The 107,787-nt window shown below is 38.5% G+C and overlaps 8 protein-coding genes across 21 annotated transcripts; 6 read left to right on the top strand and 2 right to left on the bottom strand.

The window, feature by feature from the left end:
- Positions 1–3,496: 3,496 nt before the first annotated feature.
- On the top strand, positions 3,497–10,924 carry LOC137129520 (P2X purinoceptor 5-like). 2 transcript variants are annotated; one of them, XM_067508764.1, is made up of 12 exons: positions 3,497–3,931; positions 4,387–4,537; positions 5,414–5,485; positions 7,085–7,160; positions 7,453–7,549; positions 7,861–7,941; positions 8,060–8,201; positions 8,695–8,759; positions 8,918–9,011; positions 9,138–9,203; positions 9,315–9,397; positions 10,069–10,924. In XM_067508764.1, exons 1-12 carry the CDS (start codon positions 3,714–3,716, stop codon positions 10,145–10,147), a joined length of 1,224 nt encoding a protein of 407 aa, XP_067364865.1. In that variant the 5' UTR covers positions 3,497–3,713; the 3' UTR covers positions 10,148–10,924. The 2 variants fall into 2 exon arrangements, with proteins under 2 accessions (XP_067364865.1, XP_067364864.1); XM_067508763.1 differs by having other exon boundaries at positions 3,498–3,931; positions 8,623–8,759.
- Positions 10,925–13,961: 3,037 nt separating this feature from the next.
- Positions 13,962–22,319, top strand: LOC137129367 (uncharacterized). 2 transcript variants are annotated; one of them, XM_067508429.1, is made up of 8 exons: positions 13,962–14,189; positions 15,622–15,789; positions 16,169–16,215; positions 17,020–17,060; positions 17,317–17,400; positions 17,780–17,874; positions 19,060–19,183; positions 19,863–22,319. In XM_067508429.1, exons 1-8 carry the CDS (start codon positions 14,166–14,168, stop codon positions 20,429–20,431), a joined length of 1,152 nt encoding a protein of 383 aa, XP_067364530.1. In that variant the 5' UTR covers positions 13,962–14,165; the 3' UTR covers positions 20,432–22,319. The 2 variants fall into 2 exon arrangements, with proteins under 2 accessions (XP_067364530.1, XP_067364529.1); XM_067508428.1 differs by having other exon boundaries at positions 13,964–14,189; positions 19,848–22,319.
- Positions 22,320–22,449: 130 nt separating this feature from the next.
- samsn1a (SAM domain, SH3 domain and nuclear localisation signals 1a) lies at positions 22,450–28,186 on the top strand. Its single transcript, XM_067508430.1, has 8 exons — positions 22,450–22,644; positions 23,725–23,805; positions 24,059–24,187; positions 24,819–24,936; positions 25,157–25,308; positions 25,523–25,735; positions 26,070–26,217; positions 27,459–28,186. The coding sequence occupies exons 1-8, from the start codon at positions 22,588–22,590 to the stop codon at positions 27,611–27,613; spliced, it is 1,053 nt and encodes a 350-aa protein (XP_067364531.1). The 5' UTR covers positions 22,450–22,587; the 3' UTR covers positions 27,614–28,186.
- An 895-nt stretch (positions 28,187–29,081) lies between these two features.
- Positions 29,082–33,303, top strand: hspa13 (heat shock protein 70 family, member 13). The gene is made up of 5 exons (XM_067507229.1): positions 29,082–29,388; positions 29,513–29,853; positions 30,205–30,418; positions 30,674–30,841; positions 31,115–33,303. The coding sequence occupies exons 1-5, from the start codon at positions 29,364–29,366 to the stop codon at positions 31,693–31,695; spliced, it is 1,329 nt and encodes a 442-aa protein (XP_067363330.1). The 5' UTR covers positions 29,082–29,363; the 3' UTR covers positions 31,696–33,303.
- Positions 33,304–33,456: 153 nt separating this feature from the next.
- Positions 33,457–70,921, bottom strand: gdpd5b (glycerophosphodiester phosphodiesterase domain containing 5b). 4 transcript variants are annotated; one of them, XR_010914639.1, is made up of 18 exons: positions 70,545–70,920; positions 55,693–55,871; positions 47,862–47,965; positions 46,368–46,461; positions 46,098–46,157; positions 45,830–45,928; positions 44,890–44,983; positions 43,630–43,775; positions 42,357–42,439; positions 40,603–40,753; positions 39,454–39,675; positions 39,099–39,256; positions 38,857–39,004; positions 38,004–38,086; positions 37,157–37,171; positions 35,514–35,626; positions 34,970–35,256; positions 33,457–34,772 (listed from the first exon to the last, which is right to left on the bottom strand). XR_010914639.1 is itself a non-coding variant. In XM_067507227.1 (17 exons), exons 2-17 carry the CDS (start codon positions 55,807–55,809, stop codon positions 34,693–34,695), a joined length of 1,767 nt encoding a protein of 588 aa, XP_067363328.1. In that variant the 5' UTR covers positions 55,810–55,871; positions 70,545–70,921; the 3' UTR covers positions 33,457–34,692. The 4 variants fall into 4 exon arrangements, 2 of the variants coding, with proteins under 2 accessions (XP_067363328.1, XP_067363329.1); XR_010914640.1 differs by lacking the exon at positions 37,157–37,171; XM_067507227.1 differs by lacking the exon at positions 34,970–35,256 and having other exon boundaries at positions 70,545–70,921.
- Positions 70,922–77,159: 6,238 nt separating this feature from the next.
- serpinh1b (serpin peptidase inhibitor, clade H (heat shock protein 47), member 1b) lies at positions 77,160–81,081 on the top strand. 3 transcript variants are annotated; one of them, XM_067508387.1, is made up of 8 exons: positions 77,164–77,280; positions 77,955–77,986; positions 78,700–78,849; positions 78,929–79,121; positions 79,229–79,499; positions 79,630–79,728; positions 79,824–80,056; positions 80,155–81,081. In XM_067508387.1, exons 3-8 carry the CDS (start codon positions 78,731–78,733, stop codon positions 80,455–80,457), a joined length of 1,218 nt encoding a protein of 405 aa, XP_067364488.1. In that variant the 5' UTR covers positions 77,164–77,280; positions 77,955–77,986; positions 78,700–78,730; the 3' UTR covers positions 80,458–81,081. The 3 variants fall into 3 exon arrangements, with proteins under 3 accessions (XP_067364486.1, XP_067364488.1, XP_067364489.1); XM_067508385.1 differs by lacking the exon at positions 77,955–77,986 and having other exon boundaries at positions 77,160–77,280; XM_067508388.1 differs by lacking the exon at positions 77,164–77,280 and having other exon boundaries at positions 77,300–77,986.
- A 1,594-nt stretch (positions 81,082–82,675) lies between these two features.
- gucy2f (guanylate cyclase 2F, retinal) lies at positions 82,676–90,635 on the bottom strand. The gene is made up of 18 exons (XM_067507665.1): positions 89,866–90,635; positions 89,055–89,356; positions 88,388–88,742; positions 88,146–88,230; positions 87,802–87,898; positions 87,528–87,653; positions 87,258–87,338; positions 86,847–87,023; positions 86,589–86,745; positions 86,238–86,387; positions 85,948–86,096; positions 85,659–85,822; positions 85,362–85,554; positions 84,883–85,057; positions 84,296–84,394; positions 84,120–84,214; positions 83,933–84,018; positions 82,676–83,127 (listed from the first exon to the last, which is right to left on the bottom strand). Exons 1-18 carry the CDS (start codon positions 90,578–90,580, stop codon positions 83,046–83,048), a joined length of 3,288 nt encoding a protein of 1,095 aa, XP_067363766.1. The 5' UTR covers positions 90,581–90,635; the 3' UTR covers positions 82,676–83,045.
- Positions 90,636–94,762: 4,127 nt separating this feature from the next.
- Positions 94,763–106,502, top strand: tsku (tsukushi small leucine rich proteoglycan homolog (Xenopus laevis)). Of its 7 annotated transcripts, none has more exons than XM_067508020.1 (4): positions 94,763–95,040; positions 102,649–102,960; positions 104,255–104,959; positions 105,644–106,502. In XM_067508020.1, exons 1-4 carry the CDS (start codon positions 95,026–95,028, stop codon positions 105,743–105,745), a joined length of 1,134 nt encoding a protein of 377 aa, XP_067364121.1. In that variant the 5' UTR covers positions 94,763–95,025; the 3' UTR covers positions 105,746–106,502. The 7 variants fall into 7 exon arrangements, with proteins under 7 accessions (XP_067364121.1, XP_067364127.1, XP_067364123.1 ...); XM_067508022.1 differs by lacking the exon at positions 94,763–95,040 and adding an exon at positions 101,788–101,944; XM_067508024.1 differs by lacking the exon at positions 94,763–95,040 and adding an exon at positions 101,933–101,953.
- The last annotated feature ends 1,285 nt before the right edge of the window (positions 106,503–107,787 follow it).

Genomic DNA, 107,787 nt, shown 5'->3' with positions numbered 1-107,787 from the left:
GGCCTTGTAACCTTGTAAGAGTATTATGACCTTGATCATAATTAAAGCAAAAAGAAAAAGAACAATTTTAAGCACTGGTTTTATGTAAAACTTTTTTATGTCTTGGTTTGCCTTGGTTACTTTGTGTCTGTTGTTTTTTGATATTTTCATTAAAAACTACTTCTGTTTCAATATACTCCATAATAGCTTGATATTAGGTGCCCAAACAGAAGGAGAAGAAACCAGTGCAATGCCACCTATTAATATTACTGCACTGAGAGCTTTAGCAGAGTGGTCCCTGTTAATTTGTGCATTGCTAGTATTGAGTAACACTATGTTTTGTTTACAGCTGCTTTGCACTATATAAAATCTTTGACATATCTGGAGGCAGCAGGGCACAATGGCACAGTGGGGTCTGCTGTGTTTACCTGAATTGAATCAGGGGCAAAGGGCTAAATAATGCAGGAAATCACCAACATACCTTTACGTTCATATTATTTGCAGTTTTCTTGAAATTTCAACCGTGATCCATGTTTTATTCATGAAATGTTTCATAGGATAAATACTGTTGTTACTGATGTTACTGTTGCAGTGTGTTATTGAAACATGAACTCCCCTCTTTTGTGTTCAATGGTATTGTGGTAGTTTACACAAAAATCCATCAGTACAGGTTTTCAAATTTGAGTTTAAAAACTGTTAAATATTTCCCAAATGTGTGTGCCCCAGTCTGGCAACCAGGAGTTACTTATTTATTTTTTCGTCCTTTTGGCTTATCCCTTAAGTTTGGGGTTGCACAGTTTTTATGCTGCATGTCCTGATGCAACCCTCCCCAATTTCTACTGGGCTTGGACCAGCACTGCACAGTTGGGGATGGGCTGTTGGGGGTTCAGTGCCTTGCCCAGAGACACTTTGACATATAGCCAAGACCAGGGCTTGAACTGCTGACCCTGCTTGCTTGCCCTGTGCCCTGTAGATGACTGTCTTACCAACTGTGCTACAGCCGCCCCCCATTCTAAATCACCACAATAAAAACTTCTATACACAGTACAGATAAAACATCCAATGACAAAGTCTTTGTTCTCTTCCAGAGATTTTCCAACATCAGAAAGAAAGATTAAGCAGATGAACACTTCCAGTGTAAGATGTTCACTCTGAAAAGCCCCGCCCACATCCGCTTCTGGAAAGCTCCGCCCACCTCCGCCTGACGAAGCTTATGCAAGTTTGTGTGACTGTGGTTACTCTTTTATCTCATATTAAACATTTATATTTTAGATCTTAGCCAACTCTGTGCTTTATACTAACCTAGTATTGTTTGTCAATGTAAATTTACAAAGGGCTAACAGGGCACAGTCAGTGGATAGCTTAAATTTGTGAGCTACATTTAGCTAATTTATGCTAACATTTAATAACATTTTAATAACAATATAACCTAGAAGGGGTCTACAAGAGATAAGTTTATTGTGGTGAGTGGGGTGTGATTTTGTTGTATTTCAGATGTCCCAGAAATAAATTAGAAAGACGGGAGTTGCTGGGAGTTTGCTAGCAAGAATGGCACATTAGCAGGTACTTTTTAGTGACCAATTACAAACGGCTAACATTAACCTTGGCTGCTAATGCAATTCTTGTTAGTTACAAGGATTAATAGCTTTATATATTAGAAGTTGTAACACTAAAGTGTTGGAGACATATTTGCTTTGTCTTAATATCACAAATATACAATTTTTGTTTAAAAAAAATCCCCTATTGAAAAAAGGATTTAGTTTGGTGGTAAACTAGCACTAAACAGGCAACTAGGAGGAAAGTAGAGGATGGATCTATATGCATACAAGGAGGAAGTGGTTGACAGGGCCGACCGGAGGGGGGAAGACCAGATTTGTGCCAACCTGGACCAGCAATAGTTTCAAAAAATGAAAAAAAAAAACAAACCACCAAGACCCATCAAAAGCTTTGACATTGTGAAAATAAGGCTTGAGGTAAGCAAATATTTCCTCCTTTACATTAAAATGTCAAAGCCATGTTTTACAGAATATCTTCTGCATATAGTGGACACAGAAAATAAGTACTTTTTTCTTGGACGGCCCATTTGGGCAACATCTGAAATGGATGATGCAGTTGATCTATGAGTACATGAACCTGCCTTATGACTTTACATTGAGATAGTGTGGAACACAAAATTATGAGGCAGATGTGGTGATCCTAGAGAAGGACGTTAGAAATTTAAGGTTTACTCTCTCTTTCCATTCTGCAATGAGATATTTTTGCTTTTAGTATGTGTTCATTTATGATAGTAAGGAGAACACATTTATCTTTGTGACTTCATGAAGCCAGTCAAATTAGAATCAAACGTTGCTTCTGAGAGGTTAGTTGCAATATTTCTGATTACACTCATACATTGTTTGTGTATTTCTTGAATCAGGGGTAGATTAATAAACCTTAGCAAATATCCTAATCAGTGTGTGGTGAAAGTCATTTGGAGGTCCAACTGGTGCAGTCTGGTGAAGGTGACTGGTGCAGCCGCTGGGTTCAGTGTTTGTATGTGAATGAATGAGTTTGTGAGTGCGAGTGGACAGTTCTTATGCGTGAAAAGAGTTCAGAGATGATGGGGTGTGTGTGTGTTTGTGTTGGGGGGAGGCCAGAGTTTGTGTGCTAATGGAACAGAAGGGGGAGTAGGGGCAGAGCCAGGAGGGAGTTGAGTTTACTGACTGCCTGGTGGATGAAGCTGTCCTTTAGTCTGCTGGTCCTGGCCCTGAGACACTGCATTCTCCTCCCTGATGGGGATGGGATCACCTGCAATACAGAGGGCTTATCGGGTGAGACGGGTACAGTAAATACGCTAAATTGTTAATTATTAGAGGTGTTTCCAAAATCTGCTGTCAGGGAATGTCTTAGTTTTTTCTGTAATGCATCTAAGTGTGTCCATAGACATTATCACAGATAACAAGTCAAATGGTCCCTTTTCTCTTTAGTATATAAAATGGCATTGATGATTTCAAAAAAGAATTTTAAATGTTGACTTGTCAGACTACAGGATAGTTTTTAACTTCACTAAACTCCATCTTAAAAGGCAACTTCACCAGTTTTCAACTTGCTCCCCTTGGCTTTAGCTTAGAGCGTAAATATACAATAATGTTTTTAAACTTCTCTCTGACTTCCCTATATTAAAGTATCTCTCTGCTTCTGGCTGAAAAATGTCTCCAGGTGACAGCACTTAAATGGATCTTCAGTTCAGATGATGCCATGTCGTTGCTCACAGTATGGAAGTTGTGATCGTGTTGAACCTGCTTTTCCAGAGCTCCCCCAGATGATATTATCTGAACTTCTAATGATGAAAAAATTCTTTCAGGGGATGTTGTCTGGAGGCACTTTCAGCCAGAAGAGAAATATTTTAAAATCGGGATGTCAGAGAGAAGTTTAAAAGCATTATTGTATATTTACACCCTAAACTAAAGCCATGGGGAGCAAGTTGAATATTAGTGGAGTTGCCCTTTAAGTAAGCCTGCACTCAGAGAAGGCGGAGCTGCATGGTACAGTGGTTAAGTTTGAGATCAGATAATGAATCCTGCTGGTAAAAACTTTTCCTCTAGCACTATCATGAGGTTGAAGTGTGAGTGGTAATGAGAGCTAAGTAGTGACCCAGTGCAGGTACTGGGCTGACTGCGTGTGTGTGTTTGTGTTTGCGCCTCCTGCAGGCTGCATCTGTCTGCAGCTGTAGCGAAGCCCTCTGCTGACTGTATATGTGTGTGTGTGTGTGTGTGTATGTGTGTGCACCACACTGTATCTCTGCTGTCGTTAAACTGTCTAGAGACAGAAGCAGGATGGCTGGGAGCTTCTTGAAAGGACGTTTTCTTTCCTTATTTGACTACAAAACGGAAAAATATATTGTTGCCAAAAATAAGAAAGTTGGGGTTTTGTACAGACTGATTCAGTTATCCATCATCGGTTACATTATAGGGTAAGTGAAGGACTGTCTTTTAAAAGTGTTTTTAGCTTATGTAATCTGTAAAGTTGCATAAATAACACCAGTGAAGGGTTAAAATCAAGCGTAATGCCACTGAAGGTAAAGCATAGTAACACTGTTCTGTTTAGAGAATATTTTAGACTTGATACCTAAAGTGAATGAGCTATACGTTTTAGCCATCATGATTTAGATCATAACTGACGCTGAAGACAAAGCAAAATAAAGGCGAATTAAACAAAGAAAATAGCAGGATATTATTTACTGTACTGTCACACACACTGTAAAGTGTCTTTACAGAACATGCTTTATGTTAGTTTTATGTTTAATTTGAATATAAGAGGATGTACAAATTACAAGATGCTTTAAGTACAAGTTTTTAACTTTTAGAACACATTGGTTAAGTTGGCAATGAAGATAAAGACATGTTTATAAGTTGCTCTTACTCACAGGTGGGTTTTCTTGAGTAAGAAAGGCTACCAGGAGACAGATGAAGCTATCCAGAGCTCTGTCATAACTAAAGTGAAGGGGGTCTCAGTGACTAACACGTCTGAGTCTGGTCTGGTTGTGTGGGGGCCCGAGGACTACGTCATCCCACCACAGGTAACACTTAGCATAAGACATCATGATGCCCTATCAGAGGTTTCATCCTTAGCAGAGTTACAATGATGCAGACTGGGTGAAAGGTAGGCACATACTGGTGGTTACATCAAGGATTTAAAATGTGTTTAAGCCTCTCCTGCTGTTGTTGCTTTTCTACCTACTGGCACTCAAAGTGCTTTTCACTGCTTCTTATTCACCTATTTGCACTCACACTCACACACCGATGGGGGAGCTGCTAAGTTAGGCTTCAGTGTCTTGCTCAAGGACAGTTTGACATGTGACTGGAGGTGCTGGGGATCAAACCAACAACTGTGAGATTAGTGGATGACCGCTCTACCTTTCTGCGCCAGCATGCCCCACTGGCCAATCACAGATACACAAGCACACACTAGTTTTATCATTAAAAGCTATATTTCTTCTATTTACTAACTGGTGGATTATTTGGCATTAGCTATACAAATAAGAGTGTTTTCAGTATCAGTCCTCACATCAAGCACTTAGCAAAGAGACTGAATAAGGAAATATCCCAAAAGGTTTGAACTATTACTTTAAAGCCCTGGATGAGGTTTCGTCAACAGGTGTAGCAGATGAATATCAGGTAGGTGCATAACAAAGGTCATAGCTGGAACTATAGCTCTATAGCAACTATGTAACAAACAGGAATTGGGGAAGTGGTTGGTATAGGATAAACACTGAGAGGGACAGGTCTACAAGCAAGAGCTGGGTCAGCTGATAGCCTGTGGTAGGATCAGACAGGGGAATCTCTTTATGGAAAATCTCGACTAAGACTTTCAATCTTGGCTGAAGAAAGAGGCAGAGAGACAGCACAGGGGAGATCATGGCATAATATCAATTAAGTGTTTCCATTGCATACAGGGTGAAGCTGTTCTGTTTATTGTGACCAGCTTCTTAGAAACACCAACCCAGAAGCTGGGATACTGTGCTGAGGTAAGAATGCATCCTATTAGCTTTGAAAATCACTAATTGTATGATAGACCACTGTGGTATGAGAGAAGTGACTGTGGAGATTCTCAGTGAGTCAGTGAAGGGCCAATAGCTTAATGTTCAATAGCAACTGGAATGAGAGGGGAAACCTCTGTGAGAACTGTCCAGTTGCCACTGACATCACCTCTGGGGATGAGAAAACTGTACACTCAGAAACTTATGCTCACACAAGTAGTTTCACTGGCTATAGCAGCATCTGTTTCATATTACTTTTCATGGTAATAGAAATGACCAAGTTATTGTGTGGTTTAGATTCTTTTGACCTACGGATACAAGTGTGTTTCTTCTTACTGGAGCGAAGGATGTGTTGTGACACTCTGTTCAGCTCGCAGTTTTGTGCTGTCTGACTAATCGTGTTTATTTTAAAGTTACTTTACTCACTCTCCAGTGTTTGACATCTGATCATCTGGAAACTATTCCAGACAGCCATGTTTTAAAGATACAGTTGGCTGTGCATGACTGAACAAGCTGAAACATCTGTGTGTAGGTCGCCCTACAAGACATTTGGTTATTTAAAAGAACTGCAGAGACATAAACTGTATGATAGATATTTACATTACAAAAAATCTAATCTAAATTTCATACTACAGTTATTTAAATGTATTTGAAGTAAGTATATTGACAATTACACATTTCAGTGACCCCACAAAGTCATTCTGTAATGTGGAACATTGTTATTTGACTGTTACTGTGAAAAACAAGCATAGGATTTACCAGTAGTATTTTATTATGACTTGTTCATAATAAAAAATTATTCAAAAAAGTTTTAGATTGCTTGTGCTTGTTATAATTAAGACATTTTTGAAGTTCCTCAGTGATATCTTTAGCTACACATTTCCAGAGGGTCGTTTGGTATGTAAACTCAGGCTCTCTTGGCCTTTTGCCTGACATCAAACAGCCCAGAAGCATAGCAAGCCTGTAAGAACAGTACACAGCCATCAAACACTGCTCTTGTGTACATTTCAGCTCTCATCAATTGCAGTACCAGAAGTTCTGAAAGGCTACCACCCTTCAGTTGCCTCATGTAACATGCTACAGTCAGGCACAATCCTGTATCAACAAAAATCATTGGGACATTGATCTGTCCAAGAACAACCCATGACAACATTTTCCCTTCATATTATTTGTGTTGCTCTACAACAGAAACCTTTACTTGATTTAAAAGCATTTTTACTTACTCATAGTACCCCAACGTTTCAAAATGTATCAAAAATAAAAATTAAAAAGTGCACAAACAACATATGAATAAAAACTTAATAAAACTTAACTGTTGATTAAAATATATACTAGTGGTAATGTAAGTAGTTTAACATATAAAGTGGAAATCTTCTAATTTAAACTTAATTTTTAACAAGTCTCCATCACACCTAATTTCTAATGGTTTTTTTTCTTTCCTAGGCCAAAGTTTCATAGTTATAAACTTAACCATGTTGTTGTTTGCATCTTGTAGCCTCACAGTTACTTGAACAGATCAGGTTTTTGTTTTCAGAGGATCTGGATCAAGATGTTTCTTGAGCCTCTGCCATTTTTCTCTGTCCCTAGAATGCCAAAGTGCTGAATGGCCACTGTCAAGATGATGAGGACTGTGAAAAGGGAAAGATGATAGTGGCTGGTAATGGTGAGGAATAAACAATGATCATCACTGTTATTAAGTTGGTGTGCCATTTCGAAAAAAAAAAAAAGAATCATCTCAAAAGGGAAAATTCTTTCTTTCAGTCATGGTATTTTCAAGATAAATAAAAATGTGTGTAATGTTAAATAGAAATCAGTGTGATAACAAAAGAAGGAATAGTTGAGAACTGGTTTCAGTTCAATAAGAACTTTATTTTTCTGTTGAAGTTTATGAAAAAGTCAGAACATATTTCTAATGGCTGACATCTTATTCTGCTGTTTTTTTTTTTTTTTTTAAGGAATTATGAGTGGCCGATGTTTAGGAAAAAATAAAAACTCTACTGGTACCTGTGAAATCTACGCCTGGTGCCCCATTGAGAGAAACTTCAAACCGCAGTAAGGAGAAATCCAGTCACAGAGAAACATTTGCAGCCATTATTTCCAATTGGAAATAATGATAAAAGTGTCTGATAGAGGCAGAAAACCCTGGACTTACTTGCCCAAAACTGCAAACCCTTCTAAGGCTGGCATCTAATGGCCAAAGTTACCTGGTTTCACTTGTATTAACAAGAGCCTCTAGGTCGATAGTCTCTGCCTATGAAATGTTTTGTGAATTTAGTTCCTCGACTTGTTCCACCAAACTCCGGTAAAGATACAGGTACAGAATGTGTGGTGCTTTTGTCCAATTTTATTGTTTTCTTCTACAGAGGGCCTCTGCTGTCGAACGCTGAAAACTTCACCATGTACATCAAGAATTTCATCCACTTTCCCAAATTCTCATTCTCAAAGTAAGTTTTAGCTCTTCTGTGTTCATCACTCAACAAAACTTCTTTGTGCACTACTGTATACAGTAACTAGAGCTGTAAACACTGATCAGTGCAAACTGTGTGTTCCCCAACACTTAAGGTCCAACGTTCTCGAGACAAATGATTACTCATATTTAAAAAAATGCCGGTATGATGAGCAGCTCCATCCTTACTGCCCCATCTTTCGTCTGGGCGACATCACCAGGAGAGCTGGATACAACTTCCAGGACATGGCCACATTTGTTAGTATCATACTTTTCAGCTAAATAAGAGTTAGTGAGTATTACAACCTTCACCTTAAATTAACTAATGAAGTCATGGAAAATCAAATAAGCTTCACAATGCAAACTAGTACAATCCGAATTTCTCAAGAATATACAGATTTATTCCCAGATGTTTTTGATTTTTGTTTTATACTTTACTTTTTTTAATAATTTTTTACTGTACTTACGAAACAAATACTTTACATTCCTTATGTACAGTAATGGCCATTTTATACAAAACTCCCACACTCCCAAAATGCAATTTGTGAGAAAACATTTTCTGAATTTTGATGAAGTACCACTTTCACTTTATAGGACTAAATGTGCAGAGTGGAAATAGGGAATTACAGGAAAGATTGTTATTTACATGCCACAAAGATCACGTATTTTGGGTATCCAGGGAGGCTCCATTGGCATAGTGATCCAATGGGACTGTGACCTTGACAAAGGATACTCTTACTGCCATCCACAGTACCACTTCACTCGCTTGGACATTAGTATTTCCGAAAAGACGATTGCAACAGGATTTAACTTCAGGTGAGACTCACTGCAGACACAGACTTGTGCAGACGCAATTGTCCTGATTTACAACACAACTTTATCTCAAATTAGATAGTTATCCAAAAGTCCCACTATAATCTACCTAGAGTTGATCATTATTTTGTGCTCTCATATTTACCCTGTTTGTCAAACAGACAAACTCAGTATTTTAGAAATGCTGCTGGCGAACGCTATCGATCCCTATTCAAAGTCTACGGTGTCAGATTTAACATCATGGTGCACGGGAAGGTATCGTTTTATTAAAGATCTACATGAATCTTCTGAAAAACAATACACAACTTTATGTCAGAAACCTTTAATGTAGTAACTGTCAATTTAACATTACCATTTGTTTTATTTCTGCTTGGTCCACAGGCAGGAAAGTTCAACATCATCCCAACAGCCATCAATGTTGGCTCAGGCCTGGCTTTGATGGGAGCTGTAGGTGGCATCAGTAATTTTGCCTTTATGCCTTAAAAACATCTGCCTGTGATTTTGTTCAGTTTCATCACATGTGACAGTCACATCACTTCATAAAGCTTTCTTTAACAGGGAGCTTTCTTCTGTGACATGGTTCTTCTCTACCTGATGAAGAAGGGCGACTCTTATCGAGAGAGGAAGTTTGAAGAAACAAAGTAAGATGAGCAACACAAAAGTTTTCACAAGAGTTTTCTTTTACTATATAATTCAACTAAACAAAAAGTAATTTCTGGCATTTTGAGACATTTCTATGAATGTATCCTATAGCATATCGTTATGAAATTAGTTGTTCCTCCTGCAAATTGCTGGTTTGATAATGGATTTTTCTTGATACAGACAAAACAGAAAATACCTGATAATTTACACTGGTCAACCACAATGTGGTTGAGAACAATGGTTCATTATTCAACAACCTAATCCTGGCTGTGATCATTCTGTATTGGAGAATGAGGGTAATCTCTGCCTAACCTGAGAGGCAACACCTGCAGTTGAAAGCAATCTAGCTAAAGCCCAGTTCCTTGTCATGTTTTAAAAATTGCCCTGTTAGCAGAAATAACATATGGTATTTGTTTGGGTAATGAGGCTACTTTGTACTTTATACATCTGTACAGTTTTTTTTATCAGAGCTCAGACTCTAGCAAAGTGAAATATCATGTAGGATCATTCATAGTCACTGTTGGATGAATCACAATGCATTCGTTATAATTATAATTTTTGTTGTAATACACTGGACAATATGAAGGTCAACAAATGCTGATGTTCTTGGATACAATGTCGTCCTGCTATGAAAGATGGTTTTCTTTTTCTCGACACAATCTGTCCACAGAAGTAAGAAATCATCAGCTGAAGACAACAATGTGGAAGAAAGGAATGATCCCATGGAGCAGGAGAATCTGACATTTTAGGCTTTTTACTGTATGAGCCTTTTAATTTTAAAAGAAGAATAAATGGGATTATTTTTTCAAAGCATATAATGGCATAACCTGAATTGTACTGGACTAGTGCGAAACCCTTGCAAGGCAAAATGACATAAAAAGTTATGTTACCATGTTTCACTTTTGTAACAACTCTAACTGCAACATGAATAAAAAATGAACATTTTAAGTGTATTTAAACATATTAACAGGTTAGCAACATTATCTGAACCTGGTTTTCTTGCTTGCAGACCACTTCTATAAATATGTTTTTAAATTACTTTATACATATTTATTTATTGCAAACATTTTAAAGATGAAAAGGAACTGTTTACAATACCATATTGTTGTATTGTAAAAAAACACATACACAGGGAAAACATGCAAAGTGAGTTTTTACATGGAGGATGTTTCATTTTGCTTTCTTACCTGTTTATGTTTGTTTATGTTTTTCAATGACGATTTAATTCCACTGAATAGGAAATACCTCATGCATGATTCCGTCGCTTCCTCCTACGTTTGATTATTCAGAGTCATTTGTGTGAGTTTGTGCATTGTTCAGTGTTTTTACTGACTAAACCTTTATTTATTAATACCTACGAAAGAAACCAATGGCTGTAACCTATGTCCAAAAAAAGATATTAATAAGAAACATGATGCAGGTGACTGCACTGCAAATAGTTGTTCTCTGGAGGACTCCAATATAACCAAGTAGTCAATCATTTGTTGTCTCACTGACACTTTTCTTAACATAATACACGCAATAAACCTCACATCAATAAAATAACTCATTTGAAGCTACTTGCTTGTAAAGGAAATCTGATCTGTTTACCAGAGTATTACTGACAGTGTATTTGAAGAAATATTTTGTTGCAAAACTACATGTTTGCATATTTGCAAACAGAGGAGAAAAAGTAACTGAGTACATTATTACTAGTTGACGATAACTTAGTATTTTGCTACTTTATTGGCTACTTCCACATTACCAAATTTCAGAGGCAAAAATGATCAGCTCTACTTGCATTTCTTGTTACTTTGGGGAAGATAGAAACAAATATTTATGATTACAAGGGAAATTTTGCATGCTACCCTGCAGTATATAAAGTAACTGAAATTAGTTCCACCTTTACTGGCTGCAGCACTGAAGTCATGAACAATGCCCAAATATCATTGAGAGATCTTGAAAAAATAAAAATACTTGCATTTGGTCCTGCATGTTCCCATTGTTACCAACAGAGGTCCCTGCTGTTTTCAACTTTCTACACAGGTTACTCATGATTCAACATATCCAGGTTTTTGAGCTGTGCAAAAGACTCAGTGGAAAAAATGCAGTCAGCATATTTTTTTATGTGACATTTTATGTGACATAGGTAGCTACCTAAGGGCACATATTGCAAATTTTATTTATTAAAGGATAAATTAAACTAACTAATAATTTGCTGCAAGGCATTTGTCACATACCCAATAAAATTGCCCAGTCCACCCAATAACTCCAACTATAATGTACCGTAATTCAACCCAAGTAAGTCTCTTAGGGACAGGATGGATCCTAAGTGTGGCACTTGTGATGAGTCATACTGGCCACACAACGCCCGATTATTATAAATAGGAAATGTTTAACCTACGTGTAATATCATTCTTGGAACCACAATATCCTCACTTGACTTCATGCAAAGGAATGATAGCTCCTTTATATAATCTGTTTTTCACCTTGGAGCCAAATAAGTTTCATTTGGACAATAAAATGTAAATGCTTCGCTCAAGAGTCATTAACAAAGCTGTACACCTAAAGCTGGTCTGAGTGTTTCAGCTGGCAGCATTTATTTACTCCCTTGTTTGTAGAGAAAGAGTGACACCCACTGACTGGCAGGTATGTAGAGTACCTGGTAGCCTGAACCTCTTCCCAGAAACCAAACACTGTTGAATGAATTGTAATCGGCGGTTGATGGATTTGACAGGCAGCTTAAAATAGTATGCAATTAATTCCCAACTACAGAGGAAGTACGTAGGAATATGCTGAGTGACTGGTCAGTTTTAAAGAGCCTCATAAACTGAACTCAGTAAAAAGGTGATTATTTGCCCTGCCATTCACTCATTTATTAACCTTTAAAAACCATAAATGTATTTCCTGTTTTTAGGATAAAACTAAAGCATTCACACTGGGTCAAAAACACACATATATAAGAATATAACAATGACATTATTAAGCTGAAAGAACAGGGTAGACTCAAAATGCTTTTCCCCGAAACACATCATTCCCCTTAAAGCAAATCATTGTGTGTGTCACATGAAAATATAGGTCATAAGTGTTAATCTCTTGCGCGGGTGTTGGTTCTTCTCTATATTGAAGCAGCTCAGCAGACATCAGAAGTGGAAGATTGGTGGATTATAGATTGCAAGCTTCACACTTCATACATGTCACACACAAACAAACAAACATACAACTTCGTCCGTTAAGCATCTGTGAGGTGGACAAAAAATAATGCAGATTCAACAAATGCAAGGAAAATATCTTCACATGAAAAAACAAACAAGAAAAACTTAAACAGAAATCACAGCATGCACACCAAATTTTGCCCAAGTCAATTGCATCATTTATGGGTGATTTACTTCAAAACAAAAACTTTCCATCATTTAAAGTTCTGAAGTAGCTGCATGAAGCCACATGTAGGGCAGCAAAAAATAGTACACTCATCTACTACCCACACAGGAAAGAGCTGTGGCTGAGAATGTGAGAATTAGCATGCCTGCTATGAACACTTTTAATGTGTAACTGGCAGCTGCATAAGGGCATGGCTGCTGTAAACGAAGCTCTCGTTAAAGTGTAGTCTTTACATATTATAGTAGCTACTTCTGTTATTTATTGCAAACATTCACAGGCCTGATTGGAAGCTTAGATATTATTTTCTGTTTTCAAGTGGTTTACTTGTTTTGGTTTTGGATACAGATGGAAGTACATTTACTCAAGTACTGGTTGTAAATGGACTTTGCTGTATTTTTACTTTAAATTTCTTATTCACTAATTTAAACTTTTTAGCTATTGCTTAAAATGCACAATGTCCATTTAAATAAATATAAATAAATAATAATATATTTTTGTACAATTAAACCCACTGAGAAATATATAAAGTAGCTAAACCTAGCTCCAACAAGGCCCAATAAAAATCCAATATTAAAATAAGACAGCACTGACATGGACCCTTTGCCTCTGATGGATGTATTATTTATAAATTTTAAACATATTAGTCAAGGTCAAGGCAAACTTTATTTTCCCCATGGGGCAATTTATCTCACAGCCATACATTTGTGCAGCCAGATAACCACACACATACCAATACAATAAAAACATAATAAAAGCATTTATTGTGTACAGTACAATATGTGGTTGTGTTCAACACAGTGTAGTTGGGTCAAATTAATTTTTTTGTATCCATTTTTTCTATATAGCCATCAACTAGCCATCTGATTTATCTTGTGGCTTCCTGGTCCCGTGGTTTCTATACTGGAAACCACAGAATTAAACAACCTGACTGTAATGTAGTAAAACAGTGTAGTGCTGCATAGAGCTGCATCAGCATGTATTGATATAGAATAATATAGACTAACATTTCAGTCAAAAGGAGCTATGATTTAGAGAATTACTATTTTTACTTTTGATAAATTTTGCTCTTAATTGTTTACTAAAGCATATCATACTTATCTCACTCTTGAAAAAAAAAAAGCATGGCTGCTGGACAAGGATTGACAACAAGGAGTCTGTTGCTCCACCAATAGTGGGCTTGTGCTTGTTGTTCTGTGAGTTCTGCTTTTGCTGGTAGCAGCGAGTAGTGGTGGTCCATCTATTGGATTAGTGAAGGGATTTCACTGTGGTATTAATCTGAGAAGACAGCAGGCGACCCAGGCTGGGCTCACACTGAGCTGTTGTGTCTCCTGGTCTCTGGCTGTCACTCACCTCACTATTTCACATCCATCAGACGAACCAACCTGAACGCAAGACCTCTCAGCCAGCATGAATCTTTTCTGCTTTTCACTGGTAAGAAACAAACTTTACTTTCTTTATTTACTATCAAACTGTGTGTATAGTTAAGGGAAAGAGAACTTGAATTGCAAATAACATCTTTTCCATGACAATATTAAATATCTGTAAATCACAACATTATATGTAAGCTGTTAATGTTTTTTTGTTTTTTTTTTTACATTTTAATATCTGCTTTTTTGACTTTTTAATTAATTTACCTCATCTATCTACTACAAGAAAAGATTTTTGTTAAATAGTACTACAAATGTGTACTTTATGCTGTATTTTGTGCATTTGGTGTCATGCATAATGCTAAAGGAGGGAACGCAAATAGTGTAAAGATAAGTGAGGAAACTGTAGAGACAACAGTGGCTGGTGCACACACACCACACACACATATGGTCACTCAGATGCTGCTGCAGCTGTCACACTGCACGTGGGGGACAAGGAAGAGTATACACAAATGTGCCTTTGGGCAGATGTTGGGGATGTTGACTAATAACTGCATTTAGCAGAATCTTGAACAGTGACTGCAATGAGCGCCCTCTCTGTTATTCCCCATCACATGTTTAGTGACATGTTGTGCAAACAACTCATTCATGGTTTAGGACTGATTGTACACACAAAAAGCACTAAAAGACACAAATGTGGATGGCTGGGATGGTCATAAACATTTTACAACATAATTAAACTTACAATGCAAATGGTATCATACTGCAACAAGTAATAGCAAGAAAGACGTGCTCAGGAAAATGGAAATGTGTTGGTATACACTGTCTATTCGATCACAAATCCAGTAAAGAATAAAAGTAAACCTACGTAAACTTTTTTTTTTTTAATCTTTTGCACTGCAGAGTTTAAGCCTCTGAGAAAAGCTGATTGTAGTGACAGATCATTATGGACAAAACACTTTGTCTTATTGCCATAAATGTCCATCTGTACAATACACAGAGAATCCTACAGGCAAAACAAGATCGACGAGGAGAGATATTGTTTGTAATTTTTTTCCTAGAAGGAATCCAAACACGCCAAACGAGGAATTTTATGTTCTGAGGAATTTCAATCCTCACGAGCAAATTTAAAAGAGCTTTAGAGCAGCATTAGCAGCAATGTATCCTGCTGTCATATCAAATCCTCATAACTCAAATTTCGAAAGATTTGTCTGTATTTTCTATGCTATGAAGATTTATGCAAGACATGTTGTGCAATATATGAGCTTTAGGCTCTGGAATTGACAGTTCCAATGAATGTACATGTATGTGCCTTAAACTAGTTCAGGATGAATAAATTAATTCATGACGTTTTTTTTTTTTTTGAGTTTGATGTTGGAAGAAAATGTTTGTATATTGAAAGCTTTTTTACTTTATCCTCTTGCTCATTAGTCTAAATCCAAAAGAATGGAAAAAATAATTATATAAATTACGCCTGTCTGTGCACATGGTGTCAGGAGGGGTCTATGGACAGCCTGTATGAGGTGGTACAGAGCTCTAGTGACGGTCCACCACAGCCCATCCCCAGCCGCTCCTCCAGCCGATCATGCAGCCGTTCCTGCAGCCCAGCGGTTCTGCTGGATGATAACACAAAGTGGAGAGGATCTGGAAGATCTATATCCATGGTGAGAAGGACACTTAACACCATGCATAGACACAGTAACACATGTCCATGCACACGCATGTTGAACAGATTAGAAATTGTGCAATCACTATTGTGACTTTTGGACATCCCTCCCACCAGGCTGTGCGTGTAAAAGAAAGCTGATTATGAAATGATAAACAAAGCCGGTTGACAGCTGTTGCTGAATGTGGACACACAGACATTTTTATTCAAGCTTGTTACGCCAAATACATGTCTTATAAATGCTATAAACTATATCCTGATACTCTTATCCTATGATACTCTTAAAAAATAAACAATTATGCATGTTATCTAAGTCAATCTGAATATACAGACTGTTACACACTAACATATGACTACAAATGCTGTGTGTCCTTCAGGAGATGTCTCATGTGCAGGGAACCAACTCTAAAAAAAAGAAAAGAAGGTGAGCTCACTAAAAACTAAACGCAAACATGTTACAGTTGTATTAGTTGCCCCAAAGTCGTTCTGAGGGAAAAATTTATTTTGTATCATTGTTACTTTTGTATGCATTAATCTTGACATTCTAGTATAAACATTTAAAAAAATTGCCATGTTGGCAGATTTGTGCGCATCTGTTGAGAACCTGCTTTCTGTTTCTTTTTTTGGGGTGTGTGTGCATACTGGAACAGAAAGCAGCCACGCAAGTGAAAGGGTTTTCCCTTAGCATGATAGCATGGCTTGAAAGGCTCCCAGTTAATTATCACTAAGAGGTAATACTGTAAATCCTCCCCACAGCAGAGTAGCTTTTCAGCAACGTTCCTCTCCTCATTTTTAACTCACGTTGACTGTTTAATAAAAGACTTTTAAAAATAAGGATATTTTTGAACCAGTTGAAAAAATATATACTTTGTATATTGTGTTATTTGGTAAAGAATTTGTTGTGAAGCTTTATTTACTGTCAGTCCAGCAGAAGGCAGATTAAGGGTTAGGGGGAGCTGAACTAAGCAGGTTCAAGGACCACCTGCCTATAGTCCCCCATCCCCACCACACCCTTTCTCCCCTGACTTTAATTTGAAAGAAACACATCTTCGAGTCTCCACTGTGGTTTAAACTAGATCTACCTTTAATCCATGTTCTGTGGCTTATGAGCTTTATAGTTGTCATTTTTGCCAACTGTTTTTGCCTTTTCTCACTGTCTATAGAGCATTCAAATTATACTGAAAACCACAATTGTAGTGTTATACCGTTTTGTTCTTTTTAATTTCAGAACACATATATACAAATCTGCATCAGATAATGAAGCATTGGGTAAGTACAAACAGTTTCCTAGTGAGAAATGCACTTAATGCCCTCCGTAATGTTTAAATGTATTGGCACGTTAAGACCAAGACACCCTTAGGATGGTTAAAGATAATTGCTTTTGGAAGCTGCTAGAAAAAAACGTCCCAAAACCCTCTAATTGTCTGCCAGTCTGCCTGTATGTGACTCAGAAGTCTGCGGTAACTCTCTGGTCTCAACTCATCCCAACTTTCACCCCAATCTTTGTGATTTAACTCCACTACAGATAACCCCAGTTGTAATACTGCAATTTGGCAGCCAGCCAAGAGCCAAGGAGATTTAGCCGACATTGCCAACAATCACAATGAAGGTAAATAGAAAATAAATAGGTTAAGCTCATCTATATACCAACACTCATTTGAGCTCTCAGCATGACATCTGAAGACATGGGCAAGGGGCATTCGGAACCAAATTCTCATCAAGACTGTGACCCAGAACAGTGGGTTTATTCAACAATGTCACACATACCTGCAACGATCATGTTTTATTAGAAATATAGAAGTTAACAAATCAAACACTGGCATGCTACATTGCTGAGGAGTTTTAAACCTAGGAAGTGCAATACATAAAGAGATCAGCTTCCTGAGGGGCCTCTTGTATGGGTTTTTTTCTTTTCCTTTGCTTTTTTCAAGGTTTCACTAACCTATTACATTTGCCATGTGTTGTAATATCTCGTAAAAACCATCTAGAGAAACGGAAGACAAAGCACAGAGCTGAAACCAAAGGAGGGAAAGGAGCTCATCATTCTGGCACAAAGAAAAAGGAGAAATCGTCCTCAAGCCAGGTAACTTCACTGCTAAAAAACAACCATTAAAGAACAGACTGAGTGGCCGAGCATAAACCTGTGTGTTGGTGTTCTCCGTTTTGTTGCTTGACTTGTGCCAAAACCCATTTATTTTGCCCATCATGGATTGAAATATCTGTGCCGACTTTTTGTTTGAGCAGCAATAAATTAACCTGTTAATACACCAGACATGTGAGACTGGCACACAGGCCATTTAGTGTTAAGTTATCAGTTTTAAGCTGCCACCAGCTTGGGACAACCACAGAGCCTATGGTGTCCTAATGGTGTCCTAAATGGCACAATCATTCACCGCAAATACTGGTTGGGTTTTAATACAGTACAGATGGTCCAAACACTCTGTGTAATCTCTGGGCCACATGGCACAGAGAGATGTGAAAACAGGAGGATGACGGGGTGGGGTGTGTGTGTGTGTGTGAGGGGGAGTAGCAAGAGTTTAGAGGGCTCATGGCAGGTCATCCAGTGCCCCTCCTGACTAATGCCCACCATAGTGACAAGCAAACAAAGCAAAGTCTGCCAGTACTGGATCAGCATCAGCTCTAAGCGTTGCCAATGTGTGGCTGTACAGAGAACAGGATTTGTTGAAATATACAGTAGCTGAAAACAACCAAACAAGACCAAAAGACACAAAGTCATGTTTGCAGCTCTGTGAGGGCACAAGTGCAACAGTTGTTGGTGCTAAATGCCAACAACAGCTGTTCTGTCGTCTTTACCCTCTTAGCTTGTTAGAATCTTAACCTTTGCTAATTCGCACTAAACACAAGGACCAGCTGAGGCTGATGGTAACATGGTGAATGGCTGCTTTTATAGGCTTTTATCCAAAGCCCTATACAATGTTGCTTCTCATTCAACCATTCACACTGACACGCTGATGGCGGTTGCTGCCATGCACCTTGTGCTTCATGGACAACTGCCTTACCCTTATTAGGTTTGAGGCAGTCTATCATAAAGCACTAAAGTAGACAACAGTATTTTCAACCTGATACTGGTGCTGAATATCTGCAAGATTTAATAGGCGCTTATCCAGTACTTGCTCAGAGATTTCAGTATCAGCATAAACGAAAAGGTTTTTGTTTTTTGTTTTTTTTTTTGTGAGATTTTTAGAAAAGGTGTCACATTTTACCCCTTGAGGATTCAAGTATTTAAAAGTGTGTTTTTCCTCACCAGAGTTTCTATGTCAGCGGAGCAGTGACAGAATCTAAATCTTTGGTCAAAAGGAACCAAAAGACTGGAAAGAAACCAGCTGGAAAGTGTGGGAAAGAAGGCTCAAAGAAAAGTCACAGCTCCACAGGTACAACAGTTTTCCACAACAATACAATTTTGCTTTCTAATGTCCTCAGTTGAACTGCCTCGCCTGAAATAGCATTTATAGGACTCTGTGATCAGGCTATGACTAAGCCAGATTCGTGCTTACAGTGGAAGAATGAATCATGCAGTGTTTCTCAAAATGTTTTTTCTGATCTTTTACTTCCACTTAAAAGTGTTGTAACACCTTCAGTGTCCTCATAGGTGCATAGAGAACTACTTTATAGCAACGAAGCATCGCACACATTTCCACACCTAGAAGTTACAAAGGCAAAGGCAACATCACAAGGACTGGCGTGTTTGGCCATGTTCTTATTTCCTCCTACTCTTGTTTCCGGTGTTGCTGTCAATTGAAAAGTGGTCCAACACATGCTCTGCCTCATCTAACCAAACTAGTTTCAGTGCAAAGTGTCTCACTGTTTTTGTTATTGATCTCATTGTTATTGTGATGGAAATGTGAAACCGGCTAAGCTGTTATATTGTACATGGCAGGATGAACCTGCCCAGCTGTTTAGTGGTGATCTCACCGATAACAGAAACTCTTCAGCTGCAGCGATGTCTCAATATGACACTCAAGTTTGCTGCCAGTTTAAAAAAGAAAACCGGATCTCTGAAAGTGAATCATTGTCACATTTCCTTTAATTTCTCAGTGCACTCTCATTCAGGTGCTCTGAGCCCACCCATTGGACCCCTCTATCTGGACGTGCCGTACAGATCAGACAGAAGGCTCTTTCTCGGCAAGTCCTCCACCCTCCCCGCTCAAGAGAATGCTACCCCAGATCGCTGTGCAGACATGGTCAGCCTGCCTGGTGGAGCGACGCCAACACATAGCCACCACCAGCGCTGGAGCAACCCAGGTGACAGCAGTTCTGCCTGGGGCACCATCCAGCACACCTGCCGCAGACCGCTCACTGAGTATCGAGTCTACCCCCAAGACTTTACAACAGCTAGTGGGAAAGAGTGGGAAGGCCGACAGCTGCAGCCAAAAGTCCAGGATGACAGCTTGAAACATGACTGTAAACCCCAGATTCCCTCTAAGGTTCCACGATCTGTCACTGATGTGGATCTGTTGGAAGCAAATGTGAGTTTTTTCCTCGTGGTTATGCTGTTGAAATCGTTAGTTAGTCCAGAAAAATGTTACCAGGTAAACACTTTGCATTTCAACCCTTCTGTGGTAAAATGTTTCTCACTCAATGACAAAAATGTTCAGCACACCAGGACTGTTGCAGTCTGATCACCATGCTGCTTTGAGGAAGTGCATCGCCTAAAATAACCGAAACTTTTCTTGTCTTAGGTCTTTCTACTCTACACACTGTAAAAATATGCTTAAACAAGCATTTTAACATTTCTGATTGCAACTACAATAATTAAAATACACTCATATTGTTCAAATGTCTAGAAACCCAACATGGAACCACATGCCTCGTAGCTGCCTGGTAGCTGTAATAATTCCTCCTGCTCATACTGGCCTGAAATGACATCAACAGAAATTATATTTTTATACTTAAAGGGCCAATTTTCCACTTGCTTTCTATGGCTTTAGTTTAGTGTGTAAATGTACAATAATGCTTTTAATCTTCCCTCTGACTTCCCTCTATTAAAATATTTCTCTGCCTTTAGCTGAAAAACTCCTCCAGGTGACATCATCTGGAGAAGTTTTTCATCATTAAGAGCTGTGAAAAAGCAGGTTAGAGGCATTTTTCAGCTAGAAGTAGAGAGATATTTTGATATACGGAAGTCAGAGGGAAGTTCAATGACAATTATGTGCATGTACTACCCAAACTAGAACCAAAAGAAGCAAGTTCAAAATTAGTGAAGGGGTCCTTTAAAGAGGACTGACGCTTTTGTCCCCATAACTTAACTTACATACTGGAAGCACAATACAGCAGCTAAACCCTGCTTCGGTGTGAGCATGTCATCAGACAGACTTAAAGGGCCATAACACACCAAACAGACAGTCGGATGTCATCAAATGGCTCTTGGTGAATGTCTGGAGGCTTTGTTTTTACAGTGTCCTGCAGCACTGGCACCAGTTGGACACCGATAAGAAGAGACAAAGGACTGACAATGCCTGTTGTGCCATTTGCAACTTATTATGAGACATATTTTCAATTACAAGTAGGTTTAAACCATCTGTTATGAGCGAGGGGTGTGTGAAAATGGTAACGTAACACTGCTTTTTTTTTTTCTTACAGTTTATTACCATCTATAACAGCTATTCTTCCCTTTTATACAGGCCCCGAATGACTTGTACAGATGGTAGAGGATGGTATAAGGCTTGAGAAGCCTCTGAAGTAATAGATGTGAAGCCTTAATCTGGATTGACAGGAGTTTACATCCGATTGCAAATAGTGGGATTAAGGAATGGTTTTGTCTGTAAAATTCCTTTTTCTACAACTGATTGAACTCTCTTCACAATGTAAACATAGCAACAAATCCCCACATCTCCAGAAATGACAGCACAGATAGGAGAGAGGCACTTTTTCATGATCTGTTAATTAGTTTGTGAGGGGACAGGCGCTTGTTCAATTATTAAAAATTTAACGAGAAGACAAATCTACAGTAGAAGGCTTCATCTGTTAGACAATAAACTGTTACTGAGACAACACAGGAGATGTTCACTTCCATTTTAACAGCAGAGATGAACAGGAAAGTGTTACAAAACAACAAAGCAGTCATGTCCGCTGTTTATAACACTTCCTCAAAAGTACTCACCCACATGAAGAAATGAATACTTACAAATATTTACTCTGGCATCATTTACCATAACCATGTTCCCTATTGCTATCAAAGGGAAATTTTGAGGGAAACTGAACTCAGAATGGATTTCAATCAAAGTTCTTTTTACATTTCTAAATGTTTTCTTGTTTGAGCTAATACATTCTATGGGCCTATAGAATAATTAAGTTTGTTCATATATGTATAACCCTAAACCTGGTACAGAAAATGATCATTCCCTGAAGGGTTTATTTGATTGATAATTGCTGACATTACAGCACAACAATAAGCTCGTCAGTGGCAGATATGACATAAGCTCTTCCTCACCAGAAGATCTTATATCTTATAAACAAATGCCACAATTTTCATACCTAAATGCCGCAGTTCCTGGAAGTGGTTCTTGATGTTTTTTGTTGAGGAGACCACAAAATGCAAACTTAAGCATTTAAACATTTTCCCTTTTCACAGCGATACTGCAACGAACCACAATCTCAATTGCCTCACATCCTGTCACATCTTGTGTGTCGTAAGGAAGTGGGCCAGTCAGTCAGTCAGTCAGGCCATCAGCCAGGCCAGCGCCTGTGTTAGTTAACAGTTCACTGTCAGGAGAGAGGGTTAAAGAAAAAGAGAAACAAGCACTGAGATTCGACAGTAACTTGAAAACAGCAGAAAATGTTACAGAGGACAGCATCCAATGTGTCAGACAAAGCAAAGAGCAGCAAACCAAAGGTAGGTGAAAATCTAAATAAGAAATGAATTGTCAATTGCTTCCTAAAGGGGGTTTGTTGAACTTTCTTTAGAAATCTGTATATTCACAGATTGAGATGAGCTTAATGTGCATTGGTGCCATATAATTAAAGTTTAATCATATTTAATTCAAATGAAGAGGCAAGAGAGAAACAGAAATCAGTGTTAGAAAGGGAAATCTACTGTGCAGGTTTGTGTTGGCTGTAGATGTAGTTACTATATTGAACCTAATTCATCATAACAGAATGAACATTCAAAGGGTAGTTGATGCTCTGTGAGGTGATGTTCTGTCCATGTTTGTACAGTTCAGTGTATTCGGGAATGACAATAAACAACCTTCCAGTTCTGCTGCTGTATTTGTGCACAGTGGAGTAAAATTTGGGTCTATCAGTCAAACAGGCGACACTGCATTAAATCAAGCCACAGACGGCTGTCTAGGAGTATCCAGCTTGTATTTAACCAGGATTTCCAGGGATTATTCATTTATATAATTATTTGGTGCTCTCCTCTGGAGATGGCAGGGAGATTGTGAGAGATTATAATGACCTTTAGTTTTATGAAAAATTGAAAAAAAGAGGAAAGAATTAAAATTGAGCCAGAGTAAAGCAACTCTGAGTGCATGTAACCAGGATTATGAGGATGGAAAAGGTTTATTTATGCATTCATTAATTTTGAATGCTGGCAAGTTTGATAGTGCTCTTCTATGGAAACAGTGGTTATTATTGCTGCGTCTGGACATGATGTAAAACATGACCGCAAATGTTCTTCTTGTGTGTTAGAAGTTTTCATTTCAAAACACTCAGACCAGACGTTTGTTGCATATACACAAGTTACATTGGTGCTTTAATTTCAACTTCAAGTTTTTTAAACATATATTTGACAAACAATTAAGAACAGTTTGGTATCCATTCTGAACAGAAAGCCGAATACACTGGAAAGATGTAGCAGATTTTTAAGGACATTTGAGCCATGAGTCAACGTGACAAACACAATGAAATCATGTTAGGTAATAATGCTGAACTTTGCATCACAAACCACAGCAGTTGTCAATTTTTCTTGCAGCGCTCTACAAGCTTTGGCAGATTTGAGGGTCTCAGGCATCATTCAACTCAAGCCAAACCAGAAGAAAAAGGATCAACCTTGGTTAGTAGATTTATTTTTATTTTATATGAATGCAAATTTTGTAGGAAGCTTCACAACTTCACAAATTAATGGTCAAATGTAAAGTCACTGGACAGAAACATTTGCATTCAGAATTTTTCTGTAATTAATGGGCAAATATTTTTTAACAATAGTTTAAGGTGTTTTTAAAAACAACTGGGGAAAAACCCTGTGTTTCTCAGGAAGTAATGCACTTTACCATACTTCAAGTACTAAAACAACTTTCTGCACACAGATCACAGAAGAATGTGATAGTAAAGACCCAAACAAATCAGCTGGACTTGGGAAGAAGATGAAGGCAATTTCACTGACCATGCGCAGAAAAATGGGCAAAAACCATGTTAAGTCCTTCTCTGAGGAAACGGTGAGTTTTTGAAAAACACACACACACACACACACACACACACACACACACACACACACACACACACACACACACACACACACACACACACACACTTATCTCCTATTAGTACAGATATATCAGTAATTCACAAGTACTGGTTACACTTTCATGTAAACCAAGCAAAAATTTGTTTACACATATGATCAAAAAACCCCTCTATATTTGCCACGCTGAATAAAAGTCCGCACTCAAAGCAAACCTGCGCTGTGTTTCTCAAGAATCGTATCACTTTTATCGGTTCTAAACCCACATCCTCAACTATGACGCTGTTGCTGACAGTGTTTAAATGATACGCTTCACTCTGACCTACACTGAAAAGTGTCTTCTTGCAGTTTTGCGTTTTACTGTAAGACAGATGCAGAGATAAAAGGAAACATTTGAGTCTCTGTCTTTCACATCCTACATCCCTACCTGAAGCTTACTGTTTTAGTTTTAGTTTAAGATCATTTAAGTCCTAGTTGCCTTGGACTTTCAAATGGACTTGGTTGATCAGTCTACAGACATGTGCACACATTTCATCTATGATTATATGGTTGGTTTATATTGTTTTACCTGCCTGATAAATTAAAACTGTCTTTTTTCATCCCAGGGTGATGACACAGACAAAGATCCAGAGGCAGAGACAGAGGGCAGTCATGCCCCTGAGAAAAGTTCTGCAAAGCCACACAACTCCCTAGAGAGTCTCTATAGTGGCCAGAGCTCTTCTAGTAAGTATCTGCACCTTCTGCATACACTGTATGCCATGGACCAAAGAGTACTTGGTTGTTTTAGCACACATGGTGAATACCTTTCTGATGTTTTTGCACTGCATAATATAAGTAATTTCACTAAAGGTTACAATATAAGTCAGATGATTTGATTGAATTTGGTGGTGTCTTCACCAGGACAGTAATCATACTTTGGTGTGTGGGTTATTTGTTGGTTTAGGTGGTGTAATCAGTGAGTCTAATGGTTCTGGGCAGAGAGACAGTCTGAGGCTGGAGGAGGACGGATCCTACCAAGGACAGTTCTGTGGCAGAGCTCGTGTCCACACAGACTTTGTTCCCAGTCCGTATGACACAGACTCCCTCAAACTCAAGGTAAAAGTAAAAACCACATTGCTAACAACCATTACAACTGTGGAAATGAATTTTCCATTGTACTTGATGCAATGTCAATAAAGGATCTATAACTTTAAAACTGATTTTAAACACAAATGAGAGGTTTTCCAGACCAGACGTGAAAACATGAACATGAATTACAAAATAAAAAGATAAACTCTACTTAACACCTTTCATTATATTTTTGGCCTAGGTGGGTGACATTATCAACATCATCAGTAAGCCTCCAATGGGCATCTGGACAGGCATGCTGAATAATAAAGTGGGCAACTTCAAGTTCATCTATGTAGATGTTTTAGTGGAGAAGGAGGAAGAGGAGGAAGCTCCCAAGATCCGACAACAGAAGCTCAGCAAAAGGCCTCGACCTAAAACATTACTGGAGTTTCTTGAACGACTGAATCTCAAGGTGGGGATGGGAATCATACACCTGGAAATACTCACTTGTTTTATTCTGGCGACATTACTTTTTAGTTTTGATTATGATGAGATAGTTCAGAAGGTCAACTGCTGAAAATTCAGCAAAATAATTCTAAACTTACTGCTGATATGTTGCTACTAAAAGAAAAACAAAAACAAATACAGTACCACTTTAAATATGTTATCACACATGATCTAAAACTTAATGTGTAGGAACTTAAAATATGAAAATGTAAATGTGTGTCTATCACTTGAATGTAGACCACATTTATTTTTTTTTTTCACAGTACAGCATGTTTAAGGTAATGCTGTTGTTGTTGCAGGAATATGCCTCTGCCTTGCTGCTAAATGGTTACGAGACAGTGGATGACCTGATGCACCTGCAGGAGAAACACCTGATAGAGCTGAACGTCAAAGATCCTGAGCACAGACAAAGGCTACTTGCTGCTGCTGAATGCCGCTACACAGAAGGTCAGCAGCATACTAAACTATCTGTCTATCAGACTATATTGTAAAAAAGAATCCTGTGGAAATCTCAGTAAAGCACAATTTAGCTAAGTGTTTTCCCCCTGCATTAATAAAGCTTTGTGGGACCAGGTGGTGCTAATTAGAGTGATACTGATTCAAGGTGACACACCTGTGTGACACAGCATCTGCCAATTAAAACTGAGTATTCAACAAAACCTTCCAACAAGATCAACACTTTCATGTCAAATTACACTTTATTATACTAAAAAGAAAAAGTATAAACTTTATGATTTAGCCCCATAATGAAAAGACAAATTCCAGACACTTTTAGGAAAATATTTGGTAAACTGCTGATGAATTGATTATATTTTTTTATGGTTGGAAAAATTAATTTAAGTATTAAACAGCAGATGAGAGCTGAGACATTTGTACAATACTGAATAGAAAGAAACATGCTGCATACATGAGAGGTTCATCTGTTATTTCCTGTTACTCAGATAGAAAGTGCTTAAGAGAACAGAAGGTGTTCCTGTAATCTGATGTCTTCAAGCAGAAGGCTTACCAGAGCCGTGCATGGATAAAAACAAAACTGAATTCCATTGTGAACAAGGAACAGCATAAACCGACTGTTTCATTTTGTATGTTCGGGTTTTATTGGTTGTTACAGCAGCAATGTTTACAAGGCAAATTAAAGATCATAGTAATTTTTGTTCTATTTGGGTGACAGTGTGACTTAACAGATGGCAATGGCTGCTGTCTGCCAAGCTTGTTGACTCACATGACGTGTAATTTAATCAAGCTGAACTCCATTACGTTAGTGCTTTGGCGACCTGGACATCAGTATTACAAACATCTGTCAGTGAGGTAGAACTACTACGGAAAGTTAACTCAAAATGTTTATTCTGCGAGTGAAATATATAACTCGGGCAGGACTGTTGCGAACTCTTGTTCCACATTTTACTGGGTCACATCTGCAAAGGTTATTTTAGTATTTGGGTTATTTAGTTAAAGTCAACAAAAATCACAGATGTTTTCACATCACTGCTAGCAACAACAGCCGTCATCAGCAGCAATTAATCAAATTAATGGTTAGACAATCAGCATTTGCATCTAATTAAGTTAATTAGAAAGGTTACTTTCCAATGAGTAAATGGAACATATTTTAATTACTTTTTATGTGGTTGGAAACAGAAACTTGTAATAATATACCATTTTACTAAATTCCATCTGCTTTGTGGCCACAGGTAATGATGTCAGAATTTCGGAGGAGCACAAGCCCCCCCACAGTCCTCAGGAAGAAGACAGTGACTGTCCTAGAGATTCAGGCTGCTTCATCCCATCAGAATGTGCAGACATCAAAGAAGATGTAGAGCAGCTCACAGATGCTGCTGATTCCTAATGTGCTCATTTATCAGATGGAAATGTTGATATTTAGAATTCTAAATTTGTGTTTTCTTGTGACTTTGAAGCAAATGGGTTCAAAATTTTTAAATTAATTATTTTAAAATGTTATGTTATCCCTCATTGCAACAATTTAGCCACAAGCTAGCAAAAACTTAGGATGTTTGAACTATGATACAAGAAGAACAACCTATATTCTACTTGTCGTCTTATCAATTTGTCACTTTCTTAAGATAATAATGGAGAACTTTGCTTTCTGGAAGTTCCTCCTATTTTTTTTATGTTGTAAAATATGTTTTACCTATATTTATTGCACCTAAACTCCTTCAGAAATTATACTTACAAAGCCTTTATTTATCATAGCTAGATCATTTTACCTTCCTCATGACTCATTTCAGTTCAACATTTTTTGATTTTGAAATGTTTTTCAAAAACTGCCAATATGTACTGTACAGAAAAATGTGTGTGTGTGTGTGTGTGGGTGTGTGTGTGTGTAAGTGACAGAGAAAAACACTGCATGTGTGCTAATTTTTTGTAAATAAAGTTAAATAAATATGAAATAATTAAAAAATATATTGTCAGAATTGTTTTAAACACTGCATAAATGTCCCAATATATCCATAAATGTAAAACAATACTAACAAAAAACAACAACAATAATAATAATAATTATTATTATTATTAATAATAATAATTAGTGTAATAATAATCCAACATATTATCCAACATAATAACATTATTATTATTATTATTATTATTATTATTATTATTATTATTATTATTATTATTATTATTATTATGTTGGAGTGGTTAGAACTGCCGCCTCACAGCTATAAAGTTGCGGGTTCACGTTCCTGAACCACCTTGTCGTTTCTGTGTGACGTTCGCATGTTCTCCCCGTGGGTTTTTCCTCCGGGTACTCCGGTTCCCTCCCAGTCCATAGACGTGCGTGTTAGGTTAATTGTTCGCTCTAAAATTGCCCGTAGGTGTGAATGTTTGTCTCTGTTGGCGCCTGATTGTTAACATCGTCTCACATTTCTAACTGCGGTGGTCGGATTTCAGAATACTTTACGCACGCATCTTTTGACGGACTAGTGCAGTGCCCATAAACGCAGTGTACTTCAGTAACTGATGGATAGCCCGGGAGCATGTTCAGGTTCAGAATGAGTTTTTTTTTTTTTTTTTTTTTTTTTTGTAATAATAAGAATTAGAAGAATTAGAAGGAAGAAGAAGAAGAAGAAGAAGAACACATTTTATTTATAGTCGCCTTCATGTCGCCGTACAGATAAAAGCAAAATAAATAGTACCTAATGTTCCTACTGTCATAGGCACAGTTGTTGTTTTGCAATTCCACATTCTGCTAAACCAGCTTTTATTATTATCATTATAATTAATATTCACTCTTTTTTATTTAACACCTCGGCTGTGCTGGCGCTGTCTAGATACGTCACGAGACATTCGTTCGTGTTTACATTTTACGGCGCAGCTAGTGTTGAAGGGAACTGTAGTAAAGTGAAAACTTGTGCTGTGCTATCGCGGGCGTCGAGGGTCAGTGCCGTTAACTACATTACCCAGCACTGACAGGGAGCAAAGAAACGTTGACGTGTACTTTGTCGTGTACTCTGAAAATTCCCTGCTTCGTACTACACAGCTGTCAAAGACGGATACCGGTTAACAGCAAACTGAAGCAGTTCAGCGAGATTTTGTGAATTTTAATTGGTGGGTGACTTTCGTAACAGTGTGTGACGATGTCAGGAGAAATTTCTATGATTGGTAAGTTAAATGGCAGTTTATTTCCCCCAGCAATTAGCCGCTGACTGGCGGCTAACATGTAACCCAAGCTAACTGAGTTCGCTCCAGCTGTTATGTTGATGCGTGTGTTTTTACATTGCCACAGGCTCCGTTATCCTAGCCCTGTTCCTCGCTGGTTATCTGGGCCAGCAGTACCTACCTCCCCCTAAACCTAAAGTCATCGGCCTGGACCTGGGAACAACCTTCTGCTCTGTTGGAGTCTTCCACCCAGGTAGCGGGGAGGTGGAGGTAATAGCAGATGAGGAAGGGAGGAAGAGCATCCCCAGCGCCGTCTCGTTCACCACCACTGCGGTGATTGCTGGACATGAAGCTGTGGATCTGGCCGACAGTAACCCTCAAAACACCATCTACGATGCCAAGAGGTTCATTGGGAAGATAGTTGACCCGGAGGTCCTGGTGCAGGAGAGTGCTCGGTACCCGTTTAAGGTGGGCTTAGTGGGTGAGCGGGGGATGTGATAGTCGACTTTGTGTTCTCCAGTCACGGAGGTTTATTACCACTTTATTTAATTTAGAACTCCACTATGGTTGGCGGTGAGGGGGTGATAAGGATTGTTCAATAGTCAACATTTGGAGTTTCTTTAGTAGACTATATTATTTCGTTTTCATTAAAAAAACGCGCGAAGTTCTACAAAGTAGAAAACCTAAATGATCTCAGAATCCTTACATGTTTTCTGCTTATTGTACTTAACAAATAACAAATCGTGGCTATATATTATCCATTATTTATTCTCAGTTTTTGTAATCTCTCCTTCCTCTCCGTCTTTGCCTCTCTTCCAGGTCGTCAACAACAACGGAAGTGCCGAATTTGTGATCTCCACTAACCATACCTTCACTGTGAGCCCAGAGTTCATCAGCTCCAGGCTGCTGCTGAAGATGAGGAAAATGGCTGAGCGACAGCTTGGTGTGCTCATCCAGAAAGCTGTCATCTCAGTGCCTGCAGAGTTTGACGAGAGACAGAGGAACTACACTGTTAGGGCTGCAAACCTCGCTGGTCAGTTCTCTAATAATTATACATTTATGTTACATGTTGTGATTTGTCATTTGATCAGGCACCTGAGGTTAAAAATTTGTTGCATGCCTGTTGTACGTTAACCCCATTTGTCTCATTACATTACCATGTGTAAAAAACTTTTAACATCTATTCTAATGTAATTGAAGTTCAACAATAGCCACGTTTCCCTGTAAACTACATTGGTAATGTACCTGGATTAATATGCACACTGACTCCCCTGTTGCTGTCTTGCAGGCCTGGAGATCCTACGCGTTATCAATGAACCCACGGCTGCAGCCATGGCTTATGGTTTGCACAAAGTAGACGTCTTTAACGTCCTGGTTGTTGACCTCGGTGGGGGTACCCTGGACGTGTCTCTGCTTAACAAACAGGGAGGGATGTTCCTTACCAGAGCCATGGCAGGTGGGTGATTCACAGGTTCAATGAAACAGATGGAAAGTGATATGAGCTCAATGTCTAAAATAGACGCTTCACCTTTTGTTAGGCAGTACCTGCAACAGTTAAACATATTTTATTGTGTGCTGTCTTACTTATTATTGAATTTAATTCAACAGTAAAAATAATATGGGGTCATAACTTTTACATGGTTTCTAACATTACAGCAGTTTTCCTCTGCTTTCTCAAGTGCTGTCTCTGAGTGCAACACTAACATTGTGTGGATGATGATTTTTGCAGGAAATAACAAGCTTGGAGGCCAAGACTTTAGCCAGCGATTGCTCCAGTACACCACAGAGCAGGTGAGACAACAGTTTGGCATCCCACCCACCCTCAAAGAGGACATCCACCATCTCAGGCAGGCCGTGGAAGCTGCTAAGCTCAACCTTACCGTCCACCCCAATGTCACCATCAGGGTGCCTCTGCACCTTCATACCCACAGCAGCTCTGAGACAGCTGAATACTCTGCTCCTGCTCCAGTTCTCTTCCAGGCAGTGCTCACTCGCAAGCTGTTTGAGGAGCTCAATGAGGATCTTTTCCAGAAGATTTTGGCTCCTGTCAAGACCGTGTTAGCTGAGGGTCACCTGGAGAAAGAGGATGTGGATGAGATTGTTCTGGTTGGTGGGTCCACCAGGATACCACGGATCAGGAGGCTGATCACCGAATACTTTGGGAAAAACCCCAACACATCAGTAGACCCCGACCTGGCTGTGGTTACAGGTGTGGCGATTCAAGCAGGGATCATGGGCGGCTCCTGGCCTCTACAAGTGAGCGCTATAGAAATCCCCAACAGACACCTACGCAAGACGAACTTCAGCTAATCTTTAACAAGGTTATTAAGATAAAAGTGATGCCACTGACACTTGCCACAAATTTCTGTTTTTATGCTTCTCTAATGTGCTTAATTTAATTTCTGCAGTTTAAGAAAAATGCACAACAAAAATGACTGTCACATAAATGAAGACACACAAGACATTTAATAGGTTTAATCAGCTCTTCTGTGTCCTTGTTTGTGAGCAATGGTGTTAACAGAAAAAGCACTTGTCATATATGGAAACATACCAGCATTCCTCTCTGATGTACAGGTACTGTGTTACACAAAAGTGCTGGTCTCATTGTTAAAGTAACAGCTGCTTTTGTTGGGCAAGTTTCAGCAGAAATGGCACAGTGAGAAGATTCTCTGTCATGTCATCTGCTGATCTATTGAGCATCAGCAATAATGCTTATGTGATAGATTTTTTTCAATGGTGTTCAATTCAGGGAACAGCCATTTGGTTAAAGGACTTAAAGACTAGCCAGTACAATTTGAGCTATTTATTTATTTATTCCTGTTAACAGTATGGCTGTATGAGTGTATATGTGTCCATGTGTTACTTTTTTTAAGTATTTCCATCAACATACTGTGTGTTTGTGCCTTTTCTGAAAGCTGCTATTTTGTGAACAAGTGGTTCAGACAGAGGCCTTTACATGTTTGTTTGCACGGAGTCTCAGAGATTAATTTATGTCCACTGGAAGTAACTGGGTCAGAGGAAGAGCTCATGGTAAAGATGAAGATCCGCACAATTGATTTAAAAAAAAAAAAAAAAAAAAAGCAATACAAGCTAATCGCCTTGTATGTAGTGTGTGCTGGTGAGTCCGCACCTACTGAGTGGTTAATGTCAGAGAAAGCCTTAATGTTCACACAGTACTGTAAAGCATTACCCCTTCCTTAAAAATTATACGATTGAATTATTTTCTGCTTAGAGAAGTGGAAGCATGTTCAGCACTTTGATGACTTCCATAAGTTTGTAAACTTAGAGAATGCATTATGTAAATGGAAATGACGTACACAGTACAAACACTTGTGCAGCATGAGTTTGCTTTGCTGCCTAAATGTACGGAGATCAACTTTGGTAGTCCCATAAAAGGACCAAGCCTTGCTTAATGGTGCATTGTGAAAATGTGCTACTATCGCATCTGGGATGTTTTCTGAACTGGATACATGGTTTGACATTGGTAAAGAACTGGAAATTTGAAAAATTAGTTCAAAAATGTATTGTGATGAGACTGAGGCACATTCTGGGCGAGTGTCAACTGGTTATTGTGAAGACTGTAAAATGAAATTTGTGAATAAACTATTCCTTAAGTTTAAATCTTGCAAAACAAAACTCTGGACTAAGAACTTAAGATACCCAGATTCCTTTATAGTATCACAACTTTTACCAAATGTGATTTTTTTTTTTCCTCAAATGTTTCCATGTTGAAACTCTTCATGTGAAGAGTCATGTTTTAGAATTTTGTTTTTAATATTGTAACAAATAATTTCAAATGTTGAGTGAAAAGAGAAAACTATTTTTGTATTGCAAGTTATAAAGTTAGTTTAGCAACCTACATGAGGATTAAATCTGTTGTCTTTTCAGGCTATTAAAAAGTAGATTTCTCAGCTTTTATACATTGTTTATTTTGTGAAAAACTAACATTTTGTACACAAGATACTTCATGCACTTTTCAGTGCATGTTGCATCAAGATCCACTCTGCAATAACATCTATTAATATATCCTGCAAGAATGGCTTTTTGATTGGAATCAATGAAACAACAGTATTTGAAGATTTTAAAGTTTATTTCTGAGGAGCAGTAACAATAAAAGACAACATAGAACACATAAGGGAGCACACAATTCGACCTTGTGCTGCTCGTTATAATACCTCTAGTATCCCTTCAATGCGTTTTATTTTCACATTTAGCACCCACTTAATTTATTTTACAGCGGTGTTTTACACCATGAACCAACACTTAGATAAATTTTGTTTATTAACACTAAAATAGTACAGACTTAACTGCAATAGGCTGTGTAGGAAAAACTTCCTTCATGACCAGACCATTGCTATTTCTACCATTATTTAAATGTCACATTGTTCAAATGTAATTTTTAGTTGGCTGGAGCATGTGCCATTAATTTACCTTTTATATACAGCGACACTCAACATAGCACTGCACGCAGGCTTAAAATAATAAAAAAAAAAAATTCTCAGCCATAAAGATACACATCTTAAAAACTACCCCAAAATGTTCTTATGAGCCATATAAAGGAAAAAACATCTCTTCAAACCATTGTCACTAGTTATTCTAGTTGCACTGGGAGCACAGCTCACACAAGTCATTTCATATGATCATTGCAGTTACATGCATTGATCAAAAGAAGGCTTGAATGGGGCGCATTCATTCCTCAATCAAAATTAGTTTAAAAACACCATGTGAATAATTCACCCGGAGGGGAAGGCAGGACTTCTGTAAACTGCTTGTTTTTCGTTTTGTTTGTGGTTGTTTTTCTTTTTAAATATAAATATCAATGTCAATACTACTATGAGCGACAGTGCTGACAGAATGCAGGAGTATAACAAGCTGTAAGATTTTTGCCTCATATTACTATAAAGCCTCATAAAAATCCTTATAAAGATATCACCTGAAATATCGCTAAGAATATATACAGTGCTTAAAAGAAATTGCTTTGGGAAATTTGCGTGAAAGTAAGGAATTCAGAAACTCCTCTTTAAAAGAAGCAAGCCGGTAATGCAGATGGAGGCCTCAGACATTTGGATGTGTGAGGAGCAGGCAACAGTTTTGGTAAATTTTATCAAAAAGTGCGTGTAGTCTCATGTAACAGTATGTGTGACAAGCAGCTGACAAAAAGTATTTACAGAATGTACACATAGCAAATGGGTGGTTGTTTCCTGTCTTTCTGTCAGATAATCAGCCAGACAGAAGGAGGACACACTGAATTAAACTGGAATGATGCTGCTGTCTCCATCTCACTACAGCAGATTCATACAGGCTGCGTCACATGCCCCGATTGGTGTAGCAGTCATAGCCATTGTCTGCATACAGCTCCTCAGCACTGCCAACTCCATTTCTCACCTCTAGATGGTGCCAAAGGATACAAGAAAGTGTTAGTAGACTAACACAGCATATTCTAACTGCCCCAGTCTGCATTCAACCCTCTTCCTAGTTTAGTAATTAAATAAAGTAAAGATGTAAGAGCACAACATTTTTTGTAAAATGAATGAATGAATGAATAAATGAAGTAGGCTGGACAGATTGAACTGAATTGACTTACCTTTGACTCCCAGTACTAGAGCCTGCCTGGGCAGACTGGGGTATCTATAAGCTCCCTAGACATGAGGGTGTCTTCAATGGGAGGATTGAGGATAAGATTTGCATGAGTGGATGGATGAAAGGTAGAAGGGGGGAAACGGGCAGAGAGGTGGCAGGCAATGAGCGATGCAACGGACGCACGGGTTAAAGGAAGAAGTCACTGCTGGCAGGGGAGATGGAGAGGAGGTAGGATGAATATGAGGTGGTGCACATCACACACGAAGGATGGAGGCAGCTAATGAGGTTGACCTTCAACATGGAAGAGAGGGAAAGGAGGAACGAGAACGTTCACAGACACTCAGGCAAATGCATGCTGGGATGGAGTGACATGCTAGTTGGGCACCTGAAACTCAAAAATAGCTCATTCCAACTGTTTTGGAAATCAGTCAATGAAATGTAAATTAGAAAAAGAGGAACTTGTTTTTCAGTTCATAAGCCCAAAAACAAAAACAGTGGCACACTATACAACAGAGCTTGAAAACATCATAACTATGCATAGGCCTTACCAGCAAAGATAAGTTTCTCCTTCATGATGTTGATGTTTCGACTGGACCTGCTGACTGCAGCACTCAGCATGATCTGTTCAGGGTTGTAGCTGCGCATACCACTCATCCGATACCTGCAAGTCATCATGACATCAGAAACCACAATGAGGCAAGTAAGGATATAACTAATTACGGCTTCCTTTGCTCGCAATAGGCTGATCAGACTGAAGTTTAGGTCAATAGAGTGATATTATATGTATTTATGGAAGTACTCTATGTTTAGTAGTTCTATACAACAAAAAACATGGAGTACTTCTTTGGGAAGACACCTCATATAAATTCAATGTAACAATATTTGATTTAAAAATTTGTTATAAAAGCAACTCTCTTTCGAAATTAAATGAATCATATAGATCTCAATTTGCACATTTGCTTGTTAACATACTAAAGTGCTTTAAGGAAGAAATGGATATCATTTTGTAGTTGTAGTAGTTTGTAGTTGTTGACTATTTTAACAAAATAAATTCCAAGTTGGCACGTTTGTAAATCTTTTCTTTGGTGAAAAAGTAATTAATAATGTAATTATAAATGTTCACCATCACTAAATGTTATGGATTTTCTAATAAAAAGATTTTGTTTAGATTCTTTAATCCGACTACAGAGTATGAGACAATTAGTCGGGATCTTAATAGTTTAGCAACACTAAAATTATCTTTATTAATAGCTTATATTTAAAATATTTAGCAATTATAAATTAATTGATAGGCATTAATAAACTTGTAACTTGTGAAGTGTTTGGTGTATTAGAAAATAGCACCACATGTTTTCATATTTTACTACTTTTAGTGTGTGGAATGCACAAAGAAATATTTTATTTACATATTTATTTTTATTAAGTCTTTTTCCTGCATGTCCTGTACATGTATTCAAATACTTTATAATGAATCATAACAATTGACCACTTTTACGCTATTAAAGACAAACTGTAAGTTAATACATATAACTTACAAATATAATACCTATATATTGCCAAAAAAAAAAAAAAAAAGCTCTCTAGCTCTGTTAGATTTGTTTATCAGTAGAGTCAAAGGAATCAATTTTCTGTATGTGAAAACTGTGCCTCTGATTGAATGCAAACAGCTTTGATTTCAATTACATTAACCAAAAGCACTGGATTCAATATATTAGGACTAAGAGAGGCATTTAGAAAGAGAAATGCAAACAAGCAAGACTTCAGTTTCAATAAAAGCGAACCCCGAGGCACTTTGCCTGATTGATGGGTTCCATAGTTCATTTTGGACATTTAGTGGTTTGGCTTAATAACATGGACAATAAATTTAAGAACTCATTTAGGACTTAATGCTTTGGATAGTTTGTCCTTTCTCACTATGGACTGAATAAGAACAAAGTGCCAGTAATGCAGTACAATGATTCAGGTGAGACAGAAGTGAGGAAAAAATAAATAAAAAATAAAATAAAAGACAGTTAATGTAAGGTTGAGAAAAAAACCTGATGGAGATAAATGTGACAATAAAGAGAGTGACAACAAAAACAGAGACAAGGCAAAGAATCTTCCAAATGAAAACACTATGGATACAAGAGTAAAAGACAGAAAGAGAATGAAGAGAAAGGGGACTTTGGGTCAGAAGAAGTGACCCAGTTACCTGATCATGTGATAGCTGAGAGAAGATGCCAGAATGCAGCAGAGGAGGAGGAGAAAAACATGCACATCAGGCAGAGGAGAGAGGACGAGGAAGGAGAGGCAGAAGGATTAAAAGGGACAAAAGAAAGCAGGAGACAAGAGAGGTCAGTTTAGAAGAAGCAGAAGCTACTGAAGAGCTCAGCCAAGCAGAGCAAACCTGCACCGGACTGTGATAACAAAGAAAAAGAGAGCACTGCCCTCCATCCCAGATGAAAGGTGGAAAGGCCATCTATCCCAAAGAAAAGCAGCACACTCCCCAACAGGAGCAGGAGAAATACTGGTGAAAAGTGAAGGGTTTAGACACTTAATTCAAGAGAAGACTTATGCTCATACAAACTACATCTTCTGTCTCCACTGATTGAGAGAACAGAGGTAGGATGGGGGAGAACAGTGGAATAAATACATCCTAATAGCTTCTAAAACCAAATACAAATGTTCCTCAACAACTAATTCATGTGCCATTTCCAAGCTCATTACAGGCACAACCATTGAAAAGTAAATAAAACGAAGGGAAGGGACAGCATAATTATGCATGAGCTCTTATTTTAATGATGTCTACTAAGTAAATGTGTGACACTGAGTCAGACATGTTGGGAAGGATGCTTGTTAATTAGCAGCAATTTGCTAAATGGGCTCATGTGTGTTAGGGTGTGAAAGAACCCCCAACAGGACAGGCACACAGTAAAGAAAAGAGAAGCTTTTACTTTCCTCTTCATCCACCAGCAGAAAAAGAAGATGGACAAAGGTTAACTCTTGTGCCAGCACTCAATATAATCAAAACAGTTACATCAATAAGAGAGTGTACTTACTTCTGGAAAATGAATATTCCTACGACTGCAGCAAAAGAGAGGAGTTCTGCAGACACCCACATCAGACAGTATTCATCTGGTCTCTGGAAAGACACACAGTTATGTTTAACAAGTCTGAATTTTTCTGGAGCACGTGGCATTTTGTCCTCCACCACTGGGCGGTGCTACAGGGCAACAACAATGTTTAGTGATAAGCACAGCACTTTAACTGTGCAGAATGATATGTACAATAAGGGCGGCAGTTGCTCAGTTGGTAGAGTGGCTGCCTGCCGAACATAATACTTTTGTAAATTAATGTCACTAGAAAACTGTGAATCATGCTTTACGGGATATGCAACGGTGAGGATGCTCATCTTTCTCCTGTGCTGGGAATTCAGATATGCGTTGAAAGTAACAGGACAGCATATTTAGTACAGGAAATAAACACGGTAAATGAGTTCAGCTGACAGCAGTAGCCATTGTTGAGATGGTAAAGCCAAATCTAATTGAGTCATGCAGCTGAAAGGAATATTCAATATAATAATATACAATATAGCCAGTGCAAAGATGTATAGGCTGTGCTCCTTGCTAATGGGGCATAGCAGGTAAAATAAACGTTAACATGAGATGTTAAATAGAGAGTAACATTTTTGTTTTTCTCCACATGTGATTTGTAATCTGATAGCGTTTCTGGTTCAACCTGTAAGACAGTCAGTGATAGTTTAAACCAACATAGTTGTGGCTGTTAGGTAGGAAGCTTAACAGAAGAGGGGGAAAAAGAAAGAAATCTATCTATAAAATAAAACTATACAGCAGTGCATGGAGAGGTTCCGAGCAAATAAGAAAAAGTAATTCAGTGGTGATGGATATTTACCATGAGCCAGATGGGGTAAGGCACCTTTTTGAGAATATGTGGGGCCGCAGACGAGACTGAAGACACCCCACTACACCAGAGCACCGAGTACAGCCAGGGCTCGTTGACAGTGTAGAGAGTGAGGTGGATTTGGCTCTCTGAGTAGTTCCTGCAACCAATCCCACATTTTTAAAAACACATTTTCTGAATCTTAAACTGTTGTTGCTCTGTGTGTGTGTGTGTGTGTGTGTGTGTGTTTCTACCGGATTTCCTGTGTGCTGGCCTGGTTGTATCGGAGCAGCAGCCTCCTGATGCCGTGCTGACTGAGACTTTCATGGGTCAGTTTGTCCACCGAGGTCTGGATCAGGCCAGGTGCCAGTCGTCTCACCTGAGCTCTGTGCTCATCTGGAGTCCACATTACCTACACACGAAACACACGGGTAAAAAACATTGACATTTGTGTGCTAAACCAACATAAATGAAGCAGGCTGAAATCACATTAGCGGGAATAGGGAAGAATCATGAGTTACTTTATGAAGCCGATTTTATAATATTCAAATTTTCCCACCATGTTTGTATACAAAATGCTAACCCAGTGTTTATTTCCTATACACCTACTAGGCTCTGAGGAACTCCAGACTGGTGCACAGCCTGCAGTGTGTCATTTATCCAGCTGTGGTAGCGGGGATGCTCTGGTGGAGGTCTACTGAGCCTAAAAACCACTGTGCTGTTATGATAGGAGGCTAGCCTTAGAAGCTGCTCCAGGGTGCACACACTTTGGTTGGCGATCAGATGCTTCTCCTGGGGAGACAGTGTGTGAACGGTCCAGAAGGGGTCATTCTGAAACAAAGTAGACACATATATCAAAGGGTAATATAGTGCTGCGTAGAGTGTTTAGACAACTGAAATGTTTTTCCTCAATTCCTTCGCATTCTTTCTCGCTTCACCAAACCCTCACTCCTTGTCAGAACACCGACGATTATTTGAGCTCTTAAAATAGATCTTCCATTATCTGTTTCATTTCACTTTTCTGACTCGGAAGGTTTGATTTAATTTTTCATTACATTATTATTTTTATTTGGGATATATACGGTAAAAAGTTTGGACATGTACAAATAAGAATATGACAATGACTCATAACTTTATGCAAAAGCTCCAAAGGGGTGAGGCTTTTTATTGGAATGCAATATCAAGTGAGTGTGCAAACATGTAATGTACATAGACTGAGGGTGAGCACAGAGAAAGTAACTCAAACAAATACTGACAGAGCAGGAGAAACAGCCAAGTGGCTATGTGCAGCACAGCTATCTGATCCCATCAAATCTGAGCATCCCAATATTTAACAGATGCTTTTGTTAAAACACAAACTGAGTTTAATCCAAACTAAACTACAGTACATTGTGATTTAGAACGGAAACAGCTTTAAAAGTTGCGTGTACTAGTGTGTAATGTAGAAGGACTTAAGCACAGTGCACATATGTACAGTGTTTTCATCTTGTTTTAGCACAATAGTTATGCAATTCAAGCATGTGGAAAATCATTTTGACACATTAGTTGACCTTGATTCACTCTACATGCAGAAGAGCCTCAATAAAACAATAATAGATGTCAGCAATAAGATGAAAGCGGAGGACGTCATAAAAGATCAATAAGCACTGGTGACTCTGTGTGATAATGATATTAGATACAAATCACTGTCACATCACAGCACAAAGGCTTCAGAAAAAGAAAGAGATTTCCTACATTTCATCCATTTTAGAAATCTACCTTGAGGAACCACTGCCCTGCGTTGAGCTGCCGTAGATCTGTCCAGTTGAAGAATGAGGCTTCATCCATTTGTCTGTCAGGGAAAATCTTCTCTACATCTGTGGTCCTCTGTAGGGTGAGGTCATGCATCAGGAAAGGCACTCCATCCACACTAGTGATGAGGGAGGAGGAATTGAGTTTTAAGGTTGCCAATTAGTACAAAAGGGGACAAGGCAAAAGGCAGGAGGTATTAAAGCACTGTTAAATACCAGATGCACAGAATCAAGTGGAGACGAAGAATTAATTGAATTGCATTTAAATTATTATTTTCCATGTTTTATTTAAGAAGTTTTTTTTTTTTTTTTTAATAGTTCTGATTAGCAGCTTTAGGACCTTTCACACACTCGTGGCTTATCCCTTCGCAGCATAAATGCTTTTCTTACAGCTGCACAGCTCATCTACTTTTTTTACATTAAAGCAAAGTAATGTTCATGGGTAGGCAGTTAGGCACTTCTGTAACCTCATTGACATACAAAATACAGAATTGCCTCATTTTTGTTATGCTCAGATTTATTATTATTCAAATGAAGTATTTATTAGACGCAAAGAGAAACAAGCTAAAGAGAGCCCCCCTATTTTTTTTATATTTATTAATAAAAGCCATAAATACAAACAATTTCATTTGTGTGTGTGTGTGTGTGTGTGTGTGTGTGTGTGTGTGTATGTATGTGTGTGTGTGTGTGTGTGTGTGTGTGTGTGTGTGTGTGTGTGTGTGTGTGTGTATGTGTTAAGCTATCCTAAAAATGTATTCCTTAAGAGAAACAACTAAACAAAAATAAACTGGTAAAAAGGAACTGGCTGCACAAACATGCAGTGTATTGTGTACTGTTCTTGTGGGTCTGTTCTGGTGCCATCACTCTGGCTGTCATTAAGTATAATTACTCAGCAGTCAGAAGCTCACCTGTCAGCAGTCAATGACACACCCATTCCCCTCCCTTAAGACTGTACAGGGAACAAGGTCAGCACAAAGACTGCACCCACAGAGTATGAGAGAGTCTACTGACAATAACACGACACACAACAACTGCTCCCCAGAAACATGTACACCCCTCCCCGCTTTCACTCTCTTCCTCCAAGTGTGTCTCACTGAGCACAGCCTGTCACTTTCTATCATATCTGTGATGCGAAGCCTCCATCACTGATCACATTCGCTTCTTCAATGCTACATCTTTAACTGTTTCAGTCAGCACTCGGAGTAATGTTTAAATGACATTTTCATCATGTTGAAATAATGCTATTTTTATTTATCTTGGGGACAATGTTAAAATATAAAGTGGTTATAAAAGGAAAAAAGACCTCACAATCCAACTTATTCCATTATGATAACATGTATAGTAAACCACTGTGGGATCATATTGAGGCAATTATCAAATCCACACATTACTTTTCTATTGTGAGCTTATCATAGTACTGACATGAACTTATTTGGATGAAAACAGGTATTAAAAAAACAAAAACAAAACAAAAAAAAAATTATATCCCCAATGTATTTTGGCACACGGCCTCCATCAGGGTGATTTAGGGTTGAAGGCTGGTGATGAAATGCTTACTCAACCAGTGTTGCCAAGTTTTTAATTCTCATTTCTGAAACACCTTGTTTAATAGTGAAGCAGTGAGACCAAAGTCATTTTACAACCTAAAAAACCCAAACAAACAGACAGGCAGAATTAAGACATGGACTTTCATTGTTTGATGTACTGCGTGCATGTGTGTACCTGACAGTCACATCAGTCTCTAATCCAGTGACGTTCATCTGCAGAGCACGCTGGAAGGACCACAGTGTGTTCTCTGGAGCAAGCTGGAAACCCACAAACACGCACGCACATGTGCACACAAACAGACACACAGACACAGGATCTTTGCTTGAATTTAAGTTTAAGGGTGGCTGTAGCTCAGTTGGTAAGGCAGTCGTTCAAGGACCACAGGGTCAGTGGTTTGATCCCTGGTCCAGGCTACGTGACGAAGTTTCCTTGGGCCTTGAAGCCCAAGTTGCTCCCGGTGGGTCGGGTGTGCACCTTGCATGGCAGCCACTGCCATCGGTGAGTGTGTGTGAATGAGTCAAAGAGAACCTAGTAAAGCACTTTGGAGAAAAGTGCTATATAAGCAGCCATTTATCACCATAATGATCATAACCTTTTGGGTGAGATTACAGGAAAATGACGGAAAACAATTTAGGGGAAGAATTATGAAGTTTGCAAGATCAAGATGTTAGAATTAATATTTTAAGTACGGAAGTTAGGTTGGAAGAGCAGCACTGTGGATTGCTCTTTAACTCTTCAAGGTTATGGCCATTACAAGCTAATAGGTTAAACATCACTTACTGCAAAAGGATCTCTCAGTGAGTAAAGCTAATGACTGAGAACCACAGGATAGGAGTTATGCTCTAATCAATACAGAGACCTTCTGGGAAACTGAATACAGTCATATTATCCCCCCACCCCAGTGGGAGTTTCTCAGAGGCTTGCAGAGATTCCTAATTTTAGATTCCACTGTGGAGATCGATTGCTTTACACAAATACCACAAAAAGCACGTTCAGGGTGTGCTTGTGAGAGCATAAGTAACTGCTATGAATAGCCTGGAATCCACCTTCAGTTTCTGTCCAAATTTTGCGTAATACTTAGCAGAATACCCTGCCAAGTATGGACTATAAATCCTTCAGCAGGTAATATCGAGAAGCAATAAATTTGATCCAAGCTTATAAATCAATTATTTACGAAATTATAACGTGCTTTTTTGCGTACATAAATTATATTTTGCTGCATACTTACCTCAATGGCTCTAACAGGCTCTTAAACACTGTGATGAAGTCTAACGTGATATCTGAGATGTAGTTAGTGAAAACAGCAACAGATCTGATTAGGAGCCATCTCTAATCAGTTTTCTTTCACGTCAAGTTGCCATGTTAAAAGTCTCTGCAAATTTAGCCAGGCAGAAATACACTTTTCTTATTTCTACATTCTAATAAAATGTCAGATTAAATGACTCACCATTGGGGCTCCCTGGTGGCCAATAACACCGGGCCGTGGTTTGAGGGTGGTGGGGTCCATGATGCATGGGGAGGAAATGTAGATGGGCACAATGTAGAGTCCCAGTAACACACTGAGATAAAGCGTCATTACCACCACCTGGAAATCTAGAAAACAGATTATGCAGTGGTTACCGATTTTATAGTTACATAGTTTTAAGGTCTAGTTTGAAATGTTTATTTCTTTCTTGTACGACGTAACATGGCTACAGCTACACCCTCAGTTACAGCTAAACACAAGAACTTCAAACAAGGGAAGCGTAGCTCAGTACAAATCCCACAGTGTATTATGTTTTAATTTGTATCCAGGAAAAAATTGATTAGTTTTCAAATATGTGCGTGATGCAAGTAGTTGCTGGAAATGTTGGTAATGTTTCGTACACATTATATTTACAGTACATCACAGTTGGTCAATGACAGTGACATCACAGGTGAAGGGGAGATAATACACTCTGCCCTGCATACACCTCAGTGAGCGATGGAGGCTGCGAGTGTGTGCACACACAAACACACAGGGGAGTGTATTTGTTTCAAGGTCAGCTGTAGGGTGGGGCTGAGCAGACAACTCTTGTTACACACAGGAGACTCACAGTCCTCATCCATACACCCACCCACACAAGTCCTTGTTGGTATTCAGACTCCGCTCTGCATTACAGCAGAGATGCTAACATGGAAGTAATCTAGTGCAGACCTTTACACCACATCAAAGTCTCCTAGAGCAAAAATGTAGTAATAATCCTAATTTTTAACACCTCTTACTGCAAAAAATCCAAACTGCTATATTCAACAGACAGTTAGACGAGTAACTGGAAGTAAAATTATCTTTTACTTCTGTAGAGATTTTTTGACTTACGTGACAGACAGGCAGTATTAGTAATCAATACTACTGGTATTGGGCTATAATCTCTCGAAAAGCAACTTCAATTCTGTTTTCTAACCTGACCTAATATAGACACATTCAGAGCTGCTAATCCCCAGAAAGAGGCCTGTAGTCAGAGAGAAAACAATCCAAGGTGTCCTAGCTGGAAAACATCACATGAGCCTGTAGGAATGTTCGTTATCTCTGACACCCTGGGTGGAGGTCCTGGCCTCTGTCTACACAGTGTTAATCATTCACTACTCTTCGTGCATGTGCATGTGTGTTCGTGCGTGTGCGTCTGTGTGTGTGTGTCAGAGGGCTACACCAGGCTAACCGTATTGTGTGTTACAGAAGTAAACATACTTGTTTTTTCTGTGCGGGCAACTTGTCCAGCTACAATCCAGGACAGTGCTGTGACTGCAGCAAGAGCCCCTATGTGCAGGAAAGGACCTGTGGCCTGGACATGAGAGAGCAGAGAGGATGAAGACACAATGCAAAGAAATGAGATCTAGAGAAATGTGATAAAAAGGGGAAAAGCAGAGTAAGGGGAAAGAGTATAAGGGTTCAAGAGGGATGAGAATAAGTCAAGGAGAAGAGCGAAAGATACAGAGGGCTGTGGAATTACAGACTTTATCTGTGGTTAGGACAATAGTAACACTAATCAGAGATAATAGCTATAATTTGTAGAAACCTTCAGATGTAATGACATCCGTTTCTCAGGAACTGTGCATCCACTTCAATCACACACTCCTGGCAGGGCAGTAATCTCACAGGGACACACTAATTATGTGCTTCTCACACTGACTATTATTTAACTGTTCAGTTACGGTATTAAAACAAAAAAGAAAGAAAAAAAAAGAAACCCAAACTGTATATACATAGTTTCATTACAAGAATTGCATTATACAAAATGTGATAAAGTTGATATAGGGGGTTTGGAAATATAGCATAAATTCTGAAAAAGATGATTGATTTTTATTAACTGTTCATTTGCTAATTTTATTGCAGAAAGCGCTGCTCTAAAAGACAAACTTTTATTTAGTCATATTCTACACAATCTGTATAGTGATGTGTTATTTATGTTCTCAGTTTTCCTAAAATTAGGATTAAAAAAAAATCTCAATATTGTAGTATCACAATATACTGAATCGTAACTGCTGTATGTTTACATAATTTGGTCCTTTTGGTCACAAATCAGGAGTCAAAAGTAACAGATCACCTCCACCACACTGAGCTTTGTACTGGAAATTTGACTCAGCACCACTTGTGGCTTTTGGGCTTTCCTGTGTTGCAGTTTGCTGACCTGAAGGGAGATGGGGAAAATATCCCACTCCTGCCCCCATGTTTGATTGACAGAAATCACCCCAACAATAGTGGTGAGCAGAGCAGCAGTCACTCCTATCTGTGCAGACACAAAGACAAAGAAAACCTGAGAGGCTGTCACTTTGGATACACACATGTACAAAGAAAAGCTCCCAACAGTGTTGTAGCCAAAACAGTGTTAAATTGCTGATAGCACACACACACACACACACACACACACACACACAGTCTCTCAGTTAGCATTTTACCTTATGGAGCCAGTGCAAATTCAACTGTTGCCCAAGTGCAATGTGGCACAGTGCTAAAACCTTAAAAAAAGAACAACAGACACAGAGATAAGTGTACAGCTTTAAAAAAAATAAAATAAAATAAAATAAAACTCCACTGCTTCTCAGAGCCCAACTTGCTCAACATTACTATGTGAATAGATATGGATGGAAATAACCATTTAAAAGCAGTAATATCATGAACACAACATTTTTGCCACTTCCTCAGTGTGCATTTGATGAGAGACTGACCATTAAAAAAGAAATATAGGTGAAGCCAGCAGCAGTGGTGGCCATGATGGGAACAGTGCCATCGCTCCACTCTCCAGAACGGTTGTAGAGGAACCTGCATAAAGAAGACAGTTTATCTCATATCATCACTAACCAGTGGAAAAGCCTGCGAATGTATGCGTGTCTAACTTTATATTATATTTATAAAAGGTTTTAAAAGTAAGCATTTAATTTAGATGTAGATTGTAATATGAAAAAAATTTCTAGTTTTCTATCAAACAGATCCTGGAGTAATGTGAGTAATTGGACCTCCAGCAGAATCCACTGCCATTAGATCTACAAAGCAGATACAAGAACAGTTGGAAAATAAAGTCTCGTCTTGTTCGTTTTTCAAAGGTCGTTTGAAAGGACTTACGTTGGTCGTTCAAAAGGACTTCCCGGCAGATGTCTAACAAGTACCTGTGAGCCGGATTTTTTTTACTGTTGCATAAAAACTAACACAGACAAAACAGCAGCAGTCTCGGTGACCACAGACACCAATATTGGGCAACAGGGAAAATTCAGAGCAAAGGGATTATGTGGTTGCTATTATTATTAATAATATTATTAACGCATTGACAGCTGGTTTCTGTCTTATGAAGAAGCTTTAGTGAAGGAGACAGAAAATAAAGGCCATAATAATATCCAGCCAGAACTTATTGCTTTTTGTGCAAACAGCTTCCAGACGCACAGAGACAGACACTGGATGTATCAATAGGTTCATAGCAGCAGTGCAAACCATGACTGTGTCTATGTGTGTCCTGACATGTCAGCCTGGGCTTATCGTACTAATTACATTCAAAGTCTTATTAGTAATTTCAGTGGCACACGGCCACAGCTCTGTCTCAGTACTGATCCCAGACCTCCGAATACAAATGCTGCATATGGAAAGGGACACTCTCTGCTTCTACATCAGAGGAACCCAGGAATACAGGGTCATCTTTTGTTACAACAAATAATCGCAAACCCTTAAAAGCATTTAGAAAAATCAGGAAATGTGTACTCTTCCTAATAAGTGCTGTCTTTGCCCTTAGGAATAGCAAAAGGCAGTGAAGAATATGTTATGGGGACTGAGAATAAGACAAAAAAAAAAAAAGAAAAAGAAAAGGAAACCTACAGTTGGAAAGAAATGTGAGAAGAGTACTTCAGGTGGTATTTTTGCCTTCAAGACTGTTAAGTCAAGTGTCTATACTGAATTTCAGCAGCATTTTCTTTATCAAACCATAGGAGGAATTTGTCTTTTCAAAAGTCATATTGAGATTCTCATTTTAAAATAGATGAATTCTGCATATATGGTTTGAATCAGTTTAAGGGCAGATAATGCTAATTCATGTACAGTAAATGGAATATGATACTGAAAATCTCTGGAGGGCAGAGTAAACCCATAATGTGGAAAATTAACACGCTGGTAAGCATGGGCAAAATGTAAACAAGGAGGTGACAGGTGTGTAGCTCCAGTTTAACCCACTTACTCACCAATTGAACTCATTGTAGTCATTATGTGCCTCCCACCAGAAGTAGAACCAGACGAGCAGCAGACAGAAGGTAAAAAGGAGGATAAGGGACCACAGCAGCTCCCACTGTGCGCACACACAGACACACAGAAATAAACATGGTCAATTATTTATGTGGTTCCACTATACATTCATTTAGAATTGAAAATAAATAACTAAATAAAATCATGACTTAAGACCATTTGATGATACCACTGTAAAAGCAGGGTGGATGTGGCCCAGAAGGTGGAACAAGTTGTGGTGCCATCCTCTGATCCACATACTTTATCTAAGCAAACTTAGACAAGACAACCCCAAGTTGCCATGGACAGATCATGAGCAGAGACAAGGGAAGGCCAGTGATCATTTGTTTTATTTTAAGTCTGTGTGTGATACTTTTGTTTTTGCTCATTTTGTTTCTATTTTTGATGTCTGGTGACCAAGACAAAACCATTATCTGACTAACCAATGCTGATGAGCGAAAAGAACTATAGAGATATATTAATGGAGGGCAAAAAAAAAAACAAAACCTTTACCTACTTTTAAAACAGTGTAAATCTGGCTGCTGACCTTTGTAGAGACCATTCTCTTATGCACTTTGCTCATCATCAAGCAATGATTTTTAATAACTTCCCTGCTAGCCAAATAAGTACTGTCCTGCCTTCATGCCATGGCAATATTATACTGGCTGCAGATAGAGACAGAAACACACCCTAAGCTGCCATAAATACCTCCCTTCTTCTCAGCATATCTTAAATATAACTACACGTTCACTGTGAGTCACACAAAAAGCGTTTGACCTTTTTGGAACACACAGAAAACTGCACATTTAAGTTCATTCCAATCAAGAGAAGTGAGCAGAATCTGTGTAAGACAACTTAAAATGTGCAGATAACCCATAGGTAGCACACATACATTCTAGGTTTATTAAATACCATGTCTAGGTTTAACATGAGAAAACACTAATGAACCTCAAAAATCGAGAGACTGATTAAAGCACACAGATATCGTGATCACACTGATGGATAAAAAGGAGTAGTCTGGTTTGTTCAGCAACTGAACAAACTGCACACAGCAAATTTTCCCAGATTATCTCATATTTGCTTCTGGGATAAAAGAAAGCCACATAATTTCACAAGGTCAATTTTACTGTAAATACAGTCATTATAGTAAAGTGTAAAAGGTCAAGACTGAAAGTCAGTTCAATGCTCCCCAGCTCCCTCCCTGCTCTGCACCACGATTTCAGCAAGTTGTCAATGTTAAATTACAATAAGTCAGAATGCTGTAAAGTGCACTAATTAGAAATAAGCAGAAATATTTGAATTTGCCATGTTACATTTTCTTTTTCCCTATAATGACATTGTCTAAAAGCTTTGAAAATTTCAATAGAAACATTTTATTGAACAGAACGCCAGCACTTGATTATCATATTTGACTGTAAGCTTGTATTAAGAACTTTCCCACATTTCACTACTCAAACCTGAGTCGAACTTAATGTGGTAATTGTACTGGTATAAGATTCTTTACCTTTATTTCCTAACATTTTCTGCAGAAACACAACTATTGATATTTATTGATATGAGAGGGACATCGTTTACCCTTAACTCCCCCACACCTTTCTCCCCTTTGGATTACGATTGATGCACCTGGAGCTGGCACTGAGGGGGCTTCAATTGTGCAGTCAATATCTTATTACCACTTACTGTATGCCTCCTTAATTAATTATAATTAATTATAAACAACATAAACAAAATTTTAATGTAATATTATAGGTCTGATGTTTATGATGGCATGTTATTATATCATTAGTTCACACTGTTATTTTGGCTTTACTTGACTTATCATTTCTGCCTTTTGTCACATTTTATGTTGGAAACTGCATCCAAAAGCAAGACTAACTATGACTAACTATGCTCTGAGCAACAAAAGAACACAATAGCTAAGAAAACCTGATGTTTTAATTGTAATACAGTGTCTTAGTGCAGTTCCAGGTTGAATGTTTCAGACATTTAATTTCTGCACACAGCTCATTTAAGTCCATAGAGATTTAAGGCCTGATGTCCTCTCTTCCTGTTGCCCAGCTAACTCAGCAATCAAGCTCGCCCAGCCTGACATGACTTGGCCTGCCCTAGTGACATTAACATTCTGCAAGCCTGGCATTTCATTTGGACACAACAACCCCATGGCACTGACTGACATAGCGGCAACACAAATCAGAAGATCCAAAAGTCTGGAAATCCGACTGATAGCAGTTACCCATGCTGAGCTGTGATCATTATTGTGACTAGTAAGAGTCTTTCCCTTGGAGAGAAAAAAAAAGAATCAAAGACAAGACAAAGTCTCCTTGGAAAAATATAGGGCTACTGAATTAGCTATGACACCAAATAGCATAAAAAATTAGATCAAATCCAATAAGGGACTTTTTAGCTCTCGTGTTCATGGCAGCTGGAGTAGTTTTGATTAAATGTGTTTTTAAAGTGGTGAGGAAATTACTTCCTAAACAGGAAATACTAAAAAAAGATTGAAGTCACAGACTATGCCTTATAGAAAAGACTCCACCAATAGAAAAGGGATCAAATGGATCAAGCCAAATATTATTACAGTGTGTAAACATTAATATGAAAACCTTAAAAGGATGCATTCCAGGATATCCTTAACTTGTACTTTGCCCACCAACTATCTGAAACTAGCAGGGTCATAAATGCAATAAAACACTTGGTAAGAAAATATCTACAAAGGATTTACAGCCTTTTTCAGTCCAACTATGGAATGACTAAAAAGAGCTAAATGCTTATTAAATTAGTTATGTCATATTTATTCTTTTAGAACAGAACAACGAGGTTTAGTTCGGCATGAAGTTTTTCTTTCTTTTTTTTTTTTTTTACAAAAGAGCAAAACTGATTTATTTTTGTAAGAAGGCTGCATCAGTGAATTAACATTTGTGAAGTAGGTGTGGCTAGAATGGCTAAATAGTTGGAGATTGTGAAAACACTAATGTAACAGCAGAAAATACTGTGGGGAAAAAAAAAAAAAAAAAACCCTTACAGCATCTTTGAAAACAAGCCAACACAAACTTTTTTTCCCACCTTTAGTGACTTACTGCATGAATTCTGTTGAAATCCCTTGACTTTTAATCGCTTACAGCAGAACCCGCAGATTATGAATGCAGTCATAAACCTTAGCAAATATCCTAATCAGTGTGTAGTGAAGGTCATTTGGAGGTCCAGGTGGTTAAGTTTTAAAGTAAAATTGATTAAAGTATATTGCTGCACACAGATAGTCAGAAAACCGATTTAAGTTTTTTCTAAACTTACTGTTGTACTCTATAGGTTCTTTGGAACAGCCATCGCCAATATGGCACCTAATCATGTTAAAATTGAGGAAAATAAGGCAAGTGATCATATTTTTATTCTATAATAGTTACAGATGTTTACCGATCCTCATTTGTCCTACAGTATGTGCTAAACTCCAAAATATGCCAACATGACTGATTAGACCATGCGCTCTTTTTCTGCAAGAAAACCTAAGTAGGTCACATATGGTGTAGGCAACGATACAGACATATCCATAGGGTGATTAGTCATGGTTAGCTGCTGCTCTACAGCACAGTAGACACACATGTAGACATATTTGGGTACAAATGGGAAAACAGTTTTTTTTTTTTTACAAAACATATGGCAACCCTACCTGGTCTGATTTGTATCTGATTTGCAAGTCAACCCAGCACCAAATACAGAACCAGGAAGCATTTTTAGACAAGTCCACTTGTCCTCTGTGCATGTGTGCACGCATGTGTGCGTGCGCGCGAGGGTACGTATAAGTATGTTATAGGTATGTTATTCAAGCTATTAAACGTAGATATAGAAGCACTAGCAACATTTGGATACTGTAACCCCATTCACAGCAGCACACATACCTCCTAGTATATAAATCAAATAAGAAGCACTTATTGTAGCACATATCAAAATAAATTGGTTGAGAAAACTTTCCAAACCTTTTTCACACGCAGCTTAAGTGGTTTTCGATTTGCAGTTTATTTACCAAAGGGAGGACAAATACAATCTACTGTGTTGACAGTCAACCAAAAAATGCAAAAAAACAAACAAAAAAAAAGTCTGAAAGCATATTAATACCCAAGTATTGTCATAGAGTTTAATTATTTACTTTAATTGTCAACTGTACCCCATATCTTCTTTCTACGTAAAATATAGTTTGACAACCAACATTAGTGTTTTCTAATAAAAAACAAACAATGGATAGAACATATTTAAATTCAATATCTACAGTTATGGTAGAGGACAATCCTGTCAAAAATGATTATAGACAGGCTGGTGTGAATAATCTTGAGTGCACTTTTTTTTTTTTTTTTTTTAAATGTTGCAACAGGAAAAAAGTTGGTTCTGCTGCTATTGTTTCACTCTAGGTGCTCTTTTACCACATGCCTCTCTCTCTTCCTACACTGCACTTAACACCACAGTCCCTTGTCACATTCCTAAGCATATTCTGATAAATCCCTGGCATTTCACAGAGGGAGAGCACTGCATTATGATCCAGCTGCACCTTAACAGCACTGCCCACAATGTAAAGATTTCTGTAAACATTAAACGCAAATACTGAAAATTGGAAAATACAACACTTTGTTAATAATGACCTGAACCTTAATTTCCTCTTTACTTTAAGAAAAATATTCACTGTACTAAAATGTACAGAGAGACAATTCTTGGCTGACTGGCTTTGTCAGTGGCACTGTCAGTCCCATTTAAATCTGATCTTTATTCTTTTGTGATTAACCCTGCGATGCCAAATCTACAGAATGAGACTTTGGTAATCGCAGTCAGTGCCCACCAGGCTGCTGGTCCAGAGATCTCATGTCACTGGTTAATCACACACATTTTAAATTCACATTTTACATTCTGTGAATATTTGGGATTACTTCTTTAAAAAGGCAGAACATAAACCAGACAATATGGCAAAGATTACCAATGGCACACATCATAATGCGGAGTTGCCATACATAAGGAAGGTTTGGAGAAAAATTTAAATACAATAAAATAAATCACACCAGATACATTAAATAAGTTGTTGAGCAACCATTTTTAGTTATGAGAGCCAGTACTGTACAGTAAGTGTCTGCAGGTAAATGTTTCAAATAATACATAGTTTCAGCTCCTGTGATTTTTTTCCTTTGTGTTAAATCTGCAAAGCAACAATCACAGAAAGTACCTAAAACTAAAAGCTCTAAAATAGTCTCCAATTTCAGGAAACCAGCTTAGAGACTAAATTGTGTTGAAGAAAATGGATTTTTTTTTTTAAAAGGGGATAAATGTATCTTAGTTTTCAGAGTTATGATTGTTTGACCCCTTTAACCTTAGCACAATGTTTTAGTTAATGAGGACAAATCTATGAGTCATTTAGAAATAACCCTTCATAACGCTTTAACCATGATAAAGGAAAACAAAGCGAACAATCACATATACACTATACAACTATATGGTTTGAATTCAGCTCTTTCAATCTCTTGTGGCAGAGTGCTACTTCAGGGAGTCTCCTTTAAGTAAGTGTAGGTAACCGTGTTGTCAGTCTTGTTGAGGCCTGGGCAAATGGACACCACAAGATCATTGACAAACAAAGACACAGCAGCTTCTATTTTTGGAGCCTTTGTGTGACTGAATGGTAAAGAGTGGCTAAATGGAAATACTTTCAATTATTACTGAGAGGCCAGATCGGCTTGCACTGCATGACGTGTGCCGTCTTTGTACAAAGCACACTGAACATAGACAGAAACAGCTTCATTGGGAATGCCAATCAACCTGAACGGCTCATTACAGTGAATGACGATGAAAAAGGAGAGACATAGCATGATCTACCTGGATTATGAATGAGTCTACAGTTGTTTCGGCATGGGTTTGTCAGCTCTCACGCTTCTGTCATTAGCTCAGTTCCAGTTACATGTAGCTGATACCTGTCTTTGATCGGTCACAGTTTGTTTACTGGGCTTGTTAAAGATGCAGCCTTATATGACATCACCTTGGGCTATGCTAGGTAGCATTCTCAATGGAAATGATAGCACTATGCTCTAATGAACAGCAGATCACAGCTCGATTATTTCCATTTTACATAACAATTGGCAGCACTGAGAAAAGCTTTGCTCTTAGTAGTGGTCAGTATAAGTATTATTGAGAGCATCATTTTGGTTCAGTTTGTTTTTATTGCCTTGATTATTTGTGCAAACAAGCAAAAAAATTAATAAAATGAAATGAAAAATAAAACAAGTTAAGAATAATATTCTCAGTCAACTGAATTGAAATGAACAATACCTTGTGCATGTGCCTGACAGTTTGTTTTCTTACACTGGGGTCAAGACAAGTCCTGTCCAGCACAACACGGTCAAAACAAAGGATGAGCAACATGAACAAAGAATGCTGACTCTGCACTACCCTTTTACATAGCCTGAAAGACGACCACTTGCAACAGGAAACAGAGCTACACAGTGTCCAGTATGCATCAAAGAGGAGATGGTGAAAAAATAAATAAATAAATAAAAATCAATCTTGTATAGCGCTGCTGTGCTTTGTATCCAGGGGGCTGTTAAAGATACCAGCCCTACCTGCATGCGTTATTCGTTTAGCCACACATAATATATGGTTAATGTGCCACATTTTCCACTTGGACATGAGTCTATTGTCTGTGTCCTGCTTATCTACAGACTGGCATGTGTAAATAAAAGCAACTGGTCTAGTGTCTGTTTGCATGTGACTGCACACTTCAAGATGTAAGTTTGTGGTGTAAGTGTCTGTATGTGTGCTGAGAGAGCTTGTTGCAGCAACATAACCTGCGTCCTTCCTAAATATGATTCAAATGAGATAAAGAGAAAGGTCATGACAAATGATACCTATCCCGGTACTACTGTTAGTACTACAACAGTCTTCTGTCGGGCGTGGGGACATGCAGCTGTTATAGTAGAGATAACTGGAAACAGCAGAGCACTGTGATGTCGAATAACCTCTATATGGAGGATTTAAAGACACTAGATGGACGACAAACCATCAAGTAGATTTGTGTTTAAAGATAATAGTTTTTTGTAAATCCGCTGTGAGGCAAACATCTAACAGGTATCTAGAGACTCATGAGTGCTATGCCAAACAGATTAAAAAATATATAATAACAGGTTTTCCAATGCTGTGACTGTACATGGTTTCCTCTGAATTCAGTAGGTGAGTACTTTAGAAATTATTCTACTTCCAACACAGCCATCTTGTTCTTCAGAACTGTAAAAAGAGAAATCTAACAGCTACAGTAACAGCTTAAGCAGCCAAAAACAAAGAAAAGGAATGTCACGTTTCATTTGTACATGTGCTTGTCAAAAAATGTAGGTGGCACACGATTTGGAAGAAAAAAAGAATTGCAGAAATTTATATCACAGATAATAAAAATCACAATTGATAAAGAGAAGCTTGAAAATCAAAAATACTATAGTCTAAATACTTTGTCTGGACAGCTGTGCACTTTTCATAGAGATTGACCTTCGCAAGATAGTGTGTGCTTAAACTTCTATAGTGAGATAATCACAGCAAGGACAGTCTCAGCTCTACAGTATGTTCTACAGCTTTGGTAACCAGTCTTGGTTTGGTAAATTCATGTAGTATCTACAGAACATGAACCAATTAAATCTATGGGATGTGAAAGATTCAGACATAATGTATATTGGTGCAAGGTCACTGAAAAGTCAGTGTTTTCTACACACTGACAGTCACATGTAGAGCCAATTTAATTTGTGCAGTTTACCCACAGAAGAGGTTCCCTCCCCCATTCACCTTGGTGGTGTCATCATGAGAACGTTGATAGCGTTTCCATCGGCAACCGTAGATCCCAGTGATACATGACAAACACAGCTGGCGCTCATAGACCTGGAGGGGTTGGTGTTTCACCATGCTCCTTCAGTCACTCCTGCCCCTGGTCCAGAGCTCGAACATCCCACTGACTACAAGGTATCCTGTGTAGAAAGGAAATGGCATCAATTTTGAAGAGCAACTGAACACTGTTTGGGACCACAAATAAATCGCACAACAAGTTACTTGAGTACTATATCACGGTGCCTGTTCAAACCCAATGACTCCCTCTCCATGTGGAGAAGTAGTGGAACCCTATTCACTTTCAATGCTGTTTCACTAGCGGCAGTGCAAGGTTCCAGGCTCTCTTAGTTGTGAATAATCAGAGTATTAACATTGAGCAGCTGCTGATTCAGCACAGAGACTCTGCAATCAGCTAAAATAGGAATAATGATGTTACAACACTGCTGACTGTTATCACAAGTTTACCTCACACTCCAGGGACATGATGGAGCCAGTTGTGCTGCTGCTGTAGCTTAAAAAACACACAGAGTTCAAACTGGGAATCAAAGTGCATCTTGTTATCAAAGCATAAACTGTCATTAGTAAGAAAAATGCCATTAATTATCCACAGTCGAACAAACATTTTTATGAGTATCAACACACAAACATTTCTCCCGGGAGAAATGGAGATATTCCCCTGTACTTGCAGTTGGTGAAACACAGCTACCATATGGCTAGGTCTCATGAGATGTTTCACAGCATTTCTCCAAGTTAACTACGCTCTTCCTGTTGTAATCAGGCCGTCTCAGCCTCTGGGCAGCTGCTCATTAGCATCTGCAGCACTGTCAGTGTTTCCTGTTATTAGTAAAACTGCTCTGAGCAGAACAGGCCCACCCCAGCAGGACCACAAAAGGTCTCTGACAGGCAGTGTTGCACTTACACCACATAAAAGACTTACAATTAAAAGTGTATTATAAAATGCAACAGAGATGTATGTGAAAGAGGATTTTTAGAAAAGCAAAAGTACAGAAGACTAGTTTTAAAATCTATATTCTATATCACCTCAAGAATTTCAAACATATTCACAAATTAGATCAAATATGTGATGCTGAGAAATGTGGGATATAAAAGATCAACAAAAGAAAAACAAAAACACCTAATATAATGTATGCACTCACACTGGCATTAGAAACTGTCAAAAACTGATTGAAGAAGGTTTCCTCCTTCCACAGAACAAGCACACCATGTCCCCATGTGTCATCAGATATCATCTTATCAAACGTTGGCCTACTATATTGTCCAACATCAAGCTGTCATGCTTCCAACTTATGGAGTTATCATTCACACCGTCATCAGATCAGGCACTGCTTGACTACAGCCATTATGCTTGTCTGATTTTTCTTTTGAAAAAAAAAAAGTGGGATGAAGATCACAGCTTGGTAAGTACAGGGCATTGAGTCTAACACAGTGATATAATTAAAAGTTAAAAAGTTAGAACTTCTTGCCATTTCTATTTATTTACATACTTGTTCTGTGTCTCAAGGTGGTAAAACAGGTAAAAAGAACATTGCAAAATAATCAGTGAATAACCATTAAATTTGCTGTATTTACAGCACAAACAAGATAGATCAACGAGAGAATGATTTGGGTCATCCACTTTTTGCCTGCAAAAATGAGCAGCAGGTGTGTCCTTCTTTATCAGAGATATTTAAACTTTTAAAAGTTGTTTTATTTAAACTTTTGCTGTCAGTCCAAATAAAGTAATGATGCATCTATAAACTCCTATTTATCCTATCCTAGTTTTGGCAAATGGAACTATAAATGGTACTAAAAATGTATATACATTTAAATGTTCTTATTTTAATTTGCATACAAAAATACCACAACATTTTAACTGGATTAAAGGATTAAATTTCAATATTCGACTTCACATAATGAACAAAAGACAAATATGCAGGTATTTCAGGGGAACACCTTTCAAGCCTTTAAGGCAAAAAAAACCAAACAAACAAACATGCAGATGGTAATATTAGGCTCTACTGATGTACTAACTGCTTTCAGCAAGTGTCATGTTGTCACTTATTGACAAATTATAATGTTCAAAGTTGTATCCACAGCAAACGCTCCACGATGTTGCTGCAAATCAGGTGAAGCAGTTTATGTTGCAACATGTTTAGCCCCAGAAGCTTTTATTTTATGTCAATGTTGAAGCCACTTTTATCCTCAACCATTTGATGCGAGTTATTATCTTAATTAGGCAGAGCAGCCAGAAGCCACAGATTTGTAACCTTGAAGCGAGAGGCTCATCAGTTTTTTACTTTCCAGTTAATCTGCTCTAACCCTCCTCCAGGGTGAATAAAGACAGAAGGAAAAGTGCTACAATTAATCCCTTTATCAGCACCATGTCTTACCAGAATCTCATCAGCTAAATATGACCCAGTGGAAACAATTCAATCTTTAATAGACTGCAATGAACAAGCATAACTCAGTTAAATACCAGCTTGAGAGAAAATTGTATTTATCCAAGAATCTGCAGTTGCACCGTCATGTTTTGCCAACATTGATGTGACAGTTTTGACCACAGCAGGTGCACAAATGTGATGACCATAAGGAGGAAGCAAGTCTGTCACAGTGACTCACTGTGTTACAGACAACAACCAAACCACAAAAGCTGAACCTTTGTTTAAAACACCAAATAACACACACACACACACACACACACACACACACACACACACACACACACACACACTAAAGTGGATGTAGCAAGGTAAACGGAATCTATTTGGGGTTTGCTTCTGCACGTTAGTGGGTTGCCAGCTGGCCCTGTCTGTGTGGTCCTGGTTTTAGAACAAATTTGTTTGCGGCGCTAGGAAACGTTTTACAACTATAAAACCACCCATAATTTACAAATTCATAACAGAAATGCTTGTTTGAGGTGTCCAGTCAGGTAGTTGTACACTGTATCACTGTAGAATACAATCCCCTACAGGTGGTCTCATTTTTGATCAGCCAAAACAACATGTCACACTATAGTTCATACCGTATCTCTGCACCAGCCTCCAGTGGCTGCCCACGATAGGTTCAAAGGTTTGATACCTTCCCACAGAGAGGTCAAGTTAATAGCTTCTTCCCGCCTGAATACATTTATTCAGATCTACAGTACAGTCCACCTCACCCACTTTGCTGAGGAACACTGCCTGGCGGTCTCTACAAAACACACTTAATAAAAACAATACGTTTTCTTGCTTTGTACTTATAAGGCACTTTGGATGAAATGCTTTTTTCATAGCAATGCCAAAAGCATCCACTGGGAAAAATTAGCTGAACATCTCAGTGGTGGTGTCACATCTAGCTTTCATCGATTCCTGACTGCAGCAAGTTTGAGGCCAAGAGTTGTGTATTAATGTTAGCGAGAGGAGCTGGGAAGCAGCAGGCAGAGGACTGTCAAGTGTGCCAACAGAGCAGACAAAAAAGCCTTCAAGAAGGTCTTTTATAGGCAGGGTTTTTTAGAGCAGGCATCTATTGGCTGCCTGGTCACATATGTGATTTTCTAATAAATATGTGCACAGTGTAAAACTTCAAAACATTCCTTCACCACATGGCCCTTTATAACCAAAATAGATTAAACATTTGCATATGTGCATGTTACAGTAAATGTCTCAACTTGGCTAAAGTAGTAGTTATGAGGTTGGATTTGTGTATAAAAAAAAAAAAAAAAGGTTGTCCTCTCCCTTTCTGCCATTTCATACCCTCCAATCACACTGACAGTAAGCAAAAACAGTCAGCAGGGGAGGAAATGCTTCAGCAGTTTCCCAGCAAGAACAGTGTCTTCATCTGAGCGGAGAACTGAGAAAGGCCACGCAGCAGAGAACTGTGGGACCAAACCAGTTCCTGTAGTGAAATGAATTGCTCTTTAAAGTAACAGATCACAAGTCGATCACAAGGAACAAGTCGTCCTTACACAAGCACTGCAATGCAATGTAAAATATATATCTCACAGAAAGGAATAGTACTTATTCTAATGAGTCCACATGACTGTACAACAGGCTTATGCTGTGAAGGACCTGACTTTCTTAGGTCTTAATAAATGTTACTACACCCAATTTTAAACAGTAAATTTTAAGAGTGTAAGCCAGTCACCTGGATTTAGTGTGCAATGGTTTTGACCATTTACTTAAACAGCCACTGAGGTGATGCTAGTGTGTCCTGAAAAAAAGTGATAAACTGGCATGACAAAGGAGACATTTGCATGAATCACTGACATTTAGCACACAAATTATGTGTTAGACTTTGGATGCAGGACAAAAATCTTGCATTGATAATTTTGCAAAAGGCAAAAATTAAAGTGAACATTTCTTTAGTCTGACACAATATATAGTACATCTTGTCATGTCTCAAATAAATACATACAAATATCAGCCTGTAGTACACTGAGGAATCTTTCCATTTTGTCTTCTTAATTTCTTTCTAAAATCTGTTACTGTATGTCTTAATGATTTCAGTTAAGATGTGCGATAAATACCCAGTAAAGAAGCACCATGGAGACTTGGCCATGTGGCATTAGAAGATGCCAGTTAGGGACTTGATTAGTGACACATGGCTGATAAAGCCTATGATAAGATGCAATGAGAGAGTCATCAGCTCTGTCAGTTGAGCGCTCACACCGCTTTCTTTAATTTCTCTTCTTATGAGACAAAGCCCGAGGAGTTTCCTGGGAAACCAAATATCTGTAGACATGTTCTTACGAGTGTACAAGACTACACCGTATAAAATAAACCTCTTAAATGCTCTACTAAAACTACTCAAAATTTACTGCCTCTATTTTATTAACTAGTTAGATTTAAACAGAAATGTGTAATCTCTTTGTAAATAAAATAGGCTAAGCTGTGTAAATGTCAAGTTATGTGTACAGTATGTTTTTCAGTCTACCTACCAAACCTTTTTAATGGTGTAGTTTAAGTCTCTCGCACTGCATCACAATTTAATATTACATTTACATTTCTTTTTGGCCCCTTACGCCTCCATAATACTGACTATGAGAGTATTTAGCGACACCACCAGCATACCATCTATATGGTAAATTTTAAAAGTTGCATAGTAAAGGGTAGCCTACAGTCAATAATATCAAACAGCATCCGGGAAATCACGAGTTCATAAACAAATATCAATGTAGCAAAAACTAGAAAAGCCTTATACACTTGTATCCACAATGTCAGTTATTCCCACTAATGGACTCTGGAAGCAGAAGTTTCATTTGGTTCAGCCAAACACCATGTAGAAGTATAAATAATTCCTCATTTAATACCTCTTGGACAATAAAACATCAGTTTAGTTGCTCCCTATCTAAGGCTATGAGCTCCCTTTTAGATGTGCTGTTGGAAGAAACCTCAAATTTACAAATAACCATGCTGACATAAGAGGGGCAATCAGAGTTAAAGACTAAAACAATGTGAGTTAGCCTTTACTGTATGAGAATATATGCAGGTCTAAAAATAGCACGTCTAAAAGGGTGCCGTGGGCTGTTTAGGTGGCTCGTCAGTCTGAACATATTTTTGGTGGCTTTTAATACGGCCTGTAATGTATTAACCATATAGGTCACATAAAGTTATTAATGCAATTTATTTAAGCTTATCTATGCAGAACACCTCTGCATTAGAAATAGCTGAACCAAATATTATTACTTCAATTGAACAATACTACAAATTCAAACCCAATTCCAAAAAAGCTGGGCCAATGTGTAAAACGTAAAAAACAGAATGCAATGATTTGCAAATTTTATCAACCCATATTTTATTCACAATAGAACATAAACAGCATATCAGATGTTGAAATTGAGACTTTTTACCATTTCATGAAAAATAATGAATTTGACGACAACACCACATCTCAGAAAAGTTGGAATAGGGTGATGTTCACCATTGTGTAGCATCCCCTCTTCTTTTAACAACTGTCTGTAAATGTCTGAAGTAAGGAGACCAGTTGCTGGAGCTTAGTAGAGAAATGTTGTCCCATTCTTGTCTGATGCAGGATTCTAGCTGCTTAACAGTCCTGGGCTTTTGTTGCTGGATTTTTTTAATTATGCGCCAAATGTCTTCTATTGGTGAAAGGTCTGGACTGCAGGCAGGCCAATTTAACACGCGGACTCTTCCCCTGCAAAGCCTTGCTGTGATGATGGATGCAGTACGTGGTTTAGGATTGTCTTGCTGAAATATGTAAGGCCTTCCCTGAAAGGGATGACGTCTGGATGGGAGCATAGGTTTCTCTAAAACCTCCATGTACATTTCAGAATTGATAGTGTCTTTCCAGATATGTAAGCTGCCACTAGGCACTAACGCACCACCATACCTTCGGAGATGCAGGCTTTTCCACTGATAACAAACTGTATGTTCCCTCTCCTCTTTAATCCACAGAACACAGCGTCCATGGTTTCCAAAAATAATTTCAAATTGTGATTTATCTGACCTCAGGATAGTTTTCCATTTTGCCTCAGACCATTTTAAATAAGCTTTGGCTGAGAGAAGTCTGTGGTGCTCAGTATCGTGTTCACATATAGCTTCTTCTTTGCATGATAACGCTTTAACTTACATTTGTGGATGACACAGGGAACTGTGTTCACAGACAGTGATTTCTGGAAGTGTTCCTGAGTACATGCAGTGATGTCCAGTAGAGAATCATACTTGTTTTTTATGCAGTGCCACCTGAGGGCCCAAAGATGACGCACATCCAGTTTTGACCTTTGGCCTTGTCCCTTGTGCACAGAGATTCCTCCTGATTCTCCGAATCTTTTGATATTTTATACTGTAGATGGTGGGATCTTCAAAGCCTTCACAATTTTAAGCGTAGAAACATTTTTTTGAAATTGTTCCATAATTTTTTGGTGCAGTTTGTCACGAATTGGTTAAGCTTTTCCCATCTTTACATTTGAGAGGCTCTGCCTCTCTAAAATGCTCCTTTTATAACATGTCATGTTACTGGTCTGCTGCCAATTAACCCAATTAGTTGTCAAATGCTCCTTCATTTGAACAACAATAACATATTAATTCCCGACAATTTGGGACAGAGCAGCGTGCTGCATGCATGGGCTCAACGCACATAAAAGCACATAAACAAGGGGGCTCACAGGATATAGTCTAGATAATGTTGACAGAGTCTCACTCATTTGCATTCTCACATACACCCCCTCTGGACAAAGTCAGAAAAATGTCAGAATCCCAGTGCAGATATCACAGGCTATCAAAGTTAGCAGCCTTTAAAAAAATATTGAGAAATAGACAGAACACTGCTGACTGCAGTTGAGCAACCTAATACGGACTAACAATGCTGATTTAAGTACATCCAGGCTAACATGCCGTTTACTCTGGTGTTAGGAAAGGTTCATGTCAGAAAAATCACGGTCAAAAAGGTTTTATTTTGCGTTTTCAACTCTGAATTCCCCACCCCCCACACCCCCATCTAAATTAAAAATAAAATTGCAAACATATTTATATTTAATATTTATTTGAATGCACCAAAGTATTAAACCAGGCTCAGTACTCACAGACATTCAGGATTAACACACTTCCTCCGTTGCAGGTGCACCAGATAAGCTGAACAGGTGGCAGTTTAGGTTGTGCTGACTGTGACTACAACATGTCTTGTCATGTTTCTGGCCCAGCTTTTTCCTTTAAAGTCACCTTGTTAACTTTCAGAACATTTTTTTCATGAGCATGAACGCAGTTTAAATCTTAATGCACTCAACACCTGAGGCAAAACGAATATTCAGTAACATGAGTCAATGTTCAAGTGTCTCTCCAGATTATGAAAGCAAAAAATTTCATCAAATACTTTTTGAGAGATGCCGGTGCCAGAACACTCCAAACTATCAAATGAGAAATGAAGGTTTTGGGTGTTAAGGTCCTGCATGACCATTACATTGGATATGTCATGGTGTTTCATATATTGAAAATTGATTCTGAAACTGTCAGAACCAAAGCATTTCACTTGAAATGAACTGAAATATAATTTCAGTTCGCACTGAAAAGCTCAGGAGGATGACTAGCTCAAATCAACCAAATAGCTAAAATTTAAGTGTTACCCAGATTGCTCTATGAATTTATTGCTGCACTCCATTTAAGATTCAAACTTCCATCATAAAACATTGCCTGTGAATGTTTTCGGTCAACCAGGTAGGGCTATGCAAAATATCAAATATGAATTGTTGTTCCTAAACAATGTGAAAACTGTCTAAATTGACAAATCAAGAATATCACTTCCTCTGCTGTCACTTTCATAGCAGCAGCAGCTGTCTGGAGTAACGACAGTTAATGTCACCTATCACCGTTGCCTTGGAGATCCCTGCAGGCGTTAGCTTTACTAGTTAACACGCTGGAGTAATGGTGGCCACAGCAGGTGAAGATAAAAAAAAAAAAACAAAACCAAAGAAATGTCACGTTACGTCAGTGATATATTTGTCTTTGTGCGCAGGCTCCTTGTTGAGAAAGTAACAGAAGCCAGAACGTTAGCCACCTATTAGCAAAAGTTACTGTGTAACGGTGCATTTTGGTGCGGTCAGGGACAGTACAGAGTGTAGGTCACCTGTGTTTTGGAAACATTCAGAGCCTAATATTCGGTTGTTAATATGATCTGGAGGTAATAGTTTTATTAGGAATTCTTAAATTTTAGTTGTCAATTTTAGTTCAATTACCATCTTGCTTTTTACAGTACGTGTACAGAGATGCTTAGCTGGCCTAAATCCAGTGTAACCATTATTTAAAATTCAATTTTCATGAGTTGTTGTAAATTGTTTTGATACACCACACTGGTCCAACATTTATCCTCAACAAAAACAAAACAAAAAACAAACAAACAAAAAAGAAACAAACAAAATAAAATGATCTTGCGCACCCTCTCCATCACAGTTGGGTAAGTCTGAATGAAGCAGAGAGAAACATTATCGTGCCCAACATGACTGAATGACAGAAAGCGGTCGCTTTAAGGGATGGACAAAAGCAACAACTATTCCACGTCTAATAAGGGTTTAACTAAGCAGCTTACAATATCATCAAATCAAGTTAGAAGAATGAAGAATTATTGCAAGATATTTTTTAAACTGGCCATAAGCAGGAGATGAAATAAGAGTTAAAGAAGGTCTAATACACAGTCAGAGACAGTGCAACAGTTTGCTTATCAAACCAACAGCTCAATCAGGAACAAAATAAAAAGTCAGGACATTTTCATCTAGTCACAATTCAGCAGTATCCTTAAATGAGAAAACTATTTAAGACAGCAGGAAGAGGAAGTCCTATTAATAAAATTAAATAATTGAAAAAAAAAAAATTCACCCACTCATTATAGTGCAGATAAAATGTATCGAGATTTTTTCTTGTTTTTCCTCAGGAGATAAAAACAATGTTTATAGAGTGGGATTCCACTTACAGTATACAGTCTCTGAAAAGTGATATGATAGAGAAAGGTAATGATCTGATGCAGAAGTATAAGCTTGCTTGATGCTGCAGGGTACTGCTTGACAAAGTGGATACGGGGCACAATTAAGCCATTTGGGAGCTTTATGGACTTGTTGACTGAAGGTCTGGAATTATTGATTAGATGTTTTAGGCACTGTAAATGCTGTGCTTTTCCACTGAGGCGCCACCCAATGTATTAGTAAAACTTGAATCTGCAAGCATTAAAATAGTCCCACAGTATCTGTCTGAAATATAAAGACTCAACCGCGCTGTCACGTTGTTGTGCAGAAGCAGAAAAGAACAACATGCTAAATTCACAAAGAAAGTCACCAGTCACCCTGCTGGGAGGTGACAGTGTGTGGGTTTGAATAATTATCACCTTGAAGACTAAACGACACGGACTCTTGTCTGCTTAATGTATATTTGCACCATCAATTTTAGAACATTGTGTGATTTTAAATGTCTGGAGCGAAAGTGAATGGAAGCACTTGGGACAGGAGGTGGATCCAAGAGAGAAAAGTGCCAGGATATTAGAAGCTATTAGTATAGATGCATATACTATGGCCTGAGCTGAATAGCAATGTCTGTTTTACACACACACAAACCTTCCAGCTGACTAAAACCCAGCAAAAGACTACTAAATACTATATTGTAGCTGCTTTAGGTTGGATTAATAAAATACCATTGGAGCTGGACTACAAGTGGGCTAAACATTAAGTTTATTCCTTATTTTTACGGTTGACCAGTTCTTCGATAAGTGAATTACTACAGATATAAACACAATTAATGGCTTTTTCTTCTTTTGCACTGTATCAAGTTTGTATCAGTACACAAAGTGTAGATAATGTAAAAAACCTAACCTTAAGTGATTAAGTATATAAATGTCACTGCTTTCAAAGCTGCTTTTGCCATGACCAGCAGAACCAAAAATGAAGGGTTTAGTTATAATCACGTTGAAGGTTTCTGTAATGAAGGAGCGGAATTTGAAAAACTTGATTTTGCAGATTGACGGTAACAATATATCTTTCTGAATGTGCATGTAAATGCACTGACTGTACAACTGCTTATTTCCTTTAGTCTAATCATGATTTGTGAAAGCACAGAGCACTCAGGTTATTTAATGATTAGGTTTGAAGGTGAAAAGTTGTAGTAAGCCCGTAGGCCGACCCTTCTGATTTTATGAAAGCAAGGAGCCTGGTTGTGGTAATACTGTTACCGCTTAAAACAAACAGCTGACAAATGGCATGTCGATATACCAACCATTTGTTTACTGTGGGCAAATGAACCAAAATTGTAGCCCAAACTCAATTTGCCTAGTTCACTGTGGACAGTGTGAAAATTTTTTATGGCCAAGAGAAAAGCGGATGGACTAGTATGTTTTATCAAGGTCCCATCTGTATGCCTGCATGAGAGCTCTTCACCACCATCTGTGTGTTGACATTACAAGGAGTTCTGTCCTCTACTGTGACTGCTGACTGAACCCGGAAGGCAGGGCCAGACGAGCAGGTGCCACAATGTTGAAATGAGGTCTCTCATACAAGTAGTTGGCTCGTTTAATTTTATTTGAGGACTAGTTATGGAAGACAAACTAACATGTCCCTAGTAGGAAATGGATTGTAAAAATAAATAAATAAATAAAAAAAATGTTGTAATGCCAGAGGTAAAAGGCATTGGTGAAGATATGAAAACCCATAGAAAGGCTCAATCTCATTTTACAGAACGTACATTTTCTTAGCTACAAGACTCCGTGTTTGAACTCTGGTTAGAAACAGGCAGACTTGTTATCCTGTCAAGGAGCTATTGTTTCCATTTTTCCATAGGGGAATCGCAGCCTTTGCAAAATAACTGTGCACATCCAACATGGTCTGAGTGTTGGGCTTTCAAGAAAGCTCATGTTGCAAACTAGCAAAGAAAATGAATGAAAACCTTTAATGTTAAATTAAATTCGTAGCAATTAGCCCCAATCACAACCCACAGGGCATCAGGTAGCAGGCTCACACAGTAGTGCCACTAAACAGCGAACAGATTTGCTGTGGATTGCAAAGATCAAGCAGGTTTGACACAGATGGGGTCTGGCTTTGGAACAGCGGGCCTATGACCTTCTGAGCATGGCAGAAACTACCTTGAACTGGCAAGAACCTGTTTTGTTTGTAAGCCTAAAAAGGAATCCTTATTTGTTCAGCTCAGAATTATTCTGCTGTACAAGGTGCAACGTGATTATAGGAAAGGTTGCACTGTGTGCTTAAAACCTAAAATATCAGTAGAGTATGAATAATCTAAGCAGAATTCCCATAGAGCACTTTTCTTGCAAGTGATTGAAGCCAAACGTTTGTTTTGCATCATTTGTATTGTATTCTTTTTTGTCTTAAACTTTTTTCCTACTAGAAATGGTCAAAAGGAAGACTTTATTATGTGACTGAATACTTCGCTGCTTCGTCTATGTTTCCATGACAGCTTCAACACTCTTGCCTCACAAGCTCCAAACCAATCAGAGACCAGCTCATACCATACAGCCTCTTGCACTGCCACTCCTCAGCACCAGATTGACCTTGGGTGTTACTAGCATGTGCTGTATTACAACTCTACCAAAGGTGAGGAGAAATGTATTAACAAAAGGGAGAATTGGTTCAACTGAAATAGCATTACTACAAAGTACTGTAGAATTGAAAGTCCTCAACTAGTTTCATTTTTTTACAAGGCTTTTATACAATATGCAACTATGATTTTCTTTTTCACATCTTTCAATAAAAGTACATATAAATTAGATATTTTTACGATGCAGTGCTACGAATTAAAATCATTTAGTGGCATGCTAGGTCTTTGCGGAGGTTGACTTTTCCTACTAAAGACAGACGATGGGTGTAAATATGTGTTTGTGTGTTAAAAAGAGGCATAGACAGGGCTCAACTTGACCTCACTGCTTCAGGGGACAAAGTAATAGTAATAACTGGGTCAATATACATTATAACTTACACTCCCTCTGGATAATTTTGCAAAGTTTCAACATTTCAACCAGATCTTATGCCTCTGGCATACAAAGCCAGAAAATGCGTTGCATCTATTGTAAAATGCATGTTTGGTACAATGTACATCTCAGAAAGAGCCATTTAAAAATTCAGAACATAAACATACAAGTACACAGTGACAGTTACATAAGCAGTGCAATGCAGAGAGGCTGCGATGCAGAATCAATACACATCTCAAATGGACAATATGAACATTTAGCATCGACACCGTGCAATGCTACATGTCTGTTCAGCCGCACGACTATATTCCTAGTCAGCAAGAATGTGTATGAACACTAGATAAAAAAGAAACATTAAATTTAGAACATATTTTCATTGGAGAAATGTGAGAGTAGTAAAGTGGATTGCTGCTGTGAACCCAGCATACCACATTCCTCCCATTCTGACCAATTTTGTCCCCCTCTATTCTTTTAAAATAACATTTCTAAAGCAAGAGTGATCAGATGTTTTCAGTACACTGGGCATTTTGAATTCAATAAATGTACTTAATGTCCAACTTTAATCCAAGCGCATTTGAAAAACTATAGTATTTAAAATGTTCTGTCACTGTTTCTCCAGCTTTTTCTTATCGCAAAGTTACTCAGTCTAATATCAAAGCAGTTATAACATCGTGAGAAATATTTATTTTTTCCATCTAATACGAGTTTCAATGTCATGACCCGAAGACATATTTATAGTGCTTGCTGCCCTCATGGAAATAATCCCCACTAACCATACAAGTTAATATACAGTGCTGGAGTGAAGAAGCCAGCAGAGACTTGAAACACAGCATTCAGCACACTACTCCACAGCCCTTCCTTCAGTTTATTGATGTTGCTAAAAAATAAATTCAAGAGAAGAGGCTTGAATAGTCATCAAAGTCAATGCCTTGATGGGCCATCACTCAGTCTATCAGTCTATTCTCCCTGTGATCCGTTTGAAAGTCATTATTTACATGCGTGTGAATGTAAATAATGTCATTGATCAACTGGAGCTCAGAATGAAAAACAAATAAGTGTGAGCTGTTTTTATTGGAGGTGTAGAAGTGACAGATGGAGAAGTGATAAAACAATAGAGAAGGATGTAACGCTTAGAGACACTGAACCAAATGGGTCCTGTCCTGCCGTGTTCTTATAAGAGGATAAAACTCCAGCACGTTTAGCAGATCACACATCCTGTGATGAAATGAAACATAACGGTAATGTCATAACTAATGTCTTACTCTACAGAATCTTTCTTGGAATGCTGATATGCCAGGAACATCCAAATGGCAATCCTCGTCTTTAAATGAGCAAATAACGGCGCCATGAATTATGCAAATGGTGAGAGTGCTGCACAACGAGTAAAGACTTTGTACTTTAAATGGATGTATGAATCCACATTAAGCCTCTGCACTGTAGCTTTACTTGTGTTGTACAGTTTTATAGGAATTCATTACCTTAAGGCAGATAGCAACAGAAGATGGGCTGACTTCAGATTTTCACCCTGCTTCTTTTGGTTCTCGTTTGGGGACTACATGTATGTCAATACCATTAAACATCCCTTAGCCTTCACCATGTTAAATTACCTCACTTCATCTAGGTGGAATATTTAGTCCTTCAGACCGCATGATTTCATATGGTTTCTCTTACTATTAAGGTTGCAGGCTTGTCAGCTGCTCCTCCAGATGACATAAATTGAACTTAAAAAAAAAACAAAAAAAAAACAACAACCTCAACATGACATTATCTGGAGGAATTTTCTGTTACACATTGGTTGTATTAAGTGTACTACATAAGCTTGATCACTGCACAAACAAATGCACAAGAGAAAAAAGTTAGAGGCTGCTTCTAAAACCGATTAGTCGTTTGCTCCCATCACTTGGACATTGTTAGACTCCCACCCAGCAGCATCCCCGTTTAAATTATTGCCTACTGGGAGACTGGGTGGGAGTAGGAAATCTAAGCAGTTTGAAAGGGGCACATTCCCTGAGCCTATCACACTGGTTAACTGCATCATTATGACTTATAGTTTTTTACTGGTTATTGTTTTTAATGTTTGTTTATATCTTCATTTCTGTAATTGGTTTGTTTGGGGTTGTGTGTCTGACCTACATCCAGAAATTCCTAACGCCATGGACACACTGGGATGTCTTATTATAGGGACAGAACTTTAATAACATTCATGCCCATGCTTTCCCCCCTGAGACGGAACCATAGAAAAGTTTTAGTCGCCATTTAAAACGTGGGTTTGGACATATTAAAGACAATATTCTAAAACCATACGTAGGCACGTTAGAGGGGCTACCATTGTTAAAACCGCCGCTCATTACAGGCACAAACCCGACATTAAACGTGCCTACAGGTAAACGCCACATCAAACAGCCCCCTCGTTCCCCACTCACCTGTCTGCGGGCTGCTACCACTTTCTTTCTGATTTCAGAGTAACTTTTAGGTCCACGGTAACGTTGCGGGCCCTTTTCCTTTCTCACCGGCAATAATACGTCCGTTCGGAGCCAAACGTGGCCAACCCGCGCCACAGGTAACGTACGAGAGGCGTTTGCCACAGCGACAAATGCCCACCGAGGTGAAGTTTTACACCGCAAACGAACGACAAAAGAGCCAAGCTAAGAGGAGTCCAGTGTCAAGCTTTCAGACACCGCGTCCTTCAGCGTCCTGAATTCTTGTGGTTGTCCCTGTGAGTCAGAACGTCTCTCCTCGACTCTTTGGGATCGGTGGTGCTCACTCACCGGCAGAGTAGACTGGATGGTGGGAGGAGTGTGGGTCGGTCGTTTTATTTGCAGCCCTCCTTTACAGCGAGAGAGCCACAACAGGCTGTGCGCGTTCACGGCTCCTCGTCGGTCCCACTGCCGTGCCTTTGTTACAGCTTTACAATGACCTATAACTCCCCAAATTAAATTACAAGCTGTTGTCATCCCTGCTGCCATTAAGTAGGGGTAGAAACCGAAGCGAGATGACAGTAAGCTACTATCATCCAGTTGTTTGTTCAGACGGTAGTTCGTTTGACATTAGAAATGCCTATGGTACGTGAACGCAATAACGCACATATTTTAACTTAATGTATTTTATCCATCTGTTTATTGTGGTAAAAGCACATTTAATACACTTTTTAGTTATCAGAAAATCTCGATGGTTAACACGTGACAGAAAGAAAGAAAGAAAAAAAGAAAGAGAAAATTTCTGCAGTTAGCCACAACCTAAGAACCACCTTAATGTTGTGGTGGACAGAGGTCAGCATGGACACTCTACCCTGTCTGCAGCTAGCACCTCCACTGGGTTCTGACATCATACCCAGCATTATTTTATTCCCATTCTGACCCCTGTTCAACACCACATTTACACCATGTGGATTTAATGTGTGGCTGATCATTACACACTGACTTGTATAAGGGCTCCTATGTGTACACCAGTTTTCAATATTTCATGTTTGACCTTATTCATCATAAATCTGCTAACGCCTATGATAGTGGACAACCTATTATTTTCTCCCCAAAACTTAATGAAAGGCTGTATTGAGCATGACTGCTCATTCACAGGGCAGGCTTTAATGTTCTTATTTTATGTATTTGTTTACAATATGCTTTACAGAATTTGTCAAAATAAACAAATTAAACAGTCAAACTAACAAAGGACTCACTGACCCTTGTGATCATTGTGTTTTCCAGATTCAGACTTTGTCATCTTCTATCATATTGACACATGGCAGATGACTCATGACACCAAACAAATTTATTGATTTTTGTCACAAGGACACCACCTGCAGTCATAATCAGAGACGGCATGCAATGTCAGCAGTGCCTAGTGATCCGCCAGTTGACGACACTACGACAGTTTGTCCCATTCAAGAACTGCTATTGATAGTGACACAGTGTTGCTGGATGATGTCAAGTGTTCCTAATTTCCAGCAAATGAATTGCTTTGCGAAAGTTGTTTTAGCTGATGTGAACTGTACACACATTGTTCTAACTGCATAGATAAAATTTCATCAGACTTACGTTTGGGAAACTCAATACAATGCTATGCTGTCCAACAGTGGTAGCTCACAATGTTTTGTTTTACAGAAGTTTAACTACAATGACTTTATTTCTTGCTGCATCTAAGCTACATAGACAACATGAACAATGAACAGTGAGTATTCTAAGATTTCCATTGTCTTAGACAATAACAAGTGGTCCACAGGTCTTGGGTATGTTAAATGGCTCATCACCAAATATACAATGTTTGAAGCTTTCGATCATTTTCAGGTCACTTACAATTAGTTGTTTCAACTTCCTGTATCAAGTTGAGGAGGAGTTTTGGTTAAATGTTACCAGATACATTAGCATTATTCTGATGGAACTTCTGTGCAGTTGGGTCCAAAATTTAACCCTAAAAAGAACTTATACCTAACATAATAATAATGCACAAGTGTTTCTTTATTATCAGAGGTAAAACAAATGGTCAAGGAGTTTATACAAAAAGTTGATATAATAAACAGTGCAAACATTTTAATCTCCCCTTGATAATATAAGAAAATCTACTTTAATTATTTCTCAGGATTGAAATTGAATTAGATTAAATGTGCAATAAATGTTATTTTGATGAAAAAAGTCTTTGATTTAATCTTTTTCCCCTTTCAAAATAAGAGAAGGCAAACTTTTGCCCCCAATTGAGTGAGTACCTTAGATTATATCACCAACCACTCCATCTCACACACACACACAGACACACACTTTGACGTTATCTCTTAATGTGGACCTATGAGTGGGGGGAAGCACAGAAAATGTCCCTCTCAGGATGATTTCCTGTGGCATATCCCTGTTTGATGTGGCTGACCTGGGCTTCCCTGCTTCTGTCTCTGCAGGTTGGCATTAGTCAGCAGGTACAGCTGCAGAGATTTGTTTTGAACTCCACCCATTTTAAAATGCCAACCAGCATCAACATGCAGGAAGGGGAGGATGTCTGGCAGGGGTCTCCTCTGCAGGTACAGCTGTGTAATACAGGAGGCCTACTCAAAGACTTTGAGACTGATTGTGAAAGTAAACAGTTCTAACTGGAGCCAGGGGACAGGGAAATAACCAGAATACTAATGCAGTGGGTCTAACTTTATTGTCTAAATGCCAGTACAACAACATGTTTTACTCGGAATGTGTGTTGGAATTTCAGAGCTTCGTACGATATGTTCAGAGGCCTCATTTCAGCTCTGGAAAGCAAGTGAAACAGGATTGACTTTGTAAAATGCTAACACATCTCTGGAGGGAGTTGGCATGAAAAGTAGGACTTTGATCTTAAATATTCCTTAGAAACCAAAGGTAGAATCCAGATAGTCTTTTAACAAATTGTCAATTCCCTTTCCCTGCGGAGTGGTTAAAAATATCCATCCACCCATTATCTATACTGCTTATGTTATGTAGGGTGGGGAAATAAAGAGGGCATCCATCCTTTTCTACAACAGAAGGTCATTGTGTGTAGAACTCCAGTATAGCAAAGCAGCTTATAAAAATATCTCAGAGGTACTGACCATATTTGTAACTTTAGGATATTTGGATGTTTTTATTCACAATTCAAAGATGCTTGTTGTGAGTTAATTGTTGTGCACGCTGTAGAAAAAAACTGTCTTTGGAATGGACCTGGGGATTTACTGGGTTGGTTTTTTCCTCCATCTAGTGGCTATTTGTACACAGTACGCTGTAGTAGCTAATGGCGTTTCTGTGGTCAGAATAGTAAAACAGTTTTAAGAGCTAATTCTACTGCTTCTAACATTATAGACATTTTTGTATAGTTCGTCAACTATGTTTATGGGTATCTTTAGGTTATATACAGAATTATTCTATGTATTTTTTTCTCACGCACCATTTGTAGTACAATAAAACTTTGAATAGCCTGTCAAAAGGTTAATTTAAAAACACCTCTAGAGTAAAAGCAAGAATATACTTGCACTTAAATGTAACCCTAATTAAAACTTTAATTACTGTAAAGAAACATTGGTGGCCTTTGAAACTTTTTTCCACCTGAGATTTTTTCTTCTATAGTAACACTATTAATTGATTCACCTGAGTAGTGTGCCTTTATCATCATGTTAAAGATATTAAACACACATTTTATCCCTTTCCCACATAGCATTTTTTTAGGTGATATAAAATTAATACAATTTATAAAAAATAGCTTCAGTTTTTTTGATCTACCATTAAAGCCAACATGAATCGGGTTAAGAGTGACAAGGCACATAAATGACAGAAAACATGTAAATCATCATGCAGTCTGCTGAACTCATAGACACAAGACTTTTAAGAAGTTACATCATTTAGGAGAGCTGAAACATTTCTTAGGTCTTGCATCATAATGGTCTTGGCAGCTGTGGTCTGTACTTCCATCAGTGGAGTCTTTGTGTCCAAGATTCCCTGCATCTGGAATTCCACTTAGCAGTATGTGACAGAATAGCAAGATTACAACGAGTGCAGATAGATATACAGCATAAGAAAGCTCCTGAATCTGTTTGTCTTTCTGAAACCTTGAATAAATGTTCTTATCAAGCTGAATATATATATATATTTTTGTACACTCGCATGCATTTAGGGAGAGTATATATATATATATATATGGATTCAGTTGTAGCCCATATGAAAAGTATATCTGGAAGAAAGAATCAGGAAGGAGGTGTTTGTAAAAGCCCTCAGCTGTCCAAACAATCTGCTATAGTCCTGTTGGCCTTTTTTGTTTGTTGAGACAGGAAAGTGCCTAAACTCCTGTGTTTGTTCACCACACCCACATACTATACTTGTCTTCTTTGCAGTAGCAGCTTTAAGTATAAGTAACCGCATAAACAATCACATTTTGTTTGGTTGCTTTTATTTCCTCGCCATATAAATAAGAAATAGCAAAGATTACAGCTAATTAAAAATGACGATGATTACCTTACATGCTGGATGCTTACAACCTGAGAACACAAGTGTTCTCAAAAAAGCTAGCTGAGGACATAAGTCATCTCTGCAAAGACTCTTGCTGACTTTACGGCATCCAGATGTTGTATGTGCTCTAGTTCTCAAATAAGATTTCAGTGTTCCAGTTATGTAAGACTTGCTCCTCCCTCTGAGGTCTGGTATTCCTGCTCTTATGTCAGAATCTGGGGAGAAAAACGTGACACACACATGCCCTTTTCCTGACTCGGCTTACTTACCACCACAGTCTTAATTCTTAACTAATGAAATATTTTACTTTTACTCAGACATGCTATTTATTGTTGTGGTTATTAGTGCTCTCATCCTTCCCCACCATATCTTAAAATTGAAATAAATACCAGTGTTTGAGATGTTAGTGTGTGTGATTGTGATTTAGGAAGATGCTGGAAGATTCTTCTATGCAGACACGTATGCAGACACGTGCACATGGTGTACATTTAGACAGCATGGGGGAGGTCCTGTGAGAAGATTAGCATAGGTAACACACAGGGTATGTGATCCTGGCTGAGCCCTGTGGCTCACTTGTAGTTTAAGTAACAAAGTATTAACATGCCATTCTCTTTTAAGTAAAATCACCATCATGCATAATTATTTGTGATAGTTTTTATTGTACAAATGTACAATCTAATTGTTTTTATGTTTTTTGTTACCTTCCTTTTAGAATTGTACCTTTCTACCACAGATGGACCATGAAGAGATTGCTTTTTTTTTATAGCCTAGAGTGTATTCAGCTATTTGACCAGACTTGCTTGACCCAGAGGTTGCCCCAACACAGCACATGCTGAGGAATTTCAGAAAAGTGTTCCTCCCGGGGCCTTTTCAGAATGACAAACCCCTGCTAAGAGGAGGATGGGGGATGCAAGCTACAACTGTGTCAAATCTTTAAACTGAAAAATTGATACATTAGTAGGTTTCACTGCTCCCAGCTTGTTTAATCTGAATTTTCAATCATTGTGTAGGATCAAAGTGACCAACACTGGTCTAAAAATTTTGCGTTTGCAGCAACTTTTATACAACCTTCTGGACCCCCCAACCCCCCCCCCACCACCCCCGGCCATTCACTGGAAGGCAAGACAAACATCAGTTGACATGTCAGGACAATTTGCAAAGAGGAGTTGGGGGTTCTACAGACTGATGAAATTCTCAAGATGGAAAGTATTTTGTGTGCTACAATGATTGATATATTATTGGCTTATATATGTAATGCAGAATAACTTCAACTATCACTTAAAGATCTTTCCTTTCAGAGGCTATGGCTTTGAAGATGCTTTTCTTTATGTCTTTATAATAAAATGCATTAACAGTATTCATCTGCAGACATTACCATAAATCTGACATGTTCAAGACTTACAACAAAACTTGTTGTGTTAAAAAAATTTTTCCACAAGTTTTAAAAGAAGGTTCTAGACAGAACAAGGCAGGTTTTTACAACGGTGGTTCTCCATTACACCCCCATCTTTCAGCCACCCTGCAATCAGCAGCTGAGTCGGATATAACGTGGCACTGTGGGGGTGGGGTGGGGATGGTTTCAGCATTGCAGATCTTCTCTGAAATGTCACTTCTACTAAATGAAGCTTTTAAAGTTCTAGACATTTTCCTTTCTAGATCTCCGTATGAATAGATTAACAACAGATTTTCTTCTGAGAACAATTGTTCCTATTCATTGATATCCTGTGTGCTGAGATAGAAGGACAAAACACTAAAATCTGCAACAACTGCAAAGGCATACCTTACACTGTATTCTCATTCTTAAACAAAATAGCACAGATCATTATAAAACACGTTTTAATCTTTTTCTTTTCCATGTGATGAAAGCACTGTTGGACATTGAGTCAGTAAGAAATATTAGGGTATAGAGGCTGAGGGGTATTTCTGTACTTCAGAAGCCAGAACTGAGCTACAATCAGATTTTCTCTGAAGGCCTTCCTGCAGCCCATTATGGGAACGTTTCAAAGCTGAGCCCAGACCAGTGCTGAAGAGTTAACTTCTCTGATTACAGTCAGTGGTTGAAGGGGGATGTCCCAGTTCCCAACTTCCTGAGAAAAATGCAGACACCCTCATTTGAATATCCCATTCCCACTTCTAGAAAATTCTCTCTCAGAGTATATAGAGGAGGAGGATGTGATCTTTCTGCCATCCACAGGACACAGCTCAGAGGAGAAACCCTGCGAATCAGTGCCAGGTAAGGATTTAAAGATAACTGCTAAAGCTTTGTCTTCAAGGACTGCAGAGTGTGAATAGGCTGCTTTGTTTTATGGTTTAAAGTTACAGTGCAGCATTTTTCTACTTAGCCAAGCAAAAACCTGCTAGTATTTTTTAGGCCATTCGACCTGCATATGTCACAGGATATTTTTTATCTTTAAAAAAAACAAAGAAAGTGAATCTTTAGAAGAGTTAGATGTTTTCATGCAACTTATCCCTCAACCACAAATTTTCCTCGGCTTTTTATTGGCATGTCGTGCATGTGACAGCCTTGCAGTCTATTTAAATTCATTCAATCAAATTCACTGATCAAATGCATATGTGTCAGGTTTGTTGTTTAAACAGGATCCACTTTTTCATGATGAGAGATTCTAATTTGTTTTCTGGAAATTAATGTTGGTCAACTGTGGCGCAGCTGATTAGATCAAACTTTTGTTCGGGATCACAGCAGTGAAGTCAGCTCCTGTGTCTGCTGTTGAAAACATGATATGTATCGCGTATGTGAAGTTGATCTTAAAATTAAAATTAAAGGTTAAAAATTGGGAGATACGATGTTAGAATCTAGACTTTGATGGAAAATCTCTCTGCCAGAGCATGAATAATGTTTTATTGCCTGCTCTTTAGAGATTATTACATACACCTCTTGTCTTTCAGAATGAAAATGGCAGACATCAAAACATCTGAAGGTATCCAAACATGATACGAAAGTAATTTCTGCTGCTTAGAAATATGCCAATAGCATACATAAAGCCAGCATATCGCTGTAAGGATAAAGGAGATTTAGATATGTATTTAGAGATGCTACTCTGGCTGGTTAGTTATAACTTTAGACTATAGTTGGTCCTTTGTTTGACCAAGTGATGGAATGAGATAGATACAGCCTGTAGCAGGAACACGCCCTTCTCTGGTACAAAACAATGTATCACCATGCTCCTGCAAAGAATTTTTGCATAGGACTTCATAGGTTTTTAAACTGATATCTCATCCTTCTCAAACATCTTCTGGCTCAAGAAGAATCTTTTGAATCATCAGTCTTCGAAGTGATTGTGTGCTCCAGTCAACTAAAAAAGATGTAGAAAACAGTATCATATTACAACCTTGAATCAGCACAGAGCTTCAATCTGAGTTGACTGCAGCTGAGCCTCTAGTTGCAGCTGACGTGGCAGGGAAAATGTCTACCTCTGTCTGAAACCCCTCCCAAAACTTTCGTGTGGGCTGAGCCAAACCGATCCTGCCTCTAAAGTCTCTCATCCCAATCTGTGTCCCAGCAATTTCTAGCATTTTATAACTCTGAAACACATACTTTCATGTAGACTCAACACACATACATGCTTGATTTTATTAAACCAACTTGAGGTAAGTAATGTGGACTGAATGTTTTCTATTGTTCCTTCTCCAGCCTGCTGCAGTTACTTCTGGAGACAAACAGGATGCGGATGATTAGCGTTGTTGGTCTTTGTCTGCTGGCCCTCATGGCCTCTGCAGAAGACAAGAAGCTGAGCAGCCATGCCACCACACTGGCTGATAACAGCGCCAACCTGGCTTTTAGGTATGTTACTGTGATTTTCAACAACGATTTTACTTTTTGGTTTAAAACTATCAATTTAAATGTATAATGTTTTATTCAGCCTGTATCATAACATGGCAAAGGAGAAAGATGCAGAGAACATCCTCATCTCTCCTTTGGTTGTGGCCTCCTCCCTGGGTTTGGTAGCTCTTGGGGGCAAGGCCTCCACAGCCTCCCAAGTCAAAACTGTCCTCAGTGCCGACAAACTGAAGGACGAGCATCTGCACTCAGGGTTGTCTGAGTTGCTCTCCGAGGTAAGCAAAATATATAATATCTGAGACCTCATTACCAACAGTTAATTCTACCTGTCATCCTAAAATTTTATGCTTTGCATAAAAGTTTATATGTTGCTCCTTCCCAGGTCAGCAATACCAAGACACGCAACACTACCTGGAAGATCAACAACCGCCTCTATGGCCCCAGCTCCGTGTCTTTTGCCGATGATTTTGTGAAAAACAGCAAGAAGCACTACAATTATGACCACTCAAAAATAAACTTCAGGGACAAGAGGAGCGCAGTGAACTCCATCAATGAGTGGGCAGCCAAGTCGACAGATGGCAAGCTGCCTGAGGTTGCCAAGGATGTGCAGAACACAGATGGAGCCATGATTGTCAACGCTATGTTCTTCAAGCGTAAGCAGAAATAGTGTCTTTTATTCAAAATTTTGATATTATAATTATTTGATATTTAATATTTATTACCTTAATTGAAAAAAAGGTTTGAGCAAAAGTGAAACGTAGTCTTATATATTTTGTTCCACAGCCCATTGGGATGAGAAATTCCATGAGAAAATGGTGGACACCCGTGGTTTCCTGGTTACACGCTCATTCACTGTTGGAGTTCCCATGATGCATCGTACAGGTGAGTTTCACTATCATGGTTACATCCGGTCTTAAATGATGTCTTACAAACCCATAACAGACTGAACAGGAATTAAAGAGATCTGCTCTTCACAGGTCTGTATGACTTCTACGAGGACACAGAGAACCGTATCTTTGTGCTGAACATGCCTCTGGGCCAGAAGCAGGCCTCCATGATCTTTATCATGCCGTACCATCTGGAGCCCCTGGAGCGCCTGGAGAAACTTCTCACTAGGAAGCAGGTGGACAGCTGGCTTGGCAAGATGGAGAACAAAGCTGTGGCTATCTCTCTCCCCAAAATCTCTTTGGAAGTCAGCCACAATCTGCAGGTAAACAGTGGCAGTTTGATGTTTATCACAGCATAAGAGATCTTTAAAATCAGTTGGCAACAACCCATTAAGCTACTCTGTGTTTTTGTCTTTTCTAGAAACATCTGGCTGAACTTGGCCTGACTGAGGCTGTGGACAAAACCAAGGCTGACCTGTCCAACATCTCTGGAAAGAAGGACCTTTACCTCTCTAGTGTCTTCCACGCATCAGCCTTTGAGCTGGATGTTGAAGGGAACCCATACGACACTGCCATCTTCGGGACTGAGAAGTTGAGAAACCCCAAACTTTTCTATGTAGATCACCCATTTATTTTCCTGGTGAAGGACAACAAGACCAACTCCATACTGTATATTGGCAGAGTAGTTAGACCTAAAGGAGATAAAATGCGTGATGAGCTATAATATTAATATTGTGAACTGTGTTGAATAGCTTTGTGAAATTATGTCAGGATCCCGTGTATGTGTTTATGTATATTTTTGGTTTTGCTGTTACCTCAGGGGAACATTCAAATAATTAATCAGACGAATAAATATCTGAGTGAATTAAACTTGACCCTTAAAGTTGAACATTTAGTATATTTAGGTTGCGGTCATTATCCCCACACAGAAAACTCAAATATGTGCCTTATTTCAGATTTCCACCAAGAATTGGAGATGGCACAGCAAACAGCATGCTTATATTAAGTATGATCTCTTTTTCTTTACACCATGTTTCTACCTGTGTTGGTTCAGCTTTGAACCATGTGCGTTTTCTTGCATTATCTTTAACGTTTAAAGAAAAAAAGATCTTTGCACAAGCTTGTTTTACAGTTCTGTGTCACTCCATATTCGTCCCCAGTCTGCGCTGAACTGTTCCTCTGTACGTGCAGTGGAAAGGTGGCAAATGGCTTTAGCTTTATTTCATGTCCACTTGCCAAACATACTGTGTCATTTTGTTGCTATAGGTATTTTCCCACAAAGATGCTGTTGGAATTGTGTTATTTTGTGATCATGTTTTTTTTTTCAATAAAAAACATAAGAAAAATATCTTTTGTGTGGCTTTCTAAACCCTGTCTGAACACCATCCCAATGCAGTTCAAACAGATAAAGGAGTGAATGAATAGGAATGTGAGCTTGCTAGTGTTAGCATCTCAAAGGAAAAGGATAACAATCTTTCCAGTCTGCTGGAAGTCAAACAATCCTCTCAGGTCTGGAATGCAGGGATTTGACAATGGCTCCCTTTCCTTGTATTGCTAATCTGTCCTACATACATATCCAGAGAATTGTGTGGTCTATTTCTAACCATCACTAACTTAAAGTCAGTGCAGTCTTTGTCAATAAACCTCAAACCAAGGACAGACCATTTAGAGGAAACATTGGAGTGCATGGTTCTCATGGTGAGTAGGAAACTCGTCTCCTGCAGTCCCAGAACAGCAAATACAAAGATGTTCAAAGTTGACAACAGAAATAAAAGCAGTAGTTAATAACCCCTTCTACATAGATGAAGCAATATGTCAAGACCTAACATGCATTGTCAAAATATTATCAAAAATGTGTCAACTGGCATTAAGAAATTCTCAGTGTGTATCCCCAACAATTAGACTCAATCCCTTTTTAGAAAATGATTGTATATAAGAGCTATAGCGCCACCCTCTGGTGGAAAACAGTAAAATGAGGCCGTGGTATGGCAGTCAACAAGGAACGTTACAAATCACTAACTTAATAACATAAAATTATTTTAATGAACGTTGTTTATTTTGCATTGCAGTAATAATAAAATAATACAAGACAAATAAAATATACATTACGCAATATGAATGTGATTGTTTACGTTCTGATTGTTCTGTTGTTTACATATTTATCATACTCAGTTTTAAGATTATAATTGGTGAGTTTGATTAAAGAGAGGCTGTAAACTTCATGAATCATTTTTCTGATTCACATCACTCTACATAAATTATACATTGAATTCTGTTATTTAGAATAAACACAAATACAGGGGTGGCAGTGGCTTAGTTGGTAGAGTTGGTAATGAGGTTTGTGCGAGGCTCTTCCCGACCTCATTTTGAAGTGTCCCTGGGTAAGACACTGAACCCCCCCAACAGCCCATTCCCATTCCCAAGCCTGGTAGAAATTGGGGAGGTTTTCTTCAGGAAGGGCATCTGGCATAAACACTGTGCCAAATCACCATGCAGACAAAATGGTGTCCGCTGTGGCGACACTTAACTCAGGGGAGTTCAACAGAAAATACAAAAGGACAACAGGAAATACAACAGAAACCGCTGGGAGGTGTAGCACAAACAACTAATTGCTTTCAGTTCACTTAAAACAGATCTCAACAGTGAACAGCAGAATAAATTCATAACTGATCTTTTTCGAAACTAACAAAGGAGCTTAAAATTTCATTCACCGCAATGGAAAAGAGAATGATTGTCATTACTTTCCTAGTGCTATCACCCATTCATTAATATAAACTAATAAAACTGATTTGTAGCCAACGCTGCAGGGCATTTATATATAATATTCAGTCACACCTAAGTAACATTTTATTTACTCACTTCTATTATGAACTTTCATGAAAACCTAAAAACACTTAATAATAAAAGACATATTAACATATCATTTTGAAATAGGCGTTTGGGGTGCTTAGTCTTCCAACAGTTGAACCTCTGGTTGTCCTGAAGTAGTTGACCACTCAGTGGCCAGTGAGTGTAAAGATGGATGAGTGAGTGCATCCTGCATTAAAGAGCAATGCATCTTCCTTGTGGTTCTGGTTGCAGGTACGCAGGCAGGTGATGCAACAGCTCTCATTACATTAGCACCGTCATGTTTTGCTGCGCTGGCAGCAGGCAGATAAGCTAGTCAATGGACAATCCTCTTAAATAAGACTTCATTAAGCTATAGAGGCTGGTGCTCACTGTCCTCTGCCTGCTTGTCCCAGCTCATTGTCTGTCTTCCTTTGGGTGTGCTTCTTTTAAATGTTTTCCTTCACTTTGTTCACTTTCTGTCACTTAGACTTTTTTGTCCACCTGCCTGTTGGCCTTGCGAAAAAGTGTCTTGATCTCCTCGGTCACCATCTCCTGCCAGTTATCCCTAAAGTGCAGAGGGTTGGAGTTAAAACACTTTCTGTATTTTACAGAAAGGAATTTTGAGCCAATCTCTAGGATTAAAGAAAAATACAATCAAAGCATAACACAAATTAGACATAAAAACACAACATATGCTGCCACAAACAGTAAAATAAAGAGTTAATTATGAAACCACTCCAGACTCAAGAAAACAAGGAACAAAGATGACTTTCAGTAATTTAAAAAGATGTAGAATGATCAGGAGATTAACAAGACCATTAGATTACAAAGAAATTCATAAGAAGTGTGAAAGTGCAAACTCAAAGGTTGCATTTGATCACATCAAACTGACAGCCACAGCACCATTTTCACAACACAACACCAGCTGGCATGCAGGTCTCTACCTCCTGTCTTTGGGCACAGAAGGTCAAGCCTTTTTCTCAGATTTCTTTCTCCTGTATGCAGCTATATCCTCGGGGTTCAGCCCGTGATTGTCTTGCCTGAGGTAGCATGTGGACGATTGCAGTTTGCATAAGTTTAAAGTGCATCAGGTGCACGCAGTTAGTGCAAGGTGGTGATAAATTAGTTAAAAAAATGACACATGCTAGATTGCTTCAAGACAGTGAAGCAATGAGCTTGTAGCTCAGATAGGACATGCGTCTTACAAATGTCTGCATTCCTCATGCTATTTTCAAACCCTATTACATATTACATGTTCTATTCTATCACATCCTCTATTACAACTTATATTACACATTACAAGATACACTTTCCATTAAATAAGTTTTCAATCTTTAGGTTAAAATGAGTAACTGTGAATTCACTCTTACCCTGGTTTGATCTCTGGAGGTTTTGGCAAAGGTTTGGTGAAGTTTGCTTTCCCCACAAGCCAGAATGTCTCTTCAATACCTTTACCCTGCAAAAACAAACAAACACAGAAACAAGATATGTATTAACAGAATCATTTTAAATTCATCAAAATATGTATCAACACTGCCAAGCACGGAACAGTGTTACCTTCAGCTCTGTCTTGCCTCTGACCTCTATTTTATACGCCTCATTAAGGGAACGGAGGATCTTCACAGTGCTCATATTTACATGGATTCTATAAGCTGAGAAAAAAGAGGAGAAAAGACATGAGACATTAGACAACACGACAAAACACGATGGGATGAAGTGTGCAGGATACTCACGCAGCCCAGTTGATTCCATACGAGATGCAGTGTTGACAGTGTCTCCAAAAAGGCAGTATCGAGGCATAGTCAGACCTACCACTCCAGCAACACATGGGCCTGCAAATACAGAAAATAAAGTCACCCTGTGAGAAAAATAGTTTTCAACATTGAATAATGTTATGTATTAGCAAACAGTGTAACTGCTCGTGTGTCTTGCTTTTTGAAACTTTTTTCTGATATATGAGGTCTTTATCTTACACACGGGTTGCTCACTAGGCATCACAATCTGCATCTGATGTGTTGTATAACTGTACACACCAGTCGGGACAAATGCCATTTCGAGAGAGGGAGTATGAATTCAGTAAAAAACTCAAGAATGGCACACTTCAAAGTTTGATTCAAGACCATGAATACTGTGTTAGTTTCATATGCAGAACCTTTTTTTTTTTTTATTGCTGGGGTGGACTACTACAAATATTACTCCAAAAACATGCAGCAAATTAGTAGAAGATTTTCTTCATAGTCTGCAGTGATGTTAAACAGGAACATGAAGGTTAATTACTGTAAATAATGGGATAAAGACTTTTGGGTTTGATTCGGCTCACCTGAGTGGATTCCTATTCGTATCCTGACAGGCATGTCTGGCATGTGTCGCATATGGAAGGTTCCCACTGAGCTGAGGATGTTCAGAGACATGTTGGCAATCTCAGCAGCATGCTTGTTGCCATTTCTCTTCGGCAGACCTGATGCTACCATGTAAGCATCACCAATGGTTTCAACCTGGGCAATGTCAACATATAGACATGTATTTAGGTTTGGACATGTGAGTGCTAAGATAATACCTACACACTAATGTATGTGTAGGTATTAGCTGTTATGTAATATTTATAAAACATACTCTCAATGGCTGCTTCATCAGCTACATTCTAATACAATCTAATACCACATCTTGGTCATTATTTGTACTTTTACAAGGATGTAATTTCTCAGTTTTTAAGTTGAAATTGTCATCATCTTCATAAACTCTCCTACTTTTGTGTGCAAGAATGAGCCATTACTCTGAATATCAAGCACGCCCTCTGACCTTGTACACATCATGATTACTGAGGACAGCGTCGAACAGTGTGTAGAGGTCATTGAGAAGGTCCACCACCTCTATGGGATCACTGAGTGAGGAGATGGTGGTGAAACCCACAATGTCACTGAAGTAGATTGTCACCTGGTCAAAGTATTCTGGCTCGACTGTGGCACCAGTCTTTAGGGCTTCAGCTACAGAACTGGACAACAAAAGGGCAAGATTGGATCATTGTAGGATGGATTGTTTTGTGTGTGTGTGTGTGTGTGTGTGGGCGTGTGTGTGCGTGTGTGTGTGTTAACTCACGGTGGCAGCATCTCTGACAGTAACTTCTCTGTTCTCTGTTTTTCCACCTCCAGCTCTTCTGTTCTCTCTCTAATGAGATCCTCCAGGTTGGAGCTGTACTGCTCCAGCATCCTCAGCATAGAGTCAATGATGTTGGTCTTCTTACCCTTGTTAATTATCTTGAACTAGTTGTGAAGCAGAAGTGTTGTAACGACTACAGCATGTCTAATATTCTTATTCTAATGTAGGTGATTTGTTAAACTTTAAGCTTTGAAAGAATAAGGTCACAAGAGTGTTTTTGAAAAGTTACCCTGTCAAAGATCTCATCAAATGTTGGTCTGCGCTCAGGAAGTTCACTCCAGCACTGCTTCATAAGCTGAATACACTCCAGTGGGGCCTGGTCTGGGGCCACGGTGGGGCGGCACATTGGAGGAGGCTTCTTCACCTTGCGTATGATCTCTGGTGAGATGATGGAGAGAAAACCAATGAAAATATTCTGTCACTATGTGTGTTCCTGAAACTTGCATGTCCGTTGTATCATAAGCTTTAAATTGTGTGCTTGTGTTAATCTGCATCTCCTCCAGTCTGACGGATACACACCTTCGGGCGTCAGTCCCAGCATGCAGTATGGTGGCCCTCTGACCACTACCTCTTGAAGGATAATAGAAAAGCTGTACACGTCTCCCTTGTAGGTCCCTTTACGAGGGTTTGTAGGGTCTCTAAAAAACTCTGGAGCTGTCCAAAATAAATCTGAGGGGGGAAAGGAAAAAAGCGTATTTGAGAAAACATATCTGAGAAACTCGGCTTGAGTTACGTCATATTTTTAACACCACCCATAATAGACTTGTGTTAAAGACAGTACAGTCAGTGTTTTGTGTTGATTGAAAAGCATGAAATTCACTATACTGTTAATACAATGTGTAGCAGTTACAGATAGTTATGAGATGGTACCTCCAGCTGAAGGTTCTTCTAAGGGAGCTTTCTGAGACTCCAGCAGCTCATTGAAGCCATAGTCAGTAATCTTAAGCACAAATCGCCCGTCTACAACACAGTTACGAGATTTTAGTCTGCCATGGGGGAATTCTCTGTGGTGAAGATATTTCATACCCTGAAAGAATAACAGATTAATCTGTTTTACCTTTTACAAAGAAACTGTCACCCAAAATACCATCTATGTTCCTCACCTGTATACGGTGTATTTTTATTTACCTTGATGAGATCAAGCAAAAGTGAGGACTTGAACATCCAGTCCAATTTAACATCTTCATTTCTCAGCAGGTCTTGCAAACTGCCCCGCGAGCAGTGCTCCGTCACCACTGCAAACATGGAGCAGTCCGAAAAGAAGCCAAGGAATAGATTGACATTTTCGTTTCTCAGGTCCTTCATCTGAGAAAGCAGATAGGCAAGTTAATGGAACAATGGGAATAAGGCTGTAATGCCAAATATACCGTATAATATATACATTTTTAGAACTGGTACTCTACATATGTGTATGTGTGGCTCTTTAGGGACCCTTAGGCTTTTTCAAACTGCTTAATAAAGAAAATTAATAAAGAAAATATGTCAACTGTATGTCAGTTTTTTCCTCTTTGTTGCACTCGTTACAACATGTTACTCTACCTTGGTGAAAATCTTTGTAGAACTCTGATTCACCTCCTTGAACTGCCCCTCTTCAAATTTCTTTAACCAAACCCAATCACCCTAGAAGAGAAGAGAACAGACGACCTTAATCTTAAAAGAAACCTGGGCTTTTGTGTACAAAAAGTGTTATTAGACTGGACACGCAATACACAGAACATCCATCAGTCCCTCACTTGTATACATAGTACAGATTCAAACACTGGGAATATGTAGAAGCAGCAACAAGTTAAGTGGCTCAGTGTAACCTACCTCATACACAGCTACATTAGTGGTCTCATGAGTCGCGGTCTGCGTGCTGTTAACAGAGTGTGAGTGGTCTGCAGATTTCTCTTCGAGAACACTCTTAGACTCACTCAGATCCTCCAAGGTGATTTTCTGTGGTACATCAAAAAGCACGGGATATCATATGAATAAGTTGTATTTGGAAAAATTCCATCATCCACATTCACTCATCCACATTCACTCCATTGAATGTGGATAAAAACATGGATAATACATTTATGTAAAGATTAATGCTGCTTACTTTTTTGCTAAGCTGAGGGTTAATAAAAGTAAGGTCCTCTAAGGTCAGAAGAATCCGATTGGGACCTTTGACCAGCTGGATCTGTTGGAGTCTCCTCCTGCCAGTGAGATTCAGTAAGGACAAAAAGATTATCTCAGAGATCATCTTTAGAGTAAAGAATGATCATGAGCAAGGAAACCTACTCTCTAAATGGGAAGTACTTTGAGATTCCTGTTAGTATTCCCGTTAGATATTGAAAACATCCCACCACTGAATATGACAAAACATCCAGTGTCATAAAACTTAGAAATAATAAAAGTAAGGAATGGTGGAGAAGAAATGAACAGTTAAATGACTTTATGTACCTGACATAAAGACTTATACCGAGCCCTCCTACAGCCAGAATCAAGATGACAGAAAACACCACTATGATGTAGGTGACCTCTACACCTGAGGATGAAAACATGTTTTGTGACCTTTGGTACATGAGGAATAATGTCTCACATGAAGAATGAATGATTGAAAAATGAAGAATAAATAAAAGAACTATATGAAAAACAGTCTATAAAACTGCAAAGACACAAACATTCACCATAAAACATCTCACCTCCTGTGCAGACTCTACTTCTTTCAAACCAGCAGCTGGAATCAGATGGTGGAGGAAACCCTCCTGGAAAATGAATGGACCTCCCTGCAAAACGAAGCACTTCAGCACTTAGATCAACCAGATAGGTCTGGTAGAGCTGACTCCCCCTGTTGTTAGTATCTAGGATGACATAGTTGGTCTTGACTTTCCCATCAGTGTCCACCTGAACCTTCTGGTTGAAGCCAGTGAATGTTATGTTCTTTGTGAAGTAGACAAGGTTCGAGCCTGACAGCTGCATGCCTGCTCTTCTGGCATTGTAGATGGAGTTAGCCAGCAGGTAAATGCTGTTATAGATTGTCCCAAATAGTGGGTTAACCTGTGAGGAGGAATGTTGTCGGTAGGGGCACAGGTGGAGAGATGACAGCAATAAATGGAAATGTCTAACTATGAACACTTTAGTTTATTGTTCAATTAGAGTCTCGCATAGATCTTCATCAGGCATTGTCAAACACACATTACAGCAAAGAACGAGCACATTTAGGTCAAAAAAAGGTACATACACTGACCCATTAATTTTGGCTGAACCTTTGAATGGACACACTGAGGATTGTGGGTCTGTGCTAGGACTAGGTTACGTCACAGTCATAAGCATTTGATAAAGTTTCAAACCTGTGAGTGGGGTTCCTACCTGCTCTGTCTGTACAGGTAGTGTCAATTCCTCACTCCTCTTTGCAGCATTGATTGCCTCATTGAAGGACAGGGGCTCAGAGGCCATAGTGATAGTGAGCACAGCATCATAGGCCTCCCTCAGTGTGCTGCTGTTCTCCAGGGGCCAGTAGGAGACGTTGGTGTACGGCATGCTGTAGAGGAGGGTGTCATAGGGAACAAAAACATACTTCCCCGAAGTCAAACCCATTTTCTGTGCCTTTAGGAGGAAATTAGCCTGCTGCTCCCCTCCAAGAAGGACTGAGTGCATGCACATGATTATCGCTGAAAGAGACAAAATGAAATGTTTTTGATTCATGGACATATGAAGGATGATAAAATGATTGAATCCAATTTTTTCTTTTGTTTTATTAGTGGGCAAGAGCAACACTCTCTCTTCTATTAACTTTCTGAAAAAGGCATAAACAGTTAAAAATACATGTGATTACTGCTCAAAACAAACCATTTAAGTTGTTGTCCTAGTTTATTTGAAGCACAAGGTAAAATGTCCCATATGGAAATAGCTTCCTTGTAAGGATATGTAAAGGTGGAATGTAAGAATAGTTTGGCTGAGCAAATCAGGGCAACTGAGTTTATTTTGCAGTTCTGCAAGTTGTTTATCTGTGATGTAACGTCTCTCTTATTTCATATGACATGTGATTTATTTCTAAGAATATACTATTTTAATACCACACTCAATCATACACAATCAACTTTCTTGGTATCACTTTAAGGCATATCTTAAGATTATAGGTACATTTTATCACTGTAATGTGTTCAGCTTTCAGACTCACCCCTGATCTCTCCTGCAGCCTGGATTTTCCTTAGTGTGCTTTCCACCTCTGTTTCATTTATACCAATAGATATAACAAGGCCAACAGGAAGACCCTTAGTCCTCAGAGCAGTAGCCACTCTCCAAGCAGTATCCACCCAAATATCCTCATTGGATGAGACCACAACAACACTGGCCCATCTAAAATGTTTCAGCATAATAAACAATACATCCGTCGGAAGTGGTATTGTCATGGCAAATATGGGGTATCCTGTACCATGGTCCAGCTCACAGCTAAGGCAGTTGTAGGAAAAAACAGCCTTATTCCAGTTTTTGGCCAGAAGAGAAGCTGAAATACAGTATCCAGGGTTGGAGGGTCCCAAAAATGCATCTGCCATCTTCTCATAGTAAAAAAAAGCTGCGAGGGCTTTAGAGGTTTCACAAGGCTCCTGGAGGATGATAAACTCCATTGTCAGGCCGAGATCAAGAGTGGGGTCTCCATTTATCCTGCTCACAGCAAGCCTGGCAGCCTCAGCAGGCAGGGCTCTGTAGTACACAGGGTCACAGTTCCAAGGCCCTAAGACCCCCACTTTGAATATTAAACATTGGACACAACAGGGGAATGTCAATATTCCAAGAAGGACCCATAACACAAAGTTATACAAGAGCAGGGAAGTTAGAGTTGATCTACTTTTGATTATGGGCATAGATGGATGGGTGGACTCCATAGCGCCCATCTAAAGTTTGGAGGAATATGTTGCATTGTCCTTCCAGGGTGCCAAAACTAGTGAATCGTTGTGTTCACTAATAACTTCAATCAATTACACCAACAACACCTGCAAAATAGATAAAAATAAATGTTCTGGAAATGTAACCTTTTCAAAATCAAAGCTATTCTAAATACACAATTCTGCATTTTAACTAGTAAACCACTTACCATTTCTTTGAGGCCATTAACGACAGCCTCAGGGTCTGATGAGACAGTGATATGTTTTTACAGGTGTCCTCTTGAATCGGCTTTTCAGAGTCCACATAAATCAACTAACCATCCCTAATCACCCCAAGAATCCACATTTTTGCTGTAATGGAGAGACAGCCAAGTCATTGCGTTTGGATTGCAGGTTTAAAGTGACAGGCAGGGTTTGAGTACTGCATCTGTCACGTTTGGAGACAACTTCAGCACCCTGGAGAGCTACTTAGTCCCGCAGTCAGCACCTCTCAAGGCTCCTGTGCGTTTCCACAAACAGTTCGGTTCACAAGCATCATATCTGAACAACCACAAACAAGGAGTTTCCTTACTTCTTTTACACGTGTACTTTAAAGAAAAAAAAAATCATCTACCAAATTCAATAAAGCAAATCTGATCCAAAGAAATAAATCTCCCAAAAATAACCTACCTAAATGATAAAAGTGTGAAAGTATTTAATGTATTTTCTATATAGGATGCCAGTGTTAGCTACGGGCCCATTCAATCCAATCCCTCTAAACTGACCTGAGCAAAACACTGGTGTTGCTCACTAATCCATTTTCAGCGAGGCACAATATAAGAGGATTGACAACAGGCCTTAGTAGTCTACTAAAAGCCTTGTTATCATGCAGACTGGAAAGCCAACGAGGCCCTTTCCCATTATTTAAAACATTACTCTGAAAATGTTGTCAAAGGTCATGTTTATTCTCATCAGACATGATAAATTCAAAAAATATAATACAAAATCATAGCCTAGACCTCCACATGTATACAGTTTACAATATTTTTTATAGAAACATTTGTCTCGCCATAGAGACACCTCAGCGTACTGCAGGAAAACACCTGAACCATGTTTTAATTGGTTTAATATGCCCACAGCAGGCCTCATAGATTAAATGAATTTGAACCCTGGTGAAGTGGGAGCAATTAAAGATAACGAAGGGCTCTCCCTGCGGGTGCTGCGAGTTCTGATTTGTTTTGCCTGCGTCAGTCTTTTTAACGCTTTTTTTTTCTTTTGAAAAGTCACTACTGCATGGTGAAACAGCCTGCCTGACCAATGACTACAGGAACAGCTGCTGCCAAAACACCAACCCTTGGATGAAAATGTGAAAGACATACTTTGGGCTGGATAGATGATTTAAGAAACAGTCGTAGTTTAAGTTGAAAAGGTGTTAATTGTGAAGCAAACAGCTACATATGCAAGTACAAAGCCTCTACGTATATCCACATGGTTGGATGGCTTTATCTGTAAGAGCTTTGCCTACAACAGAGTGCTCTCGGGAATGAAGAATAGTCAATATATTCAACTACACAGCGCTGTTGTACATATTTGTGTGTACCCTCAATAAAATTACTGAGGCATGGGTCTGATTTTCAAAAGAGATACATTTTTGAGGAATAAGAATATGTGTTTACTTGTGTTATATTATTTATTCTTGATTATTGTATTACTATAACATAAAAATAAATTGTGTTTACTTGATTTGATCATATGCAGAAAGTGTATACATTTATATTTTTTGAGCTTGTGTGTGTGTGGCTGCATGGCAGAGAAGAAATAATATAGAAATAAACCTGTGCATTGTGTGCCCATAGAGCCAGAAAGTGATTCCATCTTTGTTGACCCATATCCCACATAAGCTGATGAGCCTCTTAAATGTAACACCTTGACACTGCTGTCCTGCCCCCAGGAATAGAGGACAGAAATGACTATTCAGCGCAATGTCTGCCCAGTGAGCACTAAACAGAACAATGAGCCTGATGCTGCTCCTAATGCAAGCTCTGTTTAGAATGGTGTGAAACAAACAAACAAACAATACGTATAACTAATCACATATTATTCAAAATGAATACAAAGGTCAATAAAATCACCCATATTATATGAGGCATCAACAAGTTATTATTAGTGAATGACATTGGAATGGGAAAGCAACAAAGGAGATAAATGATTAACTATGGTTTGAAAAAATAGAATAATGAGGAGATGATGGAAATTACACGAATAAAAGGTAAATGGAGACACCAAAGGCAGTTCTGTGTTTGTTTTATATTGATATTAAAGTGAAGTGTGCATGCAAAAAAGGAACAAAGGCAATTCCTGAATGTTGCTTATGCTACAATAAAGACTGAGGTTGTGTGATTAGTATGAGACACATGGAATCTGACATGTAGCCTCAAAATGGCATAAAATAAGACCTATTCAAAAAGATAAAGGACCGCTGCGTTAGCCAGGGAAAGTAATGTGAGTAAAATGCTTTCAGCTGACATTTTTAATGTCATCAGTCACATTGGGACTATTGAAAATGAAATCAAACAGGATCACAGAAACTTTTGGAAAGTTACAACACATGCACTGGAGGTCACAACTAAACCATAATTTACTAACAATCACATACAATGTCGTGAAGCTCCTTTCATTGCACTTATAGTGGAGTAGGTTGTATTCTCTGAAGTTCATCGTGCAGGATGACTTTAGCTTTGCTGCCATCTAGTGAAAATAGGGTATCTAGTGGTTTAATTTGCACTTACAGTAGCACATTGATTAAACTTTAGCTTTTTTGGTTTCCAGCAAAAATTTATTTTTTAAATTTATACCTTAAATTTAATAGGATTTAATACATTTAATAGGATTGTTGTCCACAACACTGTTTCTAACAAGCGCGAAGATGTCAGCTAAGCATAATTGAGCATTTTTGTAATAACAACAGATATTTCGTATTGCTATAAGGCAGCAAACATCTTTTGTGTGTTTGTTTTTTCTAAGGCAAAAAAGTTTTTCTATGATCTAAAACCTCTCTTGTTGTATACACTGATAGTGACAGCACCATGCGTTAACACACGATAGTGAAGAATTTACACAAAATTGTATGTAATTACAATGATAACACATCCATCTGTCATGTTTGCTTCACATTCATCACAATACAGGTTTTTTTCTTCATGTTTTTTTTTATTTTCGCAGACTGTCTGTCTGCTAGCATGCACCCCTATCTTATCTTTACAGCCTTGAAGATTCGCAGACGTGTGAGTGTTTCTTTGTGAACAAGCAGCTACATTTGCAAGACCAACATGACACGTCAAAATAGGTTCTCCTTTGTATCACACTTACTGTATGATTATGTGAGAGAAAACAAAATTCACTCATTCTTCGTAAAATAATCAGTTATTTCTCCTCATAACACGTTGCTTATCATAAGCCCGCTGATTCTGCCTGTCTACTACTCACTACACGCACATTTTTGTAAGGAACCAGGGCAGATATGCTGAGGAACACAGCAACAGGAAAAGTCTGTGTTTCCGTTCAAATGATATCTCTTATCAGATCATCAACACGGAGCGTCAGGCCAAAGACAACAAACCATCGTGTTTCGTAACACTGTATTCAGCTTCCCTTTTTATGTGGGTTTGTTTGCGGCGCCTCCGCCAGAGAGCGCACCGACTGAGCAGTGTCCAAACTACCTGAGACAGAAGACAGAGGCCGGAAGTTCTACATGGTGCTTTCAAAAATAAAAGCCCAATTTTGTGAAAGCTCTGAGAGTGTTACTAATTATAGTGTGGGTAAAGTGAACAAATGTAAATAGTAGTAAGCAGGATAAATTGCTACAGTAATAAGAAAGAAATTAAGAAGAAAAGATCAACTTTTACTTACCACTGTGGTATGAAGTTAAGGTTTATAGCATGGCAGGACTATTTGCCAGCTAAAATATTGTAGTTCCCTGAGGTAGCATTGCATTAGCAGCACTGTGGGAATTGGACCCACTGGCAACACAGGAAAATAAATCATAGGGTAGCTCTACAGCACCAGATAAGTTGTGCCAGAAAAGGCATCAGCCTTTTCGTTGGGGTGAATTTAGCGTTTTCATTTTGATGAGTTCGTGTGCGCAACCGTTAAATGAAAACTTAGAGGCATTTTGTTTTGGAAATCATCGACAGGAAGAACTCTTATTTTGGAAGCTGGCGGGCTTGACTGTAGTGAAGCGGAGCCGAAGGCAGCCACCAGACAGGCTGGACTTTATGGGATGGGAACAGACGAGTGTGTCTCTGTGTTTCCAACTCCTGACAATTTATTGTGGGGGAGCAGACAGACGGAGACATCTGCGGAGCTCATGTAGAGCAGCACGCCGACAAACCACGGGGACACGGCAGCGCTCCAAGGGTCTGGGGAAAAAAATGGGAGCGGTGAAGTGAAAAACGGGCGAAAAGCGGACTGTCGGGATGAAAGGCACCAAAGTAAGTTACTCGGATTATAAATTGGAACACAATTGCAATTTGTGTTCCAATTTCAGCAGTTTCTTTCTTATTTTGCTCGTGTGCTTTCGAAAGTGTCTGTGAAACGTTCGTGTATCAGCAGCGCTGTTTCGGACAGAGAAGCGCAGCAGTCCAGTGGTCTCGGTGGTCAGATCAGATTTCACGTTTGCCTGTGTTTAAGAAACCGCCCCTGGTGTCCCGACTCCACTGACCGGGCTCTCGTGTGTCGTTACCGCAAATTATTGCGACATAAAATAAAGTTTATGGAGTGTGCATGCTGCTGAGAAGGGTGAGGGCAGATGTGACATGTGGAGCTGTGATTGACAGCTTAAAGGGGCAGGGCTGGCATTTACAGTGTTATTAACGCTACTGACTGATACACGTGGGATAATAGTTTTGGGTGGTTAATCCAAAAAGGCTGCTTTAGAAGCCTCTGCTCTCCATGGTTTGCCACGTACAGCTGCAAGAAATTTGATCTCCAGAGGTGTCCGTGCAGTGCGTGTATACCCGCCTCTTGACTTCCCAGGGCCTGGCATGGTGGTTCACTTTGCGGTGGGGCAGAGAGGACAGCGACACAGTTGGTCACACTTTTATGAACTAGGACGGGGGAAAGTTGTATTCAAAGCAAGGGAAAAATATGCCTGGTTTATTTTTGGTTTTTATAATGGAAGTGGTGACAATGGTGGAAAAAAGTGACAAACAGCAGTGAAAAGAGAAGGTTATGCATTTAAAATAAAAACGTGCGTAATTATTATCAGCTAAATCAACATAAAGGTCGCATTTTCTCAGAAGGCATTTGCAGTTGCTTTTTTTGAATAAATTGTTCATGTTTACAAAAAGTAAAATTGAAATGTAAAATTTGACAATTTTCTAGAGCTTTAAATGTGCAAATATTTAATTTACAGTACTACGTCATGACGTCATTGCAAAGGTTAGAGTTCTCATTCTGCATTAGAATAGCACTGTCTTATGTCATTATATTTTATGTTGAGATTTGGCATGGTTTCATATATTTTAAATTGGATTTTATCTAAAATCCTAAATTCACATAATAATTTTATGACAAATGGGGGGAAAAGTATTTATTTGTGAAAGCTAGTAAAGTTTGTCAGAGTTGTACTGATTTACCTTGCCTCAGTAAATGTAAAGTATATGTGTGGCTGCTAGTTTTTTTATTTTTTATTTTGAATAATTCAATCATAAAGACATAGATTCTGACTCTGTTCTCTGGTAAATTATACTGAATTTAATATCAACTCCACCAGTCTTTGGCAAATATCTGTGCTATGGTCACCACACTGATGTCATCATTTTTATTATTTTTACAGTGGTACCGTGAAGTTAACTCATTACACTAGACTCATTTACAAAGTGGTATTTACAGTCAAACAATTCAGTTTCATCCCTTTTTCTGAAATATTACCTGTTCAGATTTACTTAAATGTAACTGAATCAGTCTCTTTGCTTGGGGTAGTATTTATCCACCATAATTTATAGCATTTCTCCTAATTGTTTTAAAACACTTAAGCACCATCTATTTAATTTAAATTCCCTATCTCCTTCTCAGCGTCATGCATTAATTTGCCTTAAAAGGATTAGTGTGGCATCAGTTTTCTAATTACACACTTTTGAGACTTCAACTTAAAGATTACATTAAGACAGAGTAACATGAAGAATACACCAGAATGAAAAACGAGACATAGACAAGTTTTAATTAATGTTTTAAATGGGAGAAATAACAGTTTTTCGACATTCACCCTCTTTTCTGCTTTAAATAAACTGTCGATGTTTTTTATTTTTTGCAGAAACTTTGGTAAACTTAAAGGTAATCCAGATAAAAAGCCAAATATTAATAGACTTAAGATAAGTACATTGCTTTAGGGCATAAAAATTATACTTTTACACTGGCGTATGACACATAAATTATTCTACTTGCGCTGATAATGCACATCATTATCACATTATCACATTCTATTCAATTTATGATGAATTATTGACGTGAAGTGAGCAACACTGTTGATTCCCTCAATATAAAATTATGTATATTTCACATTTTACTAAAGTGTAAACTTTTTCTGAAGAAGGATTTATTTTCCATAGCAAATGCACTAACCCAATACATTATATATAATGCTTTCAGGCCAACACATGCAAATCTGCAAAACAAAACTGTTGAACAAGAATAATGTAAACCAGTATTTAAATATATGGTGTCCAGTGCAGTTGCCCATATTGGACTTTCAGAAGCAGATGTTTCAACAGCATATCCCCTTTAATGTTCACTTTGAACACAGGCAGGACAGTTTGGTCACTAATGTTAACTAATCTTAAGTATTTGTGTTGACAAAACATTTCTCTGACACCAGTTACAGACTGAATAAAGTTGAACCCACAAACCGTTCACCGAAATGCTGTTACTTCAAACCTCGCAGTCAGTAATAAATAAAAAATAAATAAGCTCTACTGTAACAAAGTAAAGATCAGAATTGTGTACAGTCTTTTTTCAGTCCATCCCTTTCATAGACATGTTCTCAAGACTGGCTATAGGAGAAGTTAGCTGACTGACTAGAGTCATGACAGTCTTGTAAACTGCTGAGGATTGGCCCAGAGAATGTTTATGTCAAGGTTTACAGCAGTGTCGTGACTCCAAATGGCCGAATAGTCAGTTATGGTCTACTTTATTTAAAAAGTCAAAATAATTTTACTGTGCACTTTTCTGTCTGTAGTTCTGTGTTTGTGGGTTATAGTTTAGTAACAAGTACATTAGTTGTAGGTGGGTGAATAAATAAACAAACAGCTAATATAAATTAGAGCAGATGTCTGACGAGAAGTGAAGGTTGTGCTGTTTTCCCAGGATATAAAGGTGTAAAAGACTTTTGGAAGTGAGAAGCTGTTGGAGTGTGATTTCACAGGCTTGTGCCAATTGTTCACTCAGGGGTTCACAGTTCTAAGCTTTGACTAACAGACATTTTCTCTGTTTTAAAATAAATGCAAAGGGCTTCAAGGGATTGAGTGGGTGGGGGTGTGTTGTTATCTGTAATAGTGAGACAATGAAATATGATCCAGGACATCCAGTTGGAGGAAAAACCTTATGAGATGCTAAAACATAGCAAAGCAACTTTTAATGCTCACAGACAAGATTTTACAATTCTGGAAAGTTGTTCCACTGACAGCTGTTTCATGGTTGGTCATCAGGATGTCGAAAGAAACCACAGAAAAAACACATTTAAGTCAAAAGTAATGCACCAAGAATTTAAACTTCTTTGTTGAGTCACTGGCCAGTGAGGCATCTTGCTGGATGATGTCACATTGTGGCACGAACAAAGTTGAACCAGATCCAACTTTTTTCCTGCTTGATCCCCTCAACCCCCGTTTTGATTTCACACAGAGTGAAAGTCTGTGTGAATGCAGCCTGTTTTTGCCGTTGGGTAACTGCAGTAGTTACAAGCTAAGATTGATTGCTGAGAGGTTGAGGGGAACATCTGGTACAGAAACTTTCGAGCCCTCGCTGAAGCAACAGATGGACTCAAGGATGCAGGAAAGGAAAGAGGAAGAGACGAATGTAGCTACAAAACCACACAATGATGACGAGCTGCTGAGGAGCAGTCTGGCAGATGTAAAAAAAAAACAACAACTCATGACTACTTGATTTTATTGGCAGTTCCCCATGATTAGTCTGCTTATGGCATATGGCTTTTCTCTGGTTTAGTAATGAGGCAGATCTCATTGGTCCTGCAGTTTGCTTGAGGTGAAACAAATCTTGTAATTTCAAAGAGGGCAGAAGAGCCAGTTAACTCATATACACTTAAAAGAGCGTAAGAATAAGGGGTTTCACAGTTTGTATTTAAACTGCAGTTGTAAAGTTATTATGTTATTATGTTATTTTATATACAATGACATGCACCTGTTTAGTGACGCTATGGAACAAATGTTACTTCATAACAAGAATTCAGTGAAATTGCATCGCAACGCAGTGTGTTAGGAAAAGTCACTTTGACACATTAGATTAGTGTTAAAAAAATGTGAATTTCATTTTTCATTTTTGTTTCAATTTTTGTACTTGGTTTTTGCCACTTTGAGCAAACACTGACTGTGTTTACACGCAGGTTGTCATGTTGCCATACTTTATAGTGCCCCTCTGTAGCCCTGAACCAATATACTCGACTATTCATATATTTGTTTGTTGGTATGAACTTGGTTTACAATTTTAGTATTATTTAGATATTTATTTTTTCCCTAATTTCAGCAACTGTAGCTCAGTTGGAAAGGCAGTCGTCCACGTATAAGTGGCTCGAACCCAGGTCCCGGCTATATGTCGAAGTGTCTCTGGGCAAAACACTGAACACCCAACAGTCCTTTCCCATCCCCAGCTGTGCAGTGCTGGTCCAAGCCCAGTAGAAATTGGGGTGGGTTGCATCAGGAAGGGCATCCAGCGTAAAAAAACTGCCAAATCAACATGCAGACAATGATCACTATGCTGACCCTGAATTCAGGGGATAAGCTGAAAGGACAAAAATAAAATGTTTCCCTAATTTCAAATACGCTTTCTAACATGGATGATCTACACTCTGTACTGTCCCTGAATGCATCATCAATCTGTTTTTGGACAGTAGTATCTTATTTTTATATTGTTGAACTATTTGCCCACACAAGAGTGATGAACCTCATCCTTACCCTACTGGGATGCTATTTTCGTACCCAGTCACGATAAGGCAATTTTGTACCTAATACTTCTTGACTCTTAGTTTTAGGGACTACCACCTTGCGAGCTTCCACCAGAACTACTCCCCTTAATGGGCCCTTTTTTCTGCTCGTGGTCATACCACTGGTGGGAACAATAAAGTCTGTCCCACAGTTGGTATGCATTTAAATGTATTCTTATATTGATTTGTTGTGAGTTTGTGGCCTTTCCTTATATCCAATAAAAAAATCTTTGTCAAATTTCCCTTCAGGCAAATGGCAGTAACACATGTCATGTTCCAACTTAAGCTTTTATCTTCTAAAATTGTTTATAAAATTTTAACATGGCAGCAGGATGGCTAGAAGGTTCAACTCCACCTGATAGTTGAGGGTATTCTGTCTGGAGTTTGTGTGTTCTCCTGTACTGTTCTCCGGTTTCCTCCCACAGTCCAAAGACATTCATGTTATTCATTATTTGCATAATTTTGATGCCATAAAATTTATATACTATATTTTTTATTTTCAGCATTTTAAGTTTTGTCTTTGTGCTATTTATGTATTCAAAGCATTTGCAAATACATCATAACTTAAAAAAAGAGTGGCAGTCTACTCTTTTGTCTTTTATGTGGTCCATTTCATGTGTATGAGCCAATCAAGGGTCCACAGTTTAGTTTAGAGATTACTGTGCTTAAAGTTGTATGTACAATTGATCTGTCATCGGCTAAGTTGAGAAGGAAGTACAATAATAGGGTTAATACAATGTGCTGAAGTGTCAGGAGCGTCAGATTCGAGTAAGATCACCTCTACACCATGGGTGGATTATTTAGCATATGAGGAAATCAACTAAAAGAAAAACATTTTTACATTTGTTCAATAATTGAAATATTTTTTTTACTTAGCACTTTTTGGCATCATAAAACTTGCCCATTCTTGTTAAGTTACAACCTGCTGCTTTGGGGACTGCAGGGTAAAAATTCAAGTTGATTTCAATCGTAAAGCCCAAATTTGATTTTTTACATATTGCATATGCATATGAAAAAAATACATATGAAAAAAAATATTACAATTTAGGCTAGAACATAATTTTATGTGCATTATATTGCCCAAAACCTCCAAGACTTTTCTTTTCAATGGAACATTGTTTATAGTGCAGTTACAGTAGTAAGGTGACTGTAAACATGTTTCTTTGAGATGAGATAATTACATTGTGTTTAGTAATGATTATGATTTTAAGAATCAATTGTTAATTGCTAAATGTTAAACTGAGAACCACAATTAATCAGAAAATCAATATTTTTATCCAGCCCTAATGACTTGTCTTCTGTACATTTTACTTTGTGTTTTTAGCTTTTTACATTTTCAAACTTTTTTTATGTTTTTTTTTTTTTTTATGCACAGTGATTTTTTTGTGGAAGGATAGCTCAAAACCCAAGTAATACATATTGAAGACTCATGAAAAAAACCTGCATTATTAGCTAAAGAAATGAAAAGTTCAGAGGTCAAACCCAAAAGAAACACTGCACAGAGGTGAACAACTCTGTCTAAGGGGACTTTGAACTGTAGTAATCAGCCTACAAACAGAAGTACTGTGCAGCTATAAACTCAGCCTCTAGGCCATGATAAATACCCTTAACCTAGAGTGACATCATAAATCATTTTAATTGATCGGTTTAGAGAGTATTATTTTAGTACCTTTACTAAGAACAACAACAAACTATTACAAAGGTCAGATTTGCTTACCATCACATTCCTTTATATGTTGAGCCTTTTGGGGGAACTTGGAACAAAATTGCTTAAAATGTGCTGTTTATTGCATTGTCATTCGGGAACAAATGCCTTTCAGAGTATGCTAAAAATGAGCGAGAGCACTATAATCCTATGCAAGGTTGTGCCTTGCCTCCGAGACTTACTCAAAGTGCTTTAAATGCATTTTTGAGGCTATAATTAAATTTCTTACTTAGCTGCAATGCTCTTAGTTGTATGCTGTGTCATGCCCAGGCGACTTGACCATGACTGTTTATTTCCACGTGTTACACAACTCGTAACCTCTGTCCAATTTTCATACTCGTTTGAGTGTGTGTGTATGCGTGCACGTGCGTGTGTGTGTACATGTTGCTTAAGTTAAACTAGGAGAGAGCTCTATTCAGCTCTTACTTACACCTGAGAGTGGATACACAGGGAGGGACATAGCAACAACTGAGGAAAGGTATGAGAGGTGGTGAAATATGGTTTTGGTATAAATTTTAAATTCTTTTTCACTCATTATGCATTTTAGATATTTTGGTTTTTTCACTTCTTTATGGACTTTTAATGAACCTACAATTTAGAGAGCCATGTTTTTAATATGCAAGGGCTCTTTTGTATGTGTAATTGTAATATTAGGCCATATGAATAATTTTCAGAAATTGTTTGTGTTTTGTCTTAATTCCCTGAGGCTCAGAGGATGAACTCAGAAAGTGGACACATCTGTTATGCGATTGTGTTCTAATTTGTCAGATGGAAAGGATATATTTTAGGGCCCTTGATTTACGATAGTCAGATTATTATTTTTACAACCGTGATGCTGGTGGTGCAATGAGTAAATGAAAAAGGTTAAAATGAACTCTTTGATTTTAATCAGGTCACATCCATTGGATGTGGGGCCAAGTGGGAGGGGAAATTGAGACTACTCAGGTTGCACAAAAGCTTAACAAATACCTTGGCATTTCAACAAGGCCAGTCCTCTGAACAAGGTGGGCTGATCTGGTAATTGAAGTTATGGGTTTTTCTCAGGTTGTGATTATATCACTATATCACAATATTTAGGATGCTTTTCAGTAGAGAATATTTTTCTGAGCTCCATGGGACTCATGTTTTGAAAAAAGTTAAAATACAAATAATAATAAATAATACTATTTTTTTTCTCTCCAGAGCATGATGGCACTACTCCTGTGTTTTGGCCTGTCGCTGCTGGTAGCTGTCCAGCCCAGCGCTGTGAAGAACTGCCACCCTGGTTGCCATTGTGAGGTGGAAAGCTTTGGCCTCTTCGACAGCTTTAGCCTGACTCGGGTGGATTGTCGGGGTTTGGGACCCAGCACCACAATGCCCATCACCATCCCACTGGACACTGCCCACCTGGACCTGTCTTCCAACAACATGGGCCCTCTTAGTGACACCATGTTAGCTGGTCCAGGCTACACCACCCTTGTTAGCTTAGACCTCAGCAGCAACCATATAACAAAGGTCAGTGGTTGATGGACTAATGTTTCACCCTCTTGACGTAAAATGAGGCGAAAGCTTTGCTGATTTTGTCCACATGGTGCGTCAAATGTAAGCTAACCATTGTTAGAAAATGTATAAGTTACTGAGTATTGAGTGTCAAGTGTTCATTCTAACGAGTGTCAATTGCTTCCTACTGTATAAGAACAGTAACAAGATATATTAATTTTTGAGACAAAATAAATAGCAGTCAAGCTTTTATTTTTATTGCCTTTAATTTTTTTGCATGGAAAACCAATTGAAATCAGTTGAACTTTAGTATTCTAAACAACTTATTGATAAATAATTGAATATCACATGATAGGTGCAGGTTAGCATTTTTGAAAATTAATAAAACTTTGTTACCCGTTGTTATACAGTAGACACAACAAATGAAGGCTGTAATTTAGAGTGGAACCTCTCATCCCCTTCTTATCTGTAGTTACACTATTTTTTATTCTCTTCTTGTTACCATCTTATTCCCCAGTGTTTGCTTATTGTAACAACAGTAACAACAGATATGTATATCCATAGGTACTGTGGAGGTACACTGTTGTCACTGATAAGTACACAGTAAGTTTGCTGTACTTATCCTGTAAGTCGCAGGCTGTAATCTAAAGCATTACCCCAAAATCTCTAAAATTAACTTTTACTAGAATAGAAATAACTGAATAAACTAGCAGCTAGCTGGGGAATTACGTAGATACCTATAAAGAGTTGTGAACATCAATAGAGAGATGCATGAAACTATTATAGTAAATATTTATAACTTTGACCCAACGATGACCACAAACTAAAGACCTTATATTTCTCCATCTGTGCTGAATGTGTAGATTAATAAAGGTTGCTAACATGTTCACCATATCAACTTTGGTTTTCATTAAAAAAATAATAAATTGGATAATAATTTAGATCTTTTATAGATGTAAACACCTCTGAAGTCTACTTGCTACTACATATTAATGGTTGTTTGTATATCTCCGAGATGAAGAGTGAGTCATTAAGCTGGTTTGCAGGAACATAGTGAGGCAAAGGTTTTCATTTGCTGAAAATAAATACTGAAAACAATTTTCAAAGTTGAAGACAGTACAGTGAAATAAAATTATTTCACATAGCTTCCCTTGGTACAATATATGGCAATACATTTACTGTACTGTATTTCATCACAAAGTTTCTTCAACTCTTGAAATACTTCTACCTTGCAACTTGGTGCTTAACTTCTAAAATGTTTTCTTTATATTTCTCTTTGTTAATCTCTTCTGTGCCTTGTTGTTTTCAGATAAGCCCCAATGCTTTATCCAAGCTGCGTTACCTGGAGACTTTGGATCTGAGCCACAACAATCTGGAGAGACTTTCCCCGGGCTGCTTCTCTGGCCTCCCCCTAGTTGAAGTTGATCTCAGCCACAACAGCTTTCAGGAGTTCGACATGGACATATTTGCTTCTAAAATTAATGGCGAACCCGTGAGCGTGGATCTCTCTAATAACAAGCTTGTGTCAGTCTCTATGAATTTGCATGGAAGAGTGTTACACATTCAAAGTTTAAATCTGTCAGCAAACCGGCTGTCGAGTGTGCTGAAACTGGAAGGACTTCCGCTGAGGTACCTTAATCTGGATGGTAACCCCATCACGCAGATCAAGGAGGGAGCCTTTGCACAGCTCAAAGACTTAGTTTATTTGTCCATCAGTGGCCTCCAAGAACTTCAGGATATGGAGCCTTACAGCTTTAAGGGCCTCCAGAGCCTCCAGGTTCTGGATCTCTTAAACAACCCCAAACTGAAGACTCTGAGCCCAGCTGTTTTTAGCGGACTGGAGTCTCTGCAGGAGCTCAATTTGTCTGGCTCTGGTGTGGCATCATTGCCAAAAACCATGCTAAGTCACCTGCCCAGCATTAAGAGTATAACAGTGGGAAGAAGCATTCACTGCTGGAGGACCCAAAAACAAGGGCAGTTCCACCGACAGCTGGGGCAAGCCCAGAACAACGAGGTGCTGAACTGTAATATAGAGGGCATTGTGTTGTGAGATTGTGCCTGTGGACATAGACCCCCCCTTACAATCCTGATGCCAGAGCTGTGCCTTTTTTGCTTTGATATGCAAAAGACTTTGTTGTTATACTCACTGTTACCTGTGTTTCAAGGTGACATTTTGTAACATGTCTTAAAAGTTTAATGTAGCCTTCATGAACTTTTGACACATATCATAAATGCTGTACCTTTTAGAAAAACAACATTTTACATAGCACATCATTGTTTTCTTCTAAACGTATGGTCTAACGTTGAAGAGAACCTTTGAACCGCTTTAGTAATGTTCACACGCTAATGTAGAGTGGGACCATATTAAGGGATATTTGCACATACTCCACATTCACTCATAATATCCACACTGAAAAATATTTTGGGATTGTTGACCACTAAAAATCTTCCAATGGACTTTGAATGTGATGCATTGTTTAAACCATTTAAAGGAACAGTTTTACATCTTGAGCTTTCTTGATGAGGGTTATGTATCAAGCTTGATGGGAAGTAGCTAGTTAGATTAGCTTAGCCCAAAGAATGGAAACAGGTGTCACGTCTAGTCTAGCTCTTTTAGAACAAAATATACCTTATTGATAGGTTATTCTTAACTTGTTTTAACTATAAACAAAATGTAAAAATCTTGTTTGTTTTACAGGGGCCACTATTCCTGGGCCAGTGCAGTAACTTCCTAGAGATCTCAACCAAATGCAACAAAACCAGGATGGCTGTTTTCCCCTGTTTCCAGCTGTTAGGCTAAGTTAACCTAACCAGCTGCAGATTGTAGCTTAACATTTACTGTACAAGTATATATATTCAGAATTACCAAACTGTAAATCTAAAGACCACAACTCGTTTTTTTAGTGTTCTACGTGGGAAACGTACAGTAAAACCTTTTCATGTCAAATCTACAAAATGTCCATTTCAGTACTTGAATTGTTATGCCTACAAAAACCAGCCCAATCCTCTTGATGTGTTATCCACTGTGTTTGGATAATTTATAATATTTTATATGATGACACCAAGCCTTTGAAATTTGTGTGCATGAAGCCTTTGACATGGTGCTCACTGATCTGTGTTACATTGGTTACATCCAACTAGCTGTGTGCGTGTTGACTGGAGAGTTTCTTTAGATCTCCTGTCAAACCAGACTTCAGTTCAAAAGACACAGTTGTGTTGAAACACATTTGACCAATGATTTTTCATGACTTTCACATACTTGGTAATGAAGTGAGGTCAGTGTCTAGTGCCTAGTTTCACTGTGCTGTCCTGTACCTGCACTTGTACCTTGGCTTTCCTGTGGTATTTCTGAGAAGATGATCAGCCTCAAGACTGCAATTTGTAAAAGTTCGGGGCCTTTAGTGATTTCATTTAGAGATTTTCACTTGCTTAATTATAAAAACTGATTATCCCAGTTGTGTGTGGAGAAGTTTATATTTGTATGTATTTAACTATATTGTAAATAACTACATAAATATATAAATCATATGAGTAATAAACGTGACAATTCTAACATTTATGGTTTGAATGAGCACTGTTACTTATGTGACAAAAATGGCAACAGTTGTTAGGTGTTTCATGGAAGGAGCATAAACACCCATTAAAACAAATCCACACTTAAGGAAATGTTGTGTCGGAGTATTTCACATTTTGCTGGAAATCCTGTTTTTCAAAGCAGTGTGTGATTTATTTCTATACACAGAACTGACTCATCACAGGGTGTGTCTGCGGAACCAGAGGAAAGCTTAGATCTCAGCGGTTCATCCTCACAGCAGTATATTCACTTTTTATTTACTTGAAACTGTCTGTATTCACACACACACACGCTTGTGTGTCCTTAAAAACACGAAAGTATACAGCGATTTCAGGGTTTGGCAGGTTACTATGATAAACTGGGCTGACTGACTGGGAAGGAGAAAGAGGGAAGGAGCCAGCTCTCAGTCACGGCAGCCTACAGATCTCCTGTGTGTGTCAGCCAATGAGTGTTTGTCCTGTGAGAACAAGAAAACACTCACATTATGCCCTCACTTTTTTTCAAACTTCAAGACACACAGAAACATTGGGAAAAAAGGCTGACTAAACCACAGGGTTTTAAGCGGTTGCATCAAAGTTGGAATATATGGTAAATACTGAAAATTGATTTTGAGAATGGAAACAATCTTTGGTTGTTTTTTTAAATAAGAAAAAAAAATCAGCTGTCTCATGTTCTATTCTGTTCATGCCCTTTATGTGTGAATATGACTATTCTCTTTCAAACCGGTGTTAGGTTGCCCATAGTGGATGGACAACATTGGAGAAACAACTTCCAGATGTCTGTTTTTTTTTCTTTTTCTTCGGTCCATCTCCTGAAACGTTGGCATGTTGAGACCTTAGGAACCAAACATGCATCAGAAACTGTCATTCAGCCAATGCACGTGACCAAAAAGTCAAGTTACAAATCAAATGAAATGATTTGTGTTGGGTCTCCTAAATAAAATTCAGCATTGAGCTTAATAAAAACATAAGCTTCACTGAATGAAGATCAGATTTTCCTGCAACAATGTCCCTTTGTTAAGTCATCCACGTGTTGACATGCAATGATATGATACCTTAGACCGCTGTGTTAGCTTCGCCTTGGGAAAACATAGGGAAACACAATACTGTACCGTATTTAAACGCGCTGAAAAACTTACCACAGAGCTAGAATTGATTAGATCTCAGCAGATATGGTGACATATCTGTTGTGAAATGCTCACAAACAAACCTGATGAACTCAGAGCAATGACACTTAACAGGAATTTGGTTTCGTAACACTTATACAGA

This window comes from Channa argus, chromosome 6, assembly GCF_033026475.1.
Source record: "Channa argus isolate prfri chromosome 6, Channa argus male v1.0, whole genome shotgun sequence".
NCBI classification, from domain to species: Eukaryota; Metazoa; Chordata; class Actinopteri; order Anabantiformes; family Channidae; genus Channa; species Channa argus.
Note: the sequence above shows the minus strand (reverse complement) of the source record. Positions and strands in the feature narration are given on the sequence as shown.

What these genes read in the sequence shown, in the direction of transcription:
- hspa13 (XM_067507229.1), top strand. Translation starts at nt 29,364, where the DNA reads ATGTCAGGAGAAATTTCTATGATTG. An exon ending in AGGAGAAATTTCTATGATTG is followed by an intron (nt 29,389 to 29,512) that starts GTAAGTTAAATG and finishes ACATTGCCACAG; the next exon opens with GCTCCGTTATCCTAGCCCTG. An exon ending in TAGGGCTGCAAACCTCGCTG is followed by an intron (nt 30,419 to 30,673) that starts GTCAGTTCTCTA and finishes GCTGTCTTGCAG; the next exon opens with GCCTGGAGATCCTACGCGTT.
- LOC137129367 (XM_067508428.1), top strand. Translation starts at nt 14,166, where the DNA reads ATGAATCTTTTCTGCTTTTCACTG. An exon ending in ATCTTTTCTGCTTTTCACTG is followed by an intron (nt 14,190 to 15,621) that starts GTAAGAAACAAA and finishes ACATGGTGTCAG; the next exon opens with GAGGGGTCTATGGACAGCCT. An exon ending in TGCCAACAATCACAATGAAG is followed by an intron (nt 17,401 to 17,779) that starts GTAAATAGAAAA and finishes AAAACCATCTAG; the next exon opens with AGAAACGGAAGACAAAGCAC.
- samsn1a (XM_067508430.1), top strand. Translation starts at nt 22,588, where the DNA reads ATGTTACAGAGGACAGCATCCAATGTGTCAGACAAAGCAAAGAGCAGC. An exon ending in TAGTGGCCAGAGCTCTTCTA is followed by an intron (nt 24,937 to 25,156) that starts GTAAGTATCTGC and finishes TTGTTGGTTTAG; the next exon opens with GTGGTGTAATCAGTGAGTCT. An exon ending in TTGAACGACTGAATCTCAAG is followed by an intron (nt 25,736 to 26,069) that starts GTGGGGATGGGA and finishes TTGTTGTTGCAG; the next exon opens with GAATATGCCTCTGCCTTGCT.
- serpinh1b (XM_067508385.1), top strand. Translation starts at nt 78,731, where the DNA reads ATGCGGATGATTAGCGTTGTTGGTCTTTGTCTGCTGGCCCTCATGGCC. An exon ending in TCCCATGATGCATCGTACAG is followed by an intron (nt 79,729 to 79,823) that starts GTGAGTTTCACT and finishes TGCTCTTCACAG; the next exon opens with GTCTGTATGACTTCTACGAG. An exon ending in AAGTCAGCCACAATCTGCAG is followed by an intron (nt 80,057 to 80,154) that starts GTAAACAGTGGC and finishes TGTCTTTTCTAG; the next exon opens with AAACATCTGGCTGAACTTGG.
- LOC137129520 (XM_067508763.1), top strand. Translation starts at nt 3,714, where the DNA reads ATGTGTGTGTGTGTGTGTGTGTATGTGTGTGCACCACACTGTATCTCT. An exon ending in ACTACGTCATCCCACCACAG is followed by an intron (nt 4,538 to 5,413) that starts GTAACACTTAGC and finishes CATTGCATACAG; the next exon opens with GGTGAAGCTGTTCTGTTTAT. An exon ending in GATGATAGTGGCTGGTAATG is followed by an intron (nt 7,161 to 7,452) that starts GTGAGGAATAAA and finishes TTTTTTTTTAAG; the next exon opens with GAATTATGAGTGGCCGATGT.
- tsku (XM_067508020.1), top strand. An exon ending in GCAGCAACCATATAACAAAG is followed by an intron (nt 102,961 to 104,254) that starts GTCAGTGGTTGA and finishes TGTTGTTTTCAG; the next exon opens with ATAAGCCCCAATGCTTTATC. An exon ending in GGCAAGCCCAGAACAACGAG is followed by an intron (nt 104,960 to 105,643) that starts GTGCTGAACTGT and finishes TTTGTTTTACAG; the next exon opens with GGGCCACTATTCCTGGGCCA.
- gdpd5b (XM_067507227.1), bottom strand. Translation starts at nt 55,809, where the DNA reads ATGGTGAAACACCAACCCCTCCAGGTCTATGAGCGCCAGCTGTGTTTG. An exon ending in ATTTGCACTGGCTCCATAAG is followed by an intron (nt 45,929 to 46,097) that starts GTAAAATGCTAA and finishes GTGTCTGCACAG; the next exon opens with ATAGGAGTGACTGCTGCTCT. An exon ending in GCCAGCACACAGGAAATCCG is followed by an intron (nt 39,005 to 39,098) that starts GTAGAAACACAC and finishes GATTGGTTGCAG; the next exon opens with GAACTACTCAGAGAGCCAAA.
- gucy2f (XM_067507665.1), bottom strand. Translation starts at nt 90,580, where the DNA reads ATGGGCGCTATGGAGTCCACCCATCCATCTATGCCCATAATCAAAAGT. An exon ending in CTACAAAGATTTTCACCAAG is followed by an intron (nt 87,024 to 87,257) that starts GTAGAGTAACAT and finishes CTGCTTTCTCAG; the next exon opens with ATGAAGGACCTGAGAAACGA. An exon ending in GCTGGGACTGACGCCCGAAG is followed by an intron (nt 86,097 to 86,237) that starts GTGTGTATCCGT and finishes TCATCTCACCAG; the next exon opens with AGATCATACGCAAGGTGAAG.